The sequence below is a fragment of the Camelina sativa genome, chromosome 2 (assembly GCF_030686135.1).
Source record: "Camelina sativa cultivar CO46 ecotype springtype chromosome 2, ASM3068613v1".
Taxonomy (NCBI): Eukaryota; Viridiplantae; Streptophyta; class Magnoliopsida; order Brassicales; family Brassicaceae; genus Camelina; species Camelina sativa.
Window position 1 is genome coordinate 17,820,274 of NC_141881.1, and position 123,343 is coordinate 17,943,616.

The following is a 123,343-nucleotide window of genomic DNA, read 5'->3' on the forward strand; positions in this document are numbered from 1 at the left end:
ATTCGGTACAATAACCACAATCATACAACTTAGTTTAATCAATAACCAATTACAGCACACTATCCATTACACCACCGTTCAACTTGTACACGTGACCACATCAACACAAATCAACTCACGTATTGCATCAGTTCTCGACTTTAATACACACTATGGTTTAGTTCGGTTTAGGCTTTGGTTCAATAATCACCAACACACAACATTAACAACACAAGACAAAAGCTTCGCTATTACCTCTTTTCTCCACGGATCTGTTCGGCGGCTCCATGAGACGGTTTAGCTCACTATGGTTTGGTCCTCATGCCACAACAATATGGAACAAGACAAAGCAACAAATCAAACATCAGAAACTTCTTCCGCAAGTTACAAAATAAATATAGGGTTTCCTTACCCTTAACGGCCTTGACTAGGGCAACGGCTGCTCCAATGACAGCGGTGACATCTGTGGTGTGACACGGTGGCCGTCTTACGAACAATGGTGAACGGCTGACGTTGACGATGATCCAAGTGGTGCGCGCCATTTGCCAACAACAATACTGGTGGACTCGACGATGGCTTCATCACGGAACTGCAACTATAACGGATTAACAACAACAATGGTGGCTCAGCTCTCTCTCTCTCTCTTTCCCACTTTCAGTGGTGGCTGCTTTTAGGTTTAGGTTTTGATTTTCTCTTTGACGGCACAAGAAAGAGGAGATACATATGCACACACAACACACGACATCCTTTTGTCGTTTAATAATTTTTCTTCACTTGGGCCTCAAACGGCCAATCTTCATAACAAAACAAACCGGCCCAATTAAGATCGTAAAAATCGGGGTGTTACACTTCCCGTAACTTACTGAATATTATCCATACATCTGTCTATTTGTCTCTGCACATCTGATTTTACATGAGTCTGGTTTCATATTTTGACATTTCTGTTACTTTCTTGCATATTGCAAATTTATAAATTTTCATCAACGTCAGCCATTATGCGCTCTGATTCCGGTTGTTTTTTTTTTTTTTTTTTTTTTTTTTCTTTTTTTTTTTCTGATTCCGGTTGTTGCTTCACACAATTACCTGTTATTACTTAGGGTGGTGGTTGAAGTGTTGAATCTTTTGATTCTACAGGTAGCACAGTGATAGAATAGAAACACTCTTTGTATTGATGAATGACGATACACTGATAACGGAACTGTAACCGTAAGAGTCTTAGACGCAGCTAAGCATTACTCTCACTCTCAGAGATCACATACGACTCTGTTTCTCACACTTCACTAACAACATAATTGACTCTTTCTTATTTTCTAGCTTATATACATTTGTTTATCTCTCACGTGCCTACTCTTCTTCCACACGTGCTCCAACCTCCCTTTGTTTCTTCCTCACATAGACCCGATGGGGCTTATCAATATCCCCCCCCCTTCGAAACGCAGCTTGTCCTCAAGCGCAAGTGTCGGGTATTGCTTCTGTAACTCCTTAACCACTTCCCAAGTGTTCTCGTTCTCTGGCAAGCCTTTCCAACGCACTAAAGCCTCCAATACTCCAGTATCATTATAACGAGTCTCTAACACTTCCTCTGGTTCAATGATCAACTCTTCTGTGTCGGTGAACATGTCAGGCAAGGGAATGACCTGATGATGAACTCCCAACACCTTCTTAATCTGCGATACATGAAAAGCAGGATGTATTTTTGAACCATCCAGTAGTTTCAGTCTGTATGCTGCTTTTCCAATCCTCTCCATGATCTCATATGGACCGAAATACTTGGCTGCTAACTTCTAGCAGGCTCGCTTGGATACAGACTGTTGACGATATGGTCTTAACTTCAAAAACACCCACGTTCCCACTTCATACTCCACATCACGTCTGTGCTTATCTGCATTGTTTTTCATTAGCTGTTGTGCGTGTAGCAAATGGTTCTTTATCTGAAGTAGCATCGAATCTCTCTCTTTCAACACACGCTCCAACTCCAACACCTTAGTAGAATGTTCTTCGAAGCGGACTATAGCAGGAGGGTCTCGTCCATACAGCACCCTGAACGGAGTTGTCTTCAAAGCCGTGTGATATGATGAATTATACCAAAGCTCAGCCCACGACAAATACTGATGCCACGTCCGAGGATGAGTGGATGCAAAACATCGAAGATAAGTCTCTAGGCACCTGTTCAACACCTCCGTTTGTCCGTCAGTCTGCGGATGGAATGTAGTACTATACTTCAGTTTAGTTCCAGCTAGCTTGAAACAATCCTTCCAGAACGCACTCAAGAATGTACTCCCTCTGTCTGAAACAATAGATGTTGGATAGCCATGTAATTTGATTATCTCGCGTGTAAACAAACTAGCCACGTCTGAAGCATTAAACGGATGTTTCAAGCTCAAGAAGTGACCATACTTGCTGAGTCTGTCCACTACCACCAATATGACATTCTTCCCTTGAGAAGTTGGCAAACCCTCAACAAAGTCTAATGATATATCCTCCCAAATATGTTGTGGTATTGGTAAAGGTTGCATTAGCCCTGCAGGAGAAAGTGTTGAATATTTATGCCTCTAGCAAACTTCACATTCAGCTACAAACTGTTGTACACCTTTCAGCAGACCATCCCAGTGGAAAGATTGTTGAACTCTCTTTAATGTTTTAAGAACCCCAGAATGTCCACCAAGCAGCCCAGAATGACACTCTTCCAATATCAACTTAATTGATGATGATGTTTGAGGAATCACCAGTCTATGTTTCACCCAAAGCTTGTCATTTCTGACAGCGTATTTTGTAAGGCGTGAAGGGTTATCCACACAAGCTTTTATCTCTGCTTGTATCTGTGCATCTCTCTCGATCTCCTCATAAATATCTTGGAGTTGTAACGCAGTAGGGACTGTCAGAGCCAATAGTAGCATCGGTGACAATGTTCCCTGGGGTTGAATCATTCTAGACAACCCATCTGCAGTTGTATTCTCCACTCCTGGTTTATATAGTATGTCAAAATCATAGTTCAGAAGTTTGACCAACCATTTTTGATAGTCCATGGTTACTTCTCTCTGCTCCAATAAGAATTTCAGACTTTTTTGATCTGTATGCACCACAAAATGTCGACCAAACAAATAGTGCTTCGACTTTTGAATGGACAAAACGATGGCCATCAATTCCCTCTCATACACCGGTTTAAGTTGTTCTTTAGCTGATAAACCATGGCTAAAGTATGCAATTGGTCTTTTATTCTGCATAAGAACTGCTCCCAGACCATAACTCGATGCATCTGCTTCTAATGTAAACACTTCTTCAAAGTTTGGTAAGGCAAGTACCGAGGCTGATGACATTGCACTCTTCAACTTGTCAAAAGCCAGTTGTGCCTCATTACTCCACTCAAAGCTATCCTTCCTCAGTAAGTCTGTTAAAGGTCTCGCCAGAACACCATACCCTCTAATAAACCTTCGATAATATCCTGTGAGCCCCAGAAAACCTCTTAACTCTTTCACTGATTTAGGCGTAACCCACTGAGTCATTGCCTTCGTCTTCTCTGGATCAGTCGAGACCCCTTCATCGAAATAATATGGCCTAGATAGTCAACTTGTTTTTGGCCAAACAGACACTTCTTCTTATTAGCAAATAATTGGTTCTCTTCCAAAATTCTCATAACTACCTCCAAATGCTCAATATGCTTTGTCAAGGACGAACTGTATATCAGGATATCATCGAAAAATACCAATATGAACTTCCTGAGGTGAGGTCTAAACAATTCGTTCATTAAAGCCTGAAATGTGGCTGGTGTGTTTGTCAAACCAAAAGGCATGACTCAAAATTCATAATGCCCGTCATGAGTCCTGAATGCTGTCTTTGCTACATCCTCTTCCTTCATCCTGATTTGGTGATAACCAGCTCTAAGGTCTAACTTGGAAAATATTACAGCACCGTTTAACTCATCCAATAGCTGATCAATCATGGGAATAGGAAATTTATCAGGCACTGTGACTCGGTTTAATGCTCTGTAATCAACACAAAATCTCCAACTTCCATCTTTTTTCTTAACCAACAAAACAGGACTTGAGAAAGGGCTTTGGCTTGGTCGTATAATTCCAGAGTCTAGCATCTCTTTCACCATTTTCTCCATTATCTCTTTCTGCGCATGAGGATATCGGTATGGTCTGACACTGATTGCGTTATTCCCAGGCAAAAGGTTTATCGCATGTTCCCTGCCTCTAATCGGGGGCAAATCTGTTGGAATATCAAACACCATATCGAACCTTGCTAATACCTCCTGTATAGCGCCTTCCACCGGTTGTGTTATCTGAACTACTTGCTGACTATACAGAGCAACTTGCACTCCTTTCGTGTTCACTGTATAACCACTCGATAGAGATTTCAGAGACATCTTAGAGATCTCCAACTCAGATTCTCCTCTGATCGTAACTATCTTGTTGTCATATAAGAATTACATCTCATTCTTCTCCCAGTTGACTTGGCAATCTCCCAATGTACGTAGCCAATACACTCCCAAAATAATGTCAACTTGACCAAGCTCCAGCACAAAAAAATCCGTAGTGAACTCTAAGTTCTGAATTGAGAAACAAACCTTCTCACACACTCCTAACCCTTGAACCAATATGCCTGTTCCCAGCTTAACTGTCAGATTAGGGTCTTCTCTACACTTCAGTTTGAGCTTTTGGACTACCGCAGGTGAAATATAGTTGTGAGTAGCACCACTGTCCAACATGATGATCACATCCGATGTACCCACTGTACCTCTTGATTTAGTTGTTGAAGGAGACGAGATTCCTCTGTATGAGGCGAATGATAAGGTCATGCATTCTCCCACTGACTCTGTGATGCACATTGTCCTTGTATCCACTTTGTTATCCTCCAATACTTCCACTTCATAACCATTTAATATTGTGAGAACCCTAAGCTCCTTATTCGGACATTTGTGGCATTAGAGTAAGGTCCATCACACTTAAAACAGATACCCTTCCTTCTTTTCTCATCTAACTCTGCACAGTATTGTGTCTCCTTGGTCTCTGTTCATTTCTGTTTACTTGTCTGTCCTGTCCTTGTGCTACGTCGGTAGTTATCATCTTTGACTTCCAAGTATTATTGAAGTGACTGTAGTTACTCTTGTAATCCGACGCATTTGAATCCTTAAGCTCCTTGTCAACTATCTGTAACTCTCGCTGAACCACCCTGCTCATGAAACTATCTTCCATAGCTCTTGCTTCCGCTATCATTTCAGGGAGATCTCGAGGCTTCTGCATATGAACCAATTCTTGCATTTCCCTCGTCAATACGTTCAGAAAGATACCCTCCAATTTCTGATCATCTAGACCTGTTACTTGTGAGGATAGATCTTCAAACCTCTGCACATAATCTGAAATCGAACCTGCTTGTTTGATACAAAACAAGCTTTGACTCGGTCCTCGAATCTTCAGATTGCCAAACCGTAACATCAGAGCAGCTTTAAACTGTGCCCAATTCTCAAATTGTCTTCTTTTAGCTTCCCAATTAAACCAGCTCCGAGCTTCTCCTTGTAAGCTTACTGATACAAAAGCCAGCTTCTCTGCTTCGTTGTAACCTCCCATTCTGAAAAATCTTTCAACCCAAGCAATCCAACCATATATTCCAACTCCTTCGAATATAGCCATTTCCACGTTGCGGAATAAATTCTCCCTAAGCCCATGCCTAATTTGACTAAGGCAAGGTTCCGGAGGATAGAAAGATACCTGGTTGCAGCGATCTTGAGGTTTTGTGGCTCCAGATTGACTCGAACCACCAACTTCTCAAACTGTCTCCGTCGCAGGACCAAAACCGATCAAGAAATCAAGCTTGCGATGAATCTCTTTCAACTCGTAATCACGCTCCGCGAATTTCTCACTTGTGCGATTCTCGGATTCGCGAATCTTGGTTCCCAAATCAGCTAACTGATCGTATATTTCTACGGAAGCTTGCTCCGACATCGAAAACTCCTTCACCGGTGTCAAAACTTGCTCCATCCCCATCGTGATCTTCTAATTTCTCCGATATAAGAAAATCCCCAATTTGTGTGAACACCTAATTTTCTCTTGCGTTCGATTCGATTGCAAATCACCAGCACACCAATTGATAGAATAGAAACACTCTTTGTATTGATGAATGACGATACACTGATAACGGAACTGTAACCGTAAGAGCCTTAGACGCAGCTAAGCATTACTCTCACTCTCAGAGATCACATACGACTCTGTTTCTCACACTTCACTAACAACATAACAGACTCTTTCTTATTTTCTAGCTTATATACATTTGTTTATCTCTCACGTGCCTACTCTTCTTCCACACGTGCTCCAACCTCCCTTTGTTTCCTCCTCACATAGACCCGATGGGGCTTATCACACAGCGCATTAGGCCTGGGTTTGGTGGTTCTGAGCATATCCAGTGAGATATTCACTCATGTGCGTGAATTTTGTGTGTAAATATGAACTATGAGTAAAATATCAAAACCCTTATTTGATATTTACTCATACTTCTATTTGCAACAACGTCTCATCCATGGTTTCCAGTAGCGTACCTAGGACTGATCCGCCGGTGATGGTTTATAAAAGGAACATTAGGGACACTATACTTGCTCGGCGAGAGCTTTCTAGCCTTCACTAATCTGGTCCAGCAAAGGTTTGACCACGTGAAAACTTCTGCAGGTCTTGATTACCAACTGTTTCAACCGTGACTGAGGAAGTGTAGGGGCGCATAAAACCAGATGTAGAGTTACGGTAAGCCAGGAGAGTTTGAGCACCTAACATGCCTTTGCTTGTTGGATTTACGCCCAAGCGATCCATAACTGAAGTGTAGAAACGAGTCTAACACTGGAAGGTCAATGCAAAGAACAGACGCTTTTGTCGTTGTTAAAGTTGTGAGAGTCGCATCTAGGTGAACTCCATCATCGCTTGTTGATCTAGTAAAGCATGGAGCCAGCACAAGAGTAAACACAAAACACACAAAAACAGTTCTTGAAGACGAAGGAAATGGTGATAAATTTTCCATAGTTTAAAACTCTTATATATCATACTTTATGATACAAAGAAACTTCAACTCAAAAATATTAGGTTTTTCCTATTCCTTTTAGTATTAACCAATGTTTTAAACCCGGACCGGACCGGCCGGTCGGACCGGTCTAACCGCGACCCTATAAATATTCCAGTTCGGATTACCTTAAAAACCGGAAACATAAAAAAATTGGAAAACCCCGCTTAAAACCCACAAACCGGTGGTTGAACCCGCGGGTCGAACCAGTGGATCGATCTCAAATTAATACATTTTATTTTTATCGCATTTCAAACTTAAACCAAATTGAAAATAAATGTTGTTCTTTATAAAAGAGTCACTTCATTATTTTATCTAATCATTAACGAAGTCTGGGAGAAATAACGTTTGATTTAATGAAATACAATTTTTATCTTATATTAAAAAACCAAATTTATTTTTTCTAAAACCAAGTCCTTAAAACAAAATAAAAATCTTTGAAAATGAAAATAAATAAGATTTTTTGGAAAACAAAAGATTCATGCTCCTTATCCTTAAAAAAAACTCATATGATGGTCAAAATATGGTGATGTATTCTATATCTCACTAGATAAGGTCCGCGTTATTACGCGGGTGAAAAAAAAAAATTTATTGAGAATATTTTTTTTTCCAACCAAATATTAATAAATTAAAATAGAACTCCAAGATTGGTTGCCAAACAGGAGGATAAGAGTTTACAAAAAACGATTCAGAAAGTAAAGATCTTGAAGACCGAGCAAGGCAATCTGCTCTTGAGTTGATGTCGCGGGGAATCTTGACTAGGGAGAAGGATGGGTAAAAAGTTCGGAGCTTCAAGAAATCCTCCAATAAATTCGAAAAAGCGGGCCAATCGTCTGGCAACTGCACCATCGCAACGAGCTCTGCACAATCCGTCTCGAAGGCCTGACAAACAACTCCAGCCGCTAGTAAGGACTCCGTTGCCCAGATCAGTGCTTGTAATTATGTGTGGAGAGGAGTAAGGCCTCGTCTGAGACTCCGAGCTCCCAAAAGAAGCGTGTAATCTTCACCATTGCAGCACCACCAACCCAGACCTGAAAAGGATCCGTACCTTTCCATGAACCATCAACCTGACAACGGATAGAAGAATCCTTCACCTCCACTAAAGGTGGAGGAAGCAGATTGCTCACTGAATAAGATTTGGCTTCCTCCCATAATAATTTATCAGTTGCCGCTTGATCTAAAATCTCAATTAGCTCTAGCTCAATGCCCTGGAAAACCTTTTTATTCCTATCTTTCCAAAGTGACCATAAAATCCAGGGGAGACTAGAAATGATGTCAGAAGTCCCGGATTGAGAAGTCGCCCTCCAAAATATGTAGTCTAAATTTGCATAGATAGAAGCATACGGAAAACCTCCCGATTCCAACAACACCGGGACCAACTCCCAAATACAACGCGACCGAGGACAAACAAACAGTGTGTGGTTTATAGTCTCCGTCTCCGTCTCCGAGTCACACCGCTTACACAAAGCATCACAACGGACTCCCCAATATGCAAGCCGTTCTAACACGGGAAAAGTACCCGAGGCAATTTGCCAGAAAAAATGTTGAATCTTCGGGGGTACATCTAATTTCCAGGACTGAGCCCGCAGAGAACTGCACGATGGCCCATACTCCACTTCCGCTATTAATTCTCGGGATAACCGATAACTTGACTTAACCGAGTACTTCCCAGACTTAGTATAATGCCATAATAATCTATCCGGTTGAGAAGTTTTACTAACCGGCAAACTCCGAATAAGTGGTATATCCACCGGATCAAAAAACTCCTCAAGAATAGGCAAATGCCAATCCTTTGTAACTGGATTAATTAAATGATTAACCATCAAACTCGGGAGCAAAAACCTCCTCCTACCATTCGCAGATCTTGGAGGAATATCCGGTAACCATGGATCTCGCCAAACCGAAATGGAACAACCAGAACCTACAGCCCATCGCGCTCCCTGTTCCACCAATCCCTTAGTTGAAAAAATACTCCGCCATGCAAAAGAAGGGTTATTCGGTTTCTATGCCATAAGAGGATGTTTGTTTCTGAAATACCGTCCTCTCATCACCCGAGCCATTAAAGAAGACGGATTATGAATTAACCGCCAAAATTGTTTGGCCAGCATAGCATCATTAAATTGTTCCAGAGCTCGGAAACCCAAGCCCCCTTGACTTTTATCTTTACATAATTCGTCCCACGCAACCCAATGCAAACCTCGAGCCTTATCATTAGATTTCCACCAAAAGGTGGAAATAGCACTCGTTAATTTAGATGTTAACGCCTGTGGCAATTTATAACATGACATAACAAGTGTTGGAAGTGCCAAAGCCACCGATTTAATCATAATTTCCTTGCCGCCTTTCGATAAGTGCTTTGCAGACCAACCATTTACTCGATCATCCAAACGATCCTTGACATAGCTAAAAACCTTCGTTTTCGAGCCCTGCAGGTTTTCAGGAATGCCCAAATAAGAACCCATACCGCCCTCCTTAGAAATACCCATAACGGATTTCAACTGAGATCGTATATCCGGAGGGACCTTCTTACCAAACATGATAGATGACTTTTCCAGATTAACTTCTTGTCATGAGGCTTTACCATAATTACCTATTATATCCATTACCGTCCTACATTCAGTCGCCTCTGCCTTACAAAAGAACAAGCTACCATCAGAAAATAACAAATGCGAAACAGTAGGACTACTACGGGCAATGGAAATACCCGTTAATTTCTGCTCCCTTTCAGCCTTTTTAATATTTGCTATCAATACCTCTGTACAAAGTATAAATAAATATGGTGACAAAGGATCCCCTTGACGTAATCCTCTATGAGGTCTAATAAAACCACGAGGTTGACCATTCAGAAGAACTTGATACGACACTGACGAGACACACCACATGATCCATGAAATCCATTTTCTATCAAATCCTAATTGAACCATAACCGCCTCCAAAAAATCCCACTCAACCCGATCATATGCCTTACTCATATCCGTTTTGAAAGCGAGAAACTCCGAAGTACACCGACGATTAGTATTTAGCCCATGGAACATCTCCTGAGCTACCAAAATATTATCTGTAATTAAACGACCAGAAACAAAGGCTGATTGAGAATAATTAAGTAGTAGTTTTAATATACATGTTTTTAGATTTTATCTTGTAACATTTTAATATTGAATATGAACCTCTCATATTTCATTTTAATACTTTCTCAGTTCCATTATATAAGAGTTTTAAAGCTTTTTTGCTCTATTTTATAATAGTTTCTCAAATTTCTATGTACAATTTTTACTAATATAACAATTTATGACTATTTGAACTATGCAGTATATTTCGGGAAAACGATCTATTTTCCCACAAAAAATATCACATCAAACTAGATAGAGCTTAATTTTTGATCGCGTGCTAGTTGTCCTTGAGAAAGTAGTTCTCCATCTTTCTCTCCCTTCCCCAAATATTTAGGTTTTATCGGTTTATGAACTACAAACCACAAACCACAATGACAGATTCAACGATGAATTCTCGATTTGGGTTTAATCAAAACCGATGAAGCTCTGATTGTGAAGCAGATCAAAGCGTAGAGGTAGAATAAGATGAAGAGATGAACCACTGCGAAATAGATCTATAGCCAGTTAGCCACCAATCACCATCACCATCACCAGTCACCATTACCGGAGAAAGCCAACAGAAAAAAATCATCATGTTCTTCTTTTTTCTTTTAGTTTGTATATATATACATTAAAAGTCAATAACATAATAATAATTTGTTTATAGTTTTGGAATTTTTTAAAATTAATTTGATTGTAATTTTAAAATGATTTAAAGAGAAATTAATACCAATTTTTTATTTGTTTTAAACCAAATTTTTATTAAGGGTAGATTTGGAATTAAAAAAATCTGGACACAAAATGTGAGTTATCTAGGGAATAAAAACTTAATTGGGTTATCATAGTTATTTCTTATAAAATGGAGGTTATCCTGGATAAATTTCTCTTGTTTTAATTAATTGAATTCAGTTTAGATTAGGTTAGATTTGGTTTATTATTTTATTTAGTTGGTTCAGTAAATAGTGAACCGAGCAAAACCGATGTTTGTGGGTAATTAGGTGAAAACTATGTTTCAAAGGAGATATAAATCTTGAACTATGGAGTCGGAGAGATATAGATTGAGAAATATTTTCTCGGAGATTTATAGCACTTGGTAATAGATTGAGCTCTATCTTGCTTGATATGATACTTCTCCTGGAGAAATAGATCGTTTTCCCAAATACTTTCCAGTTGGTTGAAGTTTTATAAATGACATAATATTTCTTGTTTATTAATCTTTGTGTTTTTATCCAAAAACTCTTATAGGACATGGAATACCATTTAAATATCTATACCATCGTAATAAACCATATTTTAAGTTTAATTATACATTTCATCTTAATGCATAGAACTAAATATTTTATATCAAACAAAATTAATAAATCATATCAAGTCTATATCTTAGTAAGAATTGAAAGTACAAATAAAAACTAACAAAATATAATTCGCAAAAAAAAACTGAATCAAGATTATTTAAGATATATTTTTATGTTGTTATCTCATAAGTACTAATTTAACCTCATGTCATAATCAATTTTAAATAAGTGAAATTTATAAAATAAAAAAATTTATAAAGAGATAGAGACATTCTCATCAAATAACTGAAGAATCATTCCTATAAATTATAATTTATTTCGAATTATCTTATGTTTTAACATATGCATTACAAAAATACATGTGTTGAAATTATAAAATAAAACATAAAAAATATTAATAATATTCTTAATTGAATTTTTAAAAATGATAAATTTTTAATCTAAAATAAATTTCATCGTTAGACATTCAGTTTAGTAATTACATTTAACTATCTATTTCATCGTAAAACCATAATTCACTTCTTCATGAATTAGAGTTTAAAAAAAAACTTTAAAACATAATATGAGCATCATATGAGATAATATGTATATTGGTTAGTATTTTAAATTTAACAATAAATATAATCAGTAAAAAAATCAGTTAACATCCACAAAAATTTTGGAAATCCAAAAATATCCTATATATTATTTTTCTATATGTCATAATTTCATAAGTAATACTTTTGTCAATTTTCATCAATTAAAAAATTCATTCCTACAAACTCATTTTTTTTCAGGTTTCCCATATTACTACATGCATTAAAATCTTGAAAATAAAACATGTAAAACTATATTAATACACATCATGTATTGAAAATTTTTCTTTTTAATTTTATTATTCTTTTAAGGTTTTGTGTACTTACTTACAGTAAAAAAATTATATTACAATGATAAATACAATTTATATCCAACTAAAATTATGTTAAATAATTTTTATAAATTGTAGATTTCAAGTAATTTTTATAAATTATTGGTTGAATAACAAGAGATTGTGTATTATTTTAAATGATTTTATATGAATGTCAAGTTGAATAACATTGAATTTTGAAAGATTTTTAAAAATTCTCAATTGAATAACAAGTGATTTTAGGAATACTTTAAAATCTTTTAGAATGTCAAGTTTAATACCTCCCTCTATATTCTTTACCAATTTTTTGAATTGTTCGAATATAATAAATCAAATGTTAATTTAGTTAAACTAATTTGATTTTGATAAAAAGAAACAAAATAGTGTGATATTTAATCTTAAAAAAATTATAAACCTGCAAGAAAAATGAATATAAAAAATAAAATTAGAATTATAAAATAAATTAAAATTAAGACTTTAAAAAAAAAAAATTCTAAAAACCAGTTAGTTCTTTAAAACTGAAGAATTTGAATGTAAACCAAACAGATATGGCCAAGCGAAGAACTTCTTGTTATTAGGAAATAAATAAAAATAAATGAGTTGTAGTCTTGTCATTCATTTTCAATATTCCATTTACCTTCTATAATTATTCATTATAAACAACTGTCAACATTTGGAAGATATATGCCATAAAGTAAAACATCAACTTACGGAAATTAAGATTTGTTTCCTTTATAAAATTTATAAAATAAGTGATTATTTTTAACAAAAATAAACAATAATCTCTAAACCTTTTTTTGTTTTTTTGGCTCCCTTTTAGTTTTCATGGTTTAGGTTCGGATTGTTTTTTATGACAGACTGACAGAGCACTCGATAAGTCTCTCCCGTTGGTTCTAATATACTTCCTTATATTACTATTCTATTTCTGCCAAAATCTTACAATCACCTTATTAACAAAAAAAATATTGAAGATTTGCAAAAAGTAAAAACCTCCATTAGAGCCAAAAAGTAATCCAGAGAAAAAAAAAATGAAGTCTATTAACTATGGGTATCTGCTCCTTTTGATAATTATAGCTTTTGCCTGTTTTCAATCAGTTCAAGCTCAATCTCAACCAGGTTCTTACTCTATTTCATGAAAGCTTGATATGTTTTACGAAATCCTATTAAATATCTCTTTTTAATTATCATATCTAATCTAATCATGAACAGGATTTATTAGCTTGGATTGTGGATTAGTCCCTAAAAACACAAGCTACACCGAGAAGACAACGAATATAACATACATATCAGACGCCGATTATATCGACAGCGGATTAATCGGGAGTATCAATGATTCATGCAAGACAGTGTTACAGCAACAGACTTGGACCGTAAGAAGCTTCCCTGAAGGTGTAAGAAACTGTTACAACTTCAATCTTAAAGCTAATCTCAAATATCTGATTAGAGGAACTTTTGTCTATGGGAATTATGATGGTTTGAATCAAATACCCAAGTTTGATCTTTACATTGGTCCTAATAAATGGACTTCTGTTATATTGGAAGGAGTAGCTAATGCTACGATCTTGGAGATGATCCATGTCTTACCACAAGACCGTCTACAAGTTTGTCTTGTCAAAACAGGGACAACGACACCGTTTATATCGGCGTTAGAACTTCGTCAGTTGGACAATAATACTTATGTTACCAAAAGTGGATCGTTGATGTCTTTCGCCAGAATTTACTTTCCAAAGACTGCATCGTTCCTAAGGTAAAAAGAACATTAGGCTTAAATTGTTTCAGATGTTCACTTATAAATTTATTTTAGTTTTTATATAATCCAGTTTTCTTCATATAACTGAATAAGAATTTTCCGTTTGCTTTTCCTGTTTACCGCTTTTGTTTTTCGTTTACATTTAAAATTAATATTTTAGTGATGAATGAATATATTATATAATCCAGTTGATTTAACAACATGAAACCTTTTTTTTTTAATTTGTCTTTCTCATTAGGTATGATGAAGACTTGTATGACCGAGTTTGGGTTCCATTCAGCCAAAATGAAACGGTTTCGTTAAGCACCGATCTACTGGTCGATACAAGTACCAATTCCTACAATGTGCCTCAAAATGTGGCGAATTCCGCAATTACTCCTTCGAAAGCTACTCTTCCGCTCAGCATATGGTGGGATCTCCAAAACATCAATGCACAGATATATATATACATGCATTTTGCAGAAATCCAGAAGCTTAAATCTAACGAGGCAAGAGAGTTCAACATTACTTATAATGGTGGTCAGGTTTGGGAAAGTTACTTTAGACCTAACAATCTCAGCATTACAACAATCTTTAGCGAAACAGCAATGAGTTCTCCAGATGGGTTTTTCAATTTCACTTTTACAATGACCAAAAACTCTACTCTTCCTCCACTTATCAATGGCCTTGAGGTTTATACCGTTGTAGAAAATTTACTGCACGAGACATACCAAGATGAAGGTAAATCATTTAAAACCCACTTTTCTTTTAACGAATTTTTATCTTCTTTCAATTTATTTAAATTTTAGGCAGTTTTATTTGTATTGTGCAAAAGTAAAAAATTGTTTCTACTCTATCCAATACCTCGTGCATGCTTTGTTTGTTTATTCTTTAATTTTTTTTTTTCTTTCCTCTTTGACTATCAGTTTCTGCTATGATGAACATCAAGAAAACATATGGTTTGAGTAAAAAGATAAGTTGGCAAGGAGATCCATGTTCTCCTAAAATATATCGATGGGAAGGTGTGAATTGCAGTTATTTGGACTCTAATCAACCTCTGATCACATCCTTGTATGTTTTCTTTTCAATTCATTTATTTACATTTCATAAGTTTGTTTTTCTTCTTTTTTTTCTTCTGACTCTGTACAACATTATAGGAACTTGGCAGCAAGTCGATTGACCGGTATCATAACACCTGATATATCTAGTCTCATACAATTAAGGGAACTGTAAGCATCTTGTAACTATACAACGCGTATAAATCTTAACAATATGATATAATCGTCATATTTGTTTCCACAATGCACAGAGATCTATCAAATAATGATTTATCAGGAGGGATTCCAAATTTTCTAGCTGATATGAAGATGTTGACACTAATGTGAGTTTCTATTTTTTTTTTTTTTTTTTTAAACTTTTTACTCATTCTGTTCTTGTTTTCTTGGTTTTCTTGAATTAGTTTTTTTGCTTTCTCAGAAACTTAAGAGGAAACCCGAAGCTGAATCTCACCATTCCAGATTCTATTCAGGGAAGGATAACGAACAAATCTTTAACTCTACTGTAAGATGTTTTTTCAACTTTTTTTTTTACTTCGTCTCTAAGTCATGGAATGTATGATTACATAATCTCATTTTTTCCCTCCCATTCACTTTTAATGACTGCAGTATAGATGAAATCCCGAGTAGCAAAAAACCTCGTATCAAGTTTCCTTTGGTTGCTATCTTAGCTTCAGTGGCCTGCGTTATCGCATTTCTAGCTATCTTTATCATATGTTTCATCTTTAGAAGGGAAAAACAGAGAGGTATTAACATCAGTAACATTAATGGAAAACAAAACAGTTTTTATTGTTGTTGTATTGATCTTTATTATATTGCTCATCTTTACCATTATAACAGCTCCAAGTAATGAGAACAGATCATCCAATCAATCAATCGGAACAAAGGAGCGGAAGTTTACGTATTCTGAGATACTAAAGATGACAAATAACTTTGAGAGAGTTCTTGGTAAAGGAGGATATGGAAGAGTGTATTATGGAAACTTGGATGGCACTCAAGTAGCTGTAAAAATGCTCTTTCATTCATCAGCTGATCAAGATTATAAACATTTCAAAGCTGAGGTAACATGTAAATCAGAAATATATCCATTTTAGTCTTTTGTTTTGAAATGGAAATTAATTTTCTAATCTTTCTTAGGTTGAGCTTCTTTTAAGAGTTCATCACAGACATTTGGTGGGACTTGTGGGTTATTGTGATGATGGAGATAACTTGGCTTTGATTTACGAATACATGGCAAATGGAGACTTGAGGGAGAATATGTCAGGTAAACACTTTACCTATAAGATAATCTAATTTGGTGGAATTCGTACTAAAAAAAAAAAATTGAAATTCGGTATAGAAAACCGATGTGGACATGTTCTAACTTGGGAAAACAGAATGCAAATAGCTATGGAGGCAGCACAAGGTGATGAAATAATGAAAATTCTTGCTTATATTCTGATTTTAATGTCTTGAATAAAGTTGAAATAAAATTATAACAAATTGTTAACAGGATTGGAGTATCTACATAATGGAAGTAGACCACCTATGGTCCATAGAGATGTGAAACCTACTAACATTCTGTTGAATGAGCTGTTTCAAGCGAAACTAGCTGATTTTGGACTCTCTAGGTCTTCTCCCGTTGATGGTGAATCTTACGTATCAACAATCGTTGCAGGAACACCTGGTTACTTAGACCCTGAGTGAGTAAAATCAATCAGTTATAATCATAAAAAATTATGAAATGCAATATCTATAGTTAAAAATTTTTTTCAGGTACTATAGAACAAACTTGCTAAGTGAGAAGACTGATGTGTACAGCTTTGGGGTAGTTTTGTTAGAAATCATCACAAACCAGCCTGTGATTGATTCAAACCGGGTGAAAGCGCATATTACAGAATGGGTTGGATTCATGCTCATGAAAGGGGACATCAGGAATATTATCGACCCGAAACTGATGGGGGAATTCGATACAAACGGTGTGTGGAAGGCTGTGGAGTTGGCTTTGGCTTGTGTAAACCCTACCTCAAACCGTAGACCAACAATGACACATGCTGTGATGGAGCTAAAAGAGTGTTTGGACTCTGAAATTGCCAGGAAACAAGGGAGTCAAGAGATGTATTCAATAAATTCTATTGAATTAAGCTTCTCTCCTACTTCTACATTCTCACCTGGACCGAGGTGAATTGAGAATAATCCATTGAACCCAATGATGTCTTATTGAATTTGATGTCTTATGAACTCAATGATTGTTTAAAGAATCCATTAAAGTTTTTAGTTATCTGGAACTGAAAACACATTACATTCTTTATGAATCTAGCAAGTGGTATCTTGGGTAACAAGAAATCAATATGAAAGTACTCCACAGGGCACAGGTTATGTAAATTTTTACATTCTTTTCAAGTTATGTATTTCCTGAAATCAAAAGAAAGATGTTTAATTATCTAGTATAATAAAATAGTAAATGTATTGATGAAAATTACTAAAAACCTGAAAAATGCCAACACATGTAATTTTAATTTTAAAACAAAAGAGAATTAAAAAGAATTTGTGAGGATGTATAAATATTAATTTGATAAGTACTAGAAGCCTTTAAAAAAATTTCTCTTATTTTTTTTAACGAGAATCCTTTGAAATTTCTTCTAATCATACTTATATTAAACCAAAATTAATTTACAAAAGATACCTCGCGGCTCACAGATTTGTTATCTAGTTTACCTAATTTCTCTTCCGTATCTTGTTATCCACCTAATCGTGTTTCTTTATACTTTTTTAACAAAACTCTTTACATGAATAGCAGAAAGTTTCAGTTTTCATTCTCTGATTTTTCGGGATTTTACGCGTTATTCCTTAAACAGAAGATTTTATGGCGATATGGCGAATATCCATCAAATCCTTTCTGGCTTTGCTCGTTATTCTTAAAGGGTTTCGACGCGCCGCCGCTCCTCCTGTATTCTTATTTAGGGTTCAGAGAGAGTGGTCCTGATATTGGATTATTCTTACTTCTAATGGCGGAACATCTCAATCTGGCGATGGAATCACTGATTATTGCAGACGAAAGCCCTGTGGTTTTGACGGAGGAACCTGAGTTCACTGCAGGGGTGGAGAACAAACTCAGTCTTATGGGTAGACTTCTGAATCCGACAAGTCAAAACATGGCAAAGATGATAATGAAGATGCCAAGAGTGTGGGGGGTCTATGACAGAGTTCGGGGCGTCGCTCTGACGAAGGACCGGTTCCAGTTCATTTTCCAGTATGAAGCTGATATAGCAAGAATCATGAAAACGGGTTTCTGGACTTTCGATGAATGGGGTCTGATACTCGAACGCTGGGTGGAGTCCCCACCGCCAACCTTCCTCTCTACCTGTGCGGTCTGGATCCGGCTGAGCAATATCCCAGTCAATTACCTCACCATCAAAACCATCCAAACCATTGCGGAGAGAATAGGGCATGTGAAGGAAATTGCCTTTGATCCGGAGAAGTCACAATATAATGCCTTTGTGCGTGTCAAAGTGATCCTAGATGTGTCTAACCCACTGTTTGATTCCAAATCCCTACAACTCCCAAAAGGTGGTTCTGCAGTGGTGGAGATCGACTACGAGAGAGTGCGGAAGCGTTGCTTTCATTGCCTGCGACTCACCCATGACAAACAACACAGTCCTTTCTTGCGACAAGGTACGAAAGTGAAGGACTCTCCTCAGCAACGGACAGAGTCTGAACACGCAGCCAGAGCCTCTACACGAGATAATCGCTTCCCCAAAGATTTGGTGAACGCAGTTCTGCCTCTGTTAAAGCCATCCATACCCCCTGGTTTCTCCCCCAGGTCCAATGTCGTAGCCCCGGAGGTGTTGGCGGAAATGCGGAACTATCTGTTGTCTGGGGATCCGTTGCTGATAGGTCAGAGGGAGCAAACTTTGAAGTCTACCCTTGAGGGAATTGCACATGACTCCCAAGCCCAAAGCTCTCTGTTGAGGTTGGAGGCCCCTCCCTCCTTCACCACTAGCCTGGACAAGGGGAAGGGTCTAGTGTTTGGTTATCCGAATCAGGAGGCTTCGTTACCCCAGCTTCCGAAGTCGACAGGCCAAGATGTTAACGCGTTGTCTCTCCCAGGCAGAGAAATAGTTCATGACTCCCCTCAACTTTCAGCGCCTGAAGGATTTCATATGGGAGCAAGGGGCGGAAACACGAGAGGTGGAAAGATCAAACGAGGTACAAATTCGAGGAAGCCCTCCTCCTGGAGAAGGAGACAGTCAGCAGTTGGGAATGCTGCGAGAAGTGAATCAGTTGGGACCTCGGGAGATATCTATGAAAGTGTGTTACGGGGAGGTTTCTCAAAACGTAAGGCCGAGGACGGTAATGAAGTGACCTCGAAGATACTGAAAAAGGATGCGTTAGTGATGAGAGAAACAGATCCTTTGACTCCTGCTGGTTCTATGCTGCGTCAGAACCCTCTGGTTCCCTCTGATGCAACCTCTCTCTCCGATACCCATGCTGCTCAACATAAGGGTTTGGTGGTTTGCCAGAAACCACCCAATCCTCAATGAGTATAACCAGTTGGAACTGTCAGGGGATGGGGAGCACCTCGGCAGTTCGACGTCTACAGGAAATGCATCGTGAACATTTCCCAGACTTTTTGTTCCTCCTGGAAACAAAAAATTCCAGTGAACACGTTTTGGGTGTTAAAGAGTGGTTGGGGTACGATAAGGTCCATATCGTTGACCCCGTTGGCTTGAGCGGCGGGCTTGCGTTGTTCTGGAAGGATACGTACACGGTAGAAGTGTTTCAGTCTGACTCTCGCATAATAGACACAAGGATCTCTGCGGGCTCCTTAGTCTTCTATGTCAGCTTCGTGTATGGGGATCCAGCCAGACACCTTCGAGCAGAGGTATGGGAAAGGTTAACTAGAATTGGAGTCCAGAGAGATGAAGCGTTGATGCTTACGGGGGACTTCAATGAGATTATGGACAATTCGGAAAAAGTGGGGGGGCCAAGTCGACCTGAATGGTCTTTCTATCCCTTTCGAACAATGGCACGCAGTTCAAGATCAAAGAAATACCAAGCTTCGGAAACAGATTGTCCTGGGGAGGTAAAAGGGAGAATGTTTGGGTCCAGTGCAGACTAGATAGAAGCTTTGGTAATGCGGAATGGTTCACTCTATTTCCTAGAGCCAAAACTGAATACTTAGAGATGATGGGGTCGGATCATAGGCCCATCCTCACCAGACTGGTGGGAGAGGACACTTGTCATAGAGGCAGGTTCTGCTTCGATAAACGCCTGATAAACAAACCGGAGACAGAGGAGATTATTAAGAAGCACTGGCGTTTACATTCAGTGGGAGCAGGAGAATCAGTGACTGCTCGTTTACTAAGGTGTCGGAGAGCCTTATCCAAGTGGAAGCGCCTAGCTCCTACAAACTCCCATACACGGATCACTCAACTCAAAAAGGACCTGGAAACGGAGTCTACAAAAATGTTTCCAAACTTCCAACGTCTGCAAGGCATTAAGTGGGATCTCAACAAGGCTTTCAGGGAGGAGGAAATCTATTGGAAACAGAAGAGTCGTCAGAAGTGGTTGAGGGAAGGAGATAGAAACACTACCTTCTTTCATGGAAGTGTGAAGTACAAGAGATTAAAAAACAGAGTGATCTCCCTATTAGACAAGCATGGACTCGAAGCCTATGAGGAAGGTTCTAAGGGTAGTATTGCGGTGGAGTTTTTCTCGGAGTTATTCACCTCTTCCAACCCGACTGGCTTTGAGGATGTGCTGGAAGGAATGGAACCGCGGGTTACAGAGGAGATGAATCTTAAACTGACGTCTCTAATCACTGCTCTTGAGATTAAACAAGCGGCGTTCAAAGTACAAGGAGATAGTGCTCCGGGGATTGATGGATGGACTGGCACGTTCTTCAAACAGTATTGGAACACCATTGGAAAGGAGATAGTGTCGGAGGTGGAACAGTTTTTCCAGAGTGGCACCATGCTGCAAGATTGGAACCACACACAAATCTGCCTTATTCCTAAGAAACCAAACGCGAATGCGATGACGGACATGCGTCCTATCAGTCTTTGCTCGGTGTTGTATAAGATAGTGTCAAACGTTTTATGTACGCGGCTGAAGAGATGCCTCCCTAAGCTGGTATCTGAGACTCAAGGAGCCTTTGTGTCTGGTCGCCTCATATCTGATAATATACTCATCGCGCATGAGATCATACATGCCTTACGGACTAACTCCAAGTTCAATAAAGATATGATAGCCATCAAGACTGACATGTCAAAGGCATACGACCGGGTCGAGTGGGACTTCCTGGAGCACTTATTTGTGAAAATGGGTTTCAATAGCACATGGATTCAGTGGATCATGTCCTGTGTCAGATCAGTCTCTTATACGGTGCTCATTAACGGAAGCAGCCACGGGTTTGTTAAACCAAGTCGAGGGATTCGCCAGGGGGACCCTTTATCCCCTTTCTTGTTCATCCTATGCGCGGAGGCGCTAGTGCATCTTATGCAACGACGTCATGAACAACAACGGTTAACGGGCTTCCAGTTCAATGAGTCCTGCCCATCAGTTCAGCATTTACTATTCGCAGACGATAGCCTCTTTATCTGCAAGGCGAACAAAGAGGAATGTGAGGAAGTGCTGAATTGTCTGAGCTTGTATGGCAAGGCTTCTGGACAGGTGATCAACTTTGCTAAGTCGACGGTCACGTTCGGTGGTAAAGCGTCATACGACACTAAAGAATTGGTGAAAACCACTCTTGGTATAAGGAATGAAGGCGGCTCTGGATCCTATCTCGGCCTACCTGAATGCTTCAGTGGGTCTAAACAGGCTTTACTAGCCTTCATTGGGGAGAAACTCCAAGGCAGACTTCATGGGTGGTTTGCTAAGTCCTTATCGCTCGGGGGAAAGGAAGTTTTACTTAAGTCCATCGCCATGGCCTTACCTGTTTACGCCATGTCCTGCTTCAGGCTGAGTAAAAACCTCTGTCGTAAACTAACCAGTGCAATGACAGAGTTTTGGTGGAGCCATTGTGAGGGACAAAGGAACATCGCCTGGGTGGCATGGGCAAAGCTTTGCAAGGCTAAGAGTGAAGGTGGTCTGGGCTTCAAAGACTTAAGTGACTTCAATCAGGCTCTGCTTGCTAAACAGTCCTGGAGGATGCTTAATAACCCGACTTCATTGGTAGCACGTTTCTTTAAGAGTCGCTACTTTCGCTACAAGTCTATTCTTGACTGTGGGACTGGCTCCCGGCCGTCTTACGCGTGGCGAAGCATACTTCAGGGACGTGACCTACTGAAAAAAGGGCTGCTAAAGGTCATCGGAGATGGCAGTAATACTCTGGTATGGCAGGAGAAATGGATACAGGAAGAACATCCACGGGCTCCTTACCGTGCTCAAATTTTCTTTGACGTCCGCCTTAAAGTCTCAGACCTGCGAGACCCGAGTACTGGACATTGGGATGTCTCGAAAATTGAGAATCTCTTTCCCCCTGGTGACGCAAACCGAATCCTCGCAATGAAGTTAGCAGTAGGCCAACCCGACAGATTCATCTGGCCTTATAATAAAGCTGGTGCCTATACTGTTAAGAGTGGATACTGGCTGTCCAGAACTTTGCCTTCACTCTATGAGAAACCGCCAGAGGAGTTAATTAGGTCTAACAAACTGAAAGCTAAGGTATGGAGGTTGAAGACAGTTCCTAAAATTAAATCCTTCTTGTGGAGAATGCTTTCAGGTGCTTTAGCGGTTGCTGATAGACTTGCGTGTAGGGGTATTAGCATTGATCTGCGATGTCCTGTTTGCGGTGATGCGAGGGAAACTATAAGCCACACATTGTTTGGATGTCATGTAGCCCGACAGGCCTTTGCTTTAGCCAATGTTCCGTTACCGTCGGGGGGTTTCTCTGAGAGTAGTGTAGAGAACAACTGGGAGCATCTCGAAAAGGTGATTCAAGATACAGCTGCTCCTGAGGAAATTAGATCAGTGATCCCATGGCTTTTATGGAACGTTTGGAAGTATAGAAATACAGTGGTGTTTCAGGGCAAACAGGGTGAGGTGCAAGAGATTGTGATCAAGGCTTATCAAGACGCGTTACAGTGGAAGGATGCTCAGCGACAGGAGGAGCTGTTAGTACCCAAGAATTATAAGGGTGGGGAAACAGTTGAGAGTAGATGAAGTAGACCCCCTCCTAACATTGTCAAGTGTAACGTCGCTCTGTCCTGGGTGAACTCTTCGTCTATGTTTGGTGGGGCTTGGATAAGTAGAGATCATAACGGACAGGTGGTCCATCATGCCCGTGAGGCTTTTACGCGGTCTAAGTCTATTTGTGAGGCGGGATTAAGATGTGTGTTATGGACGGTGTCTGCTCTGAGGGATCTTCATGTAGCGAGGGTCATCATAGCCATCGACAGTGCCCAAGTTGTTGAAGCAATCACGAATCCTCATAACTGGCCTCGGTTTGGCCTCTTGTTGCAGGAAATACAACAGCTTATTGAGGGCTTTGAGTCGTGGGACTGTGAGACTGTAGGACGATCAGCGAATCAAGCTGCTGTGGCTATAGCTAAGAGCGTGACGCGGGAAAATAGGTTTCAGTCGTACTTGGCCTTAGGAGGCCCCTCGTGGCTACACGACCTTATCTCTGCAGATGACTAAAGTGGTTTCAAATGGTGCTTGACTGCGGTTCACAATGGTTGGAGAGCGACTTCGCTTCATCAGCAATCATTCGCAGCTTTTGTTTCCTTGCTTTCTATTTTATTTCCTTTCGAGTTTTTCCTTTACCTTTCTATCGTTGTACTATCAGACGGCAAAAAAAAAAAGAATAGCAAATGTATTGGCGTTGTCTTAAGATTTTCTACTTTTAGGAGAAAAAAAAGTGAGAAAGACAACGTGATAAAAGAAACATATAATTGCAATAAAATGATTACTCCAATGTTTTTAAATGACATACATTACCCCTTCTAAAATAGTCATCACTCATCACTCTAGCCTCCAAAGAGGGGCCGGGTTTAAGGTTTATAAAGAGATTAGAAAACCAATGAGGGAAGAGTAGTTGGCCTCTTAACTATGATCATTTAACCCTTTTGTAAAAATATGTATACAAAAAATAAAAAAAAGAGAGAGAGAGAGAGAGAGAGAACAAGAGCTAAGGAGGAGGGAGAGAAGGTAGAGAAGTTTGAGCAAGCTTTCTAAGGTTATCAATAACCATTACTAGCTTTGTGTTTAGTCTGTTCACAAAACACTTTGGCAACCATCCTATGGGATCCAACTGTAAAAAAAATGTAAAAATGAACATATATTAACGAAATTAAAGACATAAAGAAATAAAGGAAAAAAGGAAAAATGATGAAAAGTTTATAAGACCTGAACAACATAAGTAATCATGCAAGAGGTGTCGTCAAGCTTCTCCAAAACCCATCCGGACTCAACCAAAAATCCTCTAATGGAGTTCTTTTTCTTTCTGTTTGTTGGTTCCAATCCTTCTGCCATCTCCTTTGGTAACGACGCAACCGCCACCACGAGGGTGCCGTCTTGCATGGTCTCACGTCTTTCGTAGACAATGAACTCTCTGTTCCTAAAGAGCGGTTTCGAGTTTTCCCCAAACCTTAAACGGATAACACTTAGATTCTCATCTATGTCTCTAATATGTGTTGCTTCCACTAGGTCGCCTTCCCATTGCTGTCAATTTCACCAATAATCATTATTATTATTATTATAACTCAAATTATTAAGGGGATGAAGTAGGTAATAAACCTACCATGTGCTAATTTAAATTAAAACCAAAAAACACCTACCATGTGTTAAAGAAATATTACTACAAACTTTATTTATATATAACTAATTTTTAACAACTGATCTGATGTATAGTTTCTAAAATATATTGAGTAACTAATATATTTAATGCAACCAAAAAAAAATTATTTTACAGTATCCAGTTAATTACACTTAACTTTCCCCTCTACGTACTATCTTTTTAAAAAAAATATTTTTTACGTATCATATTCTATAAATTTTATTAAGATATGAAAATAGTAAATATGTAGTTCTACTTAAATTAGCAAACGAGAATGATGTGAAAAATTATTATAGAGTCATAATATGTGTTTTGCACACAAAAAAAAAAGTCATAATATGTGAATATCCCTCTTAGCATATAGTATATTTTTGGGGAAGCATTAAGAAATGATTACCTTGGCTGCGTCGATGGCATTTGCGACTTTGATAAACTGCTCTGGAGAGACCGATGTGAGGATCCTACGGCTTCGAAACGAGTGCAGCGATCCAGTGTCACGTTTTGAAATCTCGACACCGGTTGGGTCATGCCTCACAACTTTCCACCCATTGGACGCGTTCCCAAAGCGTCCGGCCTCAGACGAAGATAAGAGCTCTTGGATGCAACTCTCACTCGCGAACTTCACATACCTTCTCAGCGACTCTTCGCTCACGGACCTAACAGTATAGCATTTCTTGTTTCATATAAGCTACAACCTAGAAACAAATTGGAACATGATTGTTATTACGTACCAGGAGGAGCTGGAGGGCGCTGGACCGTTCATGATGTATAGAGGAAGATTGAGGGATCCGGAGGGTGTGAAGACTTATGTTGTGGCGCTCTTGCATTTGTAAGTCATGGATTTGGTTAAGAAAGAGAGAGAGAAAGAGACAGAGTTGAAAGCAGGATAGTGGGTAAGTGGGACAATGAGGGAGAGATAGCACATGCAATGACTAGTGGGAACTGAAATCATTATACATCCTCCTCTTACTCAAAATCATTCTTGAAATTACAAATTTCTATACATTTATATATATATCTTATTATATAAAGTTGGGTTTTAAAATTTAGTCATTAACAAGATTTTGACATGTGTCAAGTTATCAATCTCATATTTTGACATATGTAAAAGTTAATATTTAATAGGAGGAATTCGATTACAGCAAAAATAAAATATTTTGTTCTAAAAAATATTAATAATGTAAAAAAATAATTATCAAAAATTACAGAATTTATAAAAAAAACAAAGGTTTTTTAAATAATTATAAAGAGATTATATATGTATATATATATATATATTTCATAAATTCAAAATTATAATATTATTTACTTATTTTTAATTTTAAGTTATTAATTCTACAAAAAAAATATAGAAAAAGGGATTAAGAAAAATAAACAGTTAATTATTTATTCTAAATTTTGTAAATACTCACTTCTATATAAATATAGATCGTCTTATATAAATAATTTATTCAAAAACATTGCTTTCAACTTTGTTTAATTGGAAAATTGTTTTTAATGAGAAGGTAAATTTTTCTTATTTTTTTAAACCAAAATTTTCTCCTACTTTCTCATTTTTCAGTTGGGAATAGGTAAGATTAATATGTTGACCCAAAAAAAGATTAATATATGCGTCTTCTTTTCCTAATACTGTATTTTAAAATTTATTGTAGTATTTTTAGATTATTTTATTTAATTTGTATTTCATCTTTGAATTATTTGGGATTCATATATTACCATGCTTATAATTTTATATTGTTTCTTTAATTATGCTAAATTAATTTTTTTCTAATTTTTCAACCTTGATTGGTTGGTCATAAACTCTTCATTTTTTTGCAAACATAATTGTTACCATTATTCATTCAATCCCAAAGGGAGATAACAAGTAGAAGCTCATCAACCTAATGGATAGATAAAATAGGCTAATCAAACACAAGCTTACAACAAACATAGATAGATAGATAGTTTTTAAACCTTCCAGACGTAACAACCCGGCCATTGAATATGGGTGAGTCCACGGGCCAGGAATATATGTAGAGCCCACTTAGGAAGGTGGACCCATGGACTGAGAGTGGACAAGGGCTCACTAAGCAAGGTGGCGGTTGAGACATTACAGAGACAGAGGCTACATCATGGTGTGTCAAAGACACTTCCACGAATACATTGGGAAATTTAGCATTAGTTACTATGAAAAGATTTTGTGACGTTAGAAAAAAGTTTTTACTTTCATTGGTTGTTGGAGCAAGCTAATTTGAGATAGCAAAAAGACGTGAACATTTTCTCTCCACACAGGAGGAGGGCAGAGCCGAGGTTCTCTCTATGGTGGATAAGGTTGAACACAAGGTTATCTCCCCTAGGGAGGAAGGTGTAGGAGGTTGTACGCAAGATTATCTCCCCAAGGGAGGAACGCGGAGCCAAGGTTCTCTCCATGGTGGAGGAGGTTGGACGCAAGGTTTTCTCCATAAAGGATGAGGGTAAAGCCGAGGTTTTCTCTATGGTGGTCATTCATTATTGTGATGATACATTATTAATTAGTATATTATGTAATATATTTTTTACTCAAAATATTTTTTGAGTCAACAATTTTATTAATTAAAAAACTATGCAGAAGCAGGGGCGGAACCAGAAAAAAATATTACTGGTGACAGATTGTCAACAGGTAAGATTGAACCCTCGACCTTGCACAAATTTTAGTTTATTCTCAAGCCATTTTGCCACTTAACTTTTTTTACATAGTGTAAAAACTTTTAGTTTTTAAATATTACTGGTGGCAGCTGCCACCACAACCCACAACGTGGGTCTGCCACTGTGCAGAAGTAAAAGTAAAATAGTTGGCTTAATGTATTCATATAGAGATTTTCTAGGTGGTGATAAAGAATATATTTGTAACATTATATTTAGGTTTTAAAAAAATACTTTTTTAATGGTAACATACATAAAAGATTTGTAAATGGATATAAATCAGTGTATTATAGCAAAAAAAATAAAAGTTATAAATAACATACAACAAATTTTAATATATTTTTGTTAAATTTAATTTAATTTATAAAATTTTAAATCCGCACATCGGGCGGGTCCTCATCTAGTATATATATATGTGTGTGTTTTTCAAGTTGGATTAATTTACGAATGTTATTTTCATTTTTTTTTTTTCTGATTATCCGAAAGGTTATGGATCCGTAGGCACGTACGCACCGTTCCTTCGGACAGGAACTAGCAGTTCAATACCAACCCTTCCAAGACAACACTCAAACAGTCAAACCTAAGGAAACACGACTTTTTTTTAGGGAAAAAAGCTTAAAAATACTCCATCTATTTTTTATTTGAAAGTTTAATACCTCGTCTTTTTTGGTTGGAAGAAAAATACCTCATTTAATTAAAACATGTGATTTAATACTCAAACTAATAAATTTTGTTAGTTTCATACTTACGATTTTTTGACAAAAATAAAATTCCATTTTTACCCTTACTATATCAATTAATAATTAATTTTAAATGACTTGGTATTAATTTATGGACAATTCTTGGATTCATCCCCACTTAATTAGGGAAACAAATTATTAATTAAAGAAACAACATCTGTATATCATTCAATTTTAAAGTTATTAATTCTAAACATTATATTATAGTTTTTAATTATAATATGTAAATCTAAATTACTTTTTTATAAATCCAAACCGACATATAATTTTGTTTAATTATGTAATTTAAACCCTAATCATTTTTTATAAACCCAAATTAAAATACAATTTTGTTTAATTGTAAAATCTAAACCCTAACCACTCTTTTATAAACCCAAACCGACATATATTTTTTTTTTAATTTTAAAATCTAAACCCTAACCACTCTTTTATAAACCCAAACCGACATATAAATTTGTTTGATTGTAAAATCTAAACCCTACCACTATTTGTATACCCAAACTGACATATAATTTTGTTTAATTATAAAATCTAAACCCTAACCACTATTTTGTAAACCCAAACCGATATATAATTTCGTTTAATTGTAAAATCTAAACCCTAATCACTCTTTTGTAAATCCAAGAAATTTTCTTAATTTATAGGTTTATTTGAATTAAAATTAAGTTTATTTAATATTTCTTTTATTAATTTTAATTCAAATAAAATTATAAATTAATACCAAATCATTTAAAATTAATTATTAATTGATATAGTAAGGGTAAAAATGGAATTTTATTTTTGTCAAAAAATCGTAAGTATGAAACTAACAAAATTTATTAGTTTGAGTATTAAATCACACGTTTTAATTAAATGAGATATTTTTTTTCCAACCAAAAAAGACGAGATATTAAACTTCCAAATAAAAAATAGATGAGGTATTTTTAAGCTTTTTTTCCCTTTTTTTTTAATTAATTTATGCGTTCCTGGACCTCACATTGATTTGGGGGTTTCTTTTTTGATAACTACTCAACGTCTTTCATATGTATATGGTTCAATATTAATAACTTTGTCACTTTAAGACTCCTTTTTCGCTGGTAAACAACTTTAAGACTCCTTTATATCATCATTGATAAAACAAAAAAAAAATTATATTATTTCAGTAAAAATATCTCATATTTTATTTTGAGAAAAACAGTTCGTGAATAGTCCATATATATTCGATTGCATTTATACAATTTTACGCGTCTCTCAACATATACGTATGTGCCCATATAGTTTCATAAAACTGAAAAGCCATGATTTTGATTAAAACAAGTTCAATTATTAATTCATAAGTTAGAGATTGTTACTAGATTAATGTTAATATTTTTGTCATACTGTTATACATATAAACCCTTTATAAAACTTTTATCTCCCTTCACAAAATTTGTTGGGTATGCATTTCTGTTTAAAGATTCAGTATCCATTTTTACAACCTTATTTATCATGTAACTAATTTTTATGATATGTATTTATTTAAAAGCATCTATTCAGTTGGAACTTCTGTCTACCTGAAAAAGATATGCGCTATATATAATGACCAAATAGTGTATTTTCTCCAAATTACATAGGAAGATGGCATCTATGATCCATCTATGTATGTAATCACCAAGTTACCAACGTCGTGCCATGTGTCGATAGAACTCAATGTTGGCAGAGTGTCATCAAATCACATCATTTCTCATAGGAAACTTTGACGTTGACTTTGAGATTTTGGATTTTAAGTTTCTTGAAAATGTCTTTGTGACTCAAAATGAAAGTTTCAGACACTTAAAGTTAAGGACGGTGTGACATCTTTTGTTCTACTGGATTCATCAAATATTTGGGAAACAAAAATCTAGATGCCTAGTATTACTAGAGATGATTTAGTTTTCTTGTGATTTGACAAAGTCACAAATTAAAGTGTTAAGTAATTACTCCATCCGTTCTGTTTTAGATGATCTTTAAAAAAATAAAAATAGATGATTTCTCATAAATCTTGCAAATTTAATTGTGTTCTTTTATTGGTTTTAATAATTATTTCAATTATGCATCTTGTTTTTTCATTGGTTACGAACGTACGTAGTAGATATTAGGAATCGTAATCTACTAGCTAGCTATATGAAAGAACTAAAAATAATCCAATTAAAATAGTGAACGCTAGAAAAAACTAGTAAAAGACATTATCGGAATCAGTAATGTTTGTTTCCTTCCTCGGGTCTAGTCGTGTAGACTTGGTCTGTCTCTGCTGATTTTTCACGTGATTGCTGCAAAGCTTAGTTGATTATACACAACAACCATAACGTTTCTTCCTCGTTATTTAAAAGAAATTATTGATTGGTTTTCATATTAATTAATATGTATCAAAACAAGTAGATATTTATAAGTTACACTCACCGGCCAATAGGCCCAACACCATCTATTTTATCATTCTTTGTTTTATTTAGGGAGAGAGAGAGAAATTAACATGATGATATCATGGAATATAATCCATTATCCATTACAATACTACAAAAAGTCATCGAAAGAATACTCAATTTTCTGTTTATGTGCCTCAAATCATTAGGCTTCAACTTATAAATTATAACGGCTTTGATTGGTGAACACAATTAAAGCTGTACCACTTGTACAGCTTTGATTTTTCACCAATCACAAAAGCATTACTAAAAACTTTACTAAAAATTTTACTCTCAATTTTTTGATACAACTTTCATGTACAACTCTTTCTTACAGCTTTGCACTATTCTCTAACAGCTTACAGCTTTTTTTTTTTTTTTTTTTTTGTCAACCTCACCTTAAACTAAAATAAAACTCCTCGATTGGTTACCCAATCTGGAAGGAAATTGTTTACAAAAGATGTTTCTGATAAAAGCACTCTAGAAGATCGAGCTTACAGCTTTTCTATACAGCTTTGAGTATGTTACCAATCGGACCCAACTTTGAGTTTTTTTATTTATAAGTATGTTTTTTGTCGTCAAAGTAGTAGGTAATTCATTATATAAGCTTTTACAAAGTTTTATTCTAGAATATTACATGACTACGTCTACGTAGTACGTACATTGAATTAATATAAGCTCTTTTAATTTGCTAAGTTTGCACTTCTATACTGATGTAAAAGAAGTTAAAATCCTGCGTTAACGCTTGATGGATGATGCCATCAAAATATTACTCTTATTAGTATACCCAAGTCTCTGAAATTTTTGCACTACCATTCTTAGAGTTAGAGTAAGTTGGTTCCATGGTATCGTATATGCTTTAAATATATATATATATATATATATATATATATATATATATATATATATGTGTGTGTGTTCCATTCCACTTATGAAGTGACCAACAATGCCAACATTTTGATCTTGAGATTTCCAAGATGCATATTAAACAACAACAAAAAAAAAAAAAATACTTCTTCTTTAAGCATATTCCCTTATAGATGTCTTTAGACTTATGGGAGATAAAATATCAGTCTTTAGAGTTCTCTTGAGATACTGCTCTGCTTGCTTCGTGATGGTATCCCTTTTTTTTTTTTAGTAACGTTAACAAGAAGTCAAGAAGTACTTATTCTCTTATATATTTCTGTTACATCATAGCTTTCTTCTTTCCCCCATCAAGCATGTAACCAAGTGTTTGGAGTAATTTTGAGTTGTACTAAAAAGATTTAAGATTATATTGATGATTTTAGATGAATTTATAAGAAATAATTGAGATTTGTTATCAAATTTCGCTGCAATTTCACTTAAAACTATGAAATTAAGATTATCATAAATTCAAATTATGATTAAACATTACGAAAGCTGTCATTTAAATAAAACATTTCAAAAGTTTGATTAATACTATTTTCTAATTCCACCCACTAATTTATTTTATCCCCTATATATTAATAGAGGAACATTTTGGCAAAAGAGGTGTCAGCATTACAGAGCTCAGAACACTCTTTCCTTTATTTGTCATCAGTTTTTAAAAATATTTACATTTATTTACCATTGTATTTTTTCCAAAAATACAATTAACACTCAAAATTAAATGTTTATATTATCTTTCTAACTTAATTATATTATTTAATTGTATTTTCATTAAATCTTTAAAATGAATTTTAAGAACCCTTTGTTCATACGATATAATAATATAAGATTGATATTATAATAACTCTCACGGGTTAAATTTTAATTATTATACAATTTTTGTTATAGATATATACTACACAATCGAATTTGAAATCCCCTATATATTAATAGAGGAACATTTTGGCAAAAGAGCTAAGGTGTCAGCATTACAGAGCTCAGGACACTCTTTCCTTTATTTGTCATCAGCTTTTAAAAATATTTACATTTATTTACCATTGTATTTTTTCAAAAATACAATTAACACTCAAAATTAAATGTTTATATTATCTTTCTAACTTAATTATATCCTTTAATTGTATTTTCATAAAATCTTTAAAATGAATTTTAAGAACCCTTTATTCATATGATATAATAATATAAGATTGATATTATAATAACTCTCACAGGTTAAATTTTAATTATTATACAATTTCTTTTATAGATATATACTACACACTCGAATTTTAAATCCTCTATATATTAATAGAGGAACATTTTGGCAAAAAAAACTGACAGAGCTCATGACACTTTTTCCTTTATTTGTCATCAGCTTTTAAAAATATTTACATTTATTTACCATTGTATTTTTATTTTTCTAAAAATACAATTAACACTCAAATTAAATTTTTATATTATCTTTCTAACTTAATTATATTTTCATAAAATCTTTAAAATGAATTTTAAGAACCCTTTATTCATATGATATAATAATATAAGATTGATATTATAATAACTCTCACGGGTTAAATTTTAATTATTATACAATTTTTTTATAGATATATACTACACAATCGAATTTTAAATATTTCAATTACCCATAAATATAACAGATTTTGTAAATAAAAATTACAGTAAAAATATTAAATAATTATTTTATACCGCACTATGTGTGGATTATCTAGTCTTATATTATAGACTACATACTTTCTATTTTTTTTTTAAAATCAAACTTTCTATTTATTTTATAATTTTGTGTTCCTTTATATTGAAAGCCATGTTTTTGGTCTCATTTTCGGGACAAAAATGACTTTTACAAAAACATGAAGCAAAAATAAAGAGAAAATTGGAATTTACATATTTAGTCAAAAGGTCATCCTACGCCACAAATGCAATATATAATTTGATTCCTTGCTTTGGCTGGAGAGAGAGAGAGAGTCACAAACCCAAACCCACACTTTCACTTTTTCTTCTTCTTTCTCTACTAAAAAACTCACTCCGATCACTTGTTAGACGATAATGGCGGACCTCTCTGTCGACGATTTCCTCAACCAGTGCAAACAATCCGGCGACGCAGCTTATGGCGCCTTGCGATCGGTCCTGGAGCGGCTCGAGGATCCGAATACTCGATCCAAGGCTCGGATCTTCCTCTCTGACATCTACAAACGCGTCGGATCTTCTGAGTCGTCTCTCCAAACCTACCATTTCCATATCCAGGACATCTTCCTCGATCAATACGAAGGTACTAGTAGTTTCATCGATCCGATTCCTTTTTAACACGATCCTTGAGTATTTGTTCTGTTCTGTGATTAGATGTTGTTATGAGTTGTTAAATGGATTTGATTGAGCTGCGCGTACTGATTTGGTTGATTTTGTTAGAGTTATCTATCCGATCTTACATTATTTTGTTTAGTTGACTTCGTGATCGATTTCTTCGCCGCCGAATTATCTGTTTTCTGGTTTCGTTTTCTTTATTTTCCGGGAAGGTGGGGTGATTCCGGTGGCAATTTCGTCGTTTTTTTTACTGCAATCGCCGAGTAATCGACAAACACGTCGCCTTGTTTGTCCAATGAATACGCTAACGAGTTACTATAAATTTAGCTTTTCGAGGCCCCTTTGTCGTTTTCTTAGTCAACTGCACGTTTCATTCTTTTTTTGTATCTTTTTTTAACTATTGTTGTCTGTCATTCTCATATGAGTTTCTATAATGATTCAACATGTGTCATTATGTACCACCATGATTATGACTTTCAAACATAAAAGTTTGCTCTGGAAGACATTGATCATGGCAATCAAACAACGCCGATATTTGAATTCCAGACTGTTGGGAGATCATATCAGCTTTAGGCTTATGCACAGTGACAAACAGATTTAATTCAAACTGTTCCTTTAGAGTATTAATTTATTTTCGATAGAAGTAAAGTTTGCAAAATGTTCTGAAATTCTACCTGATTCTGTCGCTCTGAGTAATATTAGAAGGCATGATCAACCGGAGTTTAAGATTTATATCAGCAGTTGGAAATTCTTTGTTTTTTTTTTTTTGTCTTTCTTGGGAACTTCTTGCAGTGTATCTCTAACATTCTATTGCAGCTGATATTGGCTACCTTATAATTAGGAACCATGCTTGTATCAGACACCAATACATCTTCCTCTCTTTTCTGCAGGTTTTCAGTCCAGGAAAAAGTTAACCATGATGGTCATTCCTAGTATTTTTATTCCAGAAGACTGGTCATTCACATTTTATGAAGGACTTAATAGACATCCTGACACCATCTTCAAGGATAAGACTATTGCTGAACTTGGCTGTGGGAATGGATGGATATCAATAGCCATAGCTGCTAAGTGGTTGCCTTCAAAGGTTAGTATATGTTCAATGGATTTTAAGAAGTGCCACTACTGAAGCTTTCAATTTTGGTCAGACGAGTACATGTTTTCGTTTTCGTAGAATGGGAAATAACTGTAGTAATGTCATCTATTAGTATGATTATTATTTCTATTTTTGATATTGCCCCTCATATATACCCTGGATATGCTTTAGGTAAGCTTTTGGTAGTTCACAGTAGCACACCAGTGTCAAGCTTATACGTGTTTTTGCAGGTATATGGGCTTGATATTAATCCTAGAGCTGTGAAAATTTCTTGGATAAATTTGTACCTAAACGCTCTTGATGATAATGGCGAACCAGTCTATGACGACGAGAAGAAAACTTTATTGGATAGAGTGGAATTCTATGAATCTGATTTGCTTGGTTATTGTAGAGATAATAAGATTCAGCTCGAGAGAATTGTAGGATGCATACCTCAGGTAATTTTTTCCTTCTGGTCTCCATACCTAATATTTGTAGGAGTAGTTTAAAATTCTATAAATTGACGAATTCCTATTATGTGTGCTTCCTTTGATGCAATGTTCTTGTGGCAGATTCTTAATCCAAACCCAGAAGCAATGTCTAAGCTGATAACAGAAAATGCAAGTGAGGAATTTCTCCATTCGCTGAGTAACTATTGTGCCCTTCAGGTAAGGGAATCTTTTTTTTTTCCAGCAAAATTACTCTTGAAAGTATCTATAGTACGTTAGCAAGCTAGCACCTAGAACTCTTTTGGTGTTGTCCAATTACATGTTATATCCTTTAATTGTCTATCCATGATGCTTCTTCTCTTCCTTTTCTATCAAAATTCATGTGCAATCTCACTGTGAGCTTTTGCTAGCATTATTGAGCCAGTCATATACATGCCTGCCATATCGTATTTCAGTTTTCAACCTAAGTTTGGCATGTTTGTGATGAGTAATTACATAAGATTTTTTTTTCTTGTCTCTGTAAAATCCATAACATCCTCTCTTTCTTCTGTTGTTTGCGATGACACATTCTCTTGCTTTTATCTACTCTAAAAGGTGTAAAAGATAGATCATCTACTGGATTACTTTGTTAATGTTGATGCTCTACCTGTGCCTGATAAATTTTGTATCCATATATTCAGGGTTTTGTTGAAGATCAGTTTGGCTTAGGTTTGATTGCCAGAGCGGTGGAAGAGGGAATATCTGTCATCAAACCTGCAGGGATTATGATATTCAACATGGGTGGTCGTCCTGGGCAAGGTGTCTGTAGACGCTTGTTTGAGCGGCGAGGAGTCCGTGTTACACAAATGTGGCAGACTAAAATACTTCAGGTAAGAATTTCATTATTGAAAGAACATGCTCCTCCACAATGGCCACTTGATATGTGTTTACAGGCTGCAGATACCGATATCTCGGCATTAGTTGAAATTGAGAGGAGCAGCCCTCATCGTTTTGAGTTTTTTATGGGACTTGCCGGAGACCAACCAATTTGTGCTCGAACCGCATGGGCCTATGGAAAGTCTGGTGGACGAATCTCCCATGCTTTATCGGTTTATAGTTGCCAGCTTCGCCAACCAAGTCAAGTGGGTAGATAAATAAACTTTCTTTTGGATAACATGTTTATGTTTTATGAACATAGTAATCAATTAAGGTGGTTATGGTTGACAGGTTAAGATAATCTTTGACTTCTTGAAAAATGGATTTCAAGAAATTAGTAATTCACTGGATTTATCTTTCGAGGATGAAACTGTGGCTGATGAGAAAATTCCATTTCTAGCCTATCTTGCTAGTGTCTTGAAAAATAGCTCCTATTTCCCGTTTGAACCTCCAGCTGGCAGCAAAAGATTCTGCAGTCTAATTGCAGGCTTTATGAGGACATACCACCGTATTCCAATTAATCAGGATGTAAGACTATTCTCTATTGTATTTCTATTATAGCTGTTGGGGACAGTAAACAATTTTTAGAAGATCTCGTGGAATGAAAAAGAATGAAACACCTGAGACTTCTGGACTCATAAAATGTCTAGCATTGTGACTTTTGTTTCACGCAAAAACTTCCGATCATATCTGAGTCTGCTTCTTTCTGTTTGCAAGAACATTGTCGTGTTTCCATCAAGGGCTGTAGCCATCGAGAGTGCATTTCGGTTATTCTCCCCTCGGCTTGCAATTGTTGATGAGCATTTAACTCGACAACTTCCGAGGAGCTGGCTAACCTCTTTAGCCATTGAGGTAAAATTGTTATATCCATATCTAGTAGTTGTACTTTACTGTATTTTGGAACGAAATGATGCAAGTGATGCTGTGCGCTTTTACCCAATGGAATGCTATTATGATGCTGAGTAAGGTGTCGCCTAGTGTTATGAGTGGGTATATCTTCCTAGCTGGAATAGGACATAATAATTCTTACTGAAGTAGTTGATAATTAACATGTCAAGATAAAAACAAAATAATCAGTCATTTAATGTAGAAGTGGAAAGCCAGTAGTTCGAGTGTAGAGAGAAGGAACTAGTAGCTAAATTTAAAAGATAACTAGAGTATCATAGTTCATAGATGGTGTAGAGTTATTAGCCTACAATTGAGATGCAAAAGCTCCTTGTTTATGAGGATTTGTATACCATGTGAGACTAGGATTTAATTTTAGTGATTGTGCTGTGAGAAAGAATAATAGTTGGTTCGTATATTCTTCTATTAATATAAATGCACTTGGTATTCTTATAGATGAAAGTTCTGCCACAAGATATCATTTTACTTGATGTTGCTATGAATTTATTGACTGTCCCTCCTTGTGTATTTTATTGATGGGTGATTTCTGTTTATGATGTGCTTAACCGGAAACTTTTTAATTATAGAACATGGAAAAATCAGAAGATCAAATCACAGTCATTGAATCCCCGCACCAGTCTGATCTGATGATAGAACTCATTAAGAAACTAAAGCCACAGGTGGTAGTTACTGGAATGGCTCCATTTGAAGTCATCACCAGTTCATCGTTTTTGCACCTGTTGGACGTGACCAGAGAAATTGGATGTCGACTCTTCTTGGATATATCTGATCACTTTGAATTGTCTAGTCTCCCTTCATCCAATGGAGTACTAAAATATCTCGCTGAAAATCAACTACCTTCTCATGCAGCAATTATCTGCGGTCTGGTAAAGAATAAGGTAAAGTTTTCGTCCAACCACATCGGTGACAAGTATGCATTATGTTCTATGTCATTTAATTGAAAAAAATAATTAACTCTTGAGATTCATTTCCTTAAAGCTCTTAAAGTAGTGTCATGTGCGTTCTGCAGGTCTATTCAGATTTAGAAGTAGCATTTGTCATTTCAGAAGTGAATGACATTTCTAAGGCCTTATCCAAAACTGTGGAAGTCTTAGAAGGTCATACTGCTATTATCAGTCAATACTACTATGGTTGCCTTTTCCATGAGCTTCTGGCTTTCCAGCTTGCTGATCGTCATGCCCCCGCTGAGGTATGTAGTTTAATCTGTCCTAACATACGTGTTAGATTTATTATCAGGGTGAGTTCAGATATTTTTTTGTCCCCAGTGACTGTGACTTGCATAGTAGCATTTCCTTTAAAAAGAGGCCGGCTGAAAAAAGACTTATGGTGTACTTGATTAAATCTTGACATTTAGTGATTTGTAATCATGACACCCTAAACCTTACAATCCCGGCCAATAGAAGTAACAAAAAAAATTCTATGTTAAGCTCGTTTGTGGAACAATGTTAAACCAATGTATCCATTGTAATGTTGAAACGTCTCTATTCAGTTCTATATTATGTGTCTTGTAGAGGGAAAGTGAGAAGGCAAAGTCTGAAGAGATCATTGGATTTTCAAGCTCAGCTGTCTCTATTCTGAAAGATGCTGAGCTTTCAGTCACTGAGATTAACGACAGTTCTCTAATCCACATGGACGTGGATCAAAGTTTCTTGCCAATTCCACGATCTGTTAAGGCTGCAATCTTTGAAAGTTTTGTGAGGCAGAACATATCTGAAGCAGAAGTTGATATCAACCCAAGTATTAAGCAGTTTGTGTGGAGTAATTATGGGTTTCCAACCAAAAGCAGCACAGGCTTTGTATATGCTGATGGCTCACTAGCACTATTCAATAAACTGGTCATGTGCTGCGCTCAAGAAGGTGGAACACTCTGTTTACCTGCTGGCACAAATGGGAATTATGTTGCTGCTGCTAAATTTTTAAAAGCTAATGTTGTGAATATGCCTACTGAGTCTAGTGATGGCTTTAAGCTGACGGAAATGAGCCTGACGAAAGCACTCGAGTCTGTCAAGAAGCCGTGGGTTTGTATATCTGGACCAACAGTTAGCCCTACAGGCTTGGTGTACAGCAATGAGGAAATGGATATATTATTGGCTACGTGTGCTAAGTTTGGAGCAAAGGTCATCATTGATACTTCATTCTCCGGATTAGAATACAGTGCAACTAGCTGGGATTTGAAGAATTCTTTGTCGAAATTGGATTCATCCTTGTCTGTTTCGCTTCTTGGATGTCTATCTTTGAATTTACTCAGTGGAGCTCTGAAACTCGGGTTTCTAGTTTTGGATCAGTCTGTCATTGACGCCTTCCATACCCTCCCAGGCCTGAGTAAACCACACAGCACTGTGAAATATGCTGCTAAGAAAATGTTGGCTCTCAAAGAAGAGAAGGCGGGTGACTTTTTGGATGCCGTTTCTGAAATCATTAAAACGTTGGAGGGCAGATCCAAACGCTTAAAAGAGGTACTCATTCCTGCCTTCAGAAACTTTCTTTTACAAAATAACATATAAATCTCTCATATGGTTAAAACTATGAATTTATATGGAAAAAAATACACATAAAAGCAAACAAACAAAAGGTTAAATAGTTGGAGGTGTTCATTTCATGTTGTTGATAACAATGCAGCAGAGAAATGAATGTTGATCCTACAATTTCATGATGTTAGGCCGTAACTCTCTTCTTTCTGGAAATATTGGAAACAGGTATTAGAGAACTCTGGTTGGGAGGTTATCCAACCCTCAGCGGGAATCTCAATGGTGGCAAAGCCGAAAGCTTATCTCAACAAAACAGTAAAGGTGAAAGCAGCAGGAGATGGACAGGAAGTCAAGCTTACGGATTCAAATATGAGGGACGTGTTCCTCAGTCATACTGGTGTCTGCTTGAACAGCGGTTCCTGGACCGGAATTCCTGGTTACTGCCGCTTTTCATTTGCATTGGAGGATAGTGAGTTTGACAAGGCTATTGAATCAATAGCTCAGTTTAAAAGCGTGCTTGCTAATTGAAACGTGCTTCTTTCATTTACGCTGCCATCTTCTTGAACTTGAACTTGAACTAAGGGGTCATTGTGCATTGCTGGTTCTTGGACTTACTCGTCGCTATACTTCTGCATTCCTTTGTTCTGTTGTTTCTAATAATTCGCGTGCCCGTTTCTTGGTCAGCCTCATAACGGGTTTCCCTTTTCAGAGCGTGATCTGTTCATGCTAATAAAGGACTTACAAGTGACTCTGTTCACAAACGGTTATAGCAAAGACTTTGTTTGTTGTGTATTTTAATGTGAATAAGTCTCTTTGTTTCTGAAGTTTGTATGAAGTTTCATTTATATCTAATCTTGGGCTGTCTCTACAATGTTCGACTACAGTATGCGTCTGATCTGAAATTTGGAGAAAATATGTAACACCTTGAATATATCTTTAAGGTCGATTATTTTTACAGTTCAGAACGTAATCATTAATAAGATGTCAAGAAACTTGTTTATACAAGTACCATTTTTAAGGATTTCAAAATGGATCCAAAGTTGGGTTTTGATGGCACCTCCACCAATGTGTTTATAAAATTCGTGTGACAAACTGACAATTATGGTGTGAAGTGGTACACAAAGAAGATTCAACTGTTAAATTACACCAGTGGCATTCCGACAATTTACAAGTGCTACATATCATTCTATTTTTTTACAGCATGGTTAATAAAGTGTACCAACCAAAACCTGTTTTTTCTTCATGAAACCAAGACAGCAAAATTTAGAGTGCAGTGAAATTATTATAAAAGCCGATTCAGGTCAATGACCATTAACCAGGCATTGTTTTACTCCCCCTCATTCACATGACATAACCTAGCCCGGCCAGGATTAAGCAGAGATTCTGACATTCTCCAACCCTGACAATATGGACGATCCAGCTCTTTCAATAATTGCATACTCGAAAAAACATAGAAGTATACAACAGAATTTTACCAAGTTACCTGTTCTGCAGCCCTGCTTTTGAAGATGCCATATGATGTAGAAACCATTTCACACGACTCAGCAATCCGAGACTCAAGCTCATATTCCATAGGAGCAAAAGCAGGATCTGACTGCTCCACCAATTTTGGTATACCATCTTTTGATTGATTCATGAAATGAAGAAGCACATGTGCCTGTGATATCATCATGCAAACGAATGAGAAAATTTAGGCCTTTATTACTTCTTCTCCACAGATTAGAGATATATAAGATGGAAAATTAGCCCACATGAAATGCTGCTTTGAGAATGTCATCCGAGTTAGCCTGATGTTTAAGCAGTGCATACACTTTACCCTTGGCAGGGCTGTATGTTACCATGTATCTTTCTTTCTGCCATAAGAAGAGAGAATTAAGTCAAATATGGAACCAAAAAGGTTTCAGCTTGATATTTGACATAAAGGACAAAACGCATACATCGAAAAATGGCTTTACTGCCAGATATGTGCTAGGGTCTTGGAATGCATCCTTAAATCTGGCTCCTGCCAATTGGTATGAAAATCCATATCAGTAATGTTATAAAGAAAAGAATAGAAGTTCTTAGGAATAGATAACAACACATACCAAGCATCACTGGCCGATCATCCACCCATGGAAAAGTGAATATCTTTTCTTGGATATTACCTTCCTGCAGTGAGGGAACCCGCCCTGCAGATAGATAGAAAGTTCAATCTGTGAAGTTTGAATGTGACTAACCTCAAAAAGGTTGGCCAAAAAACACTGGGAGTGGGATATCAGAGCTATAGGAGTACACTCATGTTCATACTACCAAAGCATCATAGCTTACCCGTCTTGAGAAAGGACTCCACTGCTACTGTAAATCTCGCACGGTTTAGTGTATGCAATACTACAGATCTAACCTGAAAGGGAACCAGCCACGTTTTTGTAAACAAAAAATCCAGAAATCCCGAAGTGCACTAAAAGAGATATACATGAAATAGAGATGGATTCTACCTCTTGGTATGAGCTCATGAGATAGCCACATGATAGAAGACCAAAGGTTGTGACCAAAGAAGGGTTTCTTTTGGATATCAGGATGCTAAACCCAGTTCCCATCTTCACGTAGAAAAAAAATCATAACAAATGAAAACAATATTAGAACTCAAAAAGAAGATCACTAACATAGCCATAAAAAATTGATACAGTAAGCAGTTAATAACACCAAACAGAATCTATTGTGAGACCCACTAGTGAAAAGTAGCAATTTCGCTTCTAAAAGTCCATGTTTCATTCAGCTTGATAGATTAAACCAACAAAATACCCAAGTGATAATGAGAAAAAGGTCATACCAGATCAGCAATATTACCAACACACTCTCCCTTAGCAGTGACATCTCCTATGTTTTCTCCTTTAGCAAAGGCTTTATAGATCGGTGTACGAGTAGATGTTGATGTTACAGCTGCAACATTCTGTGATAAAACAATGCAAGATACAAACTGATAATTGATACAAAAAATAAATGAAAGACTAACAAAACTACTGAAAATTAATAACAGTTCTTAGTGTTAAAAGATGATGAGACTACCTTAACAACATTAGCAGCACAAGCCAGTGGAAGAAAAAGATGTGGAACTGCAGCAGTCGCTAACTCTACACCAGCACCCAGCTCCATCAATAGATCACCAGCAAACCGTAACTGCAAGCCAAAGTGAGTTAGAAGGTGAGAGAGAGTCAACAAAAGCACATGTTTAAGTCATGGAACCAAATAAGTACCTGTTTCAAATCATAATCAAACTTCTTTCCCTGCCGCGCAAAAAGCATTTTTCCAACACGTCCAGCACCATCCTACAAAAATTTATATAATATTCAACAATGAGTGAGTAAGTCTTCATCTCATATAGAAGGATTGATATACTTCTGCAACACATTAGATATAATGCAATTGAAGAGACACATGCAGTTGAACGAGAAAAAGCAAACCTTGAGGATCCAATTGATGGCAACAGCAGCAGAAGCAGAACTGTTCCTTGAAGCTCCAACAGAATTAAGAAGAGTTTGAGTAGTAAACACACCCATAGCTCCACCAAAGAAATGCTACAACAACATCACACAGTCAAAAAGATCAATCAATAACACTGAATTCTAAACAAAACAAACAAAAAAATTATCAAAAGAATCATACTTTCAAAGCTCTCCAAGTCATATAAGGAACATAAGACTCATTAACACTCCCAGGGAAGCCTTCAGGTACGACATAAGATCTAAGAAACGAACCCACTTCCTGTAAAATACCAATTTGAACATATTTCACTTAATTGATCAATTTCAAATAGCATCAACCAAACCAAAAGGAATAGGTTTTAAATCCATGGAACCTGGCATACATCAAAAGGAGTCTGAGGAGACTGCAAGCTAATAGAACGAACTGAATTCTTCTTGAATCCACCAGAAGAACCATCGGTCTCGGCGACGTACTTAAACCGACGGCCGTCGATTTCTTCGCAGCAGATCAATCTGAGAGTGGAATGAAGAAATTGAGAATCGGGAGAGGGAGGAGAGAGAAGAGGGAGGTCATCATCGGGAGGGGAAGCGAGAGAGGCGCTGATGCGGAGAGTTTCGCGAGAAAGGAGACGGACGGAGTCGGAAGAGGAGGTAATGGTGTCAGGTGGAGGAGAGTGATGTTTGAGCTTGACGCTTGGCATTGTTGTTGTTGTTGAGAATCTAATTGAAGGATCCGAAGAAGAAGAAGAAGAAGAAGAAGAAGAAGGGATTTTGAATGGAGTCTCTATTTCTCTCTACGGCGGAGGAAACGAGGGAAGAAGAAGAAGCAGAGGAAGAAGCGAGACCAGTTGTTGTGTTCTTTCTTCCACTTGTTGTTAATTCACAATCAAATTCATCTCTCACCTGCATTCTTTTTATTTACTAGGTTTTGAACCCACGCTCATGGGTTTATTTGATAAATTTTGATGAAAATTATATATACTCACTCCATTTCAAAATATACGAAATGACCTCTTTAAAAAAGTTCAACCAATCATAAATAAAAATGCATAATAAATTATATTAAACTAATTTAAAAGTAGCATAGAAATTTGAAAACATCTTATATTATATAACACAAAAATCTTCTCTAAAACATCTTATATTATGAAATGCAGGGAGTATATGATTGATGACAGTAATAAAATATTATCTTATAAAAATAAATTATATTAGTATTAAATAAAAATTTAAATTTCAGATACACAATTTTAAAAAATATAAAAATGAGTTGTGTTATACATTCAGATCAGATCAAAAAAATTATGAATTTAACTCGACGTCCAGGCAAGGCGAATCAAACTGCTGGCCTCACATATCCTAAACCATTTATTTGACCACCAGAAAAGCGAAATAATTTTGTAATCTTGAATTTATCTCGTTTTTTATATTTAATTGATCGCTACCACGTATGTTTTCGTGTTTTTTTATTCAATGTTTTCTTATTTTTCATATTCTTTCTTGTCATTTTCATTGTCAAATTTTATGGTAATTGTCATCATTACTTTTATCATGTTCTTCGTTATACTCTTATTCTTTTTCTTCTTTTTTTTCTTCAACTATTTCACATTCTTTCACTGAAAAACATTTTTTACACTACCATACAACTTGTTAACCCATCAAACTCCAAGACCAAAATCTTTTATTTTCTCATAAAATTTGTGCAATTCATAAAGTCCAGCATAGTCAACACATGCATCTAATTATTGATAATTTTATCCATATACTTATTCGGTTTAAGATCCACATGTATTGAAACTTCTCAAACCAATGCAGAGAAAGTAATATAAACACATGTATAGTTAAAATAATATTTGTGCTTTTCATCGATCCTTCTTCTTTAAACTCAAATAACATCAACTCAAGGTCTTTCGACGTCAATCCTTCTTTCTTAGACTTAAAAATAAAAATTTTACTGCAAGAATATCAAATCATATTTCTTTTATTTCTATAAAATTTAATTTTTTTTCTTCTAAAAATTCTTAATATAGATTACTACTATATTTCTAAAAATGTTAATTAGTGAAATATCTAATTCTTATTGGTTGTTTTAAATCTTTTATGGACACCTTTAGGAGTTTATAGCTTCAACTTTTTATTAGTATAAATATAATATTTTAAAATTTCTATGGAGGTTAAGTAATTGTAATATTTTCAAACATTCTATGAAGTTTAAATATTTTTAATATTTGAACCTTTTAAAAGTTTCAATATTTATAATATTTTAAACTTTTAAAATTTATAAATTATAATATTTTAGAAACCTTTTATAAGCTAATAAAGATTAAAATTTAAAGATCATAAGATTTTGAAGTTTTAAAAGGTTTCAAAATATAATATTTGAACCTTTTAAAATTTTCAATATTTATAATATTTTAAACTATTTTAAAAACTTTTTAAAAGCTAAGAACTTTAAAAAGTTTCAATATATATAATATTTAAACTTTTAAAAAATTTCAATATTATAATATTATTTTGAAACTTTTTAAAGTTTTAGTTTGATCAAATAAAAAATCGGATCAAACGAATAAAACTTTTTAACTTGGACGCCTTATAAATCAAGCTTTCCTGCTCATTCGCTGTTAGAAGCATATTAATCTTTATTTATACTGGTTTTGAACCAATGTCTAAAAGATTTCTAGCCAATGTGGGACGTTGTACATAGTTCTTTTATTTCTATAAGTTTTAAAATTTTCCTTTTTCTTAAAATTCTGGAAATTTAAAAAATGTTAATGAATGATATGTCAAATACTTATAGGTTGTTTAAAATAATTCTTAATATTGAAAATTCTTGAGATTTTAAAAAATGTTAATGAGTGACATGTCTTATCCCTATTAGTGGTTTAAAATCTTAGGTGGACGCCTTTAGGAGTTTATAGCTCCTACTTTTTATTAGTATAATTATTTTTTATATATTTATCCACTTTTGTTTTCTGTTCTTTTATTTATTTTTTCTGAATAAATGTATTATTTTTATAATTTTTTTTGTCATACATAGTTCATATTTGGTCTTTTTCTATTTTTTTTAAATCTTTTAGTCATGTGGGATTAGCTAGAATATAATATCTGAAAATTGCAAAGAAAAAAAAAAAAAACGAAACTACAAAGAAGATTCCTAAATTATTTACACTCACTACGCTTCTCACTGAAAAAAAGAAATACAAATAAGGACTAATCGTAATTATGATAACATGACCCTAATCATCCATACTCACTTGATCACAATGGCGATAATTAGTTACTAATCACAATAATAATAAAAAAAGCCCTAATCCACATCTAATCATCAATACAATAAAAATAGATACGTTTCTTTCCTGTGTTGATACATCAACATTTTGGAGAATTCTGGAGCTGACACCTCAGTTAAAACAGATAACCAATCAAATTATAAGAATTAATACAACTCAACTTTGATATCCAATAATATTTCCATGTCACATTTTATAGTTAATTTGCTGCATTTTAAAAAATGGCCCAAGCCCAACAGGCTAATAGTAAAATACAATTACATAGGAATCTAATTGTACTGATATTTAAAAGCCAAGTAAATAATCCAATTCGTAGAAAGATAAAATAGGTGAAGAAATGGTTGTTGTTCAATTACTCAACAAACGGAAAAATTGTGAGAAAATCCAATATTTGATCTCTGCTTGTGATTAATTGTGATAACTACGGTGAAGTTTGTTATTCCTTTTTCTGAACGGAGACAGTAGGAAAGATTGGAATATTGGATGTTCAATGAAGATAACAAAGTCATCAGTCAAAATGACGATGTTGTTTTGTCTTTTTTGGAGACGTATTTTGAATCCGGTAAGAGATACGATAACCACACGGCTTCACAGATTGGAATTATCTCTGGCAATAGAAAGATAATGAGAGATAAAGAGTATGAACGCTGTGGGAAAGCAACAACAAGAAGATATATTTAAAGTATGTGGTGAGAGTCAACACTATACAAATATTGTCCTCAAAATAAACATTCCCGCGGCATAGCGCGGGCACGATCCTAGTATACATAAAACTAAGGTTTCACTCTCTCCTTATTGGTCCATTTATCATTTAATTTCTAAAAATATACATTTATTTTTAATTAAATAAAAAGTAATAATGTACACTAATCTATACTTTAAAGTCATACTTTACTACTAAATTGTAACTAAAATTACAAAAATTATGAATTGACTATTTTTTCATTCATTTTCATTCAAATACACTATAAATTATAATTGTAACTCCTCTAGTTAAATTATATTAGAAATATAACTTCCATCTCTTGAAATCCTATAAATAATCATTCTCACATCATCATCCACCATATCTCAAATTCTGTGATTATATATTTTGTTAAATTTATCTTATATTTTGTTAAATTTTATTTCTTTGTTTTTATGTATTTCTTTTTTCCTTATTTGTCTGCTTATTATTTTTAATTTTCAATTACATATGTATAATAAAATATTTTAGAAAGGTAATTTGCATCCCTTGAAATCCTATAAATAACTATTCTCACATCATCATCCACCATATCTCAAATTCTAAATATTTTTTTTTGTTTTGTTTATGTTCTTGCATGGGTTCAAAACTCATGGTAAGAGTGTGATTATATATTTTGTTAGATTTATCTTATATTTTGTTAAATTTTATTTCTTTGTTTTTATGTATGTTTTCCTTCCTTCTTTCTCTTCTTATTATTTTTAATTACATATGTAAAATAAAATTTTGCTGGCTGTAAAAAACAATTATCGATGCAGATTCAACAATACTAATTTTGATTAAAGCTCAATGAGAGAATCAAGCTAAAGAAATTATCTTCATTCATATATATTTAATTTAGTTTTAAAAGTATGCAATGTTTGAACAAAATAAACAACTATAATAGAATTATTAAATAAAAAATTTTAACTCTCTCTTACCTCCAATTTTTGTTGAGATTTATATACTCATCATTATATTTAGTTCTTGTGATCCAAATAATTATATAAAGATCATTATCATGTTTATTTAATTCAATATTTTGAAATTTAATGATTTTCTATATAAAAGAAAAAACAAATTTGATATTCTATTTCCAAAATTTTACTACAAAAAGGAAATCATTAGAATTTAACCTAGCAATATAGCTTAAATTAAGGTGAACATAAAAGAGACTCAAAATTAAATTAATCTTTGGGATTTTTATTGCATTTCCTATAATTTTATAAGGTTTCACTCTCTCCTTATTGGTCTATTTAGCATTTAATTTCTAAAAAATTATAATTATTTTTAATTAAATAAAAATATAATAATGTATATTAATCTATCCTTTAAATCCACACTTTACTACTAAATTGTAACTGAAATTACATAAATTATAAATTGACTTTTTCCACTTATTTTCACTCAACCACACTATAAATTATAATTGTAACTCCTCTAATTAATTAATTTAGAAATGTAACTTCTATCTTTGAAATCCTATAAATAACCATTCTCACATCATCATCCACATATCACAAATTCTAAATATTTTCTTTGTTTTGTTTATGTTCTTGCATGGATTCAAAACTCATGGTCAGAGTGTGATTATATATTTTCCTAGATTTATCTTATATTTTGTTCAATTTTATTTCTTCTTTTTATAATGTATTTTCTCCTTCGTTCTTTCTCTTCTTATTATTTTCAATTTTCAATTACATATGTTCTTTTTTTTTGGCAAACTTTTCAATTACATATGTATAATAAAAAATTTTGTGGCTTAAAAAGACAATTATCGATGCAGATTCAACAACACTAATTTCAATCAAAGCCCAATGAGGAAAGCAAGCTAAAGAAATCATCTTCATATGTATTTTATTTTTAAAAAGTATGCAATGTTTTAACAAAATTAACTATTATAATAGAATTATTAAATAAACAAATTTAACTCTCTCTTACCTCCAATTTTTTTTTTTAGAATTTGTATACTCATCATTATATTTAGTTTGTAATCCAAAATATAATTATATAAAGATCATTATAATGTTTCTTTAATTCAAAATTTTGTAATTTAATGATTTTCTATATAAAAAATAATTTGATAGTCAATTTCCAAAATTTTACTACAAAGAGGAAATCATTAGAATTTAACCTAGCAATATAGCTTAAATTAAGGTGAATATTAAAGAGATTAAAAATTAAATTAATATTTGGGATTTTTAATCCCTTATATGCGCGGGTTGTTGTTTTAACGCGCATATTACCTAGTTAAAACAAAAATCCCTACTCCACATCTAATGCGTATATAAGGTAAGAGGACACAATTTCTTTTATTCTTGAGATGACTCAAGATGAAGTTATGAATCTTTTTATTTGTAGAATAAAATCAGCAATTGTTAGGCTCTTAGTAAATTTTATCAGATTTTTATATCTCATTTATATATAACAGCAAACCCACTTTTAAGGGTCAATTTAAATCTAACGGATGAGACTATTTTTCTTATCTCATTAACGGTCTAGATTTGTTAATGATCTCAAAAGTTGCAAAATTTTGATCTAACAATTATGTTTCTTCGTCGTATCCCCAACTTTCAATATTCGCACTTGTTAGTTTTTGCACCTTTTTGTTTTACACCTCTTTGTTTTCACACTTTTTTGTTTATATATATATATATATATATATATATATATATATATTATGGAACTTGAAAAGAGTCTTTTGTTCTTTGAGTATAGTTTCACACCTCCAACTTTCATAATTTTTAAGTATTATTTTTTTCAATTTATTAATCAACTCACTCATCTTCTTTAAAATTTGGATTGTTTATTGATTTATTCATCTAATTTTAGTTTGGTGTCACTTTCTATCTTATTCCATGTATTAATCTAGGTATGTAATCGATTGTGATTTTAAATTTTTCATTGATTTATCTTTTTAGTCAATTTGGTTGGTTGCAGTTATGAGCTCTTTCATCCTGCTTCTCCTATTATTTTTTTTGCAAATTTTGATAGAATAATGATTTAAATTTTTTTTTATATGAATATCTTTCAAAATTGATCATCTGAGTAAGATTCAGCAAATATATCTTTAACATTGTTCTCTTATTATCACTGAATCAATTTTTCTATATACAACAAAAAAATTTATTTAATTAATTTGGTTGATTCATCTTAATCATTATTTTTGAATTTTATACTATACAGTTAAAGAATTACGATAAATTTTCCATTCGAAATGTGAAATTAACAATGTTAGTCATTTCCTCTTATACCAAGTGAATTCTGTTACAAAAAACCGTCGTTTAGTTGAATGTAAAAACTAGCCACTGTTTAATAAATTCGTTGGTTCTTGAGTTATTTAATTCGTTTATGACTTTGTATGATCATTTTCAGTTCTGTTTTATTCACATCACATTTCAGAAGAATAAATGGTTCAAAACGAATTGTTATCTTCCACATAGTTTTCTTAAACAACAATGTCAACAAACCAATTTATGATATTATATTAGTTAATAGTCATGCACGACTGTGTTAACTTAAAAGATTGATTAATGCTCACCACATGCTTATAAATTTAAGAGAATGTGATTTCAATGATACATTTGTTGGGTCGAATCAAAGTAGAACTATTGTTCCTCTGGTTGTAGAATCCTCACCTTTCCTTTCTACAGTTATGTGCCACATGATTTTACAACAATAATGTAATCATTCTCCCCTGTTTAAGACTCAAACATGGGAACATATAATAAGATTCAATAAACAGTTTGAACAATCTCTTACATTCGTTTTCATGTTTACATTATGTCTAAAACCCCAACCTGAATCTGATTATATCACTTCTTCTTCATAAAAGCCTGGTTCTGGATATCTTTAAGCCAAAGGGGCATATGGTACATGATTGCCATGAGGGTTGAGTTCCTGCCTGAAGAGAACCAAGCGGGTGGGTTCTTCTTCAGCACTGCTGCTACAGTGTCTTTGGCGAATGTTTCTGCAGGAGTTGGCTTAATCCTCTGTGATAGATACGCCCTTTCTCTGATAGCTTCTTCGTAAGGCTTGTATAGTTTCAGCTCAGGCATTTTGTTAATGCTCGCTACAGCTGTGTTTGCTATGTTTGTTCGTACTGCTCCCGGGACAACATTGATGACATCAATCCCAAAGGGCCTAAGCTCCAACCTAACGTTAAGAAAGAACCATTACAAACAATTCACAAAACAAAACCATCCACGTAACCCAACATGAGATTCTAGTCCTCTAGAAATGATACTCAAGTAGGTTTCCAACAAACCTTACCATCAATTCTCCTATAGAGAGAAAAAAAAAGCACAAACAGGACCGAGTATGCGATAGAGGAAGATGATGGCAAAACGCGAATAGCAAGCAAACCTGAAGGTATCAGTAAGAGCATGAATAGCAGCTTTGGTAGCTGTATAGACCCCAGCCCATGGACCCGGTGCCATAACAGTGACACTTCCAACATTCACAATTTTTCCCTTTTTCTTAGACACCATGTGAGGTACAACGGCTTGTATCATCCTCATTGTACCTACATTGGATAAATTCACTTCTTCAAAACATACTAACACACTGTACCAAGCCAAAAGCCAACACACACACACATGATCCAATCTGAACTATTGAAACTCCAATTAGTCTATAAATGATATAAGTTGTCATTAAAAATCCAATTTTCGTTTTACCATAAACATTAGTATTGAAGGTGTTCTCCATGGCCGCAAATGGAATCTCAGCCAGAGGTCCGACGCATTGAACACCGGCGTTATTAACAAGAACGTCGATCCTTCCAAACTTATCAATAACCTCCAACACAACCTTGTTCACGTTCTGTTCCGATTGAATATCAAGCTCCTTCACGAAGAACCTCGAGTCTTGCTCCAGATCCGTCATCGAGCTCCGTGATCGACTCGTCGCCACAACTTGACATCCCTTCTTACTAAACTCACTCGCCAGCGCATGACCAATCCCTCCCTGAGAACATCCCGTTATCAGAACCACCGGCCTACCGCTCTCCATTTTTAGAAGCCTTCTCCAAAGTTCTCAGATTGATCAACAATGGAATGTTTCTATTCAATGTTTATCAACAAACTTGAGTTTCTCAGAGTGTATAATAAGAAAAAGTTTCTACAGTTTAGGTAATTACTATTTATGTCCCACAGACCCACAAGTTTCTAAATTTGTGATATTACAAGGTAATTACTATTTATGTCCCACAGACCCACAAGTTTCTAAATTTATGATATTACGACGACGTGGTTCTCTCCATATCTATAATGTGGTGGTTGATCGTCAATTAAAAAATGAAGACCTAACTCTTGCCGACACTATGTGTAGTTCCTTTTGTGAGACCTATCTCTTGCTGACACTATGTGTAGTCCCCTTACTGTGAAACTAAAATGTTTTATGCTTTAAACCAGTTTACATTATATTCGTCAAATAATCATCTATATAGATGTGATTTTATATCAGATTAGTTATCTCTTCTGAACATTGACAACCAGAAAAAAACAAATCTGATTAACTTTCGAAATTTTACAGAGCAATTAGTAGCATATATCTCCCAGTAAAAAGCAGAGAGAGAGAAACATAGTTAAGCAGAGAAGAAACCATTAGAAACAGCAAGAGCAAAATGAGATTTAGCTTCAAGCTTCCTCTTTAAACTCTTGATCATGTCCTCCTCTTTTTTTTTTGATAATCCAGGTATCCAAAGCCCAGTGAGTCCTGACTAGCCCACTAGCCCGAAAGCTTGGCGTACGTCCCGAAGGCGGCAAGAGTGGTTCCTGGAGACCACAAAAAGAAAAAGAAGAACCCAACCCAACCCAACCTCCGCAATCCCAAAGGACGTCAACTTTGCCGGGAAATTATTACACAGCCCAACCTCCGCACAACTCGATGCTTTCTTTGCCATTAGCTTCATCCTCCGCTCGTATTCCTCCACCACCATATTGCTATGTCAGCCATTAATTGTTACAATCCCTCGATCTTTCTCTTGAGTTCTATGTGCCAAGAATGAACACAACATAGAAAGCTAATTTATATTGTTGCTTTAACTTGCTGTTTCGGATAAGGATTGTTCCATCTTTTTTTAATTATTATAAGGATCGGACTGCTGATGTTTTTTTTATTCCAACGGTTTAAGTTGTTTTAGTTTCTCATTCAACGGTTACGATTTAAGATGATATTATTAATAATTTAATTTATTAGATAAATGAAAAGGCACCTCTTTGCTTCCTTCCCCAAATCGTCATTTCTTTTTGTTTTGCCTTGCGGAATCAAAGCTTCTCTTCGTAAAAACCTGTTCAATTACGAATTACCTCTTTTCATACCTTTATATTTGGAATATGTTCAACTTACAACTTATTTGGTTTTGTGCACTTCTCTCTCGCTTATTCTCTTGAGATGTCTTGTTTTATCATTTCCTCTTATACCAAGTGAGTTATGGTACAAAAAACCGTCGTTTAGTTGACTGTAAAAAATAGCCACTGTTTAATAAATTTGTTGGTTCTTGAGTTATTTAATTCGTTTGTGACTTTGTATGATCATTTTCACTTCTGTTTTAGAATCTCTGATTTGCAATTTCCATTCACTCATCATCGCTGATCTGGGTTTGATCTTGCTGTTCATCATTTTTGTACCTTCTCTATGGTTCTCCTTTTGGTGTATACGTATTGCAATTGTAACATTTCTTCTTAGATTGAGTAAACGTATGATGGTTATTTTAGACATTTATCTTCAGCAACATGCCGTTATGATCAGGCATTGGTCAATGGATAGGAAAAAAAAGAGGTGAAATTTCATAACATCTCTTTTAAATCTGTAGGTTGGGTTCATTCCCGGTGGGTGTGGTTGTGTGGAGAAAGGCTTGAACGTTTGCTTACCAAGGCTTTTTCATCTACAATGTTTATGATTTTTCCTTTATGTGAGAATTCGTTGATATATATTAAAAGTGTCGTTGACGTGTGTAGTCACGACTTCTATTTTCAACATTCTTACCAGGTACCACTGCTTTATCCTTGTCATTTGTCATTTGTTCTTCGCTCTTAATCTTTTGTTTTCCATATTAGTACATGTCAAAAGTAATTCTGTTAATTTCATTAATGCTTTTTTTTTGATAACAGAGTACAAGATTGGCTCAAACAAACCAATATGAAGGAACATTGTTTACATAGGTAATTAAGTGTGGAACTGTGCGAATTTGTCGTGCTAAATTATCCGCTTTACCATTCTGGGAATGAGGGACGTAGACTAAAAAAAAAGAAGTAAACTCCTCTTTATCCGCTTGTATATCCTCCAAAAAGGCATGAAAGCTACCCACTCGGAAGACGAAGACACCATCTTCACTAAGTCGGAGCAGTCGGTGAGAAAGACAACAGATTGGTTATCTGCCCCAATCATACAACACATAGCCCAGACAAGGGCTTCAATCTCTGAAGAGGGGAGAGACTACGGCGAAGGTTGGCAGCTCCCATAGTAGGAGTGTCACCCGAGAGCGACGTGCAAAACAATCCTCTACCCGCATAACGATCTGTTGCTTTCCAAGAAATATCTACAAAATAATTTCATTAATGTTGTTAGATAGGAAAAGATGGATCTTGTTTATAAAAAAAACACATCTCGCTTGTTACCATTTCTAGAGTTATGGGAATCTATTGGTTGATGGGCAAGTAATCATAGATAGTAGATGCTTGGATATATCTGTATCTTTCTCCCCAATCTCAAAACAAAGATTTAGATCCATATTTTTTAAAAAATATCTATATTTTAGAATTTGTTTCATTAATGAATATGTTGGGTTTATTAAATGTAGAGTTTAAGACTACTTATGTTGATTTTGGGGATTAGATGGCTGTAATGTATGTTTCAGTTGGAGATTTGTTAAATGGTGAGTCAGAACTACAAAGTATATTACTTAGTTAAATACTCATGTTCATGTAATGTATATAAGGGCAAAAAATTACAAAGTTCAATTTCCTCATGTAACTGTTTTCTGCAACACTTGTAAAGAAACAAGAAACATCAAACTATTTAGAACAATTATAAAAACTTAATTTTATTTATAAAACTAAGATTAAATATTTGCATATCTAAATTGTTTAATAATGACATATATATTTTAAAACTAAGACAAAACATTGCTTATATTTTTAAACTATCTCTATATACTTATTTAAGCAATGTAGTTAGAATTTTAACCAGCTTTGATGTGATATATTACGAAAATGATATTGCATTTTAATTAATCTAATAACTAACAAAAAAAAAAGTTTGTATTTGTTTATACAATAATAAAACAATAATTTCGAAATTATTTAATGAAATTATTTAATAGATTCTATTTGTTATTTCAGAAATCTTAGAAAATAATAACAAACTATTTAATTGGCTAAAACTTATTTTTTTTATACATAATATTCACTATGCAAACAATACTGAATGTACAATGTTGACAATATATATATATATATATATATATATATATATATATAATTTAATTGTAATTTTCACTTATAAAGTTAATATAAACTAACATGTTATACCAGTAATTGCAATGGTGTTAATATTAACACCAATCACTATTGTAAATTTGATATATTAAGATCTCTAAACATCATCACATCAATTTGTAATACCAAATCACGGGTCAAAACATGTTTGGTTGGATTTTTTTTAGACTTAACCGAATTTATAATTAACGAATTTGATATTGCACCCTAACTAAAATAGTAGTACCAACTACGGGTCGAAATTGAAGTATGAAATTAAGTAAATTAAATATATAATTTTATAAAATGTATAGAATAAATAAAGTTTCTACTATTATTTTGTAAAAAGTAATTCAAATTTACGTAAATATTTTCCCAGCTGGATCATTATCTAGTTTAAATGTTAAATTTGACATGACGTTATGTAGGTGTGAATTTTTTTTTCTTTTCTTCTTCTTACTTTTTTTTCCAACAAAAGAATCAGCTCAAACGAGCCAATTAGATGAAAAATTGTTTACAAACAAAACATGATGTAGAGATACACGCGTTTGACGTGCCAAAAAATCTGCTTGTACATTTGCGGTTCGCGAAACGTGAATTAAGGAAAAAGAAGAAAACTTTTTTACGTTTCGTTCATTGAGTTTTGGGCAACTTTTTGCAACAAGAAAAAGATTTGTCAACTATTAATAATAGGTTAATTTATTCATTAAATTACAAAAGTAGAAAAAGGAAACTTATCTATTAATCATATATATAAAAGTAAGGTTTTGGTCTCTCCTTATTGGTTGATTTTCATTTAATACTTTCTAATTTTTTTATTTGCTTTCTAATTGTTTAATTGCTTTAAATAATATTTAAGACTCAATTAACACAATACATTTAATTCATACATTAAAATAAAATTATAACTGAAAATAAAATAAATTATGCATTAATTATATTCCACCAGTCAATTTTATTCAAACACAATAAATAATATTTGTAACTCCAATAATTCTAAATGTAACTTCCATCAATTCTTATCATATAAATAAGCATTGTCTCATTCTCTCATATTGGCATTTTTTACTTTCTCATTTTGATATTCTCGCATTCTCTTCCACTTCTTTCATTCTCTTCCACAATATCTCAAATCATTTTTTTTTATGTTTTCAGTTTCTTAATTTTGTTGTATGGGCTACAAAAAACCAAATGAAATATCATTGTAAAATTTTAATGCTAACTTTTAATTTTAGAGACTACATGATATATATATTTTACATTGTTTTTATATTTAAAGATTCATCTCCATTATCTAATTTGGATTATCATCTTATAAGTAATCATTCTCTCCTCCTCTCACACCACTATCAAATGTTGTTATATCTAATATGTATTGTAAGAGTTTGATTCTATATTTTAATTTAGAAAGTATTATATATAATTAACATTGTTTTCAATTTTTATTTTATTTATATAAAAATAAAATATTTTTTTTATATATTTTTTGCCTTTCTAATCTATTCATATTTATTTTTAAAATTTCCATAGCTAAATTTAAATTCACATATGTTGGTTTTAACAAAAAATCAAATTTATTTGAGAATATATTTTAAAAGGTTTATCTTCATTATCTATTTTAGATTAGCATCTTATAAGTCATTATTTTTCATATTCTTACAATATTCACCATACAATAAGGTCATGAAGTTGAAAAAATCCATCTCTAATTTTGTATTATGTACTCTGGTTATCTCACATATTCATGTATCATTTTTAATAATTTAGAATTATCAATATAATTATCCATTCATAAAGTCTATTTTATTTTGTAAAGTCTATTTTGTTTTGTGATCCAATAGATAAATATGTAAAGATCAATATAATTTTTATATTATTTAAGATTTGAGGTTTTTGAAAACAAAAAGAACTTATTTATGAAAAAATTGATTTTCTTGATTTAAGCAAGATGAAAAAAGTGAAATATAGAAATAATATAATTATTAAAATACCATTTAACTAAATCTTCTAAAGATGAAACCATTAGTATGAAATCTAGCACTATAAATTAAATTGATGAGTGAAATGTTTAAATTTATATATTATTATTTATATTAATATAGCTAATCAATTTGTAATAATTTTTTGTAATATTGGTTAATTTTTGATTTATAGAGAAGTTTATATATTTTAATTTTTGTATAATAAATAACCATACCAAAAAAATGTTGACAGGAGTGTTATTTTGAGAAATTACTATAAATTTTTTTAAGATTCAGACATTAGTATAATTTTTTTGAGATTATACATTAATAAAACAATATTTTAGTTTAAGAAAATTTAAGAAATATAATTAAAACTATTATGCATTGCATGGACTAATTACTAGTGATAATATAACACAAAGATTCGGTATCACATGTTCAACTTTTGAACACATACATGTTTCAAGAAGTCTGCATCAGTCGATAATTTTTCCAAAACAGCAGACGATAAACACGTGTGAATCTCCATGTCTCCTTGTTCAACTCCCGGATAAGCAATGAGTTTGCCATCATGAGTATTACCCGGTCCAGCTCGAACCGCAATCGGTTTACCCCAACCGAAATCGTTTCCATACACATTAAACCGAGGAGAGCTAGCTACTACTATATAATTGCTCGATGATGCCTTCAACAAACTCGGTTCCTTCACCCAGTTCTGAGCAAACTTTCTAAACTCTTCATTCGTTTGTGAACCAAGGGTTTTGTTTATAAGCAGAGCAGCCCAACCAAGCCCATTGTTAACCATCTCCCCTACGGTGGTCGTCGCCGTAGCGAGCCCGACTGTATTCCCGAAACACTCTTTGTCGAGCGGAGGGTTTAGTCTTGGCCTCATATCCACCAGTAACTTGAAACAAATCACTTCTTCTCGACTCAATTCACAACTGTTTCTGATTATCGCTCGCCACATATACGCCGACACCGCTTGAAGCGACGAGATTCTCCGATCATCGGCACTAACCTCGCCGTTGGCTTTCGCTTTGAGCTCAGAGACGTTTCTACTCGTGAATCGAAAAATCTTCTCTTGTAATGACGATGAAGTACCAACAACATTAACAACCCCCCGGTTCGGTGGTGTCTCCGTCTCTGAGATCGGAATTCGAATCGGATACTCAATCCCGTCGAGAAACCATCCACGGAGAACCAAAGGAGGAAACTTTCTCCGATGATGATCGGAATCAAAGCAAATCTCCGACCAAGTGTTGAAGAAACTCCAAAACGAAATCCCATCAGCAACGATATGGTTATAACCATATCCGATAAAGACTCCATCTTTCAGCTCCGTCACTTGAAAAGCGATTAACGAATCAGAGATCTCTTCACAGTCACAGCTTCTAACTCCGTTCGCCGGGTAAAAACGTTTCAAGAACTCAGGGACGTGACCATCGGCAGGCTCTAAAACATCACTCACCGAAACGGTTTTAGCTGAAGCGTGGACGAATTTGACACCTGAACCATCGCAGTCTACGTGAAACGACGCCGTTCCGTCGTGTTGGTTCTCGATCTTGACGAGACGACCGGCGAATGGGTAGAAGATGTTCAAAGCGACCGAGAGAGAGGATTTTAACCGAGAGATGAAATGGGTATCCGGGTCGGGTTGAGGAAAGAGAAGACCTCTCTGTGCGTATTCGGCTCGAAGAAAGAAGAGATCCCATGGAGTCAGATGGATCTTCTTAACTCGATCCGATTCCTCGTTCTTGTAGCTCTCATCTGGTCGAACTATGCTCTTAGAGATCACTTCAACTACTACTACATCTCCCATGTCTTTCTTTTTTTTTTTTGGTAGAACTATGCTCTTAGAGATCACTTCAACTACTACATGATTGACATAAATATACCAAACTCTAAACACAATGTGTGGTCTTTGCCACATAGACGTTATCTACTAAGACGGTGGACTGGTTTTGATATTTATTGAGTTACATTAATGAGCCCATTATTATCAACCTACCGTCCAAGTGAAAAATGAAAGTGTTTTTCTTTGATTGGAATTTGTTTACCAGAGCTCGGTGGATTGATTGCTGACTTGTTGTTACTCCGGCAGCGAATGTAGCTGATTCCGGTTTGATACAAATCCCATACAAAACTATATAAGAGCCTCTAGATTGGTTGATGTCATTCGAAACGATTTGTTGATAGTGAGATCTTGTGAATCAAGGCTCAAGCATGAAAGAAGAGATCTCATGGAGTGAGATGGATCTTAACCCGTTCCGAATATAATTAAACTATTAAGAAAAAAAAAAACGAAACTGCAAGGAAGATTCCTAAATTATTTTCACTTACTACGCTCCTCGTTGGAACAAAGGAAATACAAATAGGGACTAATCGTAATTATAATAACATGACGCTAATTATCCATGTTAGTACTAACTTGATCACAATGGCTATAATTAGTTTACTAATCACAGTAATTAAAACAAAAAGCCCTAATCCTCTAATGTGTATATAAGGTAAGTACGGCAGTAACTTCTTTCACTCATAACTTTTTTTGCGTTTTTTGTTTTTTCCATTCATCACCACGAAGACGTTAACTAGGGTTTGTGTTTGTGTTCTTGTTGCTTTTCATCATGTATTATGTAAGAATGGTTACAGAAACAAAACTGAGACTGAGGATATGCCTTGGCTCTGAAGTCAATCAATCCAGGAAGAAGCGTAAAGCTGAAGAGCAGCGTGATGATGATCTGGAAAATACGAAGAAGCAAAAGCTGGATGTGGATGGCGAGTCGTCGTCGTCCATGTATGATATGTGTCTAAAGGTACTAAAATCGATGAGAGACGAATGGTTTGGTTCGCGTTTCGAGGAGCTTGTCATTGAAAACCCTAATTACTTCTCTGTTATATCAAAGCCAATGGACTTCGTCACGATCAAGTCCAAACTCGCCAAGAATCTCTACGTCAGTATTGCTAAAGAGTTTCCCAAAGATGTTCGATTGGTCTATGAGAATGCGATTCGTTATTATCCTCCTGAGAATTCGCTTCACAAGAACGCTAAGAAGCTTATGAGGGTTTTCGAGGTCAGATGGGAACCGGTGATTAAGAAGAAAGCTTGTGAGAGCTTTTACTTGGACCAAAAGGTTTCATCTCTTTCGAAAAGTCCAGCAGTACTGAAAGAGGATAAGCCTGAGACTGAGAGCAAATTCGATCCGAAGGCTCTTCGTGCGGCAGCAATCAGGATTCGATTTGCAGATACTATCGCGAAAGCCAGATATAGAAAGGAGCTCATTGACGAGAGTGGTGGCAGTAACAACAAGGCTGATGTGATGATGGGAATGCAGAAAGCAAAGCAACTTTTAGAAACAAGGCAACGTGAAGAGGAAGCTAGAATTGAAAGTGAGACTAGAGCCGCCAGGTTGAAAGTGCTATGCAGGGAACGGCTTGCACTAGAGGAGTTGGCAGAAGAAGCCAAATTCAATGTTGTAAACAACTTGGAAACAGAGAAGGACATGGTCAAACTCTGTGGTGGATCCTATCTGGCAAGAACTCGGAGCCTTCAAGAGCTTGGTCTGCGTTTAATATTTGAGGATTATTGGCCGGAACTTGAAGAGATTAAGGAGGAAGGAGAGATCTAGCTAGCTAGTAGAGAAGATCTAGTAGAGAGAGACTCCTGCAGTCTCGTGTAATTACTTATAGATTCAGCATTCTCGAGGAATCTTTGGCCAATTGCTGCAGTACTGCCAGTTCCTTTTAAGTTGCAAGTTTCTCGTCAGCTATTATTATTGGCTTGATTTTATTGTAACAGTGCTTTGTTTTGCTTTTGTTTTCGTTGGTTTAAGTACGTAAAACTTGTATGACATGACAGGAATATATTAGAGAACTTTTACATCAATAAACGATTTATAGTTCAGTTCCTTCAGTATAAGTTCCCTATTGTTTCGATTGTAACGATTTTGGCCATCAGATCCAACACCAAAAGAGAATGTGGTTGTAGCATAGGGAAGAAAGATCAACACTCTCTTCAATTCTTAACCCAACGAATGCATCCATAGAGAGAGAGAGAGAGAGAGAGAGAGAGAGAGAGAGAGAGACGACCAATAAAAGAAAATAATCATATCATCTCAAACACATTTACACACATCCAAAATCATATCATCAACAATTGGAGACTCTACAAAAGAAAAGGCTTATGGAAGCAAAGCTGATACGAGAAGATCAAAAGTTATTAAACACCCATCTCTTTACAAATGTAAGATGGGTTTGGTTCAATAGCTGCCATGAGATCTCGCTGATGAAACAGACTGAGCTGACACTGACGCAGTCGGACTGTTGACTTCTCCATTGTTGCCTTTTGTCTTACCACTCAATCTTTCCATGGCATCCACACATATATCGTTGAACCAATCGTCTTCTGGTAGCTCACTGCACGTCATATACAACCACATTTAATCAGTTATGCTTCCCAAAAAGGCTAAAAACATTGCAACATACCCCCAATACCGACATACCTATATGGATCCATCCCTGTTGCAGTGAAAGCTGCTAAGGCTTTAGATATTATCTCATTAGTACCCCTATGCAAATTCCTCGAGAGGTAGCGACCTTGGGATGCAAAGCACATGACAAACTTCATGTCCAAATATAGCTGTGACAGATGCAGGTTGTTAACAAAAGTACATAACAATTTCAATGCTCGCAGAATATACTACTTACGTAGAAGCAAGAATGAGATTACAAACCTGCCGCAGGCCAAGAGGTCCCAGAGGCCTAGGACCTTCCTCAATTTCATCCCAAAAGCTCTGGTCTCCAGAAAGCCATAAGATCACAGTCTCTGTTAAACGCATCAACAAAGATGTGGCAAATCTTTCTCTTCCCACAAACATATCTGCTGCTAGACTTGCCATCCTGTTAAGTTTGGCAAAAAGTTCCTGTTTTCCAGCGATGCAACACCCAGAGTATAAGAATATTAAGCTAGAAATGACAAAGTAAAAAAATCATTTTCTTGAAGCGATCAGATACACCATGACAAAACATGGATTCAACTCGACAACACTGAATCAGCCAATAAGAGTTCGCAAGTGACTACACATCTGGGTACAGCACATTATAAACGCAAGCTGCACTGATGGAAATGAAACAACAACTACCTGGAATATCAGAGATGGAAACCAGTCCACATCCTCGCCATTTCCATCTATGTTTATGTACATATCTGCAGAGAGATGGCTATCTCCTTCCTCGGTAAAAATGAGATCCAAGGCATGCTGGCGACAAAACGCATCTTTTAACTTGTCAACAGTACTAAGTAAACGCCTCTTCCATTCTCGTTGTTCAGGATTACGATTTTGTCTGTCCGAAGGTCTCCTTAGGTCGTCTGTCCTGTGACCAGTCTGATCAAGAGAGAGTTTCATGGCAGCACGTGGGAGCAATTCATCCGCTAGCAATGACGCATTTGCGAGTAATGCAAGTTGATTTGCCTCGGTCTCAGCCATTTGGACAATCTTGTTACACGAACCTTCAAAATTTGCCTCTTCTTCTTCTATCGAACCAGGAAGTGCTCTTATCAGCACATCTACATATGAGTTGAACACCCGAAACAGACCTTCTAGCGCTTTACTTCCCAATTGCATACTTAGGAGAGGTCCTACATCCTCAAAGAAGTCCTGCAACAAAATACCAATATCAAAAAGGATCTACTTGAAAAATCTATCTAAAATTCATGTCAACCCATTAGGGAATTGATTGCCAATCAGAGAAGCTAAGAGAGAATTGATAATGCATAGAGTTTACGAATATTTTTTTCAATGGGAATGTGAGTGCAATTTGGCACTCGAGTGCAAGTTCTAATCAATCATCACCCATGATTTTGTCGCTGATACATAAACTCATATAATAAGCAATTTTCATGGGATACTACTGGCATATCTGAGAGTGACACAGTAGATGTCTAACAGTGCAAATAATTCATTTTTCTAGCATGTTTGCAGCTTTGCATTTCCTAAGAACTTTATTTTCTATAACACAACTTGAAAAAATGAAGGCTTTGCGGAGAAAAGTGTTTGTTAAGATTGCCTACCTGTACCATGAGATTAAAGCGGTGAGCACTGGATGTAAGCTTATTCTGAAATGCTGTACTAGCATGACGACTACCAGCAGGAGGATATGTCAGCACCCAATCATCCGCAGCAGCCATAGCTGCAGTGTTTTCTTCAATTCGCTTAAGATTTGCCTCCAATGCCTGTTCCACGATAGGCTTAAAGTGCTTTAGAAGCACTGGGCAGAGGGACAAACCACGCGCTTCCAACAAGGAACAATGCCCAAGAGCTATCTGTGCACATTCTGCGGCAGCTCTTAGCCCTCCCGCTGCTGCAGAAGAAGCTAATGCATGCCTTTTAACAAGAAGGGAAAACGCCTCTGTTTGCTTGGTAGCCCAAGTCACGAGCTCAGAACTATATGCTGGCTCTTTCCCAAAGATTCCCAACGAGTCACTAGAAGCTTGAGAGATAGCTGAGAACACAAGCTGAGAAAGTGCAGCAGTGTAGGCCCCTCCATATGAGGTGCTAGATGGACGAAGACTTTGCATGTTGTACTGATATCTCTGGAAATGGGCATCAAGAAGCACAGTATGGGCTCGAGGACCATCCCCAAGCCTTTTAAGAGCGGCTATTGCTGACCGAAGTTCCCCGCCTCTAGTTGAAGGTTGACAAGCAGCTCTGGCAAGTTGGTCAGCCAATTTTTGCTTGCGTTCAGAAATAGCAAACTGAAGAGACGAAAGCACAGAAGGGCCCAAAGTTTGCTTTTCGTTTGCTTGAGATACCAAAATTTCTCCCTCATCAAAAGCTGCCAGAGCTTCGTCTACCCTTCTTTCAGCTAATAAAGCATCAAGGTGGTCAGGAAATTCCGCAGCCCATTTCTCCAAATCAGAGAGGTCGTTGTCCTCAAAATTCAATAAACCATTTGCAAGAGATTCATCAGAAACTTTATCATCGTCAATCTTAACTCCATCTGCTAAGCCATGAATTAAAGTGGCCTGAGTGGAGAGAAGATTTCTGATAGATGATAGCTCCCCTTCCAGATCTGATATCTCTTTTGATGTGCTGCACAGAAGAGAATTTTAATGCTCAAATTAACAAATTGCTAAGGAAAAAGAAGTCATAAGCAAAATGCACATGCACCATAACCCATACGAAATGAAATAACGTTTGCAAAGTAGAGCTCTTTGATCACATCATCTTCAAAGAAAGTAACCAAGCATTAAAAACAGTCAGGATATCATCTAACCGTATAAAGGCCGGATAATTAGCATAAACACTTCGCCGCATTTCTTCAGCAGAAGCTCTCTTCAAATCCAATAGATAAGAACATAATTGTTTTATATCCTGCAAGACAAACAGATATATGTTGTTCATCATCCCAACATAACTGAGAAACAAAAAAGGTTCCAGCTACGTAATATTAATGTCTATGTAAACCAAATCACAACTACTCATTTAGTAGTAAACTAGACAAGGTTCACACCATCACAGAAAGGGACTAAACAGACGAGACACCCTTTATGCGCTACACAGTGATCAAATTGTTTGATAACTGAAACAGTAGACGAGCACAGCAGATTCTGTCTTTGATAGAAGACATATTCATTCATTTGTGTGTATCCACATAAGCTACACATACTCTATTACACTGAACATCATTTAAAACTCAAAAAGAGTTATAAATTAGCTACTAGACTAATCAGCATCTACTTAAGAGTTGCAATTTTAACATGATCATAGTTCGCAAACTGCCTTCAAATTCCCAACAGATCATAAGTACATCCATACAATACAAAAGAGTATATAACATTGATCATCATCTTCTCGAGCTATAACACAATCTGCTACCTAATATCCATTCTACTTTACCATTCCCTAAAGCTACAACCAAACGCAACAAAGCAAGAATACTGGGACATAAAAATTCTCACTATTGATAACAACAAATCAACGAGAATAAAAACACGAAATGATAAAATCAAAAAGGGGAAAACAAAAAAAACCTTCTCGTTGATAGAACATTTGGATTGCACATAAGCATCAGCATCGAACTTATCAGACTTGAACAAACTCAAGCCTTCCTCGACTCTCACACCATTTTCCTTCGTCGGTGTAGCTTTTGATCTGGCCGTCTTCGCCGCCATCGTTATTACCCTTTGCTCTCTTCTCACAGAAGAAAACCTAAAATCTCACAGATCAGCAATACAAGCTCAGTGATGCCGTAATTAAAGAACAGATCTGAGGAAACGGCGCGTCGGAGCGAGCAGAGGATTTAATAAAAGATAGAGAGATAGTGGCGGTGGGTGGGTAGAAGATGATGATCGAGTTGGCAAACCAGAGCGATTTAGCCAACGACGGAAGCTTTTTGGCTTTTTCGTCTGCTTAACACATTTTAGAATTTTCTCTGTATTGATAATTAATTAAAATAATAAATTAATTAAAAAAAAATGCTCTGTGACTAATTAAAGCGACGTCGTTTTACATTGCCGGAAAAAGATAAAAAAATAGAGAGAGTAGTAATATGAATCTGAGCAAAAACCCCAGTGGAGAAGTTGAATCATTCATCGAGACACAGAGAGAGATGTTTTGTAGCTTATCCATTTCCAGATTTGTCTCGAGGAAGACAATAACATCATCATCATCTCTTCTCTCTCGCAATTTCAGATTCCTTCTCTCCTTCGATTCACTCCCTCACATCCCTCTTCTACGCCCTTCTTCCAACACCCTAATCCCTTCCTCATCCTTCTCTCGCCGTATTTGGGACTCTTGCAGCGGCGGTGGTGGTGGTGGAGATGATTATGACCATATCAGGAGTGACGTCAATTGTCCTCGTTGCTCTGCTCAGATGCACGTCATCTTCTCGAATCGTCCGTTGTCTCTGACAGCTAGAGAACCAGGGATCTATCAAGCTGTTAATTACTGTTCTCAATGCAGAACCGCTTTTTACTTCAGACCATTCAAGCTTTCTCCTTTGCAAGGGAGCTTTATTGAACTAGGGAAGGTTAAAGGGACTGATGATGACCATGATGATGGTGATGATGGTGATCAGAAATCTTTCCCTAGGAATTGGAAAATTCAAGGTCTTAGAAGCGATGAAGATGGTGAGGAGGATAAGGATGATGATGAGGATGGAACTAAAGAAAAGCAATCTGTGATTAAGCTTCCAACGCCTAAGGAAATTTGTCAAGGGCTTGATGAGTTTGTCATTGGCCAAGAAAAGGCTAAGAAGGTTTGGTTCGGTTAGGGATTCTTGTTTCTTGTTTACATATCTTTCCTTTTCTTGATTCTTGTTTACATATCTTTCTTATTTTCTTCTGCAGGTGCTTTCTGTGGCTGTTTATAATCATTACAAACGAATATATCATGCGTCTCGGAAGAAAGGGTTTGTCTTCCATACTCTTTATCATTCTGATACATTATATGGGTGACAAGAAAGCTAGATTATTTTGGTCGTTTTTTTTAAATCCAGGTCTGCTTCGGAGTCAGGTAACCTTGATATGGAGGATGATAGTATCGATCATGTGGAGTTGGATAAGAGCAATGTGTTGTTGCTTGGCCCTACTGGTTCAGGTGCATATTGTTACTTGCCATTATGTTCATGAAAAGAGTATTTAGAGCTACAGTTTAGTATGATAATGATCTTGGCCTTTATGCGTCTTTCTTGATTATAAGAACAGGAAAGACCTTACTGGCAAAAACTTTAGCGCGTATTGTCAATGTACCATTCGCCATTGCTGATGCGACTTCACTAACTCAGGCAAGTTATATCACTGATCCCTTAAAGATTTGGATAATCGAAAATGATAACTAGTTAGTTACCCTGAACGTTAGTATGTTATACATCAGGGAAGCTTTATCCCACATTTGGAAAAACGTTCTGAATGATGAAGTGATATTTTTCTGGCTTTTTAGAGATATCCCCACACAAGTCTTTCTCTTAGCATAACTAAACTACTCATCTTGTCCAGGCAGGTTATGTTGGTGAAGATGTGGAATCAATATTGTACAAATTATATGTGGTATGGTTTGCTATCACTTTATATTATGTCTCTGGTTTTACCATAGCTTTATACCTTCTTTTGGAATATAATAATCTTAACAACTGCTTATTAGCAACCTCTTTATTTTGTTACTGTAGGAAGCTGGGTGCAATGTAGAAGAAGCTCAGAGGGGAATTGTGTACATTGATGAAGTTGATAAGATGACTATGAAGGTCTGAGTTTTCTTCACTCTTTTCATTTTGATTCTGAATTGGTTGTTACTCAGTACTTACCAACCTATTTTTGTCTGTCAGTCTCATAGCTCAAATGGTGGTAGAGATGTCTCTGGAGAAGGTGTCCAACAGTCATTGCTAAAATTACTGGAAGGAACTGTAAGCTTTTCCTACTTCAAATCTTTTATTTTTCCAAACTGATATAGATGTAAATTGTTGACAGAAACGACTAGGAATACTCTGTGCCTTGATAGTATTATCTAATCTGAGAGAAAACAATATAGTGAGCGAATCACATCATAACATTTGCCATTCTAGGTAATCAGCTTCTGTTCAATAACTAAATTTGCAGGTAGTCAGTGTCCCGATTCCCGAGAAAGGATTACGGAGAGATCCTCGAGGAGATAGCATTCAGGTAAATGCGAGAAAAGTCTCCTGCTTCAAGCTTTCTTGTGTGCATTTGACAATGCACTATTGTGCCACAGTCGGGCAAAATACTCCGGTTCTTGAAAAAGCTGAACCTTTTGGTGGAAAATCAAATATGCAGATGGATACAAAAGACATCCTTTTTATTTGTGGTGGAGCGTTTATTGATCTGGAGAAAACTGTTTCCGAAAGGTAATATTTCTCTTGTTTTATAAATTCAGCAAAGTTTTCAGTGTTATCTTTGTCGCTGTGTACTATAGGGCTTGAATGCCATAAATTTATCTCTTGACCAGGCAACATGACGCCTCTATTGGTTTTGGTGCTTCCGTTCGTACAAATATGAATACTTCTGGGTTCAGTAGTGCTGCAGTAACATCCTCCTTGTTGGAATCTGTAAGAAATACATTCTTATATGGCTCATCAGATTGTATGCTACTCTTTCATGTATATATGATTGTCAAATTGACATAACTTGTTCATTTTCTGATAAAAGAGCATTTATAAGTATTGTTAATTTGGCTGTAGTTACAAAGTGAAGATCTTGTTGCGTATGGTCTCATTCCTGAGTTCGTTGGAAGGTTACCCATCTTAGTGAGCTTATCTGCATTAAATGAAGATCAGCTTGTACAGGTAACTTTTCTACTTGTTTGCTAGTCGTTACTGTACTTACGGAATGGTTTTCAAACATCGATTTCTCATATAATTTTCCATAGGGTGCAAATAAGAAAAAGATATAAAGTTTTGTATAGAACTCTCTTATTACTGTTTTTTTTTGTCCCACTCCAGTAAGTGGGTAATGGATTTCTTTTAACACTCTTTCTTTCAGGCAGCTTTCTCTGTTACAAGTTATAACTTTTTCTGGTTCCTTAATCCTTATGCAGGTTCTCACAGAGCCTAAGAGTGCATTGGGTAAACAGTACAAGAAATTGTTTCGCATGAACAATGTAACTCTTTTTTACCTCTCAAAGTTTACTATACATATGCCTCTTCCCTCTGCTATTATATAACCCCTCTTGGCTGTGTGAATTATGCTTTAGGTCCAACTGCACTTTACCGAAGGCGCAACGAGGCTAATCGCGAGAAAGGCTATGTCGAAGAACACTGGTGCACGAGGATTACGGTCTATACTGGAAAGTATCCTCACCGAAGCAATGTATGAGGTAGGAATGCATCCTCATTGTCCTTGATACTTCAGCGTAGATAATCTATTGGAAGTTCACTGCACGTACTACAAATGCCTTGCTTTTAAATCTTAAATTTGAATCGTAAACAGGTACCAGATAGCATGACGGGAGGATCACAAAGTATAAAGGCGGTTCTGGTGGATGAAGAGGCTGTTGGTTTAGTTGGAACCCAAGGATGTGGTGCCAAAATTCTTAAAGGAGATGATGTGTCGCAACATTTTGGTGAAGAAACAGAATCAAAGGTAAGTACTGAATAGTGCAACATATCACATATGACACACCATATAAGGTAATTTTTGTGAAGCTTCACAAATTGTTTGATGTTATAGGAAAACAGAAATGAGGATGAAGCTAAGAGAGCTCTGAGCTTGTAGCCGAGCTGATGATATGAGAGGTGTGAGTATTGTTAGATATATAGTGCATGAATGATCTCAGTCGGCAAAGCTTAGTAGTTTCAGTGTTCAGATTCATTAACAAAGAGATAAAAGAGTAAACAGTATAAGATAAGCGGAGAGCACTCTCAATTGTGCTAGTTGGATAAGTTGTGAATAAAATGTGTGAGCCTGTGAGTGTGAGGAATGCACTCTATATTGTACGAGCTTAGATGAATTGTAAGAACTAAGATGCTATTATACAGTATCTATTTTGTTACTTTAATACCAGTGGCCATAGGACCACTTTCTTAAGTTCCATTACGACGGGACTAACCAAACCAAAAGTGATATAGAAGATTATGGATTTATATGAGACGATTCTAACCATTTTATCCAACGTAACTCTCTCGTACCCTTTCAGTTCTACTTCTATGTACAGAACACGTCCAGGCTGAGTAATAAAAATATCTTAACCCATGAGATGATTAGTAAAATCGGTCTGTTTTTATCTTTAACAATTAATCTTCTTAATGATTCAGCCCCATCCGTATTGTGAAAAATGAGGAAGAAAATATGCATAATTTTATCACATACAGGACAAAACTGGAGGACGTACACTAAACCACCTCCATAACCAAAGTAGAATGAGATTTCAGAGAAACTTAAACATCAACATCATCAGCATCATTCTATAAATTGGAATCAAAGGAGTTGCGGGTACAGACGTTCAGGCCACTTGGGATAAGCACGCTTGTATAAGTTCATGCACACTATGTCATGTTGCTGAACCACTCCATTGAATATGCATTTCATCGCCCCTGCACAGTTCACATATATAAGAAATTTTCAAAAAACAAGATTCCAGCGTTTAACCTCTCCTAATAATATTCCCTTACCATGAGTACCCACTGGCTCCTTAACGCGACCACGACGCCCGCATTTTGACCACACTTCCACAGGCTGCACACACAAAGATTGTTCCATAACGCTTTAGAATGTATGAACTTATATATAAGAAGTTTCAATCCATCGATTCTATTCCCTCTCACCTTGAACCATTTCACATCTTCTGGGTTGTGGAACATATATCTGACTGAAGCTTTCATTTTTGATACTCTCTGAGGATACCTGAACCAAACCATATTTTGAACAGCTTAGAATTACAGCAATCTTTTCACAGCAATTTTTTTATATCTCCTTAGTTCCATGTCAGAACACTAGTATATGTGATCGTACTTGGAAAGAGGAAGGTGATAACTTACCCAGTTAATATTATCTTCTTTAAAATTATTTTGTTGGGTTCAACGCTTTTCAAGGAACCAAGGGCAGCAACGGCAGGAGCACCCGACCCTTCAGAAATCTTCAGAACTACCAAAGGAAGTGGTGGGAAAGATATTGGGCCGTAAATAGAAGCCAACGAGAAACCCCCCGGATGCAGGAATCTTTCCATCTTATGCTTGTCCGAGCTAAAATTGTCGGTTGAAAATACCGGCCTGGAAATTTCCCCCAGAACAATATTATGAAAGATTGCAAAGACTGAAAAGCTACTGCACCAGAAAAAGTAGAAAAATTTTTGTTACCTTGCAATGAATTGACGGAAACCAACATGAAACACAAGCTCTTCTTTTGTTTTAATAGGAGCTTCGTAACCATCATACTTCTTCACGCTGCAAAGCATAGACAAAGGTGATGAGAAGATAGCTGGGAACCCAAGATCTCAACAAACAGATATCTAAAGAGTGATTACCTAAAATGCAGAACCGACATCTTGGATTCATGCTGCAAGAGCCCAAATCCTATAATGGGTTTCGTCGTGTTCACAAGCGAGGATAGTTTAGAGGCGGCACCAAGAGGCACTTCTTTAATATGCATTCGTACATATGACCCAGTTGGTACACAGTCATCTCTGTCTTCTTCTTCCATCTTCAGGGCTTGCTTGAGCACAAGCTTTTGAGTCCTGGCGACGTTATCAAAAGCAAATATTCTAGCATAGTCCTGAGGTAAAGACTCCTGCATATGCCAACAGAAATAAAAATTAGCAACACTTTACAGTTTAATTAAAATAATGAACTTCACATCAAGATCAGTGTTATTACATTTGGATCCCACGTGGAGGTTCTGAAGGATTTGAGACCCCTGTACTTTGCAAAACGCCTTCTTGCAGGAACATCAATAGGAGTTTCTACTTCATCAGGAAATTCTGACAAAACATAACAGATCATTTTAATTTACTTTTTGCAATCGCAACGAGTAAAATACAGCGACAAAATCAATAAGCACATAAGAGATTCAGACAATCTACAAGGACTTAAAATATATATGTGCATATAATTAGAACTGATATAGCAAATAACTCCAGAGAGGGAATAAACACCAACCCTCGTCCTCAGCATGTGCCTCTTTGATTTTCTTGATTTCCTCCTTAATTTGTTCCTCTGTCAAGTCTTCATCGTCCTGTTAATGAGCAGATTGCCTTATAACTCTACCAAGATACTCAGATGATGATAAAATACTGTATCGTAAGACACAAAAGTAAGAGAGAAAATAGTTTACCATCATTTCAGAGTCGTTCTGAGTTGCACTATCAAAATCCCGCACATTCAGTGATTTTCCGTCATCCTCAAAGTCTTGGTCATACCTTCGTTCATGGTTGGAATCCTCTCCTCTATCCAAGACCATACCGTCATCATCGGACTCACCATCATTAGAATTCTCTTCATCTGTGTCATCCACAATCCAAGCAGCCTGAAAACCAAATCATAAAAACCAATATTAGAGGGGATTATATAATAACATTTCTTTTAGAGGAAATTGCACCAGAGGGAAGAATAGTTAAAATAAGGTTAAGAACATCAAGTGAAAAATATCCAGGAACCTGATATTCTGAAGTCCCTCGCGGCAAATTCCTCTTCTTTAGCTTCCCCTGTTTCTGATTTTTATCAGCCTCAGCCATTTCTTCCTCTGTTGGCCATGTCTACGCAATGGAAGAATTACGCAACAAGTGACTATCCAGAACAAATAACAACACAAGCCAGCTGCGAGCTTCTTTTGTAAGAGAACTAATCAGACTTACCTGTTCGCCTGCTAGAGGATCTGGAGTGTTTTCAACTATTAAAGGCTCTTGTTTTATGGGATCAGGAATCAGAGACTTCAATACCTGGTCAAATCAAACACAGGTACAAAAGAATAAACTGAATTGACAAAGGGAAGGCCTTGAAAATAGTATCATGAAAGCACAATAATTTCTCTACTGAGAAAGTAATCGTATCATGATATCTGACATGATTACAACAACCATATAAGCTGTTTGTCTATAGCTTTGTTTAAAGGATGTAGTTCTAGCACTAAAGTATCTTTTATAATATGAAAGTTTGTCAATATGTCAGATAAAATATCTTATATACCTCTTCATCATGTGAAACATCCAACTCCATGGTATTCTGATTTTTTCTTTCATTCAAGGGAAATGGATCCTTCAAGATTTCAATTTTTGAGAATTGAAAATCGCCAACGCCAGAAACGTGGACCTAATTAAAGAAAAATAAATAAATAAAGGAGGGATAATAGAGAGTAGAATGGCTTGATGAGAACAGAATAGATTGATTACCAGCTGATTTACAGAAAGTTTGCGAGCACGCAAGTAACCAGAGAGAAGTAGAGTGCAATTTCCTGAGCTTTCATCATCCACCACCATCCCAACCTATGTGCACCATTCAAAGTTACAAAAAAATTCTAAGAAACCTTTTTCACATATTCAAAATAGATGTTCTGAATATAAGCATAAAGCAAACACCTTCTGAGCCACAACATATGGCCGTTGACTTCGCCAGTGAGGTACAGTAAGCCTTTGTGCCTTGAATAACCACATAAACTGCAAACATTCCCAGAAATATAGATTTTCAACTAATTAAGGACAGCAAAACAATTGAAAACAACTCAGTAAATTAATATAAGAAATCAGTCACGGAAATTTACCTTATGCAACTCATCTCTGGTATCTGCTGGATAAAACTTACAATCCTCAGGAAATTCAGAAGCAATTTGAGAGGCACACATCTTTTTCATCTCATTCTTCTTTTTCAAATCACTGGGTAAATCCTGCAATCATGCAAAACGACCATGAGAAGCTCAACTACAAGCAAAATTTGAGAGCTGGTGGCTATTAAAATATATAGCAGCAAGAACATACACGGATCAACACAGTGGTACTAGGTAGACCAATTGTTCTAAGCACAGAAAGACACTGACTTCCGAATGAATCTATGAAATTAGATTTATTCTCTTCCCATGGAGAGCTTGCAGATGCTACAAAAGCCATCAAATCAGCAACCTATTACAAGTAACAAAAAAAAAAACAGTAAGCACCTATGACAAACTCTGGTCACAGAAAGAACCAAATGCAGACAATAAATCACATACCTTGGCCATTTCCATACATGTCAAAATATCTCCATGAGGCGCCTTTAACACCTGTGATATTTTTTATTCACAGCATTGAACCCACAAGGATTAGACTTCAGCAGTGGATGTATATACATATAAACCAATCTTAGTATACCAAAGACTTATCAGGAATAGAATACACATACAGTTGCTCTTAGCTTATACTCAGAAGATGCAACCGTTGAAGAAGCAATACCAGAACCATCAGAAGCTAGTAACTTTAAAACATCTTGACCAAGTGAATTCAACTCAACAGAAGCCGAGAGGGGAAACAAGACCTATCATCATTAGAAAACACACAAACATAAGGTTGATTGCCCAACAAAACACACAAAATAAACCCAGTAACAAATATGTAAACACTGACGATAACACGAGGAGCACTGTTTAATCCTCCTGATGCTCTCTTCTCTTTCAAAACTGCAGCCCTTTTCTGCTCTCTAAGCATCTTGCCACGCTGAACACGAGCAGCTTTAGCACCTTTAACAGAGCTACTATCCGATTTCCTAATCCTGCCGCCATCTGATTCCATAAAAAAAACGGATTAATTTTGAGAGAGTTGTTTCAGTATCTGAGGATTAAAAGAGACGGAAACGTTGGTTGAGGATACCTTGGTGTGATGTTTTGTGGAGTTTGCGAGAAGATTTAGAGGAGAATTTAGTCTTGTGAGCTTTGTTAACTTGAACTTGAGAGTGTACCATGGCTTCTTAGAGACAGTTGCGGGATTTGGAAGCTTGATAGTGTTCTGTATTCGGAATCGTGGGTTGTGATAAAATGACCCTAATGCATTCGATTCGACGGCTTATGCTTAAAAATCTGAGTTTTTAATAAACCCTAATGCTAAATGAAGAAGACGATCTCGTGTCATTACATGTGCACGTGCGGAAATTGTTTAAATGGGCCTTTATTAACTTAGCCCATTAAGGTGTTAGCCATTTATAGTTTTGTTTTTTTTTTTTTGCTGGCTATTGTTTTTAACGAGACCGTCCGGCTCCTCCCTCCTCCGTCTTCACTCTTCACGCTCTCTCATCAAATTCAAGACAAAAAAAAAGAAGTGGCGCTTCTGCATTTCAAATCCTAATTCATCTCTCGCTTCCTTTGACAACGGAACCTTAATTTTACGACGCAAACATGATTTTGAGAACTCCGCCGCCGAAAAGGCTCAAGTCCGACGCTGGAGGCAGCCCTATCTCCGCCAACGCCTCTGGTTCCGGCAATCAGCTAGTCATCTACGAAGATTCTCCTCTTCCTGCTCCTGCTCCGCTGCAAACTTCGAATGATCAGTCCGATCAACACCTTTGCACTTACCAATGTCGCCAAATGGTTATTTACTCGTATCTCTTCTCTAAGCCTCTATTGACATTTAATCTGACGAAGCTTAGCGAATCTGAGATTTTTTAAAAATTTTCCGACTTGTTTTAGGTTAAAGCTGATGTTCTAGATGCATTTAGCAAAGCGGAGAAGCAAGTTCAGGAATATCAGATTCAATTACAGACTCTAAATGCCAACTTCAGCGAAGCAGGTGAGAGGGTCTTCTTTCTGAATGTGTTAGTGAGTCTTTCTCTTTTTGCTTTTGCTGCTATTGGGAAAATATTTTGCTAACGAATTTGAATTTGTTGTTCTACTACAACAGATGCGGAGAGAAAGCAATTACGAGATAATTTATTATACTCAAAGCAAGAACTGGCTGCTGCTAAAGGGCGTGAAAAGATGCTTCAGGAGCAGCTCCTTACGGAGATCAACAATTCTCAAGAGCGGTATACCAAAGAACTTCAATCTTGCCATGAACTGGAGGTTGATTTGTTTACTATGGGCTAATTCTGTTTAACTTCCTTAAAATCTTTGTCATTGGTATCAATGTCATTATCGTTTTCCTCTTTTGACATCAGGTAAAACTTCAAAATGAAATGAACCTTCGAAAGAAAGCAGAGTCTGCTGCTGCAACAGCTGAAGAAAAAGCTAAACTTTTGGAGGATAAACTAACTCAGCTATCTGGAAGTGTTGACAGGGAGAAAAAACGTCTCAACAATGATATTGCCCAGTTGGGTAAAGAAGCAAAGCTTTCTGTCTCTAGGATTGGTGCAGATGTAAGTACTAATTGTGAAACTTGATTTCTTTACTGAAGTTTTGTTTTTGGTTTCTCACGCAATCACCGTATTTGCACCTGTTTTCCTTTGCTTTTAGCTTGAAAGGATGCAATGTAGGGCACAAAACGCAGAGACGGAATCAAATCTTTTAAGATCACAGCTAGAGCATCTTAAACTCAAATTTGACGAGGTAAGCTATATGTGACTTGCATCTTAGAAGTAATAACGCTGATCATAAGGTATCATTTGTTTTGGGAATTGATTTTTCTGTCTCATCTGATTCTGATTTTGCAGTGTTTGCAAGAAAAGACTGAAGTAGACAAGTTGCTGTCGTCATTCACTTCACAGACAGCATCTTCTTCGGATAACAGTGTATTAATTAAACATCTTCAGGAGGAAGTTAAACGCTATGTAAGTTTTACCAGTTCTTAGTATACCCGAGTAATGATTTTACAAAATTGTTCCAGCATAAGATGCATCGGCTGTTGAAAATGAGTATGCAAGTGGTCAGAACATTGATTGTATCCTTCTGTTTTATTCATCAATAGAAGCTGTACGCGTTCTTTATTACCATGACCATTAGATCCTACGCTTTAGTACGTTACCTAACCCAGAATCCTATTTTTCTTTTGCTTACTCTGATAAGCAGCAAACCATGCTGAGAAATTATGCAAATTTCTAAACACTCATTTATACTTAAAAGAGTTTACTTTTCAAGCAATTTGAGGTACTGAAGTAAGAAGTTCTATTCATGTAATAGTTATGCACTCACATATTTTTCATCTTTTGAAGACATACCATTTATAGATTTTATTTCCACTTCTATGTTTTCCATGTAATGTCTATCTAGTTCTTGTCTTTCTTGTAGATTTTGATTCTTGATAATTATATCAGGAAGCAGAAGTGCAAGAAGCTAGAAAGTTAAAATCACGGCATGTAGATGCTGAGTTGTTGAAAGTGAAATTGCTAGAAGAAAATAGCCGTAGGGAGAGGGCAGAGTCAGAGTTATCAAAATTGCATGAATTGCAGCAAAGCATGGAGAATATGAACAATGAATTGTCCTCTTGGAAGTCATTGCTAAATGAAATTCCTGGTGTATCCTGTCCTGATGACATAGTTATGAAATTCTCTACGCTACAGAAGTAAGTACAGATTTTTTCACTAGAGTCTTCTTCTGATATTGTCTCGAATAATTATGCTTTCCATGAAAAAATCTATGTAGAAGACTGAGGTGGCTGTTATGGGGGACATTTTCCTGACTTTTCCTAGGTGAACTAGATAGTATATATCATAGACATTTGCAACACCACTTTTTCCAGATATAGCTTTATAATTACTGATATTCTAGCTTGCGAGTCTAGCAGGTCAAGTGTGGGCCTGTGAGCATCTAGAGTACTGATTTCTAGTTTACCAAGCACTCTGAGTTAACAACATGTATCAATGATACTTCCTAGTGATTTGTGTTTCTGTCTTTGAAGTGAGGTGGTTCAAAGCTCTTTGAAGATTGGGGAAGCAAGTACACGTTTTAAACAACTGGAGGTGGCTCTGGAGGCTACACAACTTGGCAGACAGAATGCTGAAACTGAGGCTGCATTAGCGAAAGAGAAATCTGAGGCTCTCAAAACAGATGTGAAGAGGATTGAAGTAATGGTAAGATTGAAAATTGTTCCTTGTGCTGTGGAAGGGGTCGCAAGTGCATTTTTATATCTTGCTGGCCTCTATTTAGGCCTCTTAAAGTTGAGTTTTGATTCTCAAAGCATAAAGGATAACATTTTTAATTGGTGGCACTCAAATGTTCATCATCTTATATTCAATATTCTTTTTTATTGATTGTTTACTTGGTTTCTCCAGGTATCACTGTCTTTGCTTGGATATATACTAACTTAGCTCTGTAATCTCATGTTGATTGTTGAGCTGTGCATTCATAAGTAGCTGATATAAGCAATGTAGTTACTAGTTAGAGACGATATTTCTAGGATAATATCCCAAGTATTTTTAGATGTTCACGTTGGGGAAATTCTCTTGCAAAGAAGATAACTTATTTAGTTATCGATTAGTACATATTTAGTTTCTCTACAAAATGTGGGGAAAGGCTGTCTGTTCCTAATGAGTGTATTCAATTGTTAGATTTGGTGCAATGGCCTCATATCGAACCATGAGTCTATCTCAAATCTATGATGAGCTGATTTATTGAAAATATAATCTCCTTTCAGGATAGTGATAACGTGTGTAGTCTACTGTTAGAATTTGTAGCAAACGTCCTTTTTTCTATACCATGAAACTATCACAATTCAAGGGTATCACATTGCTAGTGACTCACTGAAGATAACTTATATAATTTTCTATCGTTTTGTTGCACTATTACTAACAGATTTTTAATTTTATAATAAAGCTCTCTTTGGTCACTGAGGAGAAAGAACAGTTGAAAGCTGTTGTTAATGAATTAAGGAAGTCAACCAGTGAAAGATCTGTGCCTGGGGCAGGGGCCACAGATGGAACCCTTATTCAGGTTCTGGAATAACAGTGTTCTTATTTTGAAGAATTTACTTCTTTTCTGTTGGAAGCCTAAGGCTTACTTAGTTTGCTTATATTTACAGGAGTTTGAATCTTCTCTTGCAAAGAAGGAGAACTATCTAAAGGATTTGGAGAATGATCTAAGTCAACTGAAGGATGTCAATAATCGCCTACGTAGTGAAATAGAACTTCTAAATGAGAAACTAGTCGATGAAGCAAGGAGGAATAAGTCGCTGGAAAGGGACAGTGATCGTCTTCGTTCCGAGATTTCTTTACTGGAGTCAAAGGTACAGACGTCAGATATGTGTGCTTGCAAAAGAAGATTGCCAAAGAAAAAAATTGCTTATGGAACTTTTATCTACCATGGTCGAAATGAATTTATGAGCTTTTACGGGTGAATGGTGAATTTAGTGTCCTGCATCTTATGTTGACTTAGGTATCATGACATGTTTTATATTGTAAAAGCAACAGATGTACTATTTAGGACCCTTAACTTCTACCAAAAGTTCGGTTGAAATAGTAACATCTATTTTGTTTCCTTTTTAATTCGCAGCTGGGTCATGGTGATTATTCTGCTGCAAATACAAGGGTTTTGCGCATGGTGAATACTCTTGGTGTTGAAAATGAGGCAAAACAAACAATAGAGGCTTTACAAGCTGAGTTGCAGAAGGCAAAAGAAAGACTTCAAGCTGTTGAAGAATTGAAGAACCAGTCTGGTAAATTTCTAATTGTCAACCTTTTCCTATTTTTGATACTGGGGTTGCCACACGTCTACCATTTAATTTCACACTCATCATATAACTCAATACAAGCTGGAGAAGCGTCCTTAATTTCTCTGGGAAACTAGTCTGCATCATAATTTGTGGTTCTTGAGATATAATAGGGAGGCCAAAAATCTTGCTGTTGGCCTGACTCAAGAAAGCTAGAGAAGAAACATTTTAGTATTTCAAAATTGTTATTACATCGTAAGCTTTTCTGACAAGATATTTCCATAAATATTCAGGAGATGCTGGGAAGCTAGTTGACTCTCATATAACTGGAAAGATTTCTCAACTAAAAGAGCAAATTGCTACGCTTGAAAAACGTGAAGAGAGGTGTGTTGTTGATTTTGATTTGTTTAACACTCTTTGCAGCTATGCCCTTGCTTTCTCATTCTGAACCATGTGCGTCTTTGTAACAGGTACAAAACTGTTTTCGCTGATAGAATTTCCGTGTTTAGAAGAGCTTGTTGTGAGCTTTTTGGGTATAAGGTATGTCACTTGCTCATATCGTAGCACAGCACTTAAATGTCTTTCTTTGTCGTATTTTTTTTAACTGATAATGTTGACTATCAAGTTCTAAAATGTAATGGTCAATACTTTGTGATGAACTGGGGTTTATATGTTGCAAAAAGGCGTTCAGCTTTACTGTGTTTAGTTGCCTAACCTTCCATTATTTGTGTAGATAGATGACTATAAATTCTTGTTCATCTATAATACTTGTAACCTTGTGAATTCCTTTTGAAAACTCTGGCAGATTGTAATGGATGAACATCAGCGTCCCAATGGAATCCCAGTGACTCGGTTTACTCTCCAGTCTATATATGCTCAAAGTGATGATGAAAAACTTGAGTTTGAATACGAGTCAGAAAACACCAGTATTCTAGTAAGTGATTCTTGTAACATATAGAGCTTTGACATGTTGCATTTGAAGCTGTTATCTCAGTTAATTAACTGATACTGATTTAATTCCTTCAGAACAATGGGTATGCCTCTCAGGGTGAGATAGCGAAGCAGGTAAAGTGCAGACATATTTTTTTTTCCTTGGTAACTACGGTATGTTCTTAGTTTAGAGTACAATCTCATTCTGTGTGTGTGTTACTTGCAGATAGAAATATTCATAAGGAAGTTTAACTCGATTCCAGCTTTTACAGCCAATTTAACGATGGAATCATTCAACCGCCGCACACTATATTGAGAGCAGTGAATCCTTATTCCCAACCCGGTTTTTGTATATTTCTTAAGCCTGCTGAATAGAAAACATGAATATCAAAAGCCGCAGCTTAGAACTCAGAGTCAGCACAGGACATCTTTTATCTATCTCTGGTTCGCTATGTCTGCGAGAATTGTGGTGTCATTAATTCTATTTTGGTATGAAAGTAACTGGTTTGGATTTACATAAAAAGAACGTAAGAGTATATCAGTGCTCCAGATGAATGCATTATATATGCTCCCTTTCACTTTTGAGTTTAATGAAGTTAAGTAAGTTAGGCTTTTATTTAAGTTAAGTTAGGCTTTTATTGCTTTAAGTGAAGATTAAGCAGAGAGATTTGTATGAAACCAAGAACTTAAAACGCCAATAATATCTAGGCACCTACAGATACAGAAGATTAGAGCAAAATTGATATGGGTTTATTACGCAAATGCACTTCTTTTTTATTTTTGTTTTGAATAAATATTTGGTTTCGACTTGAAAAAAAAAAAACAAAAAACTCGTATCAACCAATTCACCTCATGACACAATCATCCTTCCCCTGCTTTCCAATAATCATTCTCAACGAATAATTGAAATAAACTAATTGCCGAAGTGACATTTTGGTCATCTGGGCTTTAACTTATTGATATTCACATGTTATTACATCGTCGATCTTTAGAAAACTCTTAAGGACTTGTTTCTCCATTCCTTTGTATACCTGAAACAAAAAACTAAAGTGCATTAGATTGATAAACAAATATAGAACCAAATGCAGGCAACAAGAAAAGAGTTGAAGACTAAAGGGCTAACCGTATTCACTTGAGGGGATCAATGTGAGGGTAGAGTCCCAGGACATGTTCTGGCATGAAATCATGCCTTGTCAGAATTCCAACAATAGGCGGTCTCTGCGATACAAAAAACATTTTCGTTAGAACCATAAACAAGTCGAGCAAGAAAGAGGGTGAGATGAGAGAGAGAGAGAGAGAGACTGACCCCTGGTGTTTTGGGCACCACACACAAGTGGCGAAGGCCAAGTTGTCGGAAAAGAATAGCTGCTTTAGCTAGAGACAGAGTCTCAAGCACAGTGTAAGGAGATGTGTTGGTGATGGGATGGAGATCAACATACATCTCCATCTCCTCATCACTAAGATCCAAATCTTCAATCTTGAGCCCTTTACCTAATCCTGCTTTGCCAAAGTCACGGGCTTTGCAACTTCTAAGAATTTGGGAACCATAAGTTGTTCTCTGCTTCGAAAATCTCTTCCCTTGGAGAAGGACAAGGAGATGGGATCTCAAGGCAATCCCACATAACTCATAATCTTCTGTGAAAGGTGGCTCATCAATTACAGGGAAACCATTATGCCTTGTCATCTTTAAAGCCTGCCATATCACCCCGACCTTTTCAACTCTCGAAAAGGATATCAAAGATCCAGAAACTACGTCCTTTGCAACCAGATTACGCATGTACGGTTCTGCATGGTCTTCCATGTATGGCAGTCCTTTCATTGTTACAATCTGGTCGTAGACCCCTTTGTTGAAACAATCTGCAACCGTTTTTGAGATTAGGAGTACAAGCATGACCAATGGCAGCATCAGGAGATTATTTGTAAGCTCAAGCAGTATGACACAGAGAGAGACCGTCATTCTCATCGTGCCTCCAAGGAAGGAAGCAGCTCCAAGCAGAGAAAACAGACCTACATCAAGCTGAGATAGTGGACCCAGCAGTCTACCAACTAGTCGTCCATAAGAGGCTCCAGCAAGAATGACAGGAATGAAAAGTCCAGAGGGTATGGCTATGCCGTATGTTATGATGCCAAGGAAGTATACTGCAACAAAGAATATGGCAAGGGTGGAGATATGGAATTCATTTTCAGTTCTGGATGTGAAAAGATTGCGGATTGCATCATCATTGGTGTTGAGAAGTAGGGAGGAAAGGTCATTGTAATGGTTTGGAGGACACTGGAAACTCTTATAGATGCTGGATCGACCTACACTTGGGCACTTTCCTTCCCCTATGCCAATAGGACATGGGGTACACTGTGTAAGCCATGGGAGACCAAATGCGCAACACGAGCTCAAAACAGAAACTGCCATAACAAGCATAATTTTAAATCTCGGACCTCTCCTGCAAGTTTATGAAAAGAACAAATTAATAGGGAGTAGTCAGAAAATGAAGTTATGAAAGAGTTAACTCGGTAAGAAGTGACATACTCGTTTATTAAGCTATATGTGCGGAGGACTTTGTCCACAAGGTAGTTATAAAGGCTTCCAAGCACCCCACCAACAACTCCAAGGAATACTACTGCTAGCAAATCTGGAGTGCTATAAAGCACTGTTCCCGAGTTTACGTCAAACATGATGAGACCTCCTTTCCCAAACAGTCCACATCTTCCAGATCGACAGAGCTCAATCAAACTTCGTAATACCACTGCTACAACTGCGGTAGTGAAGAAAGTCCTCCAAAGAAGGGAATTCCTCCACCTAACAAGTTTAACAAAGTGAGACATAAATTTTTCCAAGTTTGATATAGGCAAATAGTCTACACTATCACCTAGAGTTTCTCGCTTACTAACTGCCATCTGCATATAACAGTCATGTTGCATGAATTATGATTTAAACTAGACAAACATGGTGATCTTTTTGCACTTTATTTAGACTTCTTCTGTATGGAGAGAAGCTTACTCTGTCCTAGTTTTGAAATGTTCGTTTAGTGCATTATAATCAGTTCTAACAACCTAATAGATCTAACTTCAGAGTCTTCCCACTACAATATGACCTCATCTGCATAAGGTATCACTCCTAAATTATAAGAAGTTAGATAGAAACAGAAAATCACCATGAAGCAGCTTCTTCAAGGGCGAAAAGCACACCCCCAACTGGAGCACGGAAGGCAGCTGCAACACCAGCAGCAGCCCCGCAAGTGATCAGGTCTCTTCTGTCTCTATCGTTTTTGAAGAATCTGAGCCACTTCCAAGTCAGCCGGTACTTTCTAGAACCTCCTTGTCCAAGTAAATTAGCTATGCAAGCACCAGTATGCACCATAGGCCCTTCCTTTCCAACAACGAACCCGGCAGCAACTCCAAATATAGAGCCAAAGATCTGCCAATACAATAAATTTCATATTAGAAAAAGGTTTACAGAGAATACGTCATAACATAATATTCTCTAACCCACAAACAAATGCTTAAAATTCAAAAGGACCTACAAAGATGCATGGAAAGATGTTTTAGGATCCTACCTTAACAAAGAGGGTGCTCGGAGCTAATATTGAGTAAGCATCTATACCATTGAGATATGCTTTAACCTCAGGTATACCAGATCCTGCTGCCGCCGGAGCAATATAAGCACAGAGTGAAGCAGCAGCAGTTGCCAAAATCAAGTTACAGCCAGCAAATGCAAAAAATGCCTGAAAGTATCTGCAGTTTTAGAGAATGATTCGGCTGTCAAACATCATTCTGAGCCTCCAACTTCACATAGTATATTAATCCAGGCATATATTGCTATGACTATGATTCTTAATTCTAATAGCTGTATTAAGAATTTAGATATAAAAACACAGCATAAACTGAATTCAAACAGAATAGTAGATAAAGTTAAACCATGCCTTAGAAGCAGAGAGATGAACAATGAAAGGTGCAGACTTACTTTTCCTTGAGCATGAGATTGCCGGTAAGCAAGAGCTTGAATCCAGCTATATTCTCAACAGCAAGGTTATTCAAAAAGCCAACAACCCCAGTGGCTAAACCAATAAGAAAAGCAAGAGCCCATTTGAGAAACGTATACTGAAGTATCTCAATCTTCTTCCTAGACCTCCAGTCTTGCTTGAAAAAATCATTCTCGAAGATCCTGACAAATAAGCTTACACAAGTCAACACCCTGATATATAATGTAACATAAGTACAGCAATAAGAGAGACACAAAGAACAAAAAGAAAAAAGTCAGTTCTGTCTGAAAATAAGATATCATCTTAAAAAGCCCCAAAAAGCATTGCACTTTCGTCAAAGACTATGTTAGAGCCAGGTGAGATTTGGCACAGTGGCAATGATGACACAGAAGCTAAAAGTTTCCCTCCCATCTCAAAAAGCTTCAATTTTTATGACTATTGATGAATAAAATGATAAAAAAAAAAGTACATGGGACCCAAAAACGTTAGATAATCCAAAAAAATCTTAGCTCCATTCCTTGATTCTTTTTTCTATTACTACCAAACAAATAGGACAAGACACTGAATCTTCATAGACTCATAACATAAAAGCAAAACACAAATTTGAGATGATGTTTTATAATCTAATCGACAACATTTCTGAATATTAAAATCTAATTCCCAAAATTAAGAAACTTTATCCAGCTAACAAATAAAAAAAAGTGAAATTTTTAGAGTTCTGTGGAGGAGAAGAAAAAGAGGGAACACAGACTCGTAATCAAGGCTTTCGATGGGACAAGAATTAGCTCCGACAATAGCAATCTGAGAAGTAGTGTTCTTCCGATTCCTAGCGAGAAGAGGCTGTCGAAACCCGACAGATCCATCATCGAGAATCCCAGATATCTTCCTCTCGAAACTATGACCTCCTTCGATCTCTATATCATGATGATGATGCTCTTCGCTCCGATCACCATCCATCGATTTTGATTTGTCCTCCTCCCAAGATCTTGTTTCTATTTTTATTTTTAGAAAAGAATAAAACTTTTTTGATTCCCGATCAGACAGACACAAAGCCTCATATATAAACTTTTGAGAGAAGCTGTTTTAATTGGATTCAGGGGCACGAGAATCCTGGAATCAAAAGACCTCTCGCGCTCAAGCAGATGTTAAATAAAAAAAGTTTATTTTTTTAATCTTTTTTTTTTTTTTCTGGGGGAGGTGGTGGTAGAGTTATGAATGATGATGAGATTGAGAGAGGGGGTCAGGAGTTTTGATTTTTTTTTTTAATATGCTTCTCCTAATTTAGGCATAAACAAAAACTCTCTTTCTTCGTAAGGGATTTTATAAGGTAACTTATAGATATTTTTCTCTAAATTAAAAAAACATAATAAAAGTCAATAATTTTTCCGTTATGATATACTATTTTGATTTAAAAAAAAAAAAAAAAAAAAAAAAAAAAAACAACGACTAATTCTAACAATGTGTGTGTGATATCAAATTATCAATATCATATAATATTGCAAAGCTTTTTTTGTTTATTCTAACATAATTACAAAATAAATATATTTTGAAATCTTACTTTCTCAATTCTCAAATTTTAGTTTGAAATCCTAATTTGCGTATATTCTTTAGGTTAAAAATATATATATATATATATATATATATATATATATATTTGTATTGTTAAGATTTTAAATGATTTTTTGGATATGATATGATGTGAATTTATATCTATCTTTTGCTTCCCAATAAAAATCGGGATTTCCAACAAGCAAGCTACCTGGGACCGATGTCGACGTTGTCCAATTACAAACCACTGTCTCTGTCTGTTTGTGAGATTCGTTTCAAGAGAAAACAAAAAAAATAACATTCATCAATGCTTCAGTACATTATATAGTTCTTTAGAGTTTAGACGGTGGCCTGATCGACCACGAACAGTAAAATGATTGTGAGGTCACTATGTGTAAATTGATTGATCCCCCGTCCCCCTTATCCTTGCTTCCAATGAAATCTGCATGTGTGTCATGTGTGATCCTTTTTCGCAATTTTTATTTATTTATTTCTTATTGTTCTTCTAGACTAATAAGTATATTACATTCCTTTAATTAATCTTGGATTCTAGCCTTGACATGCTTCACCAATTTGCTACCGAACTAATATATTGTTGTAATGTAAATATGTAATACATGTTTCATGTGAAGGCAACATGTACACTAGGACTCTCATCTACCATGTTCCTTGCCCTTTTTAACTGTCTATTAGAGAGACTCACTTGAAAATGTGATGAGACCTTTCATATATGTCGAATTTTTCAGACATGGAGGCATGGAGCCAAAGTGAACTGTTTCCATTACTGTTCCAAAGTTTTTTTCTTAAATACTGTGGGGTTGGTGTGAACTTCTTCCACAAATGTTTAATCAACTTTGATTTCTTTTTTTTTTTTTTTTTTTTTTTTTTTGCGTGGTTGTTTCAATTACAGTATTTAATAGGCAGTTTGCGTCTAAGTGTCCCCCATTTCTTATAGTTGAGTAGGACACATCAAAATTTACTGAGTTTTGGTACCACGGATCGCTGGATTTTTTATGAAGCTTCGAAATCCAAACTAAGATCAATTCTACAAAAGAAAAAAAAAATTGAATTATGTCAAATCGATAACATGTTGTATTATATATGGTGTTTTCGGATATATGTGCAATAAAACCTGTATTTTTTAGGAGCAAAGCTTTTATGGAACTTTTGTCAACAAAAAAAAAAAAAAAAAGCTTTTATGGAACTAAAATGTTTTGGAATTTTTTAGGAGCAAAGATGTTGATTTTCTTTTTGTTAGAAGAAATTGTAATACAGATGTCTTCGCGAAGTATGGTTGTATAGCGTCTGTGTTTTTTTACTCTGATTAATGTTTTTCACCGCCATTTTGGCTATCAGAACATTTAATTTGTATGATGACTTTTTCTAATTCGTCAATATATTCACTATTTCGACGAAAAAAACGATATTGGTTTGGACGAGGCACAATAAGTCAATAACAAGACCCCAAAAACATCAAACGTGGGAAAATATCCATAATGTTCCAAGAACTACGTCGGCAAACATGGTTGCAGATTAAAAGATCCATGCATGATTCCAAATTTTATGGTTGTTGCATTATTAACTTGGACTTCACTCTTTGATGTTTATCCTCCAAATATTTTTTTTTTTCTAAAGGGCTTTTAGCTTTTTGATCATCAAAGAGTATAACATATTAACATGGGTATTGGGTATAGTAACCGATGCTTCACCTTCCAAAAATAGACACTAATTAGAGATCAACTTCGCGAGGTACATCGTTTCCTCATTCAAATCGGAGTGCCATTCGGACCTTAAAGAAGAGCTAATTTCCAACAACGGGTGCTTAATTAAAATGGTCGAGAGCCAAGCCAAGCCATGTGTGAATGATTTTGACTGACATACAGTCTGACATTTTTTGGAAGCAACGAAAAAAAAATCACTTGATAAATACATTTTAAAATCAGAGGCGGCTAAAACATCCATATCTAAATTAAAACTATACGTCTATACTTGTTATTAGGGCTATGTATTTTTTAAAACTATTAGTTTTTCAAATGAAGTATACTAATTATTAGGACTATATCAATTAAAAAATATAGTCTTCTACTTTATAAATAGTGTGAAGTCTTAAACAAAGGAATAATTGGGTTGAGGATATATATAGTTTAACAATTGATAGATAGAACACATATTAAAAATGTCAATAAGCAAGTTTAGTTAATAACTTAATATATACATCGTACAGAAAAATCCAATTGTTAATCAACCAATTATTTTTCTATGCATAGGAGAAACGTGTACACCACCTGCAGTCTGCAGACACCCTATATCCCGATCATATAAGATATTAAGAGTGATGATTTTTTAAAGAGTTGAGCAGATTACACTATAATGAAGTTTATAAGATGTAGTCCCTATATCAAATATATGTTAATTGAAGACGGTGGAAACCGTGTTTAGATGATATCATTATCCTAAATAAATTACGAATGACTAATGATGGTATATTCCATGAAAATTGGTCAAATGCCATAAAATAAGATACAATTCATAAACAAATAAAGTTTTCAAAACTATAAAAGGTTATTACTTTACTTTTCAATGTGTATTTTTCGACTAAATATTTAAAATTAATTTGGATATGATTTTTAAAAATATATTGGAACAGTTTCTACATATTGCAGTTGGAATACTTTGTAACTAGAGAAAATTAGACTTCTAATAATTCACTTAATTAGAAGTACTTAAATATCGTTATTATATTGAACCCATTTGTAAGTAGACAAAATTGTCCAAATGGGTGCGTAAAATTTGAGGAATGCATGGGTACATTATGCATATTAAGTATCATAACTCTCAGTTAAATAATAAGAAGAAACAAATTATTCAATCACATTTATTTTGAAAAATAAGATATTTTGGTTGATAAAAGTTAGAAAAATTATTAAAAGTCTTTTATTCAATTTATTCTACTCACTAAGATGAATTAAAAAAAAAAAACAAAGCTTTTCATTTGATAAAAAATGATTATTAATAAAAACCGATGGTGATAGATCGTGGATAGTGGTGGGTTTGTAGACAAGGGATGATGTGGACGGTGGAAGGTAGGTTTGTGAACGGTGGATAGTACATGGTTACATGGTGGGTGGTTAGGTTAGATCAAGGATGATGGATGATGTGTTTGTGGACGGTGATGTTGTGGACCTATGGTTAATTATAAACCCAATTTTTGTTCATTGATATTTCTTTAAATTTGTGCATTTAGTATATTATGATTTTAAGCACACTAACATTCTCAATACAAGAAAAAAAATGCATCAAATCAGGCTTCAGACAAGTATGACATAAAATTGTGGAACCTCATTTGAATAAAACTTATATATTCTGAGACAGTGGGAATTGACCGTCGAGGAGTATATGCATTTGCGCCAAATTGTCAACGTTGCGGAACGCAACCTACCAAATCAGGCTTCAGAAAATTTGGTGTTTAAAGTTTAGGGTTTAGTTTTGAAAGTTTAATTTTAAAAAATAATGTTATTATTGAACTTGAAAACTGATGCTAAATATTGAAGCGAAAATATAAAATTTCATAATATTATATTTGTTGCTTTTTAATTAATCTATGTGCACTTTCAATTAGTTTTGATACGGATATTTCTTAAAAATTTAGAATACTTTACGTATACGTAATTATTGTCATCTAAACCTTTTGTAGCTAGTAAAAGTCGCTATGCACATCAGCACATGTAACCGAGAAACACATGTATATATATATATATATATATATATATATCCTTTAAATGCTAAGACTACCTTGTTGAGGCTGTTGTTGTGCTAAAAGCAGTTTAGGTTGAACTTTTCACAATAGAACAAGCAAATTGTTATAATCAAGGCCGTAATGTACTGAAACAATGAGTGCAAAATGAATCTAAGACATAATTCTCCGGCAGGTATAGTCGAACAAAGTCTGGAGTGTGCTTTTGGGAGATGCTTCATTAGGTAGATTCAGAAGCCTAGAAACCCGGGAGAAACCGATATCATGTTTCATTAAAGAGTTAGGCTCTGGTTCTTGTTCTTGTTCTGGTTCAAGACCAAGTTGTTGCTGTTCTTTACTTGTTTTTGTTAGTGCCCATTGCATAGCCCATATTGCAAGGGGACGCATATAAGTCAGTGATCTATACTCATCATTCGTGTTCCAAGCTTCAGGCGTCTGAAATGAGTAACTGTTTATACACAGTATCAGTAACTAATAATGGATATGAGTCACATGACTCAGAGTGATAATAATAGAGAGACAGAGAGCAAGCTTACCCGAGTCCGCCTTCAGACCAAGCAGCTTCATAGACGCCACTTGCAGTCTGAAACGCCATATCAACTAGACCTTCTTGGATCATTGTTGCAGAAAGAGCATATGTAACACCGGACCATATCTCTCGTGATTGCATAGACGCTGTATCAACTTTCCCACTGGGATGCATACCATTTACAGCCCCACGTTTCCCATCTTTAATCTTCATCACATTGAAATTGTAAACTTTCTCCAAAGCTGTTCTTGCCTTGTCTTCATCTACAATAGGCAAAAGGCCTGATGCTCTCGCGTACCTGCAATTGTATATGTCATACAACATCAACTCTTACTTCTAACTAAAATGCATAACAGTTACTTCTTAAAGTAAGGGGAGGGAACACACCATTGACCAGCTAGTTGATCAGCTTGGATAGATGAGCTATACGGACTTCCACTATTGTCATAGTCAAAATATGAACCATTCCACAACTGTTTCTCATATACAACTTTTGCTTTCTGAAACTTTGACCAGAAATAGTCCTGAGAGTTCTTGTCACCAACTACGCGTGCCAATGCGGATGCAGCTTGCAGTGCAGCCACCCAAAGTCCACCACAGTATGCACTTACACCAGACGCGGACCATGTATCGTAAGTCTGATCTGGAAACCCTTCGTTCTCAATCATTCCATCGCCATCTTTGTCAAACTGAGCCATATATGCCATTGCAACATAAACTGAGGGCCAGACAGCTGATGCAAACTTCTTGTCGCCTGTAGCAACTACATCTCGGTACACCTGGAGGACGAATTTGGGGTTCAAATCTTTCCACCGATCTGTATTGTGAAGGTTATAGCCATTGACTTCAAACCAAGGGTCATTGATGCCTAAGTCATGAGGAACTGCACCAAGAACCTTCCTCTGAACCCATTGTCCCTCAGTAAGAGTTTTAACTTTAGTGGGATCGTGTAGCATCACCGCAGCAGCAAAGTCTCTCTGGATACTAAGTTCCAGTTTTGGAAACAGCATCACCAGTGCAAAAGATGAATAGAAATGAACATCGTAAGTATTCCACATACGATATTCAACCCCTTCTAGGTAAAGGAAGTGCCCAATGTTCTCTTCTCCTTCTTCGAGTAGTTTAGTGCCAAATGCTGAGTTTGATGCTGTTGATGCATGAAGTTCCTCAAGGGTAGATGACATTTTTTCAAGGACAGAGATGGCTGTATCATTCTGCCGCGGTACATCAGTAGTATCGTTCTTCAGACCGAGTTGGGATTTATCAAGTGAGAACTTCTTTTCTCTGACTCCTGCTAAGCTATGTACTGGGGATGATCCATCTGCAGAACAATATGGACTAACCATGAGAACACCGGGTTATAATGTCATGCTGGAAGTAAACTTTTATCATATGAAAATCGTCCAAACGTACCTGTCCAAACAGTTCCTCCTGAATTAAGGTAATAAAGCTCATTGAACAGAGTGATAGGGTACCTACAAACACCAAACACAGGTTCGAGATTACTTTATGAGCACTGATGTCTTATAGAAGCTGAAAAACAAGCCTTACCATTCAGGCAGCCTTTTGTCTTCAAGTATTGGTCTTTGCCAAGCTTCTATCCAGGACTCCCATTGATTATGTTCTGTTCCATATAAGACTTGTCAGTCTAAGCTTCATTCTGAAGTGAATCAAAAGGAAAATCTATTTTACGATGATTAGGTCTTTACCAAGAATAGCATCATGTGCAATTTGTGCTGCAGCATCACCATGATTTCCATAAAACTTTGTGTAACGCCTGAAAAGAGTCTGTTTTAGAAGGCTGACTTTAACCATCACCATTCAAAATTTTTTGTAGCAAATCTTACCTAGAATAAATTTTACCACTAGGAAACTGCACTTCAGGGCAGTCCCAAGCCAGAGAGAATGTGACAATGCGTGACTCTCCCGGTGGGACTGTTGCAGAGGCTGCTACTGCTGCCCCAATCGATGACCCGTGCTCTGACTGCATCGACACCTCAGAAGCATCAAATTTATCAAAAGAACCATTCTGCAACAAACACAGGAGTATATATCAAATATAACGTTAACGAATAATACAATTATAGGCAAGAAGATAATGTTCGGTTCCTCGTAACATAAGGAAGGATATGTCAAACCTCTTTAATAACTTGCCACATATCTTTTGCTGTGATTCCATTCTGTTTTCCAGATACTATGAAAAATGGGCAGGCTGAGACATTAACATCATCGGTGGACTGAGCTGAAATCGCATATGACAGTGATGGTAATCCGTTTGCTGTTCTGTATCAGAAAAATCCAGCAACAAAGTTGAAACATTCAAAGTCTGGTACTTAACCACCAAAAAGATTAGTTTCTTGTTCTAATTTGGTGCTTTACGCAAAGAATATGGAAGAACTTACTTATGGTGTAAAAGCACACCTTGGACTCCATCATTCATCCTATTATGATCAACATCAAGTTAGTATAAACACACACACACACACACACACAAAGGTGAAAATTTTGCAATGAAGAATAAAGCCACAAAAGAAGATTAAGTCAGAATTAAGAGTAATTATTTATACATTATCTTGGAATTGTAGTGGCCACCTGAGAACTCTGAATCTCCTCCAACAGAATTCTGAACCAAAAAAAAAAAAAAAAAAGAGACTATCATGAGGATTGTGGAAGAAATGGTAACAACAAAAGCCAGGCAATATGACTGCATTCAACAATGATCTCACCGCCCAAGTGAAGAGCAATGTTGCATCCGCAGTAGTATCTCCGAGATTATGAAGCTGATGAATACAATAGCCAAACTCATCAGTACTATGGTAAGCTCTACAGCATAAAGATATCAAAAAGAAACACTAGACATACTGTGAAAGTGAAAACAGACACAGGAAAGCTGCTTTCTTTGTAGTTGTGAGGTATAAAAGGTGAAATTTGACGACATACAATCCTAAGCTCTGGATCAGGTTCACCTATAGGCCATCAGATATTAACGTTTCAGGCTCATAACACAGACAGATGTTAATATGTGTGAAATTATGTACAGAATCATATTACCCTCATACATTGTCCAAGACCTCGGGTATAAAGCATGATAGGTAGACTTGTCTCCTTTCAGATTCCAGTCCCAGGAACCAATCCCTGATTCCGACTCTTGTCTGTTCAAGTATATAAATGTCAATCATCTCAAAACAAAGAATATCCACCACAAGCTAACAAGCAGCAGAGAGTACTATAGCACTTACTTGCCAAGCTTTGGGTTCTTAGGACATAACACGCTTGAGTACTTTTTTTTACCATTAGCACGTGAAACAAATGCCTGCATCAAACAGTTTGAAACATGGCTTAAAGTTCATCATCAGAAACATCATAGCAACTATCTTCTACAAGTTTCATCCTGCAAAGTCTCAAACTTACTGAGAACTGATTTGCTAGAACTGGTTCATCTTCACATCTTGGAGGGAATAGTTGCCATCTCTGGAATTCACCTTTAAAACTCCTGCCTATGCTTCCAGCACTGCAAGTAATCATAGATAAGTAATATTATTAAGAGAGCTTATCAAAATGTTACAGTAAGTTCTGTATGAAAGGTTACAAAATATGATCAGAGAGACAGAGTTCTCCAAATGGCTATTTCTGTTAAGGATAGTTACAACATACCAACGTGGTCAAGTAGAGTGGTAAAAAGGGAAAAAAACATACCCAATACCTCCAAGTGGAACACCATGGGAAGACGTTACAGAGTGCTTAGAGAAAGGATCTATGAAAGCCAACTGAAATCAAATAGCTTATTACAACATGCCTTATGTACACAAATCATTTTGTCCAAAACTCTTTGATAAAACTGAAAAAAGTGTAATCTGTTTACCCTTCCTTTAGCAGCTTCTTCTCTGACAAGAAACCATAACCGAATGCCAACAGGAGCCTACCGGAAACAAAAAAAAAAAAAAGATATATAGTTTTGATGACAATCTTATCAAACAGCCTGAAGAATTCTAATGACAGTTATATATTTGAAACGTTTTGTTTGCCAATAGGTAGGTTAGGTACCAGTTGAAAAATCTCTTTAGGAGTTAGATTGAATTCCCGAGGAGCCGTTACGTCACTGTCTATCTTTCTTTGCCATGTCAAAGATGCAGGTACTCCCGGATCAACCTGATTTTGACAAAATATTAAAAACCAAGACCAACATTACTTGCAAGATTCTGGTAAAGAAGCAACAAATGTTGATGAGTATATCAACTTAACACAGATTGTTTAATGCAGATTTAAAGAATTACAAAGTTGAATGGATAAGAAACTATAACAAGAATCCAGAAGTTTAAGCTATCCAAATCAGTCTCTATAAGAAAGCTTACTTTAGTATCAGAAGAGTTGAAAGATTTGACATCTTCACCACTATCCATGATCTTTACATCAGACATTGATCCTGAAAACACAACAGAAACACAAAATAATTGTAACACATTCTAAATTCATGAAGACACGAACTGGGAAAAATAAGTGAATACCTTAAAACGAATTGCTCTGAACTGAACAAGTGGATCAAGCAAAATTTAGAAAACAAGAATAAAAATTGTGAGAATTGGTTGTGGCAGAGAAGGAACGATCAAGCCGAAGAAGATTGATAGATTGAAAAAAAAAAAAGGAAAAAGAAACTTTGTGAAAGTGAGATTGAAAAATCGGGACTTTGTCAATGGTTACAGTTGGTGACTCTTATGAGAAAATAATAAAAATAATATCTCCTGAAGAACTTGGACTAATTTAATTGGATATATATGGTCGCCACTCGCCACTCGCCACCACAAACATTTATTTAAGGTTAAAAATCTTACTGTATTTATTAATTTTGATCAAAACGTCTCAACTATTTCTTTCCTGATTTTAAAACTTTACTTTTAAGCAATGTGTTTGTAATTGCTGATTACAAAAAAAAAAGTATATTTAATTTGTAATTATTAAATTAGGATCAATACAATAAAAATAGAATGTTTCTCTTCAGGACTTGACACCTCAGCTTCTGTATTGAAGCAGAGAGTGACACATCAGTTAAAATGAATATCCAATGAAATTATAACAAATAATACAGCTAAGTTTTTCTTAGCTAGGTGGACAAAGGAACTAAACATGGAGAAACGAAGAAATAAAGACGAGACGAAAGGGCTAGACTACAGAACGGTGAAGGTGAAATTGCAATCACATTCAATAGTTTTCTCAATCTCTTCTAGATTCAATTTTGTCAGCTCTGTTGATTGAGAACTATTCTATTCAAAGTTAGACTAGAGATAATCTATTTTTCTCTAAAGTTTTGTTATCATTGTTTTGAAGATTTCTATAATCGATTTTTAAATCTACTCTATGTGAGTTTGTTGCAGGTGAAGATGATAACTCCAGCAGTGAAGACCGGTTTGTTCGTTGGGTTGAACAAAGAAAATATCGTCACCAGATTTCTCGCAAAGGGGTATTATTCTAACTCTCCTTCTGATTACAACGGACATGATTTTGTATGCAATGGTTCTTTCTTCAGGATGCGCAATTTCAGTAAACTTCTCGCTTCAGGAAATTGGATTTATGTGCCTTCTCTTGAAAAAACAATATTTTGTTGGGAGAAGTAGACTTGAGAATGGACCTGTGAGGTTTTACTAGCGGACAAGGTTATTACCGAAACTAAATACATTATTGGTCGTCTACAAGGGTTATGGTGTGGGTGAAGAAGGGTAACAACGACGGAGCTGCTGGTGAAAATAGTGTCTGAATTATCATTTAAAGGTTGGAACTCTAGATCATTTGCTTTGAGGATGACTATAATGAAGGTTTGTCTTCTTGTTCCATGTAAAAGATAAAAATTACATGTATTGCGTTAGTCTGAATTATAATGAATTATATACACGTTGTCTGTGACTATAATGAATGACTATAAAATTGAATAGAATTTTCAATTTTTATATATTTTTTTAAAAAATTCCTTATTTGTGGCATATTTAAAATTAAGTTCAAAATAAATTTGTATATTTAGAAAGTAACATCATAAATTTATCATAAATCCATAGTTTTTTTTCTTATACATAGTTATCGAAAAACAGTTGTAGATAATTTCACTCTCCAGGAAAATTGATTGTTAGTCTATACTAGGTTGAAGAAATCTGCGCTACGCGGTGGATTGGTTTTTTAATTTTATGTTCTGTTATATATTTTTGTTTTGTTTTATTCAATTTCATAATTTAGTATAAATTGTTTGGAGTCAAGTTTCATAAATTTTGATAATTCCAATGCTAATTTTGTGTTGTTACTGTCCTCTTGTTTGGGGTTATTTGGTTTATGTAGTTGATGGATTGATTGACAAAAAAACACAAATAATATTTTTGTTTATGATTTTATATAAAAAAATGTAGCAAAAAATAATATAAAAAATAAATAAAAACTAAAAACCAAAATATTATCAACAAACACGGATAAAATCTTTATTAAAAATGTAATTAAAACTTCTTTGAATATACTTTTATTTTTTAAATATACATTAATTTTTTTGTTTGTATGAAAACTGAACATTTTGGATTCTCTGTATTTTACATCCAAAATCTTCAGTATTGTTTTAGACTTTTAGTAAGAGAAGAATAGCATTTTGAAATATATAAAAAAAAAACAAAACTTATTTTTAAGGTAATAAAATGAAAATATATTAAATCAAAAACTCAAGCTAAAAACAAACATAACTAAATTAGTATTGAAATTATGAAAAACTTATGAAACTTAATTCCAAACAACATATATTAAATTATGAAATAAAAAACAAAACAATAAAATAAAATAAAAAAACCAACCCGTAGTGTAGCGCGGGTTCTAACCTAGTAATGATTAACAACACAACGCATAATGAATGGGGTAGATGGAATCATGGAAATAAAAAGAAAGAAATAAAAACCGTGTGTGTGAAAATTGGAATGGTGTTGTTTAATTTAAGGACAACAAGTACCAAAAAAAGGAGTAAAAACAATGTCCGACACGTTAATTGCATCATCATGCTTCATATGTGGGTGGACCTATCGAGAGAACTTAGGTTCTGCACGATTGCATCGTAATTTGTTTTAATTAATTAAAAAAAGTAACGAAGTAATATAAAAAAAAAAAAACACCCAAGTCAGTTAGTTGTTAATATGAAGAAAAACATTACCGACATGACTTGAATGAAATAGAGAGCATCACGAAACGAACTCTATCCCCCATTCGTGTTTTACACGGCTTCCCTGTCAGTCTCCGGTTCGACTTAACATGTGTTTTTTACCTTTTTTTTTTTTTTTTTTTTTTTTTTTTTTTTTTCTCTTCCACGACTTGAACTCATGAGATGCAACATGTGTTTGACCTCTATTTCAAGTTGTTAATCAGTAAAAAAATTTTTTTTTTTAAATATGTAAAATTTGGGTTTCAACTATTTTTTTATTTTTTAAAATTCGTGACATTAATATGCATGTTTGAAACCATTTTGTAATACAATGACAATGTTAGTAAAAGTTAACATACTGTATATACATATTAACAGTTTTCCCTTGTTAACATTCTAATATTAATATGTGGAGACAGAACACGAGACGATCAAGTTTTGGTAAGGAGAAGTCCAAGCTGAAGAACATGTTTAACTTGTTAACTTGTTAGCTTCCTCTTTGTGGACCACAAAGAGGAAGCTTTCATCCGGACAATAAAGCAACCAAGGTTATCTTATATTTTAGTGAAGTGATTAAAGTTTTAGAAAGATTGCTTAAGAACTATAACAAAGAACTAGATTAAGACCCGTGCTAGAGTACGGGTTGAAATTCAATTTATTTCTATTGTAACTTTTATATAAAATATAATTTATGTGATGTTCTTAAAATCTTTTTTGGATAAAACATTATGCAATAAAATCATATGCTAAATATGATGGCTTGAAAAAGGTACCTGTTTTGTAAGTTTTATATTGTTAATGATTCTAGATAAGCACCCGTGCTATAACACATGTTAAATTTCATTTTATACAAAATTTTGTATATTTTATATTTTAAAATAAAATTTTAATATGTTGTATTAGTTTATGTATGTGAAGTTATTTCAACAATGTATATTCTACTTCATGACTTGGATGTCATTATAAGACATACTTTTGTAAATTTAGTTTTTAAAAAGCAAGTTATTATATTATGAGTAATTTAATATATTGTTATACTTTTTGTTTTACTATACTTGGTTTCTTGAAATTTTTTCATATTACAGTGACATATTATTGACATTGCTATAACAAATCAATTTAGAGTGTTTATAGTTTCTAACTTTTATATCAAGTTTCAATATTTTAATTTTTTCTAAAATAAATTATTTAAAGTTTATTATATTATATTAAATTACAAATTTCAACAAAAAAATATGAAATTGAATTTAAATATTCAAATTTTGACCGGTTACTCAGTAAATTTTTTAATTCAATAGATATTATTTTTAAAGAATAATATTACTAAAGCTTGAATATTTTATAGATTGAACACTTTATATTTGTTTTTGAAAATTCAACTTATGGTATATCCAGAAATAAAACTATTTTTTAATTATAATAAATAATATGATAATTTATTTGTTTCACAAAATAGACTCGTATATAAAAATGAGAGGTGAAGTATAATGATAATTAACAAATTAATATGTTAAGTTAGTTATCAAAAGATTTTATTTGATGAATAATTGAATAAAGAAAATTAATATGGTAAGTTAGATGATATCAAATGATTCTTTAGAATATTCTCTTTTAAGATTTTTGAAAACAACGTACTCTACTAATAAAATCTTCCAAAAATAAATTAAGATTTCACCCACTATCTTACTTGTAATCAGTTAATCTATCAATTAATCTATAACCTATTTGTAACCAATTTATTAAAATTATATAGTCTACAAAACAATTTTGTGTACTTCCGTTTTATTATAAAGGGGATAACTCTCTTTATTAATCTCAAAGGAAACTTACTCAAAACCTTTAAGCTCTCTCAATCTCTCAATTACAATTTCTCAAAGCTCATAAGTTGTGCTACACCTTAGCACCTTCTTATATATAAACTATATTTCCAAAAACACTTTTGGAAAACTTACTTTAGATAACTCCTAAAGAAAGTAAAACTAACATATTTGATATGTATATTTAGATCCTCCTAAATATACTTAGCTTGATCTTCAAGCTACTTCAAGCTTATACCATCATTTTCCCCCTTAAGCTTGAAGTCTTCTTTCAACTCTTCTTGTACTCCAATAAGATCTCTCATTTCCTTGAACTTGATCCTTCCAAGTGCTTTGGTCAAGATGTCAGCCTTTTGCTCATTGTCCGGAACATGTTCAACTTCAATTTGCTCTTTCTCCACACACTCCCTTATGAAATGAAATCTTCGATGGATGTGTTTGCTACGACCGTGAAACACTGGATTTTGGTAAGAGCAATAGCGGACTTGTTGTCAACTCGTATCTTCACTTTGACACTTGCAGTTCCAATGATCTCAGCAAGCAACTCTTGTAACCAGATAGCTTGTTTAGCGGCCTCGGTGGCTGCCATGAATTTGGCTTCGCATGAGGACAATGCCACCACCTGTTGCTTGTGTGAATTCCAAGTGATTGGACACTCATTAAGATAGAAGACATGTCCGGCTGTGCTCTTCCCATCGTCTTTGTCCACACTATGACTACTGTCACAATATCCTACTAAACCCAGCTGGCTTCCTTGCTTGAAAGAGAGACCATGAGAGAGTGTACCTCGGAGATACCTCAAGACTTGTTTCAGCGCTGCACCATGTGATTCTCTTGGTTCATGCATGTATCGACTTAACACTCCCACACTAAATGAAAGGTCAGGCCGAGTATGAATCAGATATCTAAGGCATCCAATGTTTCTTCTATAGCTTTGTTCGTCGATTCGTTTCTCATTCTCCGCCTTTGAAAGCTCCAAACCAGAAATCATTGGTGTAAGAACCGGATTGCACTCACTCATTCCAGCTTCTTCAAGGATTCGTTTTGCATACCTTTCTTGTTTTAAAACGATCCTGCCTTCTTCTTGAATCACTTCAATTCCTAAGTAATAAGTGAGCTTTCCCAAGTCGCTCATCTCAAACTTGTCTGCCATATTCCTTTTGAACTCAACTATCAAGTTTAAGCTTGTTCCTGTGACTAGTAGATCGTCTACATACACCGCAACAATTAAAAGACTCTTCTCATCTTGTTTCATGTATAGCGAAGCCTCCTTGGAGCATCTTATGAAGCCTAGTTCCTTGAGAATTGAGTTCAACTTTGTGTTCCAAGCCCGTGGAGCTTGTCTTAGACCATAGAGAGCCTTATGCAACTTATACACCTTTTCTTCTTGACCCTTTGTTACAAAACCTTCTGGTTGTGTAACAAACACCTCTTCTTTTAGTTCCCCATGAAGGAATGCAGTCTTCACGTCAAGGTGATGCACTTCCCACCCGTGTGAAGCAGCTAAAGCAACGATGAGTCTTATTGTTTCGATGCGAGCTACTGGAGCAAACACTTCTTCGAAGTCTACACCATGTTTCTGTACATACCCCTTTGCTACGAGTCTCGCCTTATTCTTGTTTATGGTGTCGTCAGAGTTCCGCTTGACTTTAAAGATCCACTTCAAGCCAATTGGCTTCACACCAATGGGACGATCCACTAAGCTCCAAGTTTTGTTCTTAACAATCGATGAGATTTCTTCATCACAAGCGTCTCTCCATTCTTTGAGTTCGCTTGCCTCCTTGAAATCCCAAGGTTCCTCATTAGTTGCCAACAACAGGTTTTCAGCTTTGATTTCTGCTAGAAGTATATAGTCGTTAAGATAACTCGGTGTTGTTCTCGTTCTCGTGGATCGTCTTATAACCGGCTCGATTTGATTCGTTCCTGGTTTGTGGTTAACCTCTTCTATCACATCCGATTCAGCTTGGTTTTCTGGTTCATCATCGAAGCTTTCTTCTTCTTCCCCATCACATGCTCTGTTTTCCTCGCTTGCTCTGTTTTCCTCTGTTACTTCATCTTCTCCGCTGTTTCTAACACCATGATTTCCAAACTCTCCAAAATTAATGGTAAACGTTCCTGGTTCTTCATCGAGCTCCAAATTTGACAAATTCCACTTCCTACTTTTATTCTCATCAAAGAATACATCCCTGCTTACCACGACTTTGCGAGACGAAGGATCTAAAAGTCGGTAGGCTTTTGAGCCGGGTTCTGTTCCGAGGTTCACAAGTGGTTTCGATCTATCATCAAGCTTCCTCAAGTGTTGTGTTTCAACTTTTGCATAACTCACACATCCGAACACTCTGAGGTGTTCTACATTAGGCCGCTTGTTCTTGGAAGACTCGTAAGGTGTCTGATTGCTTAGAGTTCTTGTTCCTACTCTGTTAATGAGATATGTAGCATGTCTCACAGCTTCTCCCCATAGATAATTTGGCATGTTCATGTGTTTTAGAAGGCTTCTTGTCATCTCCAATAATGTTCGGTTCCTTCTTTCAACGACACCATTCTGTTGCGGTGTGTATGGAGCAGTTAGGTGTCTAGCAATTCCTTCTCTCTCGCAAAATGTTTGGAACTCGTGAGAAACAAACTCTCCACCTCTATCGGTTCTCAATGTTTTGATCTTAGTTCCAATCTCTTGTTCAACCACTGCCTTGAATCCCTTGAACTTCTCAAATGCTTCACCTTTCTCCTTCAGAAGTATTGTCCACATGTATCGAGAGTGATCATCAATCAACACAAATATATATCTCTTGTTCGCGGCTGTGGGAGGGGAGATAGGTCCACAAAGGTTCCCATGAATGAGCTCTAAAGCTTGTGAGGAACGATACGAAGTTGCTTTAGGGAACACTTGTCTTGTTTGTTTTCCTAACAAACATGACGTACACACTTCCTTTCTTATCGGAGCACTTGCTATTCCTATGACCATTTGCCGTGACGCCATTGTTTTCAATGTTTCAAAGTTGACATGTCCTAAGCGAGCATGCCACAGTGCTGATTCACTTAGTCTTTCAAGCTGCAGGCATCGAGAATTTTCGATTTCCATGTCAATCTTATATAGCATGTTGCGAGACCGTCTTGCTTTTACCAAGAGGTTACCTTCTCGATCGTGTAGAGTTAGCTGATCTTCTCTCATTCTGACGTCACAGCCTGATTCCGTTGCTTGTCCCATGCTTAGAATGTTGCTTCTTAGGTTTGGTATGTAGTAAACATCAGCTAGTATCTTCTTCTCTCCTCCTTTGGTCATAAACAAGATTGAGCCCTTTCCTTTTATATCAATGCATGAGTCATCACCAAATCTTACTCTTCCTGTGATAGACTCGTCAATTTTGTTAAACCAGGCTCGATTTCCTGTCATGTGGTTACTAGCACCATTGTCTAAATACCAAGCTTTATCCGAGCAACTATCAAACTTCATTGGTTGCACATTCTTTCATTAAGAAAGACAATCTCTTGCATCATAAGTGATTCTGCTTCTTGAGTATCTTCTTCACATTCTCTTGAGTTTCCTGAGCCTTAATCAACTTGAGCAAACGATCTGGGCAATCCGAAGCATAGTGACCTTGTTTATCACAACGATAGCAGGTTATTCTCGACTTGTCTCTTTGTTGATAGCCGAATCTTCCTCTGCCTCTTCCACGGCCTCGACCTTGTCCTCTGCCTCGTCTTCCTTCTTGTGAATTCGTATTGGCATACATGAGTTTGCTTTGGTTGTCTTGCGAATCCTCTTCATCATAGACTCTTTCTTCATATGTCTTCAATCTTCCTACTATATCCTCAAAGGTTGTGGTCTTGAGATCAAGAACTTGCTCAAGGGATGCAATTATGTGGATATATTTTCTTCTGGGCAAGCTCTTGAGAAATTTCTTCAGAACTTTTGATTCTTCGAGTGTCTCACCCAGTGATGCAGATTTAGACGAAATTTCCGATAGTTTGCCAACAAACTCATCAATCGTATCACTTTCCTTCATCTTAAGCCTATCAAATTCGGCCATAAGAGTTTGTAGCCTTGCTTCACGTACTCGCTCAGCCCCGAGATCTCTTGACTTTATTGCATCCCAAACTGCTTTTGCAGTTACTTGATTACCGACTTGCAGGACTAAGGATTCAGGAAAGGATTGGAACAAGAGGGCTCGAGCTAAGTCGTTCTTCTCTTCATCATTAGAACCAGGATCGATGGTCTCCCAGACCTTGTGCACACGAAGCGTAGCATTCATCTTCATGGTCCACACGGTATAGTTTGTACTGTGCAACATAGGACATTGGATCGATGATGGTCCTCCTACTTTCGGCTTGTTTGCAGGAACAATTTCACCCATGGCTTCTTCTTTCTCACGTATGGATCGAATAACTGCTCTGATACCAAATAAAGTTTTAGAAAGATTGCTTAAGAACTATAACAAAGAATAACTCTCTTTATTAATCTCAAAGGAAACTTACTCAAAACCTTTAAGCTCTCTCAATCTCTCAATTACAATCTCTCAAAGCTCATAAGTTGTGCTACACCTTAGCACCTTCTTATATATAAACTATATTTCCAAAAACACTTTTGGAAAACTTACTTTAGATAACTCCTAAAGAAAGTAAAACTAACATATTTGATATGTATATTTAGATCCTCCTAAATATACTTAGCTTGATCTTCAAGCTACGTCAAGCTTATACCAACAGTGATTTGTTTGGAGATGGAGATTGACTCCTAGCATTTGGAACGGAGGATGCAATAAACGCAACTTATAGAAAGAAGTTTTGGTTTGGTGAGAGAGAGAGAGAGAGAGAACAAATAAAGTAGTGAGCAAGTTAGTAAGAGAAAACCATTTATGGTGTAAGGATTGGGTAGTTCTCTTAAAAGAGACATACATAGGAAGAGTGTGTGAGAGCTAGTCATTATCTTTCTTTCATTATATCTCTTATACTTGCTTTGTTTCTAGTGGATTTTGAGCTATGTGGTTTCAGCGAGATGTAGCTAATGTCACACGCTTAACATTGCTGGAAGTCGTAAAAGCCTCTAACGTCAATCTCTCTTATTAATTACTATCTCATTTCTCTCAAAATCAGTTATACATATCGACTTTGTTACAAGCTTTTTTTTTAGTGTTTTTTGCTCTCAAGTCTCAAACATCTCTATCTACTAACTTTCTAAATATGCAACGATTCAAATATGTTGGGCTCAGCCGTTTTCATAAAAGCCCACCCAAACACATAAAAATCGAAAGGACATATATACGCCACCGCCACCGCCACCAACATCACCACCAACCATTTTCTAGAAGCTTCCACTTTTACATACATACTCTCCTCTCCTCCTTCCTTCTTCTTCGGGCTTATCTTCATTTCCTCCTCCACCTAACTCTCCTTCATTTCCTCCTTAGGGTTTCAATCTCATGGCTTCCTCCGCCGCACAATTCCACATCCTCGGCGGAATCGGATTCCCTACTGCGTCTTCCTCCAACAAAATCCTCGATGGTACTAAAACCAATTCCACTCCACGAAGCGTCTTCTTCGGAAACAGAACCAATCCTTTCTCTACTCCAAACTCCGCCTTCCTCCGTATGGGACGAAGAAACGCCGGCGGAGCTTCCAGATACTCGGTTGGTCCAGTCCGCGTGGTTAACGAGAAAGTAGTCGGAATCGATTTAGGTACGACGAACTCAGCCGTAGCTGCCATGGAAGGAGGTAAACCGACGATTATCACTAACTCTGAAGGTCAGAGAACAACGCCTTCCGTTGTGGCTTACACTAAGAACCAAGATAGACTTGTTGGTCAGATTGCTAAGCGTCAAGCTGTTGTTAATCCGGAGAACACTTATTCATCTGTGAAGAGGTTCTTAGGTACGAAAATGAATGAGGTTGGTGAAGAGGCTAAGCAGGTTTCGTATAGAGTTGTTAAAGATGATAATGGCAATGTTAAGATTGATTGTCCTGCTACTGGTCAACAGTTCGCTCCTGAGGAGATCTCTGCTCAGGTTTGAATCTCTTGTGAACTTTAGGGGTAATGAATTTGGGTGATGGGTGGTTTTACTGAGTTTGTGTGGTTGTAAATAATGTAGGTTTTGAGGAAGCTTGTGGATGATGCTTCGAGGTTTTTGAATGATAAAGTAACTAAAGCTGTTATCACTGTGCCTGCTTACTTTAATGATTCACAAAGGACGGCTACTAAAGATGCTGGGCGTATTGCTGGATTGGAAGTTCTTCGTATTATCAATGAGCCTACTGCTGCTTCTTTGGCTTATGGCTTTGAGAAGAAAAGCAATGAAACTATTCTAGTCTTTGATCTTGGTGGTGGTACTTTTGATGTCTCAGGTACTTTTTGCTGAAAAGTACTACTTGGGTTTTGCTACTTGGCTTTTATTGTCTTCGTAGGTATTTGGAGTATTCTGATTATTTATGGGTTTTTGTTTCTTGTAATGTAGTCCTTGAGGTTGGTGATGGTGTTTTTGAAGTGCTTTCTACTTCTGGTGATACACATTTGGGAGGTGATGACTTTGACAAGGTGAGTCAAAACATAGACTTGTCTTGATACTTAAGGCAGGGAACCTTGATCTGTTCACTCACCTGGTAAATATGACTTTTTTTGCAATGCAGAGAGTTGTTGATTGGCTTGCTTCAACTTTCAAGAAAGATGAAGGCATAGACCTTACCAAAGACAAGCAAGCACTTCAGAGGTTAACTGAGGCAGCTGAAAAAGCTAAAATTGAGCTTTCCTCACTGACTCAGACTAACATGAGGTTCAATTTTCCCTCTCAGATCTCATTTACCTGGTCCTTTTTGGTATCTGAGATATTAATTTATTGAAATTCTGTGTCCAGTTTGCCTTTTATCACTGCTACGGCTGATGGTCCTAAGCACATTGAAACCACTCTCACCCGAGCCAAGTTTGAAGAATTGTGCTCCGACTTACTGGACAGGTGATTTTTTTTTTTTTTGTTTTCTGTGGCTAAGATCAGTTACCCGCCATGCAAACAAGATTGCTATGTGATTTACCATAAAGGCTTAAGTTCCTATTCTCTGCATTCAAACTTGTAGGGTAAGGAAACCGGTGGAGAATTCCCTGAGGGATGCGAAGCTCAGCTTCAACGATATTAATGAGGTGATTCTTGTTGGTGGATCCACGCGTATTCCTGCTGTTCAAGAACTCGTAAGGAAACTGACAGGGAAAGAACCCAATGTGTCAGTCAATCCTGATGAAGTAGTAGCTCAAGGTGCTGCAGTTCAGGTGTGTTCATGTTGACATCTAATCTTCAGGTTTTGTAGTCATAATAATTACATTGTACTATTGTACTTCAATGAGCTATATCACTAAAAGGCTATTTGGCTTCTGATTTCAGGCTGGTGTTCTATCTGGAGATGTGAGGGACATTGTTCTTCTTGATGTGGCGCCACTGTCGCTTGGTTTGGAAACTCTTGGTGGTGTCATGACCAAGATCATTCCAAGAAACACCACACTTCCAACTTCTAAATCAGAAGTCTTCTCAACTGCTGCAGATGGACAGACAAGTGTTGAGATTAATGTGTTACAGGGTGAGAGAGAGTTCGTAAGAGATAACAAGTCTATTGGTAGCTTCCGTCTTGATGGTATCCCGCCTGCACCACGTGGAGTTCCACAAATCGAGGTCAAATTTGATATTGATGCCAATGGAATTCTATCTGTCAGCGCCTCCGACAAAGGCACAGGAAAGAAGCAGGACATCACCATTACTGGTGCTAGTACCTTGCCAAAGGATGAGGTGTGTATAAAATTATATAAAAGTTGCTTCACTTTTTTTGGAATTGTAGTGTAAATTCCTATTCATGTTTTCATATTGGTTGTGGGATGTTGTTGCAGGTAGACACAATGGTGCAAGAAGCAGAGAGGTTTGCCAAGGAAGACAAAGAAAAGAGAGATGCGATCGACACAAAGAACCAGGCTGATTCCATCGTGTACCAAACAGAGAAGCAGCTGAAGGAACTTGGAGAGAAAATTCCAGGTCCAGTGAAAGAAAAGGTCGAGGCTAAGCTCCAAGAGCTGAAGGAGAAAATAGCAAGTGAATCAACCCAAGAAATCAAAGACACCATGGCAGCTCTTAACCAAGAAGTGATGCAGATTGGCCAGTCTCTGTACAACCAACCCCAATCAGGAGGTGCTGGTTCTCCTCCTGGAGGTGAAGCGTCCTCGGCATCTGACTCATCATCATCTTCAACCAAAGGTGGAGACAATAATGCTGATGTGATCGACGCTGACTTCACTGACAGCAACTAAATACACAATTCGGATTCATACGAGTATTATTCTTGGGGTTTGTCCATGATTTTGTAGGAAGGATAATTTGATATGTTGGCAGCAAATGAATGGTAAGAGTCAAATTTTGCCTTTTAAAACACACAAGTGAAGCAATATTCTGGAGCACAAATTGTCCTTAGAAGCAGTGTTTTTTCAAAACTCTCATAGCCTTTCACAGAGTAGTTTAGACGTTCCTCTGCAGTTATCAAGCAGGCGCAGGTCATTAGGACGAAGCAGGAGATGAGATCAAAAGGAGGCAGCATCGAAGCCTGATGGCGCAGAGTAAACCCGAAGAAGAGGAAGTCACTTTATTTTATAAAAAGTAGAAACTTTCATGTGATAATCTGATTCTAAGTATAGTTTTATCGATTTTTTTGGTTCTAAGTATAGTTTTAAATCAGATTCTCACAAGAGTAGTCGACAGCAATCCTGGTAATTTGTTTTATCGAGCATTTCGAGAGAATGGATTATTTTCGTCACAACTTTGAGATCATATTACAAGAAATCAAAGTATTTGATCAATGCAACAACTAAAGTAGACAGCAAGAAACTATATTTGTAACAAATTGCTAAAGATCTGAGACAACAGAGGAGACAGACAGACAAGTTACTAATAATAGAGGAGAGAACCACAGTCACATTCGTAGTAACACTTCCAAGAAGTTACAACTATACAGAAAACCTCAAGAATCGCCTGAATAGCTAGTGAACAAGTGAAGAGCTACTATGTCTGAAGGACAAAACAGAGGACTCCACGACACCTGAAAGTACAAAGACTGATCCATCGGTTTTCAAGTTGTTACGTTTGACGACTACGTGGGATATTTCTGTTTCCTTATTGGCCTCAGATGTGAACATTATAAACATGAACCGCTGCCCCAGTTCTCGTACATGAAGCGGTTCCATGTGAAGTCTAATGACTGATTTAGTAAATGTTGCCAAACTTTCTTGAGAGCAGTCCAAATAATCATTTGCAGCACACAAGTTTCAACAGTGAGATTGAATCACCTATTATACTTTTAATGAAATCGAAACTTGGATGTCATGATCTTATTGTTTTTGCTCTGTATATTATGTTGAGCATTTTGGAGGATTGGATCATTTCCATCGCAAAGGTATTTTAACAGTGTGCAGTGATAACTAAAGTAGACAAAACAAGAAACCATATTTATGACAAAATGTTCAATTCAAAAGAGAGAAAAGATCTGAAACAACAACAGTGATAGACAAGTTACTATACTAATAAAAGAAGAGAGGAACAAAAACCATAATAAAAACCACCTTAATGTAGCTAGCTAATTAACATTTCCTAGAAGTTATTACAAGACCATAACCTCAAGTTCAATGGCTGTGCAGAAGGAATAAACTAGATGAATCAAGTTAAATCGTTTCAAGAGACAAATCAGACACCAAATTAATAAGGGAAGAAGCTTAGTATGTCTCAAGAGCAAAGCAGAGCACTCCACGGCACCTGAAAGTCCAAAGGCTGATCTTGTCATCGGCTTTTAAGTTGTTACCCTTGACGACATCGTTCCAGCCCCAGTTCAAAGCGTAATTCAAGGTTCCATGTCCAGTTTCCTTGTCCATCCGCCATAGCTTGAAACGCAAACCCCACTTTTCACATCTTTGGTTCACAAGAATCGTTCCAACACCGATAGTCTCATCTATGGCTCGAGACTCCCCTGGCGTCAAGAATTCGTCTCTGATTAGCTGCTGGAATGGCATTAAGAGACGGCTCTGGGCTGATTTCACATCAGTCGGTGTTAGACACCTCTCAAAGATCAGCAAAGGGTTTGCGGCATCAGCTCTCATTCTTCTCATCACCTGAAAAATCCACTCAGGTGCCTCTGTATTTGGGAAAGAAACAACCTTTGCTTTCTTGAATTTACCACTCTTCTTCTGTTGCACGGCACGCCTCTTGCGACTTGTTGTTGTCTTCTCCTTTAGGCATGGTTCTTTACTAGGGTCGTGCGCCTCTGTCTTCTCAGACTTAGCCGTGACGTTGTAACCTAGGAGTAACGAAGGGTAATTATAACAAGGAAGGTTCAGGAACGATGAAGACGACCCATCCAAGTTTCGTCGTACCAATCTCTTCATGTTCTTCTCAAAGAGTCTCGTCGCCTCATCGCTCTCTCGGAGGTAGTCGTAATCTTCACAGACAATCTTAGATTTCCCCTTCTTTGCACGAAGTAGCTCCGCATCTAAAAAACTAGGGTTTTGTGTGTTTTTCGTCTCGTGATCATGGAGGGATGAAGAAGAAGGAGAGATAATAGAAGTCCCATCATTAGGGTTTTGTTGTGTGTATCTTGTATTCAGCAAAGACGATCTTTTCTTCCTCGGGAAAAGATAGAAGAAACTCTTCTCGCTATCGTCTTCTTCTCCACGACGACGAAGAAGACGAAGACGTTGTTCTTCTTCCTGAACCATAACGGCAGTAGCCGCAAGTAAAAACAAATTCGACCACATATCCTTACCTGAATCCGTGACCGTGAGATGATTCATACTCATGGTGATCAAATTTGAAAGAATCTCAAAAAAGTTGTGAGAGTGAAAGACTTGTGTGATCGGGAAGAAAGGAAATTGTTATTGAGAGGAGAGAAACTAGCGAAACTGCAGAGAACAAGTGCCGTCTCTTACCTTATATACTTACTTATCATGAGGGTTAGGGTATTTTGTCTTTGTTTTTTCCATTCTTGTGTTTGAGTTTAGTGGGTTAATTATTGTGATTAGTAACTAATTATAGCCGTTGTGGTCAAGTTAACATTAAGGGGTAATGCTTTAATTACGATTTAGTCCCTATTTGGTATTTATTTTTTTCCCGAGTATGAGAAGAGTAAGTGTAGTGTATTTAATTTAGGAAATTTCTCTGCAGCTTCGTTTTTTGTTCTATTTTTTTTTTTTTTTTGTGTGTATTTAATTCTATTATTAAAAGTCTTTTGGAATTTAAGTTCGACTTCATACAATAACATACAACTTCTCAGTATTTTACTCCTGAACTAGCCTGATCGCGCTTGGAGCGCCTTGCAATTGAAAAGCAGGTTTGTCTAACGTTATCTCACTTTTTACGTCATGTGAAATTTTTAACTGAATGAGCTATCTTTTGAATCTGTGAAGGCATTTGATTTGTTGATGCTATTGCTGAGTTGGATACTGATTATACGATTCAAGGAAAAAGAAGAAGAAGAAGAAGAAGAAAGGAAGTGAGAAGAGTGAAACAGGGGCAAATGCTCAGGTGGTACAAGTGGATGAGTCAACAAAAAAAGGAGTGAAGACTCTGATTAGACCAGAGGGTTTGCTGTTACGGAGTCTACTCTTCATCTATATATTGAGATTTATGCTGGCTGATGATTGATGGTATCGTGAAGAAGACGCTATGAGTATGACTACTCTAAACATTTAACAATGGTGGGGCCTGTGCGTCGTGAGCTCTGGTCCGATGAACGTGACGATGAGGTGTTTGTTGAGGTTTCCAAGTTTCATTAGGTCGATTGCAACATTGGAGTTGATTTTGCTTCGTTTCAATCCGATCGTAAGCTGGACTTTCATGCCTACCAGGTGTTCGACAAAATTGCTTCTGGGAGACAGAAGGAAGCAACAACGTAAGCAGAGAAATCGCCTTTAAGGCATGGCCACTTAAGTTCGAAACAATGTCACAACTCCAGGATTCTTGTTCTGTTTCTCACGTTGGAAGGATCCAATTGGACAAAGGAACAGCTTTTTTAAGTATGAGACGGAGTGGCTGCGATTATAGGACAATCAATCACTATCTGAAACTCTGCAACTCATCATTGAGTTCTTTCCCTGTCAGTTTCCTTACAAGTTCTTGAACAGAGGAATACTAACAAGAATCACCTCATGAATATCCAAGAGTGCTTCAGGTGCTGCACTTCAGGTGTGTTCTGTTCTTGTTGACATCTAATCTTTACGTTTTGTAATAAGAAATTTGCATTGTACTTTGATGAGCTATATCACTAAAATGCTATTTGGCCTCTGATTTCAGGCTGGTGTTCTATCTGGAGATGTGAGTGACAACGTTCTCCTTGGTTTGGAAACTCTTGGTGGTGTCATGACCAAGATCATTCCAAGAAACACCACACTTCCAACTTCTAAATCAGAAGTCTTCTCAACTGCTGCAGATGGACAGACAAGTGTTGAGATTAATGTGTTACAGGGTGAGAGAGAGTTCGTAAGAGATAACAAGTCTATTGGTAGCTTCCGTCTTGATGGTATCCCGCCTGCACCACGTGGAGTTCCACAAATCGAGGTCAAATTTGATATTGATGCCAATGGAATTCTATCTGTCAGCGCCTCCGACAAAGGCACAGGAAAGAAGCAGGACATCACCAATTCACCATTACTGGTGCTACTACCTTGTCAAAGGATGAGGTGTGTATAATTATAAAAGTTGCTTTCACTTTTTTTGGATTTGTACTGTTTTTTCTTATTCATGTTTTAATGATTCATATTGGTTCTGGGGTGAATGTTGCAGGTAGACAAAATGGTGCAAGAAGCAGAGAGGTTTGCATAGGATAATTTGATTTGTGGGCAGCAAATGAATGGTAAGAGTCAAATTTTTCCTTTTAAAACACATAAGTGAAGCAATATTCTGGAGCACAAATTGTCCACAGAAGCAGTGTTGTTACAAAACATGTACAAAATAAATCAAACCTCTCTCAGTCTTTCACAGAGTAGTTTAGACGTTCCTCTGCAATATACAGTATCATGCAGGCGCAGGTTTAGATACCTACATTGTTAAATTGTACAACAAACACAAGACCAAATAATATATATACACAGACGGTTATGGTGTTATGCAGCTCTGCACACATCAGAGGCGGAGTCCGTGGTTCTTAGGACTTTGAGGAACGCTATTTGCTCTGCCCCAGTACCTGCGCTCTTCATTGCATCCACACCTACCATTACCACCACCTGAGTTATGCGCGTTTGTGTATAACTGGTTAAAACCATGACCCGGTGAGTCCCCCCAGCCTGTGCCTCTAGGGAAGTCTAAAGGTGCTGGTGGTCGCTGCCTGTTAAGAGGCTGCAGGTATGCATTATGGTGGTGGTTTTGTGTCTGCATCTGCTGTGAGATGTTGGGACTGCTATGAACTCTATGCATTGGGTAAAGCCTGCTCAACTGGTAGCTGTTGTTCTGAAAACTCGTATCAGGCGGATCTTGACCGTATCCATCAGGTGATGACTCTGATCTGGGAGAGGAGGAACTAGAGACGGTGAAGGAAGGTCGCGTTTTGATGGGAGAACGAAGAGAAGAAGCACTCTTGGGTGTGCGAAGAATACCGTTGACAGCTTCAATGTAACGTTGCTCAATGGTCTGTGACTCGATGGTGCCTAACTGATTCTCAAGAACAACCGGGTTTGCAGGAAACAAGAAGGTTCTGAGTTTAGGGGTTTCGTGACGGTTATATTCCTCTATCATGTGTTTGACATCTTCATCAGACTTAACAGAGACTAATGCATCAAGATCTTCAGGAATGATCTGGTACTTGAGGACTACATCGTTCTCTGTGATTGCCGTAAGTCTCTTCATGAGTTCTGTGTGGCATTGGAAAAACCAAAAAGATTGGATCTTTATTTTGAGAGATTAAGGGAGAAGAAGAAGAATGAGTTTGTTTGTTGTTAAGAAGATTTTACCGGAGAAGGAGATGTCAGGAGATACAGCAATGACGCGAGTCTCGCCGCCGACGTATTTGAGAATGCCGTCGCATGGTCTAGGGAGGATTTTGCCGCCAAAACTGCACATGAACTTCACCTTACTCTTCGCCGATCTCTCCTCCGCCATCAATATCTCTCTTCTTTTCTTGCTCTTGTTGTATGGAGGGGACAGAGGATATATATAGTTTGATGAAACTACGAATTAAACAAACCCTCCCTAAATTGCAGATTTGTTTTTCTTTTAGGTTTTGTAAAACTAAATCAAAAGTATAAATGATGATGGGAAGAAAAAGATAATCGAATGCAAATTGAAACCCCAATAATAATAATAATTAAGAAATTGATGCTCTTATAATCTCTTCCTTCTTCGTATTATTTAGATTAATGATTTTGGAGATGTTTGAGATAATATATGATAGATTTTGATGAAGAAGGAAGAAGAAAGAAGAGAAGTAAAAGAGGTTTGATCAAATTGAATATTCGGGAATTATTCCTGAGTTCTTTGCCAAATCCAAAAAAAAAAAAGAAAAATGAAGAGGAAAAGTATGTTTTGAAAAGAATGCAAGAAAACAGGAGCAGAAGAATCCACGCCGCAGGATATTTTGAGATTGTTAGATTTTTTAGCTATTTCTGGAATTTTTTTTACTAAGGAAGCCATTTGGTATAACATCTTCAATGTCTTTTTCAGTTCATAAGTAGAGCTTATCATATCATTTTAATTTGACAGGTATTTTGTTTATTTACCAATTTTTTTTTGAAACAATGGAACATATTGAAATCACCAAAACACATAAAATCTGAAAGGTTTTTTTTTGCGTTGTAACTCTTGGGGCTTCGTTTTTGCACAAGGTGAACATACAAACATATGGACCAATATGCACTATATAGTAAACAAAAAAAACCTTCATTAGCTTCTTATAGCAAAAGATAAAAACCTAGCTATGTTGTTGTTTCCCACTTTTTTTGCCTTTCTTCTGTTTCTGCTTCAACTGCGTCAAACCTGCTGCTGTGATCTTCACATTCCCGACAAGAGCTGCCATCAGCTCTGGATCCGTACACGCCTTCATCAGCTCTTTCTCCCTTACTGATGCATCCGACATGTGTGTAAACAGATTCATTGCAGTTTTTGCAGCTGCGCAAAACACAACAAAAACAACATCAATAGAATCCAAAAGCTTCACACTTACAATGACAACTTGAGCATATTAGTTATTGTTATTTGGAAGAGAATGGGAGTGTTATTACCTTTTCCTTTCTTCATGCTGCCTGGAATCGCTTTGACTCTGTATTTATATGACTGAAGAGCATTGTAGGGGCCGCAAACCGGGACAGCATATAAGAGAATGTCGGTTGGCAACGGGTTACCAGTTAGGTAATCGACATCAATCAGTTTTTCTTTCTCTTCATCCCCAACCTCATGGATATCCTCTTCTTCCATAACCACTTTGTCCATGTCTGAAGTTTCTTTCCCATGACAGTCTCTTGCAAGATGTCCGACCTTCTTACACCTATAACATATTTTCACAGCATCATCCGTCTCTGCACAAAAACCAGACAACCATCAAGATCATATATGGTGCCACTCTAATCAATGCGTAGGAGAAGAAATAGTGTCAGACAAGTGAAAAGATCGAAAAGTTTACCTTCAGAAGGTTTCTTCTCTTCGGTTACAGCGATCTTTGCATTCTGTGATTCAGCATCATTCTTCTGTGGCTTTCCAGAAGACTGCATAGGAAAGGCAAATCAATATACCCATATAACAGTCATAAAGTACTGCTAAAATAAGAACTGAAGGTCTGTGACCATATAAATAGAAAATCTTATTTGGAAAGTACTTACTGCCAACAATGCCATTCGAATTTTTCTTTCTTCTTCGTCTTGATCAGCATACTTCTCCTTCATTTTCTTAAGTTTACCCCTTTGCCCACGGGTAACTTTTTCCGCAGCTGGCTTGTTATCGGGTATGCTCTTGTTGGCTTTGCTTGAAGAAATAACATCTTGTTCTTTTCGTTGCTGCTTTTCTTGCCCAGTGTTACTATCAGTAGCAGCATTACCGCTTTGGCCCATCTTAAGCTTTCTTCTCTCAGCTCTTGACATGTAAGGTTTATCTCTAACTCCTGCTTTTTTCTCTTCCTGTTTCATTTCCTCTTCCATTTCGTCCTTTAATGTCTCTATTGTACGGTTCTTGCTGGCCACAGTTGCAGCACCAAGACCAAGGGTTCTGTCAAGTAGATCTTCGAGCTGCGAGGTAGCTGATGCAACATTTTCTTCAGCAGTACCAGATAAATTCTTGTCAAAAGTAGAAGTATCTTGGCTCAATGCTGTACTTGATTCCGGTAAATTAATTTCTACTGGGGCAGAAACCGCTTCATTCACTGCTTCGTTCTCTGACTCAGCATCTGAATGCTCATCAGGAGCATGCGTTTCCATTACTACATCATTCATTTCTTCTTCTTCACCTCTTACCCTTCTCTCATTCAAATGAGCTCCCAAGGAGCTCTCGTCCAAACGAAACAACAATCCAAAACCCATGATGAGTGGGTGTGGTGGAAGGAAGTTTTTCTTACCTCGTATCATGAAACTTCCAACTGTGAGGTATTCTCCTGTAGGAGCTGTTTTAGTGACCTGATGAGGATAAACCCACCATGCACTAGTAACAATCTTGGAATCCCAGGCCTGACTATGACAAACCTGCATCGAATTATATCCATATGCTTGCCATCAAGACATTGCACCATATTCACACAATTCAAACAACTAAAATGGTAGAGGAATTTGCTTACTGTAAAACATCCAGCTTGGTTTAAAGTGAGAGGTGGTACATTCTGATCAGGTTTATGATTCTTTATCACAGTACTAGATGCTCCATGAAGCTCTGCGTGTACATACCTAAGAAAGCATGGTGAAAAGAAACTTATGATAATGTTTGAATATTTGATACCAACACAAAGACTAACCAAATAACTCGGTACATGAAAACTTACAGATCTCCTTTTGACATGTAGCGTTTAACTATCATCTCATTTTGCTGAGCATCACGACCACTGATGATCAAGTAGTTCTCACTGCTAATGAACCAATTGAATTTCTCAAACCAGTGGACTTTTCTCATATGTGAAATAGTTGCAACCACTTTTTCCTTTAAGAAGAGTGCATATGATTAGTTGACTGCGAGAAAGAAAACAATAAACAAGATTAACAGCGACGAACTTGGAAGCTTACTTGAGATAGCTGGTGGCGTGTCTTTTTTTCAGCTGCTCGAAAAGCCTTTTCATGAGCAGAAACAGTCTTCTCCTGTTTGCTTTCTTGTTTCTTCTTCATTTCATACCAGCGCCTAGCATTACCATGCGCAGATAGTGATAAGTCAACCTCCACCTACAAAAACCACATATCATGCCCTATATGTCAGAACAAGAAAGAAGATGAGCTTTGTGTATTCAATCAATGTGGGGAGAGATTAACACCTTTTCCACTGGGAGCGTCTTCTCATCATCATCCATTTCATCGAGATTGTTGCACAGCAACAAGGTCATGCAATTCTTCTCTAGATAAAGTTTGTCAATAAGTCCAGCAACAGGGTTTCCTAATTTTTTTTCTTCCTTAACCATGCGTGCTAGATCATCCCATCCCATACCCTTTGCAAGGGCTACACGAACAGCTAATATGGCAGCATCTACGTCTTCTAAGTTGTACTCGATTAATTCAGCCATATTAACACAATGGTTGACTTCTTTCTTCAGAATTTGAACACGGTTTTCCTACACCATGAGTTACAGAAACATTGCAATTAAGATAAGTTTTTAAGATGGAGAAAAGGTACACAGAAATATATGGAAATGGAAATTCCAACCCAGTACATCAATAAATATCAATATCACAAACCTGATCCTGGCGAATCTTATTGAGTTTCTGACTGGCAGAATCTTCTTTTGCCTTTTGTTGTTGTTCAGACCTTTGGCTCTCAATTTTGCTGTAGAACTCATCTAAAGCCGCATCGAAAGTTTCAAACTTTTCAAAGACTCTTGATTTGAATTGATTTAATAATATTGAACAGAACTCGTCATACATCTGCAGACAACCAGGTAAAAGAAAAATACAATATATAAATCCATTGTACTTGTCAAATAAAATAAAAATGAAGAGGCATAGAGTAAAATAGTGACCTTTTTAACACCTCCTGATTCAGAAGGCGTGTCATTTGCCAAAATTTGTTTTTGCATAAGAATATAACCTTCAGGAACTTTTTGACCATTTATAATATCTTCAAGCCAATCTTCAAAAACGATCACCGCTTGAACCAACAACTGAATCTCATTATCATCTAACTTTTTGTCTTCTGAAAGTTTGGTAGTTGGAACAAGACCAGCATCCAGAATAATGTGCTCTGAGAGCTGTGGCCCATAGCCTAAAGCGTCACCAAGGATATTCTTCAAGGTATATTGTTTGGCACCCGTAGAATCATTTGACTTCCCACCCTTTTTGCCACCAGTCTGCTCCTTTGGTTCAATCTGTTTTGCTTCATGATCCTTAAGCGAGAAAGCAGTAAGTGATTCTTGAAGCTTTGAAACAGTGGTTCTCTCAAAAACTCTACATATCTCTATCGGGTAACGGTGACGAGACATGATAGCAAAACCCTTATTGTCATCTCTGCAGGGATGAAAGTAAAATAATTAACTAAAAAGGCCACATCAATCAAGGTAAACAGAAATGTATCACAAAGCAGCAGGTTGAGAAGTTCAACTAACCTATGTGACCGGAGGAGTGTCATGATCATATATTCAGAATCAGTAAGAATTATGTTTCCTTGAGCATACAACTCCAATATAACATAGTGTGCATTAGCACCTAGTCCAAACTGGAAGACAATGATCTGGTGCCAATAACAAAAGTTAAAACCAAAACAACGCAAAAGAAGCAAACCAAAAACAAAACACAAGAAAACTCCAAAGTCCATCATACCCTATCGTAACCAAGCTGTCGTACATCTTCAAGCCTCCTAGTCCGGATATGTTTTCTCAACTTCAAAGTAAACCCAGACGGAGTATTACTCTTATCCCTACACAATTTGTGAGAAAAAAATATCAATACTACTTCCTAAATCCAAAACCTGAAAACATAGATGAATAGAGATGAAGCTTTTTACCGAACATAAGCTGTGGTATGCAAACGAACACCACTTTCCATAAGAAGCAAAACTTTCTCACTCTCTCCAGATTCTGTGATACCGCTACTATTCAAGAGCTTGAACATATACGTCTGCACATCAAATCGGAGCAAAATCAAAACATAAGCCCTAACTGAAATGGAATCAACGAATTTTTGGGGGGATTTGAAGATGTTCAGCGTATTCCAGAAGTTTGTTACCTTGGGAGATATATCATAGACGTTGGAGCATCTCATACCGATCAATCGCTTCAAGCACTTGACCTCTGCGGCGACGTCCGCCGTGTTCATTCGCACCTTCACCATTTCTTAATCTCTCTATTTTTTCTCTCTCTCTCGAAGGTTTGGAAATTTCGTGATTTCACTGGAACGAATCGAAGAAAGGTCAGTGCTACTGCTGAGCGTAGAAGAAAGAAGAAGAAGAGAAATTTGGGAGCTATTCATGTGTGTTGGGTCGACGAGAAGATGGGCCTAAAAGCCCAAAGCCCAATAACAAAGTCCAACATTAGATGTCTAATTATACGGTTTAGTTACGTATTATAAACGCGCACACAACAATAAACAATAATAGGCACGAAAATTGATTTACTGAAATAATTTTTGATGAGCAAAATACCTATTCGCAAATAAATGTGATTTTAGAATTTTGTAAACTTATCTAATCTGATCATTATTGCTTGTTTGAATTGTTGAATTTAGCAAAGAAATTTAGAATTTTAGATTTAGACAGATAATTTTCGCAATAAAAGCTGGTTGATTTTACCTTTGTATTTCGAGTTTAAGAACCATGCTTAATTTGAATTCTAATTAATTAATTAGTGTAATTTTTCTGATTTCCTGAAAATTACCCTAAGCCTAGCTTTTATTTTTTATTGAATTTACAAACCTCTTGTATCTTAATTTGCATTTCAATCTTTAATTTATTTTCTTTTGTTTAGCTTAATTGAGTTGTCTAGAGTTTTATGTGGATTTGATCTCCACAAACTACAATTGTAAAGATGTTAGTACCTCTAGGATATTACAATTTGAGTATTTATTATTATGTCATATTTTGAACACTATTTAAGTTAATTTTTAGCACAATTTAAGTAAAATTTTAGTACAATTTGAGCATATTTTAAGCGAATTTTATATAGAAGCATAAAAACATATGCACTAACTGATAATCCAATTATAATGTTTGAATCCTTTCACTCAAATAATATGTGGTGCATCATTGACCACTAAACTACTTACATAACTAATAAACATGCATAAACTAAACATTTTATACTTTTAACTGGTGCACTTGCACCCCCTCTAATGAACGTGGGTCCGCCAATAGAAGCTGCTTCATATGTGGTAAAAGAGGAAAGAGAAAAGAAGTTATATTGAACCAATAATATATCATTAAACTATGTGTGAGACCAGTCTAATCTACCAAAGAATTGATGGTACATATCGGCTTTGATTAGTTGCACAATCTACTCTGCTCTCTTCTTCTACGTATATTTTCAATATAGTCAATAATATGTACATCCGAAGTTAACATGCTTATTTGATTTATATGTGCGAGTGATTTGATTAATTAAAAAAGTATAAAACTTAACTTAACATCGTTGAATTTAAACTTAAGAGTTACAAAACTTACTGTCTGAATCATTTGTGATCGCAGATACCCAACTGATGTGGACGAAAAGCAAGATCAGGATCATTCTTGAACACATCTTCAGACCGATCTTCAAAGAATCTCTTCTCTTCCTCTGCTTCTCTAATGATGTGTCAAAGTGATGAAATGTTTTAATTTTGGTTTATGTGTAACTACACGTCAATAATTTAGTTAACTACGATCAAAGCAAGTCCTAATTAAGGGTCTTCTGTTAGAGCAAGTCATTGGTGATATTTATGATGAATGTCTTTTTAATAAAAACAAAAAAAAAATTAAAAAAAAGTAAGGAGGGAGACCTTGTGTCTCCAGTAGATAAAGAGAGACACTCCAATACACTCTCTTACTTATCTGTCTTCATCTGATTTTTCAATTTAAAAACAAAAATAATTAATTAAATTAGATAATAATATTGTATTAAAATCCTATACATAAAACAATTGACAATTTTTCTATTCATTTTTATTCAAACACACTATAAATAATAATTATAACTTTTCTAATTAAATTATTTTAGAAATGTAATTTCCATCTCTTTAAATCCTATAAAAAATAATTCTCACATCATTATCCACCATATTTCAAATACTAAATATTTGCTTTGTTTTGTTTATGTTCTTGCATGGGTTCAAATCTTATGGTAAGAGTGTGATTATGTATTTTGTTAGATTTATCTTATATTTTGTTCAAAATTATTTATTTGTTTTAATGTATTTCTCCATTCCTTCTTTGTCTTCTTATTAATTTTAATTTTCAATTGCATATGTATAATAAAATATTTTAGAAATATAACTGTCATCCCTTGAAATCCTATAAATAACCATTCTCACATCATCATCCACCATATCTTAAATTCTAAATATTTTCTTTGTTTTGTTTATGTTGGGTTCAAAACTCATGGTAAGAGTGTGATTATATATTTTGTTAGATTTATCTTACATTTTGTTAAATTTTATTTCTTTGTTTTTATGTATTTTTTATTCTTTCTTTGTTTTCTTACTATTTATAATTTTTAATTACATATGTATAATAAAATTTTGGTGACTGTAAAAAACAATTATCGATGCAGATTCAACAGTACTAATTTCGATCAAAGTCCAATGTGGGGATAAAGCTAAAGAAGTTATTTTCATTCATGTATATTTATTTTATTTCTAAAAGTATGCAATGTTTTGACAAAATAAACTATTATAATAGAATTATTAAATCAAATTTTTTAACTCTCTCTTACCTCTAAAGAGTTTGTAATACATTTTTTGTATACTCATCATTATATTTAGTTCTTATGATCCAAAATATACTTATATAAAGATCATTATAATGTCTATTTAATTCAAAATTTTGTAATTTAATGATTTTCTATATAAAGAAAACAATTTGATATTTCATTTCCAAAATTTTACTACAAAGAGTAAATCATTAGAATTTAACCTAGAAATATAATTTAAATTAAGGTGAATATAAAAGAGATTAAAAATTAAATTAATCTTTGAGATTTTATATTTCATTTCATATGATTTTATAGGTTTCACTCTCTCTTTATTGGTCCATTTAGCATTTAATTTCTAAAAAAATATAATAACACAACTTAAAATTATGCTGTTTGTGAGAATTTCCCTTAACATTATTACAGTAAAAAAAATTACACAACTTATAATTCTTTCATATCCAACCCACTACTTTTATTGCAAATACACCAAAAAACGACTATATATATAATAACACTGTTACATCTGTATATTAAACTAGATTAGGACCCACGGTACACCGCGGGCAAAATTATTTATAACTAAAATATTTAAATTATAAGTTGTATTTTTTGGTTAAATATGTTATAATTATATAATAATTGTTAAATAAACCATATAATACCACAATATAATTTATTTTTTTACATAATATTTATTTAATCAATTTAATTAGATATGTCTATTCTTTGATACTGACAGTGTTAACAAAATAATGAAATAATGTTTTACCCGTGTAACATCAAATTAATGATATTTTTTAATTTATATAAATATCGATAAAACCTGTCCCGCTATATAACCTCGTCCCGAGATATTTTAACTCACACTATATCATCTTAACTTTTAATATTTATTGTATATCTGCGGTATAATATTTATCATATTTAACTTTTTAAAAGTTTTAAATATTTTTCATATTTAACCTTTTAGAATATTTAAAATAAAGAACCGGAATAAACCAAATAAAAGTTTTTAAAGTTTGAATGCCTGATAAATCAAGGTTTCTACTCATATATATTCAGAATCATTTTGGTCTCTTTTATAGTATGACTCTACCATTGCTCAATTTTTTTAGACGATGTGAGATATTGTACCCGTATTTTTAATTCATCGATTGAGTAATATATGTTTGTTTTTAAAAGTTTGTATTACATCGTATGCAGGAAAAAATCACAATTTTTATTAATTAAATGTATTATAGAATAATTCAAAATAATTTAAATATAAATTCAAATAAAATTGAAAGGGAATGATATATTTATGTTTGAATGAATTAGAAAGATTTCCTTATTTTTTTAAAATTTTACCTATAATTAATTTTGAATTTTTGTAACTAATATTAAAGGTAATGTATTAAATGTAAAAATTTTCCAAAAAGTATTTTTGAGCAAAAACTACTGAAGAAATACTAGTATAGATAAAGAAAATGGAATCATATAAAATCAAATCATAAAATTACATAATCAAAAACCATAATATTACATATAAAAGTAGGAATATAATAAAAACACTTGTATCCGGGTTAGCCTTAAACAAAACATTGGGTAATCAGAAATCTCTCAATCGATCGTATCATCTCCGAATTAAGTTTTTTTTTTTTATCGAGTGGAGGAGGAAATATCAAATATGCAATTGCTGGCGGCGCTAAACCCGGCGGCCGTTTCCAGGACGCCGCCGCAAACCCTAGATCATTCTTCGTCATCCTCCTCTTGTTTTCTTTCTTCTGCTCAGGTGATTTTTTATTTCCCCCCTCCTTCGAATTTTCGATCCGTTCTTTGTTCTTCTCACGCTTGTTTTGATTCGAAACTTTGCAGAGTTTGAGCTCGCAACGCGGTTTTGGTCTCCTCGTAGCTAGGCCTCGACGGGGATTACCATCTAGGTCTTTATCGAGTCGACAGCTTTTCCGACGATCCAAAGGTCAGGATACGAATATCTCGATGTTGATTCTATTATTCATTCTTTGTCGTCACTAGGGCACAAATTCTATGATCGACTGTAGTTTCTGAAGACAAATCGTATGAATTTTGAAATTTCTATTGAACTAATAGAGACGTTGTTGTAGATACG

The 123,343-nt window shown here is 35.8% G+C and overlaps 18 protein-coding genes, 2 long non-coding RNA genes, 1 other non-coding gene and 1 pseudogene across 34 annotated transcripts in view; 10 read left to right on the top strand and 12 right to left on the bottom strand.

Annotated features, from left to right (window-relative positions):
* Positions 1-13,143: 13,143 nt before the first annotated feature.
* LOC104751886 (putative LRR receptor-like serine/threonine-protein kinase At1g51860) lies at positions 13,144-17,363 on the top strand. The gene is made up of 13 exons (XM_087477322.1): positions 13,144-13,409; positions 13,503-14,040; positions 14,282-14,763; positions 14,949-15,093; positions 15,180-15,251; positions 15,332-15,403; positions 15,499-15,582; positions 15,687-15,823; positions 15,918-16,138; positions 16,215-16,341; positions 16,417-16,482; positions 16,570-16,759; positions 16,833-17,363. Exons 1-13 carry the CDS (start codon positions 13,322-13,324, stop codon positions 17,239-17,241), a joined length of 2,631 nt encoding a protein of 876 aa, XP_087333448.1. The 5' UTR covers positions 13,144-13,321; the 3' UTR covers positions 17,242-17,363.
* A 5,925-nt stretch (positions 17,364-23,288) lies between these two features.
* LOC104751896 (uncharacterized) lies at positions 23,289-23,702 on the top strand. Its single transcript, XM_087468609.1, has one exon. It carries the CDS (start codon positions 23,289-23,291, stop codon positions 23,700-23,702), a length of 414 nt encoding a protein of 137 aa, XP_087324735.1.
* A 235-nt stretch (positions 23,703-23,937) lies between these two features.
* On the bottom strand, positions 23,938-25,823 carry LOC104724362 (uncharacterized). The gene is made up of 4 exons (XM_010442826.3): positions 25,572-25,823; positions 25,238-25,496; positions 24,411-24,725; positions 23,938-24,315 (listed from the first exon to the last, which is right to left on the bottom strand). Exons 1-4 carry the CDS (start codon positions 25,601-25,603, stop codon positions 24,193-24,195), a joined length of 729 nt encoding a protein of 242 aa, XP_010441128.2. The 5' UTR covers positions 25,604-25,823; the 3' UTR covers positions 23,938-24,192.
* A 7,538-nt stretch (positions 25,824-33,361) lies between these two features.
* LOC104724368 (methionine S-methyltransferase) lies at positions 33,362-40,519 on the top strand. 2 transcript variants are annotated; one of them, XM_010442847.3, is made up of 12 exons: positions 33,362-33,806; positions 34,729-34,922; positions 35,162-35,368; positions 35,483-35,578; positions 36,040-36,228; positions 36,292-36,480; positions 36,566-36,802; positions 36,992-37,126; positions 37,747-38,058; positions 38,190-38,369; positions 38,692-39,636; positions 39,877-40,519. In XM_010442847.3, the coding sequence occupies exons 1-12, from the start codon at positions 33,584-33,586 to the stop codon at positions 40,174-40,176; spliced, it is 3,207 nt and encodes a 1,068-aa protein (XP_010441149.2). In that variant the 5' UTR covers positions 33,362-33,583; the 3' UTR covers positions 40,177-40,519. The 2 variants fall into 2 exon arrangements, with proteins under 2 accessions (XP_010441149.2, XP_010441143.2); XM_010442841.2 differs by having other exon boundaries at positions 33,428-33,806; positions 36,040-36,480.
* A 169-nt stretch (positions 40,520-40,688) lies between these two features.
* Positions 40,689-44,087, bottom strand: LOC104724380 (protein root UVB sensitive 6). 2 transcript variants are annotated; one of them, XM_010442868.3, is made up of 13 exons: positions 43,493-44,087; positions 43,291-43,389; positions 43,089-43,202; positions 42,882-42,953; positions 42,694-42,804; positions 42,458-42,577; positions 42,123-42,224; positions 41,956-42,028; positions 41,733-41,816; positions 41,586-41,650; positions 41,400-41,501; positions 41,132-41,305; positions 40,689-41,047 (listed from the first exon to the last, which is right to left on the bottom strand). In XM_010442868.3, the coding sequence occupies exons 1-13, from the start codon at positions 43,808-43,810 to the stop codon at positions 40,976-40,978; spliced, it is 1,506 nt and encodes a 501-aa protein (XP_010441170.1). In that variant the 5' UTR covers positions 43,811-44,087; the 3' UTR covers positions 40,689-40,975. The 2 variants fall into 2 exon arrangements, with proteins under 2 accessions (XP_010441170.1, XP_010441162.1); XM_010442860.3 differs by having other exon boundaries at positions 43,484-44,059.
* A 6,704-nt stretch (positions 44,088-50,791) lies between these two features.
* Positions 50,792-52,293, bottom strand: LOC104724393 (short-chain dehydrogenase ptmH). The gene is made up of 3 exons (XM_010442877.3): positions 51,803-52,293; positions 51,489-51,648; positions 50,792-51,278 (listed from the first exon to the last, which is right to left on the bottom strand). The coding sequence occupies exons 1-3, from the start codon at positions 52,134-52,136 to the stop codon at positions 50,939-50,941; spliced, it is 834 nt and encodes a 277-aa protein (XP_010441179.1). The 5' UTR covers positions 52,137-52,293; the 3' UTR covers positions 50,792-50,938.
* A 1,083-nt stretch (positions 52,294-53,376) lies between these two features.
* Positions 53,377-54,777, top strand: LOC109128516 (uncharacterized). The gene is made up of 3 exons (XR_002034969.2): positions 53,377-53,551; positions 53,941-54,116; positions 54,239-54,777. It is a non-coding gene; the product is annotated as an uncharacterized LOC109128516 (long non-coding RNA).
* Positions 54,778-57,825: 3,048 nt separating this feature from the next.
* LOC104724402 (putative acetyltransferase At3g50280) lies at positions 57,826-59,814 on the bottom strand. Its single transcript, XR_015580217.1, has one exon. It is a non-coding gene; the product is annotated as a putative acetyltransferase At3g50280 (transcript).
* Positions 59,815-60,206: 392 nt separating this feature from the next.
* LOC104751904 (transcription factor GTE12-like) lies at positions 60,207-61,193 on the top strand. Its single transcript, XM_010473961.1, has one exon. The coding sequence runs from the start codon at positions 60,207-60,209 to the stop codon at positions 61,191-61,193; it is 987 nt and encodes a 328-aa protein (XP_010472263.1).
* A 463-nt stretch (positions 61,194-61,656) lies between these two features.
* On the bottom strand, positions 61,657-66,028 carry LOC104724411 (exocyst complex component EXO84B). Its single transcript, XM_087484949.1, has 7 exons — positions 65,597-66,028; positions 64,840-64,937; positions 63,635-64,655; positions 62,706-63,221; positions 62,298-62,486; positions 62,067-62,203; positions 61,657-61,980 (listed from the first exon to the last, which is right to left on the bottom strand). Exons 1-7 carry the CDS (start codon positions 65,735-65,737, stop codon positions 61,824-61,826), a joined length of 2,259 nt encoding a protein of 752 aa, XP_087341075.1. The 5' UTR covers positions 65,738-66,028; the 3' UTR covers positions 61,657-61,823.
* A 56-nt stretch (positions 66,029-66,084) lies between these two features.
* On the top strand, positions 66,085-70,108 carry LOC104724419 (CLP protease regulatory subunit CLPX2, mitochondrial). Of its 7 annotated transcripts, none has more exons than XM_010442910.3 (15): positions 66,085-66,822; positions 66,914-66,975; positions 67,063-67,163; positions 67,271-67,350; positions 67,562-67,612; positions 67,732-67,806; positions 67,888-67,965; positions 68,159-68,221; positions 68,354-68,424; positions 68,526-68,625; positions 68,758-68,862; positions 69,114-69,176; positions 69,270-69,392; positions 69,506-69,658; positions 69,746-70,108. In XM_010442910.3, exons 1-15 carry the CDS (start codon positions 66,115-66,117, stop codon positions 69,788-69,790), a joined length of 1,878 nt encoding a protein of 625 aa, XP_010441212.1. In that variant the 5' UTR covers positions 66,085-66,114; the 3' UTR covers positions 69,791-70,108. The 7 variants fall into 7 exon arrangements, 6 of the variants coding, with proteins under 6 accessions (XP_010441212.1, XP_087341100.1, XP_087341109.1 ...); XR_015580251.1 differs by having other exon boundaries at positions 66,086-66,822; positions 67,566-67,612; XM_087484974.1 differs by having other exon boundaries at positions 66,086-66,822; positions 67,271-67,354; positions 67,566-67,612.
* Positions 70,109-70,292: 184 nt separating this feature from the next.
* LOC104724431 (uncharacterized) lies at positions 70,293-75,179 on the bottom strand. Its single transcript, XM_087484957.1, has 20 exons — positions 74,844-75,179; positions 74,601-74,755; positions 74,380-74,511; positions 74,210-74,260; positions 73,980-74,120; positions 73,766-73,888; positions 73,584-73,661; positions 73,398-73,490; positions 73,195-73,317; positions 72,864-72,947; positions 72,666-72,764; positions 72,344-72,535; positions 72,169-72,244; positions 71,887-71,990; positions 71,538-71,800; positions 71,371-71,457; positions 71,053-71,283; positions 70,840-70,918; positions 70,687-70,750; positions 70,293-70,608 (listed from the first exon to the last, which is right to left on the bottom strand). Exons 1-20 carry the CDS (start codon positions 74,932-74,934, stop codon positions 70,493-70,495), a joined length of 2,382 nt encoding a protein of 793 aa, XP_087341083.1. The 5' UTR covers positions 74,935-75,179; the 3' UTR covers positions 70,293-70,492.
* Positions 75,161-80,997, top strand: LOC104724448 (mitotic spindle checkpoint protein MAD1). Of its 2 annotated transcripts, none has more exons than XM_010442938.2 (16): positions 75,161-75,556; positions 75,656-75,755; positions 75,867-76,027; positions 76,123-76,320; positions 76,418-76,510; positions 76,615-76,731; positions 77,215-77,462; positions 77,799-77,970; positions 78,713-78,829; positions 78,918-79,121; positions 79,388-79,550; positions 79,838-79,928; positions 80,015-80,084; positions 80,350-80,478; positions 80,571-80,609; positions 80,701-80,997. In XM_010442938.2, the coding sequence occupies exons 1-16, from the start codon at positions 75,365-75,367 to the stop codon at positions 80,788-80,790; spliced, it is 2,184 nt and encodes a 727-aa protein (XP_010441240.2). In that variant the 5' UTR covers positions 75,161-75,364; the 3' UTR covers positions 80,791-80,997. The 2 variants fall into 2 exon arrangements, 1 of the variants encoding a protein (XP_010441240.2); XR_015580244.1 differs by having other exon boundaries at positions 75,172-75,556; positions 78,918-79,270.
* Positions 80,998-81,223: 226 nt separating this feature from the next.
* Positions 81,224-85,891, bottom strand: LOC104724456 (chloride channel protein CLC-c). Its single transcript, XM_010442947.3, has 8 exons — positions 85,203-85,891; positions 84,433-84,633; positions 84,026-84,203; positions 83,624-83,886; positions 82,999-83,268; positions 81,781-82,912; positions 81,598-81,692; positions 81,224-81,505 (listed from the first exon to the last, which is right to left on the bottom strand). The coding sequence occupies exons 1-7, from the start codon at positions 85,406-85,408 to the stop codon at positions 81,603-81,605; spliced, it is 2,340 nt and encodes a 779-aa protein (XP_010441249.1). The 5' UTR covers positions 85,409-85,891; the 3' UTR covers positions 81,224-81,505; positions 81,598-81,602.
* Positions 85,892-89,807: 3,916 nt separating this feature from the next.
* LOC104724462 (uncharacterized) lies at positions 89,808-95,145 on the bottom strand. 2 transcript variants are annotated; one of them, XM_087484955.1, is made up of 20 exons: positions 94,788-95,145; positions 94,635-94,705; positions 94,327-94,431; positions 94,145-94,201; positions 93,979-94,049; positions 93,694-93,793; positions 93,522-93,595; positions 93,334-93,434; positions 93,145-93,248; positions 93,009-93,062; positions 92,850-92,905; positions 92,685-92,723; positions 92,421-92,565; positions 92,130-92,311; positions 91,992-92,059; positions 91,834-91,906; positions 91,696-91,757; positions 90,670-91,603; positions 90,290-90,580; positions 89,808-90,201 (listed from the first exon to the last, which is right to left on the bottom strand). In XM_087484955.1, exons 2-20 carry the CDS (start codon positions 94,698-94,700, stop codon positions 89,907-89,909), a joined length of 2,877 nt encoding a protein of 958 aa, XP_087341081.1. In that variant the 5' UTR covers positions 94,701-94,705; positions 94,788-95,145; the 3' UTR covers positions 89,808-89,906. The 2 variants fall into 2 exon arrangements, with proteins under 2 accessions (XP_087341081.1, XP_087341082.1); XM_087484956.1 differs by having other exon boundaries at positions 93,342-93,434; positions 94,788-95,077.
* Positions 95,146-102,743: 7,598 nt separating this feature from the next.
* Positions 102,744-103,604, bottom strand: LOC147948798 (uncharacterized). The gene has a single exon (XM_087468619.1). The coding sequence runs from the start codon at positions 103,602-103,604 to the stop codon at positions 102,744-102,746; it is 861 nt and encodes a 286-aa protein (XP_087324745.1).
* A 558-nt stretch (positions 103,605-104,162) lies between these two features.
* On the top strand, positions 104,163-108,027 carry LOC104724483 (heat shock 70 kDa protein 7, chloroplastic). 3 transcript variants are annotated; one of them, XR_002034971.2, is made up of 9 exons: positions 104,163-105,251; positions 105,336-105,588; positions 105,699-105,778; positions 105,871-106,013; positions 106,095-106,193; positions 106,312-106,501; positions 106,614-107,012; positions 107,111-107,616; positions 107,734-108,027. XR_002034971.2 is itself a non-coding variant. In XM_010442975.3 (8 exons), the coding sequence occupies exons 1-8, from the start codon at positions 104,670-104,672 to the stop codon at positions 107,522-107,524; spliced, it is 2,160 nt and encodes a 719-aa protein (XP_010441277.2). In that variant the 5' UTR covers positions 104,163-104,669; the 3' UTR covers positions 107,525-107,643. The 3 variants fall into 3 exon arrangements, 1 of the variants encoding a protein (XP_010441277.2); XR_757696.3 differs by having other exon boundaries at positions 107,748-108,027; XM_010442975.3 differs by lacking the exon at positions 107,734-108,027 and having other exon boundaries at positions 107,111-107,643.
* A 922-nt stretch (positions 108,028-108,949) lies between these two features.
* LOC104751921 (putative B3 domain-containing protein At5g35780 pseudogene) lies at positions 108,950-110,128 on the bottom strand (annotated as a pseudogene).
* Positions 110,129-110,422: 294 nt separating this feature from the next.
* Positions 110,423-113,570, top strand: LOC104724476 (uncharacterized). 2 transcript variants are annotated; one of them, XR_015580272.1, is made up of 5 exons: positions 110,423-110,583; positions 110,660-111,437; positions 111,546-111,931; positions 112,035-112,104; positions 112,363-113,570. It is a non-coding gene; the product is annotated as an uncharacterized LOC104724476 (long non-coding RNA). The 2 variants fall into 2 exon arrangements; XR_015580269.1 differs by lacking the exon at positions 112,363-113,570 and having other exon boundaries at positions 110,467-110,583; positions 112,035-112,231.
* LOC104724468 (uncharacterized) lies at positions 112,099-113,725 on the bottom strand. Its single transcript, XM_010442959.3, has 2 exons — positions 113,198-113,725; positions 112,099-113,098 (listed from the first exon to the last, which is right to left on the bottom strand). Exons 1-2 carry the CDS (start codon positions 113,343-113,345, stop codon positions 112,374-112,376), a joined length of 873 nt encoding a protein of 290 aa, XP_010441261.1. The 5' UTR covers positions 113,346-113,725; the 3' UTR covers positions 112,099-112,373.
* A 286-nt stretch (positions 113,726-114,011) lies between these two features.
* Positions 114,012-118,825, bottom strand: LOC104724494 (uncharacterized). Its single transcript, XM_087484900.1, has 14 exons — positions 118,583-118,825; positions 118,362-118,474; positions 118,178-118,274; positions 117,964-118,088; positions 117,382-117,865; positions 117,101-117,286; positions 116,683-116,976; positions 116,441-116,593; positions 116,203-116,357; positions 116,002-116,107; positions 115,058-115,909; positions 114,862-114,943; positions 114,464-114,757; positions 114,012-114,350 (listed from the first exon to the last, which is right to left on the bottom strand). Exons 1-14 carry the CDS (start codon positions 118,685-118,687, stop codon positions 114,154-114,156), a joined length of 3,243 nt encoding a protein of 1,080 aa, XP_087341026.1. The 5' UTR covers positions 118,688-118,825; the 3' UTR covers positions 114,012-114,153.
* A 3,885-nt stretch (positions 118,826-122,710) lies between these two features.
* LOC104724519 (nifU-like protein 2, chloroplastic) overlaps positions 122,711-123,343 on the top strand; it is a 2,251-nt gene continuing 1,618 nt past the window's right edge. Inside the window, exons 1-2 of the mRNA XM_010443019.3 lie at positions 122,711-123,007; positions 123,091-123,193. Of these exons, the coding sequence (XP_010441321.1) occupies positions 122,903-123,007; positions 123,091-123,193 (208 nt within the window). The 5' untranslated portion in view covers positions 122,711-122,902. The remainder of the gene's footprint in view (positions 123,008-123,090; positions 123,194-123,343) is intronic.

Excerpts from the sequence above, each read along its gene's own strand:
- LOC104724468 (XM_010442959.3), bottom strand. The coding sequence starts at position 113,345 with ATGGCGGAGGAGAGATCGGCGAAGAGTAAGGTGAAGTTCATGTGCAGT. Across the intron at positions 113,099-113,197 it reads TCCTGACATCTCCTTCTCCG|AACTCATGAAGAGACTTACG; the intron begins GTAAAATCTTCT and ends AATGCCACACAG.
- LOC104724456 (XM_010442947.3), bottom strand. The coding sequence starts at position 85,408 with ATGGATGGTGATCGGAGCGAAGAGCATCATCATCATGATATAGAGATC. Across the intron at positions 84,634-85,202 it reads ATCGAAAGCCTTGATTACGA|GATCTTCGAGAATGATTTTT; the intron begins GTCTGTGTTCCC and ends CTTATTTGTCAG. Across the intron at positions 83,887-84,025 it reads CGAGCACCCTCTTTGTTAAG|ATCTTTGGCTCTATATTTGG; the intron begins GTAGGATCCTAA and ends TTGTATTGGCAG.
- LOC147948798 (XM_087468619.1), bottom strand. The coding sequence starts at position 103,604 with ATGGGTGAAATTGTTCCTGCAAACAAGCCGAAAGTAGGAGGACCATCA.
- LOC104724393 (XM_010442877.3), bottom strand. The coding sequence starts at position 52,136 with ATGGAGAGCGGTAGGCCGGTGGTTCTGATAACGGGATGTTCTCAGGGA. Across the intron at positions 51,649-51,802 it reads CTTCAATACTAATGTTTATG|GTACAATGAGGATGATACAA; the intron begins GTAAAACGAAAA and ends TATCCAATGTAG. Across the intron at positions 51,279-51,488 it reads GCTCTTACTGATACCTTCAG|GTTGGAGCTTAGGCCCTTTG; the intron begins GTTTGCTTGCTA and ends TCTTAACGTTAG.
- LOC104751896 (XM_087468609.1), top strand. The coding sequence starts at position 23,289 with ATGTTTGGTGGGGCTTGGATAAGTAGAGATCATAACGGACAGGTGGTC.
- LOC104724483 (XM_010442975.3), top strand. The coding sequence starts at position 104,670 with ATGGCTTCCTCCGCCGCACAATTCCACATCCTCGGCGGAATCGGATTC. Across the intron at positions 105,252-105,335 it reads CTGAGGAGATCTCTGCTCAG|GTTTTGAGGAAGCTTGTGGA; the intron begins GTTTGAATCTCT and ends TAAATAATGTAG. Across the intron at positions 105,779-105,870 it reads GAGGTGATGACTTTGACAAG|AGAGTTGTTGATTGGCTTGC; the intron begins GTGAGTCAAAAC and ends TTTGCAATGCAG.
- LOC104751886 (XM_087477322.1), top strand. The coding sequence starts at position 13,322 with ATGAAGTCTATTAACTATGGGTATCTGCTCCTTTTGATAATTATAGCT. Across the intron at positions 13,410-13,502 it reads TCAAGCTCAATCTCAACCAG|GATTTATTAGCTTGGATTGT; the intron begins GTTCTTACTCTA and ends AATCATGAACAG. Across the intron at positions 15,094-15,179 it reads CAACCTCTGATCACATCCTT|GAACTTGGCAGCAAGTCGAT; the intron begins GTATGTTTTCTT and ends ACAACATTATAG.
- LOC104724362 (XM_010442826.3), bottom strand. The coding sequence starts at position 25,603 with ATGAACGGTCCAGCGCCCTCCAGCTCCTCCTG. Across the intron at positions 25,497-25,571 it reads GCGCCCTCCAGCTCCTCCTG|GTCCGTGAGCGAAGAGTCGC; the intron begins GTACGTAATAAC and ends CTATACTGTTAG. Across the intron at positions 24,726-25,237 it reads ATGCCATCGACGCAGCCAAG|CAATGGGAAGGCGACCTAGT; the intron begins GTAATCATTTCT and ends TGAAATTGACAG.
- LOC104724448 (XM_010442938.2), top strand. The coding sequence starts at position 75,365 with ATGATTTTGAGAACTCCGCCGCCGAAAAGGCTCAAGTCCGACGCTGGA. Across the intron at positions 76,028-76,122 it reads AATCTTGCCATGAACTGGAG|GTAAAACTTCAAAATGAAAT; the intron begins GTTGATTTGTTT and ends TTTTGACATCAG. Across the intron at positions 76,732-77,214 it reads AGGAGGAAGTTAAACGCTAT|GAAGCAGAAGTGCAAGAAGC; the intron begins GTAAGTTTTACC and ends TAATTATATCAG.
- LOC104724494 (XM_087484900.1), bottom strand. The coding sequence starts at position 118,687 with ATGGTGAAGGTGCGAATGAACACGGCGGACGTCGCCGCAGAGGTCAAG. Across the intron at positions 116,108-116,202 it reads TACATGTCAAAAGGAGATCT|GTATGTACACGCAGAGCTTC; the intron begins GTAAGTTTTCAT and ends ATGCTTTCTTAG. Across the intron at positions 115,910-116,001 it reads ACCAAGCTGGATGTTTTACA|GTTTGTCATAGTCAGGCCTG; the intron begins GTAAGCAAATTC and ends AATTCGATGCAG.
- LOC104724368 (XM_010442841.2), top strand. The coding sequence starts at position 33,584 with ATGGCGGACCTCTCTGTCGACGATTTCCTCAACCAGTGCAAACAATCC. Across the intron at positions 33,807-34,728 it reads CTTCCTCGATCAATACGAAG|GTTTTCAGTCCAGGAAAAAG; the intron begins GTACTAGTAGTT and ends TCTTTTCTGCAG. Across the intron at positions 39,637-39,876 it reads GATCCAAACGCTTAAAAGAG|GTATTAGAGAACTCTGGTTG; the intron begins GTACTCATTCCT and ends TATTGGAAACAG.
- LOC104751904 (XM_010473961.1), top strand. The coding sequence starts at position 60,207 with ATGGTTACAGAAACAAAACTGAGACTGAGGATATGCCTTGGCTCTGAA.
- LOC104724462 (XM_087484955.1), bottom strand. The coding sequence starts at position 94,700 with ATGTCTGATGTAAAGATCATGGATAGTGGTGAAGATGTCAAATCTTTC. Across the intron at positions 93,249-93,333 it reads GTCTTGGACAATGTATGAGG|GTGAACCTGATCCAGAGCTT; the intron begins GTAATATGATTC and ends GATGGCCTATAG. Across the intron at positions 92,906-93,008 it reads CATTGCTCTTCACTTGGGCG|AATTCTGTTGGAGGAGATTC; the intron begins GTGAGATCATTG and ends TTTTTGGTTCAG.
- LOC104724380 (XM_010442860.3), bottom strand. The coding sequence starts at position 43,810 with ATGCCAAGCGTCAAGCTCAAACATCACTCTCCTCCACCTGACACCATT. Across the intron at positions 41,651-41,732 it reads TGATCGGCCAGTGATGCTTG|GAGCCAGATTTAAGGATGCA; the intron begins GTATGTGTTGTT and ends ACCAATTGGCAG. Across the intron at positions 41,048-41,131 it reads AAAGCAGGGCTGCAGAACAG|GGTTGGAGAATGTCAGAATC; the intron begins GTAACTTGGTAA and ends CCATATTGTCAG.
- LOC104724411 (XM_087484949.1), bottom strand. The coding sequence starts at position 65,737 with ATGGCGGCGAAGACGGCCAGATCAAAAGCTACACCGACGAAGGAAAAT. Across the intron at positions 63,222-63,634 it reads GCTTTAATCTCATGGTACAG|GACTTCTTTGAGGATGTAGG; the intron begins GTAGGCAATCTT and ends ATTTTGTTGCAG. Across the intron at positions 62,487-62,705 it reads TTCCATCTCTGATATTCCAG|GAACTTTTTGCCAAACTTAA; the intron begins GTAGTTGTTGTT and ends GCTGGAAAACAG.
- LOC104724431 (XM_087484957.1), bottom strand. The coding sequence starts at position 74,934 with ATGGTACACTCTCAAGTTCAAGTTAACAAAGCTCACAAGACTAAATTC. Across the intron at positions 74,261-74,379 it reads AGTATAAGCTAAGAGCAACT|GTGTTAAAGGCGCCTCATGG; the intron begins GTATGTGTATTC and ends AAAATATCACAG. Across the intron at positions 71,458-71,537 it reads ATGTCGGTTCTGCATTTTAG|CGTGAAGAAGTATGATGGTT; the intron begins GTAATCACTCTT and ends TATGCTTTGCAG.
- LOC104724419 (XM_010442910.3), top strand. The coding sequence starts at position 66,115 with ATGAATCTGAGCAAAAACCCCAGTGGAGAAGTTGAATCATTCATCGAG. Across the intron at positions 66,823-66,913 it reads GCCAAGAAAAGGCTAAGAAG|GTGCTTTCTGTGGCTGTTTA; the intron begins GTTTGGTTCGGT and ends TTTCTTCTGCAG. Across the intron at positions 67,807-67,887 it reads TTGATAAGATGACTATGAAG|TCTCATAGCTCAAATGGTGG; the intron begins GTCTGAGTTTTC and ends TTTGTCTGTCAG.